This window comes from Solanum dulcamara, chromosome 4 (genome assembly GCF_947179165.1).
Source record: "Solanum dulcamara chromosome 4, daSolDulc1.2, whole genome shotgun sequence".
NCBI classification, from domain to species: Eukaryota; Viridiplantae; Streptophyta; class Magnoliopsida; order Solanales; family Solanaceae; genus Solanum; species Solanum dulcamara.
In genome coordinates this window covers 15,673,666-15,816,233 of record NC_077240.1, presented here as the reverse complement: position 1 = coordinate 15,816,233, position 142,568 = coordinate 15,673,666, and the positions used below count along the sequence as shown (strand labels likewise).

At 33.9% G+C, this 142,568-nt stretch overlaps 13 protein-coding genes and 4 pseudogenes across 25 annotated transcripts in view; 5 read left to right on the top strand and 12 right to left on the bottom strand.

The window, feature by feature from the left end:
• Positions 1-6,617, bottom strand: part of LOC129886593 (K(+) efflux antiporter 2, chloroplastic) — a 13,651-nt gene extending 7,034 nt beyond the window's left edge. The window contains exons 1-13 of one of the 2 annotated variants that reach the window (XM_055961351.1): positions 6,410-6,617; positions 4,509-6,166; positions 4,168-4,339; positions 3,977-4,067; positions 3,558-3,694; positions 3,409-3,468; positions 3,171-3,290; positions 2,720-2,788; positions 2,436-2,501; positions 2,144-2,233; positions 1,095-1,199; positions 861-989; positions 297-506 (exon numbers count right to left, since the gene is read on the bottom strand). In XM_055961351.1, coding sequence (XP_055817326.1) covers positions 297-506; positions 861-989; positions 1,095-1,199; positions 2,144-2,233; positions 2,436-2,501; positions 2,720-2,788; positions 3,171-3,290; positions 3,409-3,468; positions 3,558-3,694; positions 3,977-4,067; positions 4,168-4,339; positions 4,509-6,100 — 2,841 coding nt within the window. In that variant the 5' untranslated portion in view covers positions 6,101-6,166; positions 6,410-6,617. The remainder of the gene's footprint in view (positions 1-296; positions 507-860; positions 990-1,094; positions 1,200-2,143; positions 2,234-2,435; positions 2,502-2,719; positions 2,789-3,170; positions 3,291-3,408; positions 3,469-3,557; positions 3,695-3,976; positions 4,068-4,167; positions 4,340-4,508; positions 6,167-6,409) is intronic. The other variant, XM_055961352.1, reaches the window with a different exon arrangement.
• Positions 6,618-11,558: 4,941 nt separating this feature from the next.
• Positions 11,559-15,111, top strand: LOC129886592 (riboflavin biosynthesis protein PYRD, chloroplastic-like). 2 transcript variants are annotated; one of them, XM_055961349.1, is made up of 4 exons: positions 11,559-11,665; positions 12,684-13,258; positions 13,764-14,062; positions 14,180-15,111. In XM_055961349.1, exons 2-4 carry the CDS (start codon positions 12,833-12,835, stop codon positions 14,766-14,768), a joined length of 1,314 nt encoding a protein of 437 aa, XP_055817324.1. In that variant the 5' UTR covers positions 11,559-11,665; positions 12,684-12,832; the 3' UTR covers positions 14,769-15,111. The 2 variants fall into 2 exon arrangements, with proteins under 2 accessions (XP_055817324.1, XP_055817325.1); XM_055961350.1 differs by having other exon boundaries at positions 11,593-11,665; positions 12,493-13,258.
• A 5,121-nt stretch (positions 15,112-20,232) lies between these two features.
• On the bottom strand, positions 20,233-28,671 carry LOC129886591 (protein pleiotropic regulatory locus 1-like). The gene is made up of 17 exons (XM_055961348.1): positions 28,395-28,671; positions 28,204-28,228; positions 27,916-28,036; positions 27,135-27,207; positions 26,922-26,984; positions 25,318-25,402; positions 24,469-24,561; positions 23,429-23,492; positions 23,228-23,313; positions 23,043-23,144; positions 22,824-22,907; positions 21,397-21,457; positions 21,245-21,311; positions 21,074-21,151; positions 20,887-20,951; positions 20,657-20,734; positions 20,233-20,571 (listed from the first exon to the last, which is right to left on the bottom strand). Exons 1-17 carry the CDS (start codon positions 28,529-28,531, stop codon positions 20,399-20,401), a joined length of 1,455 nt encoding a protein of 484 aa, XP_055817323.1. The 5' UTR covers positions 28,532-28,671; the 3' UTR covers positions 20,233-20,398.
• Positions 28,672-32,170: 3,499 nt separating this feature from the next.
• LOC129886590 (uncharacterized) lies at positions 32,171-33,100 on the top strand. The gene is made up of 3 exons (XM_055961347.1): positions 32,171-32,373; positions 32,459-32,520; positions 32,775-33,100. Exons 1-3 carry the CDS (start codon positions 32,316-32,318, stop codon positions 32,898-32,900), a joined length of 246 nt encoding a protein of 81 aa, XP_055817322.1. The 5' UTR covers positions 32,171-32,315; the 3' UTR covers positions 32,901-33,100.
• Positions 33,101-36,504: 3,404 nt separating this feature from the next.
• LOC129886589 (AT-hook motif nuclear-localized protein 9) lies at positions 36,505-42,843 on the top strand. Of its 3 annotated transcripts, none has more exons than XM_055961341.1 (6): positions 36,505-36,730; positions 37,347-38,112; positions 39,952-40,019; positions 40,882-41,013; positions 41,772-41,933; positions 42,274-42,843. In XM_055961341.1, exons 2-6 carry the CDS (start codon positions 37,686-37,688, stop codon positions 42,502-42,504), a joined length of 1,020 nt encoding a protein of 339 aa, XP_055817316.1. In that variant the 5' UTR covers positions 36,505-36,730; positions 37,347-37,685; the 3' UTR covers positions 42,505-42,843. The 3 variants fall into 3 exon arrangements, with proteins under 3 accessions (XP_055817316.1, XP_055817318.1, XP_055817317.1); XM_055961343.1 differs by lacking the exon at positions 36,505-36,730 and adding an exon at positions 36,739-37,037; XM_055961342.1 differs by lacking the exon at positions 36,505-36,730 and adding an exon at positions 36,739-37,042.
• A 1,892-nt stretch (positions 42,844-44,735) lies between these two features.
• Positions 44,736-47,323, bottom strand: LOC129884040 (putative ripening-related protein 5; annotated as a pseudogene).
• Positions 47,324-48,778: 1,455 nt separating this feature from the next.
• LOC129886588 (putative ripening-related protein 1) lies at positions 48,779-49,566 on the bottom strand (annotated as a pseudogene).
• A 93-nt stretch (positions 49,567-49,659) lies between these two features.
• Positions 49,660-53,567, bottom strand: LOC129886586 (uncharacterized). Of its 4 annotated transcripts, none has more exons than XM_055961337.1 (6): positions 53,085-53,567; positions 51,605-52,420; positions 51,172-51,438; positions 50,955-51,074; positions 50,649-50,860; positions 49,660-50,249 (listed from the first exon to the last, which is right to left on the bottom strand). In XM_055961337.1, exons 1-5 carry the CDS (start codon positions 53,457-53,459, stop codon positions 50,687-50,689), a joined length of 1,752 nt encoding a protein of 583 aa, XP_055817312.1. In that variant the 5' UTR covers positions 53,460-53,567; the 3' UTR covers positions 49,660-50,249; positions 50,649-50,686. The 4 variants fall into 4 exon arrangements, with proteins under 4 accessions (XP_055817312.1, XP_055817313.1, XP_055817314.1 ...); XM_055961338.1 differs by having other exon boundaries at positions 49,660-50,131; XM_055961339.1 differs by having other exon boundaries at positions 49,660-50,121.
• Positions 53,568-68,909: 15,342 nt separating this feature from the next.
• On the bottom strand, positions 68,910-72,411 carry LOC129884747 (putative ripening-related protein 5; annotated as a pseudogene).
• A 342-nt stretch (positions 72,412-72,753) lies between these two features.
• LOC129886585 (FT-interacting protein 7-like) lies at positions 72,754-78,130 on the bottom strand. The gene is made up of 2 exons (XM_055961336.1): positions 77,960-78,130; positions 72,754-76,261 (listed from the first exon to the last, which is right to left on the bottom strand). Exon 2 carries the CDS (start codon positions 76,187-76,189, stop codon positions 73,160-73,162), a length of 3,030 nt encoding a protein of 1,009 aa, XP_055817311.1. The 5' UTR covers positions 76,190-76,261; positions 77,960-78,130; the 3' UTR covers positions 72,754-73,159.
• A 4,569-nt stretch (positions 78,131-82,699) lies between these two features.
• Positions 82,700-84,200, top strand: LOC129884746 (actin-depolymerizing factor 12-like). Its single transcript, XM_055959031.1, has 3 exons — positions 82,700-82,906; positions 83,475-83,734; positions 83,816-84,200. The coding sequence occupies exons 1-3, from the start codon at positions 82,904-82,906 to the stop codon at positions 83,964-83,966; spliced, it is 414 nt and encodes a 137-aa protein (XP_055815006.1). The 5' UTR covers positions 82,700-82,903; the 3' UTR covers positions 83,967-84,200.
• A 725-nt stretch (positions 84,201-84,925) lies between these two features.
• LOC129884039 (uncharacterized) lies at positions 84,926-87,112 on the bottom strand. The gene is made up of 6 exons (XM_055958416.1): positions 87,104-87,112; positions 86,408-86,910; positions 86,111-86,303; positions 85,854-85,918; positions 85,531-85,741; positions 84,926-85,438 (listed from the first exon to the last, which is right to left on the bottom strand). Exons 1-6 carry the CDS (start codon positions 87,110-87,112, stop codon positions 85,094-85,096), a joined length of 1,326 nt encoding a protein of 441 aa, XP_055814391.1. The 3' UTR covers positions 84,926-85,093.
• Positions 87,113-87,406: 294 nt separating this feature from the next.
• LOC129886584 (uncharacterized) lies at positions 87,407-91,320 on the bottom strand. Its single transcript, XM_055961335.1, has 6 exons — positions 90,903-91,320; positions 89,669-90,210; positions 89,077-89,269; positions 88,362-88,426; positions 88,043-88,253; positions 87,407-87,950 (listed from the first exon to the last, which is right to left on the bottom strand). The coding sequence occupies exons 1-6, from the start codon at positions 91,080-91,082 to the stop codon at positions 87,582-87,584; spliced, it is 1,560 nt and encodes a 519-aa protein (XP_055817310.1). The 5' UTR covers positions 91,083-91,320; the 3' UTR covers positions 87,407-87,581.
• A 15,270-nt stretch (positions 91,321-106,590) lies between these two features.
• Positions 106,591-109,893, top strand: LOC129886583 (remorin 1.4-like). Its single transcript, XM_055961334.1, has 5 exons — positions 106,591-106,835; positions 108,342-108,389; positions 108,612-108,699; positions 109,124-109,205; positions 109,525-109,893. Exons 1-5 carry the CDS (start codon positions 106,715-106,717, stop codon positions 109,720-109,722), a joined length of 537 nt encoding a protein of 178 aa, XP_055817309.1. The 5' UTR covers positions 106,591-106,714; the 3' UTR covers positions 109,723-109,893.
• Positions 109,894-110,170: 277 nt separating this feature from the next.
• On the bottom strand, positions 110,171-112,418 carry LOC129886582 (transcription factor MYB17-like). Its single transcript, XM_055961333.1, has 3 exons — positions 112,264-112,418; positions 111,185-111,314; positions 110,171-111,049 (listed from the first exon to the last, which is right to left on the bottom strand). Exons 1-3 carry the CDS (start codon positions 112,394-112,396, stop codon positions 110,371-110,373), a joined length of 942 nt encoding a protein of 313 aa, XP_055817308.1. The 5' UTR covers positions 112,397-112,418; the 3' UTR covers positions 110,171-110,370.
• A 10,679-nt stretch (positions 112,419-123,097) lies between these two features.
• On the bottom strand, positions 123,098-129,102 carry LOC129886581 (DEAD-box ATP-dependent RNA helicase 8-like; annotated as a pseudogene).
• Positions 129,103-130,555: 1,453 nt separating this feature from the next.
• Positions 130,556-136,297, bottom strand: LOC129886579 (acetyl-coenzyme A carboxylase carboxyl transferase subunit alpha, chloroplastic-like). Of its 6 annotated transcripts, none has more exons than XM_055961327.1 (12): positions 136,195-136,297; positions 134,882-135,259; positions 134,580-134,654; positions 134,202-134,309; positions 133,952-134,112; positions 133,523-133,637; positions 133,276-133,430; positions 132,916-132,967; positions 132,777-132,845; positions 132,535-132,645; positions 131,021-132,216; positions 130,556-130,932 (listed from the first exon to the last, which is right to left on the bottom strand). In XM_055961327.1, exons 2-11 carry the CDS (start codon positions 135,236-135,238, stop codon positions 131,209-131,211), a joined length of 2,211 nt encoding a protein of 736 aa, XP_055817302.1. In that variant the 5' UTR covers positions 135,239-135,259; positions 136,195-136,297; the 3' UTR covers positions 130,556-130,932; positions 131,021-131,208. The 6 variants fall into 6 exon arrangements, with proteins under 6 accessions (XP_055817302.1, XP_055817301.1, XP_055817306.1 ...); XM_055961326.1 differs by having other exon boundaries at positions 134,882-135,335; positions 136,195-136,291; XM_055961331.1 differs by having other exon boundaries at positions 132,568-132,645; positions 134,882-135,335; positions 136,195-136,291.
• Between the last annotated feature and the right edge of the window lie 6,271 nt (positions 136,298-142,568).

The following is a 142,568-nucleotide window of genomic DNA, read 5'->3' as shown; positions in this document are numbered from 1 at the left end:
CAAGCCTCATGAAATAAGAGCAAATGTAAATAGAAGTAAGATGGCAAACGTAAATAGAAACTGGAAGGACATTGATGGTAATTTGTCTCCACTTTCCCAATAACAGGATCCGACAAGCTCAACATTTGATTTCAGTACACAGGTCAATCGTAGAAAAGGTCCACAATTCCTTGACAAAGGAACAGAAGCTGTTTAAACAGCATTGCGAGAGAGGGAGAAAAAGAAAATGAAATAAAAGAGTTTTATTAACGGATATGAATTGCTTGTGAAAGGTTAAGGCTATCAGAGAAATAAACCTGATTGACAGCTTCACCAAAGGCTACAAAGGCAAACTCTCCACCCGGGGCAAGTAGGAGGCCAACTCTTATTGCCGATATAATTGAAATACCAAACAGTTTACCAACTAATGCAACCAAGATCGTCTTGCCACCTAATAGAAGTCCCAATGAGCCCATAATCACAGGAAAGTTTGAAAGAAGAAGCTTGGGATCAATGGACATTCCAACCTGCAAACCAGATAATACTTGTTCAGTTGTGAAGACGCAAGCAGCCATAGTTATACTAATATGTTCATGGACGATTCTCATTTCGGCCTTGATAAAAGTTGATTAATATAGATAAAATTTTGTCTGCTGCAGCAGCAGAAGTTGTATTACAGAACTCAGAAGTACAGTCGTTCAATGAGAACTCAGGAGAGACAGTTAAGCTCTACAAGCTAGCGAGAACACTAGAAATATAGAGCAAGAATTTTTAAATGTAAATAGAACCTTACCAAGACCTATCCTTAACTCCAAATGACTAGTTGTAGGATTACAAAACTGCATCTACATTGTACAGTAAACAAGATAATTATCACCTACCGTCATGAAAAAGAGACCCAACAGGAGTCCACGATATGGTGCAATATCTGATTCAACTTGCAATGAAAATTCAGTTTCTGCCAGAAGCAGACCAGCTAAAAATGCACCCAAAGCCATTGAAAGGCCAGCCTGTATTTATTTACATCAGATAACACATCGTAGCCTCAACAAGATAAAGGTTCTAACAAACTTGGGCAGTATACAGGGACCCATAAGAAATGTGATCGTAAGTACCCTGGCAGTCAGAAGACTAGTCCCAAGGATAACAAGGAGCGTATTTGCCGAAAATATTTCTGCATTTTGATTCTCTGCAATCTGCTTATAAATAGGCCGCAACAGCTGAAATTAGAACAGAGAACAAACATATTAGTGTCCTCGGATTTAACAGAAAAATATCTTACGAGACTTGCAAAAATGAAAAGTGTGATTAATACCCTAATTATCTTTGGGATTTTACACTAATAGCTGGACAGTTTGACTGTACTTTTTCTAGCCGGTATACATAAATTATACACTTTTCATATATGATCATACACATATTACACATGGATTACACATATCTTACACATCTGTCAGCTATTTGTAGTTTAATCAGTTGGGTTGGCGGCTATTTAGGTTAATTCTCCATTATCGCATCTTTTTTAACGGAAAATCAAAGATTAGAACAGAGAACGAACATATTAGTGTCCTCGGATTTAACAGAAAAATATCCTTACAAGACTTGCAAAAATGAAAACTGGAATTAACACCCTAATTATCTTCTTTTTTTTTGAAACTAAGGAAAAAAAAGATAATTAGGGTGTTAATTCCAGTTGGGATAATTACAGTAGATGGCCATTCGGTCATTTTAATTACCCCAAAAATGGTCATTCGGTGTATATTTCATGTATAGAATGTATCATAATATATATTCAGTGTATAGCTCATGTACAAGTAATCTATATTGTCCAATCAGTGTATACTTTCTATGACTTTTGACAAGCTATATTGTATAGTCACGGTATATTTCCTATGATTTTGGCTATTTTTTATGTAAATAAAACACTGGCTATATTTGTTGTAAACTAATTAGTTTATTATATATATTTGAAATTGTCCCATTCCAGTTTTCATTTTTGTAACAGTCAAAAATCAAAAAACTAACTTTAATAATCTATAGGCAATAGATAATGAAAGACCACATAGAAAATGTCAAAAGAGATGTAGTTTTGACTTAAAAACTATATACTACTAATCTGAAGCATTTATAATATTGGAAGATTCTACATGAACAAACAGCTTACCAGACGTCCTCCAGCAATAATGGCAGTGATGGCTACAATTGCCTTTACAGCAGCCAAACCAAGGGCCTCAGCTATTGCTCGGAAACCAACCTAAAAAAGAAGTTCTGTTATAACAGTGGCAATTTGGAAAACGACAATAGTGTGTACTCACATCTATCAAAAGGGAAAGAATGTTGTTTTTGCAAGTGATTCGAGGTCCAGAACCTCATATAGCTGGACTAGTAATTATAAAAACAACAAAATTTTAAATTATTTTTCAGAAGACAAGACTGTAATGTAAAAGAGTCTATACCCCTCCTTTTGATGAATTTGGTGAAATTAGTGGTATCAGTATGAGTAGAACAACCACCGCCAGATCCTGGAGGATAAAAGGAAAAAATTGTTTCATCGTATCACAAAGATAATTCTAAAAGTGTCACAGCACAAAATCATTTCAAGTGCATGACAGCAGCCTTTACGGTGATGGAAAGTAAATATATGTAAATCGTTTGTATGCCTAGATACACATAATATTGTAAGTTTCAACACCTCTCATGAGAAAGATGCGACAGCTTTGTACTGTCTATATGCAGATACCTGAAAGAGTAATACAGAAAATGTAGCTCGGCCATGTCGTGATGTGCTCTCACCACGCTCCTGCAATACCTGCAGATATGCAACATGATAAATTAGTTACTAAAGTTTCATTTTACATGAGTAAGTGTCACAGGCACATAGACAAACCAAATATAGATATACTACAATGCCTTGGATTGTAGAAAATATGTTGAATCAACAAGGAAATAATAAGAAAAACTCCAATGCTGATTTGATATCTCGGCATATGCCATTATCAAGAATTACTGCTTCTGGATTTTTGGGGAACATGTCATAATAATGTTGCCTTCCTAAGCATTAACTTTGATTAGAGTGTTGAACTGGTCACCAAATCAACGTATTTAATGAGTACACAAAACCACTTAAGTGCCAAATCTTGCCCATCATTCATCTAGCAAGGAAGACCTGCTACAGATATAGAAGGATTTACCTGGAGGACAACAGCAGTGGAAGATAAGGCAAGCCCATTCCCAATCACGATTGCAGCAGGTCCAGCCTGCCCGGCAACCAAATTAGCAACTAATCCGACCACCACAGCTGTCACTAAGACCTGCATTCATTTATTGAAATTACTAATTAATGTGAAAATCTAATTCGTTGAGACCATATCTCTAATAAGCAATATGGCGGTGGGTTAATAGTCCCAAGTGCTCAAACTCTACTATTACCTGAGCAGAGCCCAATCCAAAAACGTATTTCTTCATAGAACTTAGTCTCTCAACGGAAAGCTGTCAAAGAGAATACAAACAGAGGTTACTAAGGCAGTATTTGTAACACATTTCAGAAAGAAATAAACTAGTCATTTTCCTGGAGTCACCTCTAAGCCAATGTTAAATAGCAGGAAGACAACTCCAAATTCAGCTATAGCCTTGGTCCCATGTACATGACGTATGATAGAAAGACCATAAGGTCCAATCAAGATTCCAGCAGCCAAATACCCAAGAACAGGACTTCCTATACATTACAGCACAGAGAAGATGAACCATTAATTGGAAACACGAGAACGTCTACGGTCTATCACAGAGGAGCAAAGGGAACAATATCTGTGATATACATCAAGGTCAGAAAAAACTAAGCTTCCAATAAGCAAAGATCACGTTCAATCTTTAGAACATGTTCAAGGAAATACCTAGCAGGAAACCTTTACATCAAGAACAAGTTTGGTGAAACTATTTAACATAATAAGCCACAAGTTACTGTCCTCATGCAATAAAGAAGGTAGCAAAATTCAATTACCTCCTGGAATTTTCTGGAAGATTGGCACAAAGATAACACTTGCAAGCAATAGCCATAACATGTCAAAAAGAGAAGCTTCTTCCTCATTTATCTGAAATGACAAACAACACCATTAGCAAGTAGAAGTGAAGCCCCATCCTAACAAAATGTTGATGGCGGGCATTGAACTAGTCAAAGCTTAAGAGGCATGCCTCTTGATGAGGAAGCATCTCCATTAGTGTCTTAAGTTTCTTGGGTAATTTTCTTATTTGTCGAACCAGAGGTCTTGCATTTGTCGAGACCTCATCAATGCTTGTGGTAATTATGTCTGGCTGCTGAAACGACTGAGAAATTCGCTCTGATCGATTGGCGTAAAAGGCAATTCTGTGACAGATGTCAGAAGCATATCAAATACCATAACCACAACAAGCTATACCAATCTAATGATACAAAGATTGTATCCTAACGAGGCACTTATACATGTAGCTAACGAGAAATAGCTTCATCTCTTCTAAAAAGAAACAAAGAATGGATAGTGTTATAGTAATTGTACCCTGCTCCCATCAGTAATGAGCCAACCACCAGCTTGGGCAATTGATTCCTTGCAGACTCCATGAGACTCTGGAAAACTGAAGCAGGTGTGAACTCTTCACCATCTGAGGGAAAGGAGAAGAAAGATGCAGGCAAGAAACGGGATGATTTCTTCAATAATGCTTTGGGAGCACTAAGCGGTGAACTGTCCTTAGCTGATTCCTTGTTGACCTCCTGCCTCACAGTTTGAACACTTTTTGGTTTTTCTGCATCAGAATCAGAATCTTTTGAGGAGTCTAGAACTAACTTTCTATCTTCATTGTCACTCTCATCAGACACAGGCCCACTGGCCACCCAAGCATCCTCCAGTTTTACCTCCCTATCTTTATCAATAACACTCTCAACTGAATTTCTAGGCAATACCTCATCCTCACTAAGGGTCCCATCAACAGACACTTGGCCTAGACTAGATGATCCATTCTGTACGACTGAAGTTTCTGCAGTGTCAAGAGGTGATACAGCTAGGTTCTTCTCGGCTTTCTGCAAAGCAATCTCCGCATCATTCACCCGTTGAGTAGCCTCGAGCTCATAAGCAACAGCTTGTTCAGCTAAAAGCATTATGTTTGAAACATCTTCCTCAGCTTTTAAAGCATTGATTTGTGCTTTCTCAGCTAGATCGTTCAACCTGTCAACCTCTTTTTGCAGTTCTTCTTTTTTGTTCTGCAGCCGCCTCAATAGAGCCTCACAAGTTTCCAACCGGTCCCGACACTCCATATCTTCCTGAGCAGCTGAAAGTGTTGTCTCTTCCTCCATCAATGAAGTTGATTCTTCCACTTTACTTTCTTCAGAAGTTTCTGAAGACATACGTCCTTGTTTTGCAGTTTGTATTGAATCAAGAGCAACTAGAAGCCTTGCCTCGGCCAAAGAAAGGGCCATTGTTGCTTTTTGAACTGCTTCTTTAGCAATCATCTCTTCAATTACAATCTCTTGAATACTGTCGAGTTGTTTGTCCACATCATCCCATGCATTAGCAGCTTCATCCTTTAATGCTATAGCAGCTTCTGATATCTTCTGCGCTTTTTCCTCAAACATTGTGCTGTTCAGCTGTGCAACTTCCAGATCCTTGAGTGCCTTCTGCAACAACTCCCTTAGTTCATCCAAATTATCCCCTTCCTTTTCTTCTCCTTTGTCTTCATCCAACTCATTAGCGCTACTAATTTCGGCGATGCCATTAGTACTAGTACTCAAAGATCCATCTACAGCACTCTCACTGGACTCCACATTTCTACCATTACCATCAATAAAAGCAAGTGAATCATTTTCCTGACACCGAGGCAACTTTACTCCCCTAGAAGCCTTCGCACCCGCCAAATTCCCACTCGAATCAGATTTCCACAAAGCACAACTCAATCGTATCCTCGAATATGCTAAACTATTATTACTACATCCCACAATCCGTTTCAACCTTCTCCCAGGCCGATTCCTACATAAAACCCTAGCATTTCCGAGCAATTTATGCTTCAATCCTACATCACAGCTGCTTTTCCTACAGTAGTTCAAAGCTTCACCACAATGCGAAGCATTCGGCTGCCATAAACAGTAACCAAATCCCATCCTCCTCTCCTCTTAACTCACTAAACGTCAAAAAAAAAAAAACCGAATCTCATTACCTCAAATCACCTAACAAAAAAAACAAAGCAAGTTTCTATTCCAATCAACAAACAAAAGTAAAAAAACTTAATTCACACTACCACAAATAATCAGCTAAAAATCACCGTAACAAACAATTGCAAACAGAAATAACTGAAACGGATTTCACGATTAATCAACATTCCGCTTCAATACACATATTCAACATGCGAGTAAAACAAATTCCAAAGTTCATACACAGAAGAGAAGAGTTGGAGAGAAATTTGAATTTACCGATACACAAGTGTGAGACGAAAGAATATCTCCGGCGGAATTTGAGAGGAAAATTAGGTCAGAAAATGATTGGAGAGATGATAAATTGACTTTGTTATTGGCTCTTCCTATCGATTTTTTATAGCTTTGTCCGAAGAAGAAAGAGCCTTTCGTTTAGCGACTCTGTGCTTACTTTAAAAGTTGAAATGATGAGAAGCAATAGTATTTTTCTTCTTTTTTTTTCTCATTTTCAGTTGCAATTTTATTTTTTTTTAATAAAAAAATTTCAGGTTTTTGTTGTCTCCCTCCCATTTGGGGAACATGACAAAAATGGATGAAAGGGTTTATTGGTGGATATTCCCACTTTTCTGCATTTACATAATTATCCTCCTTTTTATTGATGGATGGAAAATTCATTCACAAATAGATATTTAGTTATGTGATAAGCAATGGGTAACGTACCTACCTGAAAGTGGTTTCTAACTTTTCAACATTATGTTATATATATATATATATATATATATATATGCTTCTATTCAAATTTGTACCATTTCCTTCTTTATATACAAGTAAAAGGACATATCGAGTTGGTTCAAATTTTTTAATTATTAAATTAAATTAATTATATTGAAATTTTTAAATTTCTAAATTAAATCAAATCAAGTTTTCAATTTTGATTTTTTTTCAGATTTGTTAATATATTTTTCACAGCATAAAATATATAATTTGTGCTTACTCAAATATAATTTTTAATTCTAGTAGAATATAACTACATAATGTGTTTTTTAAGAAAATAACCATGACATTGTATTAAAATATTCAATAATAAAGATAATATTATACATACTCCATATAGTCCCATAAGTGGAGTTTGAGAAGGATAATCCTTATCTTTATAGTGTAGAAATAATAAAATCACATAAACATATATATAGATAGATAGATATGTATGTATTTTGTTGGAATAATAATTCAAATTTGGAGTGGGAATTCTAAGTTGTTTAGGATTTGTTATTTGCTATTTATTTAACTCATGTCTAGTTAGGATTTGTTTGTCCTAGTTTATATAGGAATAGGATTTCTAGTCCTAGTTTAATTTGATTTCTTAGTATTATAAATAGGGATGTTGTTAGGTTATTTTCAACACACATAAATACACAGAAACAATCAAAAAATTCAGAATAGAAAGATCTTGTAGTAAGATTCAAGAGTTTTTGAGTTTATAAATAAAATATTTTTCTTTAAATTGGTATCAGAGCTTTAAAGATCTTCATAGAGAATCAAAGAGTTTTCGCTGCCGGCGGACGTCTATGACCCATATATGTCGTCCGTCTGGCTAATGATCATGATGACAAGCGTCAGACGAATGATATATGCATGAAAACATCATACTAGGAGGAAGGACTTTCAAAAACATTGCGGAGTTAAAAAAAGTGCAAGCAAACATGGAACAAGAAGAAAAAAAAATTCTCTAATTAAAAGTTGAGAAAGTTTTTTTTAAAAAGTTGGTGGGAAGGACATCAACTAGAGTTGTAGACAACGTGCTTCAACAACCAAAAAAAAAAAAGAGTTGGTGGGAAGGGCATCAACGAGAGTTTGAGACAAAGTGCTCTAACACTACACCGTGCCTACAAGCCGGGTAGACCGTGCCTACGGACCGGATAAACTGGACATACAGTCTAGGTAGACTGAGCCTTCGGACAGGATAGACCGAGCCTACGAGTTAGGTAGACTGATCCTATGGATCGGGTAAACCATACCTATAGGACGGACAGAAAAAAAATTGAAGATTGAAGAAAAGTTCTCCAAGACAACAACAACGATAAGAATGGAATTGAAGATTGAAGAAAAAGGCTTTCCAATACAACAACAATGATAAGAAGAAAAAGGCACGAGTATATGACTTTGAATTATGGGAGAATGTTAGAATAATAATTCAAAGTTGGGGTAGAAATCCTAAGTTATTTAGAATTTGTTATTTGTTATTTATTTAATTCATGTCTAGTTAAGATTTGTTTGTCCTAGTTTATATAGGAATAAGTTTTCTAGTACTAGTTTAATTTGATTTCTTACTTTTATAAATAAGGATGTTGCTAGATTATTTTCAACACACAGAAATACACAGAAACATACAAAAAATTCAGAATAGAAAGATTTTGTAGTAAGATTCAAGAGTTTTTGAGTTTATAAATAAAATATTTTTCTTTAAATATGTATTACTAATTAATAAGTTATACTAAAAATGAACATAATTTAAAAGTACTAATAGTCATGCTAGAGTAAGTACAATGACTAGTGTATTATTAATTACATGACTAAATATTAAAGAAAAAATAAAACTTAAGCTAGATATTTTATTTAAGAAAGTCAGGTTGTCGTGTTGCTCAAACTCAATCCAGCGATCAAGCCACTCATGATCACATTGAACACCTCGGCTCATGATGTCTATTTCCAATATTTAGATTCGTTTGGTGAACATCAAGGTGAATTTGAGCAACTCTTATTGCCCACATGGAATGATAAATATTTGGTGACATATATGTCATCACTCTCCCAAACTAATTTCACAAATAATTTAGTTATTTTGAAAAAAAAACATAGGGGAGATGAGTGCTCTTAGGCGGGTTGATTGAGACAAGCATATTTCACCTCCTCTTTTGAATAGCAAATTAAGTCCATAAGCTACGAAATTTATCCCTAAAAGTACGATTACAAAGAAGAATGAGTCAGGAGTTTTAGCATCAGAATTTAGCTCAACTAATGCTTATAATATTGATTTGGACAATGAAATTTTTTGATGAGGAAGATAATACATTAAACATATAATTTGATAGGTGGCTAGGAATGGAGATATCCCACCTAGTCATCCAAAAAGTGGAAGCAACAAAAGCAAAAAAGAAAAAAATACGGTACAACACAGTTGGAATGATAAATTAACTAGGCAGTTTATTTTAAGACACTTATCGATGCGACTGACAAAGAAACATCATATGACAATGTCGATAGCTTCAACAAGATTCATAAATTCAAAAGAAATGATGAATTATTAAGTATTGTTGGATAGATTTGAAGAAGAAAACAAGTGAAAAATACTTCATGTTGTTTTAGATAGACAATCTATCTATTTTAATTCGTACATTTTGTAAAAGAAAGTTCTCATATTGATAACTCAACTTTCTTTTTGGCTTTTATATTCAGAGGCAAAGTAAAAATTTAAATTTTATGAAATATGAATTGTAATCTTTTTAAATTAAGGAGTTATAAATTAATAATCTATAAATATTTAATGAAATCTTAAGATAAATATAAAATTATAATCAAAGCTACTAAATTTAAACCTGTAGGCTGTAGTTAATATTCTCCCTCCATCCTTGATTGTAATACTTCAGTATATAAGATTTTAGCAATGCAGTTTGTAATGCTCCAGTATGTAAGATTTTAGCTATTCTGGGAAAGATTCATCTGGACCTAAGAATCATCCATTTATTTGCCTATAATTTATTATCCAATATGAATGATAATTGGATTCATAAGTTGCGTAATTTGTAAACCCTTTATCCCCTTGGGACAAACTTTTTCTTGGTGATACTTCTAAAGTTGATTTAGTGTATCTTAGAGAATTACACAGTATCAACATGTCCTGCTTCAAATGTATTTGATGTGATGAAAATAATCTTATTATTGTGTATGTTGTGATGCACGTGTGTACTATATAACTCTTATTTTTCTTTAATGTTGTTAAATAATAGAGGTTCATTATCCTATTAAAATTGGTAAGGTAAGAACTAATTCCCCTTACTTGTATTTATTCCTATCAAAAATTTTATATTAGTAAATGGCCACATGACACTTTGTCTAGTGGTATAAATTCTCACACATACAAAAAAAAAAAATCTCACTATCTTAAACCAATACAACATATATTTCAAAAGAAAATATCGAGTGATTTGTATATCAAAACACTCAGATGATTTCATATCTAAAATTTGGGAATGTTTAGGACTATACTTCATTATAGTTAAGTTATATTCAACTTATTGAGTGTATCATAATGTATTGTTATGTATTGTTCGAGTGATTTATATATCAAAGCACTCAGATGATTTCATATCTAAAATTTGGGAATGTTTAGGACTATACTTCATGTATAGTCAGCATATACTTCATTATAGTTAAGTTATATTCAATTTTTTGAGTGTATCATAATGTATAGTAAGAGTGTAGCTCATAAATAGGTAAGCTACAACCGATGTATACTTTCTATGACTTTTGACAAACTACATTGTACATTCAGTGTATATTTCCTATAACTTTTGACTATTTTTATGTAAAAAAAATATTTGTATTTGTTGTAAATGAATTATTATATATTTGAAATTAACCCAAATTTGTCTCCAATTGAACAACCGAATTTTTAAGAGAAATTTTCAGATATGACAAATCTTTTAAGCATAATTACTCCATATGAGTATAGTTTTCCTAATTACTTATAATGACAAAATGTTGTAGCTAATTATACAAAAGTTGTTACGAATTATTTGTATATCGAAATATACAAAAATTGGTATACATATGTATTTATATATATGGAAAGCAAGATTGGGAGAGAGGAGGAGAGAAGCGAGTGAGATCGAGAGATAGAGGATAGAGACGAGCGAGAGGCCAATTGTATATGTATATCCGTCGAATTTTATATGTATACTTGTCAAAAAATTATATATATATAATTGGTATACATATGTATTTATATATATGAAAAACTAGATTGAGAGAGAGGAGGAGAGAGACAAGCGAGATCGAGAGAGGGAGGAGAGAGGCGAAATATATATGTATATCTGTCAAATTATATATGTATATTTGTCAGAAAAGTTGTATAACGGTAACTGATATACATACATATTATATATTTGGCAGCGAAATTTATCATAAAGAGTAAATATGTTTACTACAAGCCATAATTATTTTAAACTATACCCATACCACGTCATACAGTAGTAAGGTTCGCTATATCGCGTAATTTTTCCATTTTTAAGACCAAATTTGAGTCCAATCTCGTATAAAAAATTGAGCCCAAAGTTCTCATAATCCAGCCCACTTCCTTTAATTTTGATGATTTTCTAGAAGTATCTCACCCCACGCCCTTCACGCGCCCCACTCTCTCCTCTTCTTTCTCTTTCTTCTTCTTCCTCCATTCCCAAAACGCGAAGAAACCAGGTGAAGAACTCTAAATCGATTCCAAAACGACACCTTTTCGTAGTTCCTGCTGCTCGGATAAAGGTAACTCCCGTTCCCTCTAGATTTTTCTTTATTTTTGTTTTCATGAGTATTTTTTTTGTGTATGGTTCTATATTCGTTTAGATATATTCATAGTTCTTTGCAATCTTCCTGTTTGTTTGTGTTCATCGTGATTCATTATACTGTGCTACTGACCGAGTATATTTTATGTTTAGGTTAGTGTTGAGCAATAGTGTTTGGGTCCGCTGTAGAAATCAATAATTTATCTTATTTTCTTGATCTAAGATAGCTTCTATGAATCTGCATTTAGCTTTTACTTGTGATATGTTACTCCTATTTGTATGTTTTTATCTTTATTGGAACGATTATTTCCCAATCTGAATCTAGCAACTGCTCATATTTAATTAAGCATGTTGGCCTAAATTGCTTTGAAGCCTTCATCATGATCTGTTGTTGCTCTCCTCTAGCTTGATTCATGTGATTTTTCCTCGTCTTGTTGAAATACTCCTAATCATTTTGAATTCTTTATATACTGCTAGTATATTATAATTTGGGTGTGCATTTACTAAGATTATTCCCTTGTTCTCAACGGAGTGAAGAACTCATTTTTATGGTTATATAAATTGAAATTAGTTAAATGACAAGCAAGTCTTGGTGGTGTAGTCGGTTATCACGCTCAGACACTTCTTTTTACTTTTTTCTTCTTTATTAGTATTTTTGCCTATTCATGCCTCTTTTATCTTATTTATTTTTATTGCCTTGTTCATGCCTCTTTTATTTTTATTTTTTTTTAAAAGCAATCACTAACCTAGTTTAATCAAGAAAATATAAAGGGTAGCTCGGTGCACTAAGGCTCCCGCTATGCGCAGGGTCCAGGGAAGGGCCCGACCACAAGGATCTATTGTACGCAGCCTTACCTTGCATTTCTGCCAGAGGCTGTTTCCAAGCCTTAATCAAGAAAATATATATCAAAAAATTTCGGTTGATTTATGATATTTAAGGATTTCTCGTTCTTGCCTGAATCTGTGTGGCTTCTTAACTCCTCCATTCGCCGGAGCAGATTTTGCAGACAATTGCTGCCATTGGACTTACGGTCAGTTTTCTTTGTACGAGCCATTGAGTATCTAAGATTCAAAAGGGTTGTTTGTACCAATTTGAGTCCTATTAACTGAGAAGCATCACTGTCGAATTGGGGGATTTTCGGTGAAAATGTACTGCTCACCTTTAAAACAGACTCCTTATCCATCTGCTCATTTTCTTTCTCCACACACTTGTAAATATCAACCAAAAGAATTGATTTTTGCTTCAACAACATATGTTGGGTTTTGTAAAGCAAGCAAAAGGGTGTCCATTTCTCTAATTAATTTTCCAAACGGAGAAAAGGAATCAGTTTCTACTTCGAGACTAAATTATGGGTTCCGTCGTGCAACCAGAAGGGTGTCTTTTTCACTCACTAGCTTGGGAAATGGTGTAATGTCACAGGATGATGGGTTTTATATAAGAAGGTGTGTGGAGATTGCTAGGAAAGCAGTCGGGCATACCAGTCCTAATCCTATGGTTGGCTGTGTAATTATTAAGGATGGGAAGATTGTTGGTGAAGGTTTTCACCCAAAAGCTGGCCAGCCACATGCTGAGGTAAGTCGACCAGGAGGTTCATTTACTGCCTGTATCTCCATTTGGCTATTGTTTGATTTCATTCTTAAATTGATATTGCACGCTTTTGACATTCTACAACTGAGGGAACTAAACGATGTTTGGGTAGTAGTTTTTAAGTTAAATTTCTTGGTTTGGAAGCATAATTCAAATGGTTCAACTACTCATAGATTGCAAGTTAGCTCAATATTTCGGTCCTTCTCCATTTCATAGTAAATTTTCTAATAAGGAAAGAACAGAAAAGATTAGACTAGGGATTTGAGGAAACAAGTATATTTAACTTGAATATTGAGTATTAAATTAATAAATATATGTGACATGTCTTCGATTCCATGAAGTGGAAAGGGAACTTGACACTTTTGTCTGTGCTGAGTTTTCTACTAGTTGAACCTCCTTTATATTTTACTTTGGTTCAATGAGGAGCTGTAGATAGTGAGTCTGCAAAAAATGTTGTGCTAAATGCTTAAAACATGAAGTGTTAATGTAGGTTTTTGCACTCCGAGAAGCTGGTGATTTAGCAGAAAACGCAACAGCCTTTGTGAGCTTGGAGCCATGTAATCATTATGGAAGAACTCCTCCATGCACTGAGGCATTAATCAAGGCCAAAGTGAAAAAGGTGGTTGTCGGGATGGTGGATCCAAATCCTATTGTAGCTTCAACTGGTGTAAGTAGATTAAGAGATGCAGGAATTGAAGTGATCACAGGTGTTGAGGAAGAACTCTGCAGGAAGCTTAATGAAGTTTATATACATCAAATGTTGACCGGAAAGCCATTTGTCACACTCAGGTATAAATTTGATCTTCCCGCAATTGTTGCAAAGTGCAAAACCATGATTCAGGATCACATCATTCATTGTGAGTATATCAGTTTCTCGATCACCCAATAATTAATATGTAACAACAGGTATTCTCTCTCAGTTGATGGTGATCTCTCGGATCAGCTTGGTGCAGAAGTCACGGAGTCTGCTGGATACTACTCAAAATTGTTACAAGAATATGATGCAGTTGTTGTTTCTTCCTTCTTGCTGTCAACGAAGCACTCTGTTCTTTCATCTAAAGAAGCAGGAGCAAAGCAACCTCTTCAGATAGTATTAGCAAAAAGTTCAGGTTCACTACAACTCCCTGTTACAACGGCATCATCTAAAACTATAATCTTCAGTGATGAGGAGATTGTTGTGGAGCCTGAAGCAAGTCAAAGAGGGATAGAGACAGTAGTTCTGGATAGGATGAATTTAACAGCTATCCTTGAACATTGCAAGCATCAAGGACTATGCAGTGTGATGCTGGACTTGAGAGGAAACTCCGCAGAATTTGAGGAAATCCTGCAAGAAGGTTTAGAACAGAATTTGTTTCAGAAGGTAATTGTGGAAGTGCTGCCAGTTTTAGGTGCAAGTTGTAGAGAGGCTTTCAAATATATGCGGCAAAACCGAAGGCTGAAGAGTTTAACATCGAGGACCTTAAGCGAAAGTATTCTGCTGGAAGGATATTTCTAAGTATGGTGATCATACAAGGGTATCTTCCGCTTATCACTGAAAGCTGCAACAAATCTACAAGCATATCAAAGTTACATTCCTGCCTCTAAAAGAGGAAACTTGATTTCTGGACCAAATCTACTTTATTCATGTCACTTGGCACTATACTGAAAGGTCCATGGTAAGATCAAGCTTCTCTTGTCAATGTTGTAGAATTGACTCTGCTTTGTACTAGAGTCTTAGCCCATTCAAGTTTTAAGACAAACACGTAATGTTGCTTTCCATTGTTGCATTTCAATTGACAATAAAGATGTCTGTGCATTTTGATCTTCGCTTTCGTTTGATCATGTGGTGAACTTGTTAATTGCTAATCCAGTACTTTAACTAAGGTGTCACAAAAAGCCCCATGTTCAATGAGTTTATCAAGTTCCAAATCAGGCATTTGAAAGAAGCAACAAAAAGTACCCTCCTCTCTAATCCCTACTGAAAAACAATGCCTTCTTACATCTCCCGACAAAGACCAAAGGGCTTTGTTTTATGATTGCTTTCGACAATTCCTTCCTTGACTCAAATATTTGGGACAGGAGCAATGTGTGTTAAATATTTTAAAATATATATTTTTGTTATATTGACATAAGAAAAATTATCACTTTTACTACTTTTTATATAATTTCTAATGTATAAACAAGCACTATTTGAAAAAGAAAAATATGGCAACAGTACTTGATAACTAATAAACTATATATAGCAGCATACATGAGTAACGATGTTTTACAAAAAAACTTGTAACTTTATCAAATTAATAAGTAGCTAATTATACGTCAACATCCACTAGATTACACGAACTCAAATTCATCAAGATTGATAGGGTTTATTTCATGATGATCTCCTTCAACATTCTTTGATATTCCATTCTTCATAACGTTATCATCCCTTTCCAATAAAGCAAGGAACTCGTCTTCTCCCTCCATTATATTCTTCTCCTGGCCATCAATGTCGTCTTCTTCTTCCAATACCGAATTCATAAATTCATCAACTTCAACCTCACTCATCATCATATTCTCATGTTTTTCCAATTTTTCCTCCTCCTTCTTAATCTTACAAATTACAAAATTCATCTGCCTTGGCTCCTTGTCCCCGTAAAGATCAGCTAGCTCCATCAGTTCATCTTGCTCGGGAAGTGGCTCCTCTATCACAAACCCTAGGAGATACTTCATCAGTTCCCTACTCGTTACCCCATTGAACGATGATGAGCCATTATATATTTGAGTGATGAAGAATATATAGTAATCAAACAAACAATAGTGGATGGATGAATAAAAGAATGTCCCTAAAACCCTAGTGAGTTGATCTATAGATGCTAATCTGCTATAATGGCTTTTTAGAGCAACTATATAAATAGTTATGTAGCATTGTAGGATCAAGACATGTGTTTATTATAGTTTAAATTAGTTAAGTTAGGTAATAATTAATCAATTTTTAAATTTTTACAGTTTTTTATTATTATTATTTATAAATTCAATTTATACAATTAGTTGGTTATTTTTAAAAATTCAAATTCATACAGTTTTTAGTTATTTAAAAAAAAATCAAATTCATACAGTTTCTAGTTATTTAAAAAAAAATCAAATTCATACAGTTTCTAGTTATACAATATAATTTGTTCTTTTTTTCATGTATTCCTTTTTTGTTAATTTGGGTGGCTGCTGGATATACTAATTTTTTCTATGTTATGTATGAGCTGATACTTTTTTTGGTGTGTTAAACACATCAATGACAACCTATTTCACATGATATTTGGTGATTCTATGAGTGGTGATGTTTGTGAGACATTGTTGTAGGATGGAAAAATTTGTTGTGCTAAATACTTTCTATACTAGACATACTTTGGAGGTATTTAAAGTTCAGCTAACAATCAGCTACAAAAATGGAAACTTACCTAGATATGTTATATTAAGAAAATATTTATCATTTATATTAATAACATTTTTTTCACTGAACACTTATAATATATTTATAATACACTTTTAATACATATTACAGAAAATAATTTATGAACCACATATAATACAAGTTTTATTAATGGATGATGCATTTATCACACACTTTAATACACTTATAACATATTGTGTCAATTTCTTAGCATGCTATATATTAAAACATTTATCATATATTTATATTGCATTTATAATACATAGTAGATTTATCATAGTATTGCTATGTATTGCTATAGATGGTAATAAGTAAAAAGTATCACTAAAATCAATAATTATTTATTAAAAAATGAGTAATTTTTTGTTACACCCAGTAAAATTACCAAAATAGCCCTAAACGAAAGAACAATTGCACAACGCATCATCCTTAACTTTTTCGGCCAATCCGAGGCTGAAATATCGATAAGGGGGGAAATCATGTGGGAAAGTTGTCTCGATTGAATTTTAGGCCAATCGGATCAAAAGATAATTTTTCGGTACAAAAGCAGTCTAACCAGAAGAGTGTGCGACAGGTCCGCATCGCAGACGTGCCCCCACCTAGTTCATTTTCTCACTTTGTTCATAAAACGCATTTGACAAGTGCGTTTTATGTGTTGCATGACTTTTGTACATAAATCACATTTGATGAATGTGATTTATGTGTAATTTTTTTGTACGTTTATCAGCTTCAGTAAGGGGCATTCCGATTTTTTTCCCACCCATTCTCTACTTAACCCATGACTGATATATGCCGTTTTAGACCTTATAAAAGTTTTTAAACCGATTCCTTTGATTTTTTACGCATTTAAGAAAAAGAAACTAGGGCTAAGGAGAGAAAAAAAGGGCTAGGGTTCAAGGATTTCAAGCCAGAATCTTGCCAGTTTGATTGTCCAATCTTAATCCCAGGTATGTAAGGCTAAATTAAAGCATGAAAATTGTTCTTCCATATGTCCCATGATTGTGATAGGTTGATTTGTGAATGATTTGAGTCCCCATGATTGTGTTTCAAGAGAATTCCCTTAAATTTATCATATTTTACATAATACTACGTAATTGATGTTTTCTACGAACTTGTTTATTGAAAAAAATGATTTTTAAACTTATTACTTCGTAAACCCTAAGAGAATTTTGACTAATATTGAATATATATGCCTAAAGATTGAGTCTAGAGCCTCGAACTTGTGAATGTATAATTGTAATTGGAATGTGAGCGTGGTGATAGTCTTGATGAAATTTGATAGTCCTCTATATTTTCATAATTAAACCAACTGAATGGTCTCAACTAAATGTTGTCACAAATGATTGTCCCAACTACTCTTAAATGATTCGGAATGATTGGAAGATTGATTGGATAAAACTAATGAACTAATAAGAGTCCATAAAAGACTTGTTGATTGGAATTGATTGTCTTATGAGCATTGAGTCTTGGAAGGAGTATCAAGCACCGAATTGGGTAAGAGTAAGAAATAACCCAAACCCAATAACTACGTAGCCAGCGTAGGGGAGGACTTAACCGTTAAAGTCGGATGTTTCCCTTTATTTTAATGTCCTGAAAAGATAGGACTTGATTGATTGATTGGATCCTTGATTGGATGATTTGTCCTTTACCCTGGCAAAGTACTGGACGGTTGTGGCAACAGTAACGGGCTTGTTGTACGCTTACTAGCTCATAAGTGATTGTTGTCGGATAAGAGAAACTCGCATATAGGTCTTGATAGTACTATGATTTGATTTGATTGAATTGTATATGATTGGTCTATGTCTAAACCTTTCTCTTGCTTTAGACTTATGACATCCTAATTGAATTCCTAATCTTTCTGATTTGAAATACCTGAACTAGTATTATTCTACCTTGATGCATGTTTCATTCTGTCATATTACATACTCATACATTCCACGTATTGACGTCCATTTGGACCTGCATAGTTTAATGATGCAAATACAAGTTTAAGAGATCATCAACAGGCACACCGTTGAGGATCTGTTCCTACTCAGCTTATTGGTGAGTCCTCGCCTATATTCGGAGGATATCACTTATGTTATTCTTGCGTTGAGTTTAGTCTTTTCATTCTGATTTGAGATAGCCATGAACATGTCATTGCCACGAATTAGATGATGGTGATAGAGACTTCATAGACTAGATAGAGATGGGTTGATTGAGTATTTTTATTACTTGAATTGTTCTTGTCAGACTATTCTCATGACATAGATTGGAGTTAGATTTTTTGTTCCTTGAGTTAGAGTGTTGATTGGAATTGCCCATCTAATTGTCTTTTTATTTTAAGTCTTCCGTTGATTGTATGAACGAACGGATGAGTGATCAGGCCAAGTTGTTCGCTTGGGAGCCAGTAATGATTTCTGACTGTCGGCCACGTCTAAAGTACCCTCCTGGAGCGTGACATTTTTCCTACAAAAATTCCTACAAATGGAATTGTAGGCCTAAAAGCTGGTGACGATTCTCCTCTTTCATCAAATGGGAGATTAGACAAATTAAGCGTGTTGAAGGATCTACACATTAAATTGTACCCTTTGAATTGAAGTAGTTTCTCCGAAAGCGTGTTGGACAAGCTAAGTGGAACTTACTATATTGAGCTTCTAAACTATACAGTGACAATATTAGAATTGGTCTAGAGACGTCTCGAAAATAGTCTCTCTACCTCTTTGAGAGGTAGTAATAAAATCTGCGTACACTCTACCCTACTCAGACTCCATTCAGTAGGATTTTACTGGGTATGTTGTTGTCTAGAGACGTTTTCTATAAAAAAAAAAAAAAAACTTCATTTGAGTATTTGCTATTTAAAATTCACCTTATAAATAAATATATGGTCATAAATTATAATATATGACTTTATTTGCACTGAGATTTTAATGCTTGCCAGTTTGTATTACTCTCTTGTGATTTAGGTATTAATAGATCTTTTTAATCCGTTGTATTACTCTCTTGTGATTTCGGTATTAATAGATCTTTTTAATCCGTTGTATTGCTCTAGCATGGTTAAACAATTCAGTACAACATGAATGTTTACAAACCATCAAACATCCTTGTTAACTATATAGGCAGTTCCAACAAAACAAATTAGCAAGTTATATTCTATTATATACACTAATAATAACAATTTTCAGCTTTGTCATTCCTAGTTCTGGTAATAAAAGCATTTTAGATATGTGAAGATTTTTAAAAAGACAAACAGTACCTCTGATTCTGATGTGATACAATGGGATAATTTTTTCCATTAAGAAGGTCTCACTGCTTGGAGAAGATTGATGTGCACTAACTATGGCTAACCTAAGTACTTACAAATTAGACGTAAAAAAACATCTGTTATTTCCGTTGGAAATAACAAACATCGAAAGACAACTTTCTCATGAAAATATTTCTTATAAAATTGACTTCAGTCATGAAAAAAAAAGGTCAATAATTTCCTTGCTTTTACTTTTAAGTTATCTATTTTTACATAAATGGAAACTAGTCTCAACTCACTTTTAAGATCAACTACATGACAACACATAAGTAAATGATGGATACAAAGAGGCAAGTGAATCAACACCTACTACTCTGAACATGGTGCTTTTATCGGGTCAGTCTTGCTCCGAAAGACCCACTGAATAAGTTCAATTCGTATGTATTACAAAGGTTTTTTGCAAAAAAAAAAAAACTTTGTGAACTACGATTTTTAACTAGAAACGCCTAATGTCTTTTGGAGGCTTAAAGTGAAGAGGATGAGTTTCTGGGGTGGCAGTTTCATCTTCTTTCCACATCTTGATGGTCTTATCAGCTTCGCAACTGATCAGCCTTGAGCCTGTTGCGTCGTAGGTGAGGGCATAAATGCCAGCCTCACTGTCCAGGGACCCTGAAACATAGTAAGAGAATAAACCTTCTGCTCCTCTTGATAAAGTCAACAATAAATGTAAACATCAACTTATCAACACACATACCAGGTTGAACAATAGTTTGAGATTGCTGGAAATTGTGACCACTTTTCCAATCCCAAAACCACATGCTTCCATTGTCACCTACACAAGGAGATGAACTATGCATCAGCAGTACATCATCGACCTCCAGCTTAAGAAACAGGAGGAGGAAAGCGGCAAGGAGTGGAGAAGAGGCGGAACAAAAAATGAGGGGAATGGGTTAATGGGGTGGGGTGCCATTAACTATTTCTCACCTCCGGTGACCATTACACCTTCATCATTAACTGCCATCGCATTGACTATGGTTTTCTGTTGGGAACTGGGGAAAAAATGCCGACATGACTTTAGATATAAATTTACTAAGAAAAAAGGATACTGAATCTGATGAAAGATATATTAAGATGTAGATGTTAAGTTTTTATGGCCTGTCACGAAACTTACAGCATGTTGTGCATAAATTCTCCTTTCGGAAGGCTGAATTTTTTTATATTGTCTGCTGAGGCAGAAGCAAAACAATCCCTGTAGAAGAATGAAAATAATAATTAGTACTAGCATACTCGAAGGAGAAGGTAGGAAATCAAAAAAATAGCAGCATCTGTCATGCAAACATACTCTGAAGGATGCTGAGCCATAGCTCGAACAGATTTCTTGTGATGAGTTAGAGTTGCCATTGTCTTACCTGCCAGACAAGGACAATTAATAATCGTAGGAAGTTAGAAACTGAAATCATTATAAAAATAAACAGAGAATACAATCCAAGTTACCATATCTAAGGTCCCAGAACTTAATGGTACTGTCATGAGAACCAGTTATAACCTGTGGATCCTGAAACAAAACTCCCAATCATGAAATCTGATTGTTAAATGTAGGCAATACTGCAACAATGAAAGAGCCATTAACATATGATTATGGCATACAAATGAAACACCTTAAGTAATGTTTTTAGTAGACACTGGCTATTTGTTACCATATCCAGCTTATGATTAATACTCCCAACCAAACATGGGATACACTCATCCTAAAATTAATCTGGATTAGTAATCCCGTATCCCTTGTATTAAACAAGCCCTTAAGGGGAAATACATTTGGTAGTATCAAAGATGTGATGTCAGTTTTTAATGTATAAGTTTCACCCATTTGAGACTCTTCAAAAATATTACATCAGCTTGAGGTGTCTGGAGAAAACCCGTGAAGTGAAGAGGCCGAGAATAGAAATAAGTCCAAGTGTCTACTTGGGAATCAAGCCTAGTTTAATATATTTAAATTCTTGAAAGTTGTGAAAGCTATATGGAAATATAATGGTGTCAAACATTTTTGAATGTTCCAAAATAGGAAGACTCAAAATTTGAAACGGATTAGAGCAACAAATACAGTAGTAAATATTATGCGAAGTGTGAAGTGTAAAGTGTCCTGTATAGAAAGGAAAACTAGATTTCTATGATCAGAACAAAAATCTAAATTAAATTTTCTCCTAACACGCAGTAATATCGACGTAGATTACTATCATCTTAAATGAATAAAAGAGAAATTTTTAACAATCACAGGGTGATGAAAATTGAACCTAATTTCAGACAAAGAAGATGAAAAAAAAACTGATAGCTAGGGAAGTTACAATGAGTCTGTGTAAATCAAAAGAGTAGTTGTTCATTGGGTTCTGGAAATAGGTAGAGTAAATCATAAGGGGAAAATACAACTTCATGATATTTTATTTATGTTCATTTGCACTGCTCGCAGAGCATTATACCCCCAAAATCCAGAATCAAGCTCCTCTTTGAGTAAGATTGGTTCCTACAGTGGTAGAGCATTGAGTTCTATTTTCCAACGTTGTATGAAGTTCACTCTTGTGATTTGTGCTGCTTCCTTTAGTTATTGGTATTGTCTCAGTTTAGTCAGTCAAGTGATCCACTTGTGAGTGCGTTAGTAGTTATCTGGTAGTCCAACTTTTTTTACTTTTTGTCAGTTAGTCTGGTAGTCCAATCTAAGTTAAGACTCCAGAAATTCAGGACTTTGGATTTAACCAAACTAGGGTTTCAAATCAGGATCAAATTGCTCCTACATCTAGATTTTGAAGCTTCCAGTCGTGAATTAATCTCCACCCTATTGTACCTCTTAAGTCGCTGTGTTAATGCCTCATGCTTAAAATAGTAAAACAGAGATTTAACATTAGACCTAACTATAAAGGAATCCTTACCATCGGCCTGGTAAAAACAGAACATACAGTATTGTCATGTCCAGATAGAGCATGAATTTGCATTTTGCTACGAATATCCCAAACCTGAAATCATGATAAAATTTAAATAGAAGTCAGAACTAAACCAGTGTTGACATAGGAACTACAAAAGTAGAAAACTACTAAAAGCTTCGTACTAGGATCTGCTATCCCTCAAGAGTAAAGGCATCAACAATGTACCCGGCAGACAGAATCACGACCCCCGGTGAACAAGATGTCAATGGTTGGATGAAGAGCCAAGCAATAAACACCACTGAGGTGGCCATGATAGGAGCGGATCACCTGAAAATACATATAAGCCAAATGTACACAAAAAGAAACATTGACCCTGAGTTGTGAATGGCAATCAACACTGTCATAATTACCTTATTTTGTTCCAGGTCCCAGCATTTAACTAGCTTATCATCACCAGCTGAGAACATGTATGTGTGTTTATTGCTAACAGCAAGGCCTGCAAGGAGACTCCTATTGTCACTGGTCTATATCTTAGATAAGAAAAAAATTCTCAGACGTGTTATAATATTTGATCGTATTTCTGAACAAACTAAAAGGTTTAGACAACAAACCTCGGACTTGTTCAATGTGCCCTGTTAAAGTGAGCTTCAGTCTTCCACTTGCTAAATCCCATATCTTGTACCATGGCAGAAAAAGAAGAAGAAGATATACTTAGTGCATGATGGACAACCAATTACAAATGCCTAATGTATGCGTAGTCATCAATATTTGAAAATGAAAACTAGTAACAAATTCCCACCACTCTAACAAAGACACAGGCCAAGATCAGAGCTGTACTCACCAATTGCCATTATATACTAAATGATTGCCTTCGATAACATAGGATTGTAGTAATGTAACTTTGTCTCGAGTACCAACTCTAGAGCCTTATATCAAGTCACACACAGATATTCCAACTAACCTCCAGGATTTTCAAGACTCATGATCAGAAGTGGTAGTAATAGGTAGATAGTATATAATAATCACAACTAAATCATCTTCATTGCCGGCTGTGCATACCATAAATCTTTTTTATGCAAATTAACAAAATCCAGGATGCATTCAAATAAAAACTGCATAAATGTACTAATTTTCACCTGAACTTGGAGAGAACAACCAGTACAGTTATCACTCTCTCAAAAATAAATTCTGGTAACAGCAATAATATTTCAATTGTCCTTTTCCTTTTTTTTTGATTCGTGCTATTTCAGTTTTTTAGTCCAGGGTGATATGTACGTATGTCAGTATTTCTTTCAGCAAAATTAGCTTATCCAATATGATACTGGCTGTTGAAGAATGACACTGACCCCTTATATCTGACAGCTAGGAGCTGGTAGAACTGGTCTAAAGTGCACAAGCTGAAAGGGTGTCGGCTACAATCCAGGAGTCATTACACCTTAAATCCAATATTACAGCAGCTTTTAAATTAAAATTATGGTCCACATGAAATAAAAAAAGAGAGAATTGTTTCATCTCTGCAAAAACTGGATTCTTGACCACTTCCTCCCACACCACCTCACACACACACCCCCAAAAAAAAGACATTTCCAAAGCCACACTAACAGGTTTATACCCTTTTGGTTAATGGAATTTTCCGGATATAATGTTTTACCTTGATAGTGCGATCTGCCGATCCTGTACAAAACCAAGTATTACTAGGATCCACTGCGACGGATCGCACCCATCCCAAATGGCCACTGATAACCTATAAATTAAACAATGTCATGCATTAGAACTTAGATCTATAATATGCCACAACACATTGAAGACTGAACAGCATAAATAGGGCAGGTGTAAAGTATAAAATGATGAAAATGAATTATCGAGTCTTTTGAATGAAATAGCCCCATATATAGAGTTTATCCTTTATGGACTAGTACACAACAAGAGGTCACGTAATTCAAATAAAAAAATGCTTAAATTGTTACGAAGCCACCCGCTATCTTGCTCTTTTGACCAGACTGCAGAGTATAGGAACCTGGAAGACAAATCTCTTCTTAGAGATCAACTTTTCATAAGTTGACAATTTAATCTTGGTAAAGCGGCTCTACAGTTTTAAATATTCAAAATTTACAGCAAAGTAGAAATATTGAACTTCTTAGCGATGAATTTTTGTAATCTAGAAGCAGGTCATAAGTACAAAACCTGATGGAGGCAAAAATTAAGATATTGAGTGTAGCTTCATACCCTCTGCTAGATAATTGATATAGTTACAACCAAATTTAAGGACTACAACAATAACGACAATAGTAAGAAGGTGAAGTTGATTCACACACACTGGCCTTCTCAATGGGGGGAGGTTATATTTAGCTGGAGTCAGGTGCTAAAGAATAAATGAAACCACTACATGAAAACTTGGAACGATGAGAACCTTACTAGAAATCAAAACATAGAAACACAGCCCTGGGCTTTAATTGGTGTACAATAATGCACAGCCACTACAACAACATAATTATCTTACCCTGTAATTTTTCCAGGGAGCACGCCATATTGGGCGAGGCCATTTGCTTGGTATTCTTTCCATGATTGCAGCAGTTGACAGATTTCTGAAGGGAATAAAAATAAAGAATTCATTGTATGAGCACAAGATATGATTGGCTTAAAGAAGAAAATTCTTTTGCAGTTTTGTCTTGGCAGATTGATTAGAAAGCCAATTTTGTTAAGAAGAAAAAACACAAACAGAAGCAACCAAGGGTGTGGAATTGGTTGATTGATTAGAGAGCCAACTTTGTTAAGAAGAAAATACACAGACACACGCACCCAAGGGTGCGGTCTCATTTCCAATTCAGAGGGTGTAAACCATGAAAACCAGAGCTCAAATCCCAACAAAAAGCATTAGATGATTTACGCACAAGTTGGCCAAAACACCACTATTATTAAAAAACAAAAACAAACAAACAAAAAAACGTGCATCTATATCATTATGGCTCTGTTAAAATGGCAACATTCAAATACCAGCACAAGCATATAAATGTTGCACTCAAGATGAACTTCTGATATGCTAAATGCCAAGACTGGGTATCAAAAGGAACTTTTGGAAAGAAAAAAAAACTTATGTCAAGGTACTGCATTAGTCATCCAAAGAGAGTGATACATGTTTGTATATTCCGAATTACACATTAAGTTAGTGTCATTTAATTAAAACTCCTATTAGAAGGGAATACAACAAAAAAGGATAATCCAAAAATTTTGATTTTATTTTTTATTTGAAACAGGTAACAAATTTGTGGGTTAACATCCGTTATACACATTTGACACAGCCATCCATCTAGTTTTGTATAGTTCCTTTCCTCTAGTATTTTGACAAACACGTTATTCTGGTATGACCATATATTCATCCATAAACAAATTTTGAAATGATACTTTATATTGGAAAATTGGCCATCCTGAAATACTACAAGCACAACATCAGACACTTACAAGGGCACCACTTAAGTGTCTATAACATCTCATAACATGAAGCACTGATTATCCATGATGATATGCAGACATCACATGAAACTAACCCCTCAACTCAAGCTTATGGAAAAACTCTATCAAACTGCTTAACTTTGAAGCCTTTTTTTGGTGGGGTCAGCGCTTAAAACTTGAAGCCTTGTAAATACCCATGGCAGAAGTTTATTCGTTTCACATAATATTGCGGCTAAAATGCACCAATTTGAGTAAGTTACTAAATAGTGCTACTTTTTGGAAAGAGAAAAAGTCTAACAGAGCTAAATAACAAACAAACTCATATCATGTTTACTATATCCACTCTCGTCTTGATACTCTTAGTCTCTTACTTTAGAACAGGAAATAGCAAACAACTAATTGAGTGGTTTCTAAACACTTTCCCACAACTAGTTACAGAGCCCCAATAAGTTCCTGAGAGGGCTATATTACCATGTCCAATTTTATTACCAAAATTTCTAAACTACCCTAGTCCTATGTAGGGAGATAATGTGAAAGAAGGCCTAGTGCACAAAGTCACTACACCACAAAAAATAGCTATACCGTTTCAAAAAATTACCGATATCTCATTTAATATAGTGAAATATCATAGGAAAGAAAGGCATGCATAACAACCTTTCAGATGAACCGTGAGAAGAAACAACAGCATTGCTTTTTCCTGAGAACCTAACATCAGTCCTGCAAAAAAATTCCACAATATTGTAAGCATAAATTAAGTATGGAAAGGCCAATAAGTCCCTGCCAACATCATATCCTCCAAATAAAAAAACCACCAAGATTTATGTGGGTTGCATGCGAGTGTCTAAAGAAAGAACAGAAAGTACTTACGGCCCGTCCACTGGAATGGATGGACCAAGAGCCAGTTCATTTCCGGTTCTCTCGTCTCTTGTATATTCAGGACCTGCCAAGAAAAGCTAAATGTAATGAGAGAAAAAAAATAAACCGAAAATTCAGAAATATAATTCACTATAGCAGGTTCCAAATTCCAGCAATATTTGTCCATTAGAAAACTAAGATAATATTGTCAATTTGCAGATAATCACACCAACTCATTCAATCTCAGATCAAATAGTCTTTTCAACAAACCAAAGCTACACTCTGATGATGACACAAAATTCGAAGTTGTGATTTCTCATAATATGTCTATCTCTATCTTTAACACACTCCAAAATGCATACTTTAACAATTCTAGTAATCTTCTTTACTCAACTACAAATTCATAATGCTAACAGCAAGTAGCAAGGCACCATGTGCATGGGAATTTTCACAAGAAGATACTGCTGACGAAGTTCTGCACATATGTGCTACAATTATACATTTCTCTTTGTGCTCCTTTAATCAATACGATTTTTCCCTTCAATTCGGAGAAGCTGACAAGCAGTTTTAATACAGGAAGAATTTCAGTAATCCATTCACAATATAGAAGGGAAGAGAGGATTCCAGGTCACGGAAAATTCTTGATAAGTGGGTCACTATGAAAATATAATGAATGAATTGAGACTGAATGCATCACCCATCAAATAGTTAATATTCTGGGTTAGCTCTCCTATTCAATCTGTAACAAATAAAGTGTAAGGTAAGGTTCCACGCTGACAAGAAGATGGAATACCTGGAAGAGCAAGGGCATTGGAGGGTGCAGAAGCTTGTTGAGCTTGATTCTGCACAGACGCTTTGGCATTAGAAGACGGTTCAGCCGCTGCACCTTTTATCCCTCCGTACTCAACATTTAGCTGTTACATTTAAATCCCCAAAATACATAAGATAGAAGACACAAGAATAACACAATTCCCTACAACTTGTCAGCATGCTCACTAAAATCTAGTATTGAACTTCTTCCTTTCTTATCTACTAAGCAGGAAAATTATATTTTGTACAAAGAATCAGCATGACTACTGACCTTGTAGGTCGTTCGAATTTTCTTGCTGCACAGAGGGATTAAAAAAAAAGTAAAGAATCAGATAAAGCAATTATATTAAAGAAAACGAAAATTACGGCAACCCTAACTAATTAGGGATTCCAACAGCGGCGGGACTAGAGAGCCGGGACGGTTAATTGACATTGTTCTTTCAATTAGAGTTTAAGGGGTACCTTTCAGGATCAGGAAGAGGGAAGTGGCCATGGAGAGGAGAAAATAGGTCAAGAGCTCGTTTAAGGGACTTGAAGCTTAGCTTCTTCAGCGATTGTGGCTCCACTGGAACTTCTGATTCCATTGTTGGACCAGGCATTCCTTACAGAGGCCGTGTAAGAAGTTACTTCCTCTGCCAACGCCGGACGAGCACTGTACCGCCAGGAGGAGATGGCCGGAATATAGGGCTCGACTTTTATGAGGTTGATTTCACTCCAAAAATAGAAAACTAATACTACCACTTTGCGATTTGCATATAACAAAGGGAAAAAGGGCAAAAAAATATTTCTAAACTATTTAAAATAGATTAAATTTACCCCTGCAATATTTTTGGGTTAAAAATTGTTTCCGGGCTACGATGATTTAAAATTTAATCGTAATTGATAAATTAATTATAAAATTGATTTATTATTTTGTTGGTATTGGTTATTGAATTAACTATTAGTGAATCAATTAAAATATAGTTAACGATTTATCAGTGTGGGTTAAATTACTCAATTTTCTTTTTGGATAAATCGTTAATCCATTAAGAACTATCGTAATTAAACTTTTATCTTAAATATATTTTTTAATAAATGCTTATGTCTATGCACCTCAAAATTTAGACTTTTATATATTTTTCACTAAGATTAACAATTAAAGAATTATCCAACTTAAGTAGATTTTTTAAAAAAAAAATTGTTTGATTGAAAATCAATATATTGGTGAGTGAAAGTGAAAGATGGAGCATGAAATGATTGAGCCAATACAATGTCTGATAATCGTCCGTTAATTACTAATATGATACTGAATCAATCGATAGCTTATTGATTGACTAGCAGATTAATATATTTAAAAATTGATATCCGATAAATCAGATCGTTAAGCATAATTATCCGTTTAATAAGCAGTCATGCTTCTCACTAGGGGTGTACATGGACCGGGTTGGTTCGGATTTTTTACAAACCAAACCAAACCATTTGTATCGGGTTATTAAATCTATAAACCAAACCAAATCAATAAAAGTCGGATTTTTCGATACCAATTTTTCTCGTTTTTTTCGGGGTTTTCGGGTTTCTCGGGTTTTTTGGGTTTTTTCGTATTTCTCGGGTTTTTCATAGTATCTAATAAAAAGCACAGTGCAGTGCTTCTTAAAAAGAGTTCTAGTACAAAATATCAACATATAAGATGGAGGCAGAACACTGTTTGAAGTTTTAACTTTATAATATAACTTTATAAGATGAGCTTTTTTTGTATATTATTTAAATGTGCTTCTCAAGTTCAAATCTAAATGTAAGAAAGAAAATAAAAATTATGAAAAAATTTTAAAAAATATTTATAATTACATTTTAAAAAATATTTTTATGTATAACATAATTTAAAAATAGTATATCTATAATCGGGTCGGTTTGGGTTCGGTTTGGGTTCGGTTTGACTTTTTTTAGTTAAAACCAAACCAACCCTATAATGGTCGGGTTTTTTTTCCAAACACCAAACCAAGTCAAACCAAACCACTAGTTGGATTTTTTTCCGATTTGGTTCGATTTGTCAGTTTAGTGCGGTTTATCGGTTTGCCCTGTACAGCCCTACTTCTCACTAATATTTTTTGGCTTAAATTTGAGTTTGAATTATAACTAATTGATTCTTAAGAGAGTGTTAGCTTGTAAACTAAAAGTTAACGGCCATAAATTTGGGGCAATTAACTTTTGATTTTTACTTTTTTTTTGCATTTTTTAATCTAAATGTTTTTTAAAAAAACTTAAAAATCAAAAACTACTTAAAATAATTCAATTCAAATACCCTTTGAATCCTATTCTATTTTATACAAATTTTCAACTAAATTACTATTTCAAACTTATTTTTGTACGTGAAAGATGGAAAAAGACCAACTTAAAAAGCATCTCTAACAACACGGGTTATCATGCATACAAATTTTAAAAGTTAGAATTTATTGGAAAGAGTTTTAATAATGTACTTAAATTGTATTTTATAATAATATGTAATCTAAAATATGCCTTTATAATATAATATCATTACAACAATTTGTTAGTTTCCTAAATATTGACACTATTTTTTAAAAATTTTGTGTACGCTATCAATAATATATATTAATAGATGACTTAAATCTAAATTTTAATAAATAAAAGACTCCAACAAATATCAAGCATTGCCAAATAAAACCATCAAATATCAAGCATTGTCAAATAAAATCATAAAAAGGAAAGAATTATACATGAAATATTTTCAAAATTTAGCATAGAGGAAACTCGAAGTTTCAAATAATATTTGAAGAAAACATTATGTGAAAAATAATATGTGGAACTTTAAAGTTTACCTTGGAAGACATTGACTGCATTTGATAGATAGAAAGAAAAAATTAAGGAGTCTTTGGGAAGGATGCATTAAAAATAACAATGTATGAATTAGTTTTATGTGTTATTAATATTTTATTTTATTACACATTTTTAATCTAGGAAAAAAATATAAATTTTCTTCTGAAGTTATATCGAAAACTCAGTTACACATTTTAACTATCACAGCGATTTATTACACATTCAAACTATCTAAAAGTAAATTTATTACTCCTTCTAAAATGTATAACACTACTTTCACAGTATGTGATGTATTGATGTATTACACTCGCCGGATGAGCACTGTTGACTGTATCGCCAAGAGGAGATGGCCGGAATATAGGGCTCGACTTGTATGACGTTGAATTCACTCAAAAAATAGTAAACTAGTACTACCACTTTGCGGTTTGCATATATACAAAGGGAAAAAAAGGGGGAAATAATATTTTTGAACTATTTAAAATAGATTAAATTTACCCAGCAATATTTTTGGGTTAAATACTGTATTCGCACTAGAGTTGTTTAATTAAATCGCAATCGATAAATCATTGCAAAATTGGCTTATTGTTTTTATTAGTATTGATTTTCAGATTAACGATAGGTGAACCAATTAAAATATAGTTAAAAAATTATTGATGCAGGGTGGATTACTCAATTTTTTTATTGGATAAACTGTCAATCCATTAAGAATTATGATAGTTACACTTTTACCATAAATATATTTGTTAAATAAATGCTTATGTGCATGCATATCAAAATTTAGACTTTCATATATTTCTTAGTATGATTAACAATCAAAGAATTATTAGTTTAAGTAGAACTAAAAAAAATATTATTTTGTTTGATTTGAGATCAACATGTTAGTGAGTGGAAATGAAAAAAGAGAGCATGAAATGATCGAGCCAATATATTGTTCGATAATCGCCAGTTAATTACTAATCTGATACTGAATCAAGCGAAAACTTATTGATTGACTAGTGGATTATTATATTTAGAAATCGGTATCCGATAAGCCAAACTGTTAAGCATAATTATTCATCGGATCTGTTCAATAAGCAATCCTACTTCTCACTAATATTTTTTGGCTTAAATTTAAGTTTGATTTATAGCTAATTGAATCTTAAGAGAGTGTTTGGATTAACCTTTTTATAATACCTTATAAGCTGAAAGTTAAAAGTCAAAAGTTTGAGTTATCAATTTTTAATTTTTAATTTTTAATTTATTTTTCTACTTTTTAATCTTAAAAAAAAAACTTAAAAATCTAAAACTCCTTAAAACGATTCAATTCAAACAGCATTTGAGTCCTATTTTATTTTACACAAATTTTCAACTAAATTACTTATTATTCTGTACTATTTTTATATACCCTCCATCAAATAATCCATAAATAGGTCTACCAAATTTAGGGCAGACCCAATGGAAAGGCGCTGGATGGACGCTAATAAAAAGACCTGCGATTTCGTAGAAAAATACTGTAAACCAAACGGGCCCTAGGTTTTAAGGTATTGTTGGTAGAAGAAGCAAGAAGATCTCAGAGCGGCCACCGTCGCGAAAATGTCGAAGAAAAACGATTTGGGTCGCCGGAAAAAACAGCACGAGTTCAATCTTCGGAGTATATTTCTTTCCCTTGAATGTTATGTGTTACTACAATCTCGATGTGATACTAATTTTTGATTGATGGTGAAATTATATTATAGGGGAAAGAGAAGAGAAAGAAAAGCTAGCCAAGAAGCTACAAGCAAAAAAGAACAAGATGAAGGTATTATCCCTCTTTAATGGCTGATTATGCGATTATTTCTCTCGTATTCACTAATTTAATAAGAAAAGTTATGATCTTTACTGGGCAATCTTTGATTGTTTAATAAGTAGTTCTTCTACACACTCATGTTGCCACGAGCATTCGGACAATGATAAAAAAATTACTTTATCAAAATTCAACTGGAGTTTCTTAATGATGATTATAGAAGTTTATTTTATGAAAGAGGAGCTAATTTGGATTGTGTTGTGATTTAGGTGGATGGTAAGGACAAGAAGAAGAAAGGTGGAAGTGGATTTCAAGTGGGGAAGAAAAAAGTGAAAACAAAGATGACTCCATTGGTCAAAGCTAAAGCTGCACAAGCAATGGAGATTGAAAAATGAGATTATGCTGTAATTTATTCAGGCGTATGTATGTGGATTATCAATCAGAAACTCTGATTGATTCTAGATAACTGTATTCTTCTTTCTCGCAATTTGGTATCTGAAATTGAAGCTGATTACGTCTTTCTTCTGCATTTAGCGATAAAGACTTGATATTTGTTCATGTTCCATGTTATCTATATTCTTTCTTGTGCTCTTAACGCTTTTATTCGTTTGCTCTTCTTATGTCTTGCAATGTTTTCTCTTGACATTACCATATTTAACTGAGTTTGTACTGTTCAGCGTGCAGACAAGATGGAGATTTGGAGTTCAGGTCCTGAACAAGTGTGACAGTAGGTTCTGGTCTGTTTACAATGTCAATGATAAGGGATGATAGTTTTTCTAAAACAAAAAATATCAGTATTGCCATACATAGGACATTTGATATTTGAAAGTACTACTGCCCCTTCAAGTTAGAGTTTACAAGGATCTTGTCTTTTTCGAAAGAGAGTAAGCTGTATTCATTACTGAAAGCACCGCGAAGGTGCTGTATTACAAATTATCAGTTAGAAAGATCTTTCAGCAGTAGTCTAGGAAAAGAAACAAATTGTCACATCTTAATCAATTCATACTTGAGATTTTCAGGTCCGGAGAGCTTGTAGTAAGATCTTAGCAATGGGTGTTACAAACTTGTAAATGATATGGCTAGATTACTAAGCAGTGCAGTGATTATGAACTACATCAAGGAGAGATCAATAGCAGCAGTTGTACTTGCAGTTTATTGCCCACTAAAGAGGTAAAATGTGGTGTATTTGATTTTTAAAAAATGGTAGTTATATTGACACTTTGGGGTGATTACAGCTGGAAGTAGTTGGATTCTGCTAATTAACCACCCTCCACTCCTGCTGGGAGTAGCTACATGTATGGTTTAATTCAGATGTATTATCTAGAGCATTATGTTCTTTGCTTGTACTTGGTATTAAGAATGACCCTCTAAATTATGTTATTTTGTTTTAAAAAAAAAAGGTTGCCCCTCTAAACTCTGGATAGATAGATTATTTCCATGCCTTTGATACTTGAAGAAAAAGGTCAATAGTAACCTGGTGGGAGGAAAATATTTAAGACAGTATAAAACTGGGGTGCACATTGTGAGCTCGGTATGATGTTGCAGAGATCTTCATGGACCTTCGTCTGTCCTTAGGGGTGCCAGATTCAAGTGTAATAAAAGCTGGATTTGGCAGATCTTCGGCTGCTTTCTTGAATATTTTTCCTATCTCTAGGGATGTAAACGGGGCTAAAATTTTCACCCATTCTTGAATGTCTCTCCCATGTAAACGGGAGTGGCTGGTAACCTGCTAAACTTTTCACCCATTCTTGAATCCTTCTCTTATCTCTAGGGTAGTTGGCTTGAAATTCATTATGCAAGTCCTGATCAATTCATCTGTTTGGCTTATCTTGTGCGTGCTTGACTGCTTTACTTTATAGAAAGCATGCATTTTACTCAAGACTTTTCACTTACTAACGAAGAAAGCCATTAAGGCAGTAAGAATAAATCACAAAGAAAAGGCTGCCCTGCCCAATTTTTGGTAGCCCGAATTACCGTTCGAACCTATTGCCAGGGAAAAATAAAAGAAGCCCAAAATCGTGAGTCACAGCTAATACATCAAATGTAGTCGACAGTAATGTTTTTGTCCTTGGATCAACAAAGTTTGAAGCTTTTGTTTATCGAAAAGATTGTCATTTCGTTTAATAGTTGAATTTGTAGAAAGGGGTTAAAAGGCAAGTAGGTTTAGGCTGATCAAGTTCATTTTCGTCGTGGGGAAATTTCTTAGGGATTTTTCTGATGCCTTCTATTCTTTGCAAAGCCTTCTTTTATAGGCCCAATATCTGAACCGTCACCTTCATGTGAAACGACGGTTTGCTTGGTAATGAAAAAGCTATTACGTAATTCATGCCTACGTTCTAACTCCTCATTTGAAATTTATTGGAGTAGGTGGGTGTGCACCTCAAAATTGATTGTTAGGCTTCTGAGGGTCATTATGTCTTTTCCTGAGTGAGGCTTCTCTCGGATACCCGGTTGTGAGCTGATCCTGCTCGGGCAAATGTTAAAAGGCTTTCCTAGATCGCCTGCAAACGTTCCTTGGTATTTGGTCTAAATCCGATATATCCCATTGCGTGTTTGCAGTTGCAATGATTTTATTTGCCAACTGATCAATAGAAATTATAGTCCAATGCATTTACTCCCACTTTTCTTTTTTTAAAAAAGAAATTACATTTTTGGAATTAGAAAAGGAGAAATTAAGGAGGAAGAATGTAACTCGAAGAATTGAACTCAATCACTCATACAACATATTATGTGAAAGTTTTTTTTTACTAAGGGCAAGAATGAAGAAAGCAAAAGGATGAGGATGAAACAAAGAGTGGGGAGTTGTATTTATATGAATGTGACATTGACATCATATCCTTATTGTCGGCTTTACCAAAACGACCACTTGGTGCTGTAGAGTCCAACTTGTTTGAAGTGAAGCCTGTTCTCTCGTCATCTCAATTGTCCCTTTCACAATCCCTTTAAACCTTCCCATGCCATCATCCTACGCGCTTCACTTTTCACCATTTCACCCCTTACAAACAACAACATTAATGTTAGTAAATGTGTCTCAATTGAATACAAAATAATTTTTTTTTTTTCTGTTAAGTCAAAATCGGATAAATAAATTAAAATGAAGGGAGTAGAAAATATATTTATCATATGTTTAGACGCTCAATTAGAACATATCATAGTTCAAGTGTCTAAATAAAATTTACTAATAATAAATTTAAAATACATACATCCTTTATAGAAAATAAATTTTCATTACAATTCAATCATTATTTATTCATGCATTATAATCCACGTGTGACTATTTCTTAACCACTCTACCTTTCAAGACTGGAGGGATAAGATTGAACATTCTATCCTTCTCAAATTCTATTTATGCAATTATACTGAATTCTATTGTTGTTGTTGTTGACGACGACTATTTCTAAGTTCTGAACCAAAGGACTTCTAACATTTTGTTTGGATGGTTGTTACGTATTGTTTCATAATGAATCATATTGTATTGTATTGTCTTATGTTGTATTATATCGTACTGTATTGTTTAATAAATACAACGTTTTGATAGATTGTATCATTCTTCGTTATTACATAATGTTACATATTCATAATTTGAATGATAAACCTATAAAAAAAATTAGGGTACGAGGAAGAGATACTATGAGAAAGTAGGGTAAATGATAAAATAAATTATTAAATTAAAAGTAAAGACAAAATAAGAAGAAAATATTAAGGCAAGGACGCGATCATACCAAATCGATCGTTATACAAAATAAGTAACGATGAATTTAAACTATACGATACAATAAAATTTAAGTAACAGTTAAAACAAATATTATAATATAATATAATACAACGGATAACAATCGTCCAAAAAGTGACATGTTGAGAAACTTACAGGGTCAAATGTGAACATTATCTATCCACCTTTTTTTTTCAGTTAGAAAATGGGGATGCCAATGCTTCCAAGCTGCGCGTGGTAATGAACAAGTCTTGAAGTCCTTATTAAATTAATTTTTGAGTGCAATAAATATCGGCATTATCCATCCAGCGCGGTTTTTCAGGCTTGAGAGTGTGCTTTCTCTTCAATTCAATCTTCTGAATCTTTTTGCTCAAAACAAATTGGCATCACTCAATTTCTCTCTCACATACCACACAATGACACAACACATATCTATACGTTCTGAAACAGAAACAACTCTCTCTGCCTCACATTTCCATTTCCATTTCCATTTCAGATAAGGACTTGTCACAGGTTATAGTAACTTCACCATTTCCCTCTTTAAGCTTTTAACTTTCCTTTTTCCCAAAAGGGTCACCTCTTTTTTGCATTTTAATCAATTTGGTGTCAGTTTCTTGGCAAAAAATATCATAAAGCTGTGATCTTTGTTGAGTTTCCAAAATCAAGAATTGAGATTTTTATTAAGAGTTCATGAGTGGGGTTCTTGTTCTTGATGCAATGACATTGATTTCTCTGTTGTGTTTTGGTTCTTTCTGTTGAAATGTTTGTGGAAATTGGCCCATGAAGCAGAAATTTAGTGTTTAAGGGTTTGTTTTGAGTGGTAAGGTGAGAATGGACTAGGCCAAGAGACTAGTTCAGCCTTTGTTTCTTTTGAATTTATCTTCAATGTGAAGGCCTTTACCTTTTCAAATAGTTTTGGCAAGCTGTTAAAAGTTATGCTAATCTTAGCTCTTTTGCTTTGAACTTGCATTTCTCTTCCTATGAGCACCTCTTAGCCTCTTGTTTTGCTTTTCTGTTGAATTTTGAACTAAGGACTCTTTTCCTTATCCTATATCTATGTTGCTAAGTGAGTTGCTATTTCTTAACATACTTTGTGTCATTCACTGACATACTCTTAAAACCTTTTCAGATTTTGCATTTACTGGGAGGCTTTGTTCTTGAACGAGCTTTCCGTTGTTATTCTTGTGCTAGGTTGGAGGGTGAAATTCACAGCTAAGTACATTCTGGGATTTTAAGGAGATCTTGAATGTGCACAATAAAGTTCCCTTGAGAGTTTAAAGAAGTTTCAGTCTTTTTGTGCCATTTTCTTATCCAAATCTGCAACTTTTTACTGGTTTTGATGTTGCGAAGATCACTTTCGATGTTTAGGAATAAAGAGTTGTGACTTTGATTCCCTTTCCTTTGATATTTCAATCACTTTTTGAAGGGGAAATATTGTTTACGGAGTTCTGGAAAAATACGTAAATGTATGGATCGAAGGGAAGCTATGATGTTACCTGGATCCTCTCCTTACTATATGCAGAGAGGGATGAGTGGGAGTGGGAGCGGGAATACCCCTGGTTTACAGGGATCACCAAGCATTAATCCTTCATTACCTACTTCCAATATTGCCTTTCAATCTAGTAGTAGCGGCACTTTGATTCCACAAACACTAGTAATGGATCCTTCATCAACTATATCACCTAGAGGTAGTATTGGTGCATCATCAGCACTGCCACAAGGTGAGCCTGTGCGCAGAAAGAGGGGTAGGCCTCGGAAGTATGGAGCTCAAGGGGCGATCTCATTGGCTCTGACTCCACCTCCATCTACTCAGGCAATGTCATTAAACTCAACTCAGAAGAGAGGAAGAGGAAGGCCACCAGGGTCTGGACGAAAACAGCAACTTGCTTCTTTTGGTAATTTTTCCCTTTAATTTGCATTTCCGTATATCCTGGACAATTGGAGTAGTTTAATGGTGGGGACCTAATATGTTTCTTTTTACTCTTAGTAGTTGTTTGTTAAGTTCTTTATATAATAAAGAACTTAATCTGATTGAGCAAGTTTTACCAACTTACTTCTGTGCAGTCCTCTTAAGCCATAGCATGTTCCTTTCTTGCAGTTGGCTATCTCCCTCATCATGATGTTGTTTATCATTGTGTATCGTCCTCAATAGTGAACAGATTTTTCTTGCAAGAAAGCTACCTCATATTGACAGATAGATATTGTTCTGATAAGTACACTAAAGCATATTAAATTCACATAGGAAGTAAAATATGTTACTATTCCATGTAATTATTAATAAAAGAATTTCAAGCATTTTAATAATGTATACCACATGTTAAAGTTGTTTATAAAACCTCGGAACTATAAATTTGTGTATTCATAGTGCTACAATTTACGCCACCAGTGTTTTATGTGGGGATTAGGATGAGCTCACATATCAAATTTGATCAGTGATGCTAAGGAAATATTGGAGTTGAAACAGAACTATTTTAAAATTGCATTCTTCGTACACTTCTTAAGTGACAATCAAAACTTAAAAAGATAAAGAAGAAACAATCTTGTTTTATTTTTTTGGGTCACTTCTTCCCTCAAGTTTAACAAAACTTAGTGGACCCCCCCCCTCTGGTTTGAAAAATATTTCAGACTGACTTCCTCAAGAGTACAGGTTTTGTGTCAAATTTATTACTGAAATATTTTAACCATAATACTCTCCAAAGGACTAACTTGTTCCTGTCAAATTATTCATCTCCTGAAGTGTCCTTCCCCTCTGATTCTTTAGTCTAAAAGTCAGACAATAACTTTGCAGGCCCAAACATCCAATTGTTCCTGAATTTAGCTCCTTATAGATTTGATGTATAGAAGAAGAAAATGCTTTCTTTTTTCTGCCCAAAAATTGAATGGACATTGATAGTAAGAATTATTGTCTTCCTTACCAACTTAAAGAGTGTGCACTTCTTCCTTTTCTATTTTAAAAATTCATTATGCAGACATCCATTACCATTACTTGAACCATTTAAACTAACGATGAAATGAGAAAAAAAAATGTATTTTCTGCACATCTGACATCTTATTCATAAGGAGGTGACAAGATCAATTTAATGGGCGCTGAATGTGAAAATAGTCTCTTCTTGAGCTCATTCTTCTTTGTTGTTTTGGATTGATGGAGGGAGAATAGTCACTAAGTAAACATGGGATTACTGCAACTTTATTCTTTGATTATCTTATTGAGACAAATAAGTGGCTACTAATAACCCCAAAAAGAAAAAAGAGGACATCAAAATGCTAGAATGGTTGCTTATTTCGTAAAATTAAGCATACTATAGAAGTTTGAGATCATTTTTTTTCCTGATTCTCACATTATAAAAATGCAAATGGAGATACCCAGATTATATTGTTGCATTATTATGTTGATACCAGAAAAATTAAAGTTACAGCTTAGGCCTTAAATGCATTAAATTTGTCTCTCCAGGGTCTAGTTTCAGAATAGATCACCAAAACGAGTAATTGAGAAGTTGCACTATTTTCAGCATCTGAACTTGTTTTTTACATGTGATAGTTGAGGTTGAAGTTTCATAAAATTCTACTATTCCTTTACTAGGTGTCAGTGCTATTCATCAATGTGAGTATCCTTTTCTATCCATTGAGCATATTCCTTGAGCCGGGATGTTTCTTTGCCATGCTTTCAGTTGCTGACTTGCAGTAGTGGAGTCTTTTTATTTGATTGTCATATAATTCGTTTATTCTTTTGCTAGGTGGATGGTTGTCCAATACAGCTGGAATTGGTTTTACCCCGCATGTCATCATGATTGCTGTTGGAGAAGTATGTGATTCACATGTTTTAGAATGTGTTAAATTGTATAGCATCACGTAGATAGCATGACTGAAACTACCGTTGTTTCTTTAACCTCATTTCTATCATGCTGGCACATTACAGCTTTATGGGTCGCTATTTACATGGAAACTGTTAGAGCATGGGAATGAACTTTTCCTCCCTGTGTTTATTTCCCAAGGTTAGGCTCTCACGAAACTTGAGTAAGAAGTAACATAATGAACCCAATAGTAAAGAAAGAAAAAGAATAATCATGTAGTTTTGGTCCAAGATATCTTCAGGGACCTTATACTGATCATTACATGTGAGTATATGCAATAAAGATGGATCCTTTTTTGGTTGTGATATGCTTCTCTCTCAGATTGGGGTGAGTTTGCAAAATGTTGACACATCTTGTATGCTTAAATATTGCGTAGGAGCTTACTTATCATTAACTAGAAACAACTAAAATTAAACTTTGCTTTTGGTTATAAAAAAAAAAACAAAAACTAGAAACAACTGAAGATCCTTCTTTACAGGGTTGCAATCTTAATATATTAATAGTTGAAACTTGAACGTGAAAATTCAAATAATGATTGGATTAACAAATAAAAAGGTGATTCTATACTTGATCTAGAAGCAGTTTTGACCTTTTAAATTCTCTTGTCACCATTTCCTTCCAGGCAGCTAGGTGCTCTCCAATTGTTTGTATAAAGCAGGAGGCCTTTGAGCACAATAGAATATTGTTACAACTTCAATTTGGAAAAAACTGCATCTGGCTTACCTTTAATTAATACTCTTTCAGCCATTCTATTTTTATTTTAATTCTTCCACGAACAATATTAATGGAAGGGTTCATTTGCATTTCCTGCAGGACATCACTGCAAAAATAATGTCATTTTCGCAACAAGGGCCTAGATCAATATGTATTTTATCGGCAAATGGTGTCATCTCCACTGTAACTCTTCGTCAGCCATCAACTTCTGGTGGCACTGTTACATATGAGGTCTGAGGACTTAACATTAAATTCCAAAAATATAGTTTTTCAGGCTGATGGCAGTAAGTTGCTATTCCTAAATGGAGAGCATAAATGTCTACAGTTTAGACTGATGAAGTAGTTATCTTTTCTTGAGATGCAACCTGAAATCGAATTGTTTGCTAATGGTTAGAAAAATAAAGTTATCAGTGTTTTCAGTATTTGTTTGGTCTGATAACTTTACATAGATCTGTTAGTAACCGTGAAATAACTTTGAGACTTAGTTTCCAATATCCTTAATACCCAATCGGAAAATATTTTAACACAAATGTTAAGAAATTTTGAGGCCTAGACTTTTAAGGTTGTTTTCTTGATTCTTGTGTGTAAATGTTTTAATTCACTAGTCACTTTTTCTTGGTTTGACATTCATATTGCAATATGAGGAAACTAGACGTTTTTTATCCCTACCTATGATTGCAGCAGATTCTGGGATTGTACCTGTATCTTTTACAAACTCGTTGACCAATCTTTTCTCAGTTTTCTTCTACACTGTCGTATACCAAATGATGAATCAGTTATTTGGCCTAGTTTTCAGTGATTTGGGTGGTCCAGGGGAGGGGGGGGGGGACCACTTATTAAAGTGGATAAAGTTTTCTCTATATTAGGAGCTTGTAATCTAGTTAAGTACTGATATAAGTATGTTATTGCATTTTACCTAATTTACCCCCTCATTTTCCATCTTTTTCTGCAAAAATGAACTTCCAAGCATATGTTCTTACTCCATACAGGGACGGTTTGAGATATTATGTTTATCGGGCTCATTCTTGGTCAACGAAAGTGGTGGATCTCGGGGTAGGATTGGTAGCCTAAGTGTTTCTCTTGCTAGTCCAGATGGTCGCGTGATAGGTGGTGGAGTTGGAGGTGTTCTAATTGCGGCTAGTCCAATTCAGGTATCATTTTCAATCCTTCCATCTCATTGAAATCTCCATTTGATGTCTTCGAATGGAAACCATTCGGTATTTGCTTGTCTTTGTCATACGATACTATGATAAACTCATTTGCAAATTAGTATGAAACCTTATAAGGTTGCTTCCATTTTAATCTACATGCACCTTTGAATCTAAAAAAACTTTGGCTGGTTTTAGATTTATATAGTTGTGTGATCATCGTTAAATCATGATGAAATTGGTCTTCCTAAAAAACTCGCTTAATGACATGGAGACTAAGCCTTCTTACCTTGTGGACTCACTTACCTATTCAAAGCCTGAAACTGAAAGTTAATGATTTTAGGTAATAGTGGGAAGCTTCTTATGCTCAAGTTCAAAGGCAAAGAAAAGAGCTGCAGTAAGTGTACAGAGTGCAGGAACTTCAGATCTTCAGACCACTAACAATTCCGTAAATCCAGCTGATTCTCTTTCGAACCAGAATCTTACACCATCCTCTTCAATGGGAGTATGGCCTAGTTCAAGGCATATGGACCTACAAACTGGCCATATTGACATTGATTTAATGCGAGGATGACTATGTCAAATGTAGGTAGACGAGTGAGCACTGTATATATTGTGTTCTGATTTCTCCAGTCCTACCATCTTGACATAAGACATGTTCTTATAACCATCAGCAGCTATCTTAGATTGTAGTGACATAGTCATCCTCGCATATAGGAGTTCTTTTGCAGTTTAACATGAATCTGCTTTTCTACTCAATAGTAGTTCAATTCATGCTGGAGGCTTTAGTCTGCGCGTGTAACATATTGTGGTTTGTCTTCCAGTTGCAGACCATTCCATCAATTTAGCTAATTTTTCCTTGATCTTGTGGTGGATGACATATTTTTATATTTTCTTGGTTTCATTGGACTCATATATCTGCCTGATTTTGAAATCTGATCCTCTGCAATTATTCTATGCTTTGAGTACGCTTGATGTTTTTTTTTTTTCAAACATTCCATGGAAAAAACAACAAAATATGCAAATGGATATAAATCTCATCTTGCACGAAAGTTCAGAACTTTAATAATCAGATATTTGGATAATACATTTGCACCCTAAACTTGTCCCGAAAATTATTTACATATTGAATTAACTTTGTGGGCGTCTTTTTACCCTTTATTCTTGTTTGGAGTGAAACTATTATCCATCATACATGTAGTGTTGATAATCATGTTTGTCATCACATCACTCCATTTAAAAGATGGAATTCCTCTACATTCTTTTAACAGTCCAAAAGAATGAAATTCAAAAAAATCAACTTTTCTTTAGCAGACTCTCAACAAGAATTAGGACAATTGAACATGGGATCTGCGTCCATATGTAATCTAAATTCCAACGGAAGGTTAATATTCCCTTTATTCCAATTTGTGTGACATATATAGTGTCAATCGGCACAAAGTTTAATAACACTTTTGGAACTTACTGTACTTTTTTTCAGAACGCAAGTAAGAAAGAAACAGACGACCAAATTTTTGATCATTCTTAACAACATTGTCACAATTTTTATTTAAAATACATAAGGTCGGTTGATCGATCGATGGACACTGGACAACACTATATAAGTGACTTCATAGAGAAACATGCATGCAGACTTAAAATAACTCACACATCAAATATTGCAAAAGTGACACATTTATATGATGAAGTTAACAAATAGGCCTGCAGGGCAGGCTGGGACACCGTGCTTTCCTGTTATTGAACTTGAAAATCAAGAGATCAACTGGTTTGGCTTCCTCTTCCACTGCCACTGCCACGCCTGCCGCGGCCTCCATTGGGTAATTTCTGGAAGATTCACCATGATAGAAGCATACTATTGATAAGGGATAATTTTAGCCCAAAACTCGATTGAATTGGGATGGTTGACAACTTGACATCCCTCCACTCTTAACTAGAGGTCTCGGGGAATTGGTTGTTCTTGTGGTTCTGTTTTTGAAATGTTGGTTGTGTGGTGATAAGACTGGTTTATATAGTGTTTTGGTTAGTCAAAATGGCAATATTCTCTTCAAGGCATGAAAAGTTTCTTGTAATTAAGTATACATAAGTTAAGAAGTTTAGCAGTCAAATAGTTATTTGGACTATTTGATTGTAACTTATATTTACTTTCCTTGAAGGTCACAGCATCTGTTTTCTAATAGTGGATATCTTTATTAGTGTTTTCTGTCTCTTCAACTAATTTTCATCCACGGCATTTGTGTATTTCTGTTTAGTAATAGAACAACAGATTGTTGATTTGCTCTTAGCTTGACTGAGGTAGTACACGTCGGATTGGATGTAACCTGACTTGTTGTCTTGACTTCAAGATATCGAATTGTTTCCTAACGGATGAAGATAAGTTAACTAAAGTGAGAAGCAGAGGGCCCTGTAACCACCTGTAGAGCTAAATGAAGTTCTGCAGTTCTGAATTCTGCATTATTGAGTTTAAATCAGAAAATGCTTTTTTAATTCTTTTCCAGAAATTAAGTGGCATCACTGTAAAAGTTAAAAACCTCAGGTTTTAATCATTTGAGGCCAATTCACAACTCTGAATATGTACAACGAATAGCTAGTTCCAAGCTCGAATAAATAAGGAGTTCGAGTAAAAATAGTCTAGCTGATGCAGTCTTTACTAACTTGAGATTGGGGCCTAGTTGACTGATTGATCTTTGGTTAAACTGTAGTAGGTCTAGATTAGCCACTGAACCAAGTTTTTGTTTCGGATTTCATTAACCATGTCTCTTTCATATGCATGAAATTTCATATTACTATCACTTATAAGGTCTATTATGAACAGATTTTCATTAACTGTAATTTCACAGTAGTATATATGCAAATTTACTAGTATCTATGTCACATGCCCATACATTACACATAATCACATCATCATCATATTCGAATGATAACCATCAATATTATAATGATGCACTAAGCATCAGACCATGTGATGTCATAATCTCCCCAGTCACCTTCTGGAATACCCAAGGCTCTCCACACTGCTTTAGAGGCATCAACAATGTTATTGGGGCATGGAGGCTGATAATCGTGCTTGGCATCACATCCCATGGTAGAGTCACACTCATCTACTACTTTAGCCTTCACACTTCTGCCATTAGCACTTATGGTGGTATAGTTAAGGCACCTATCTCCTCCACTATACCACCCAGTTGAAAGAGCAACAACCAGAGTGTCATCAGAATGGTATTGGTTATCACATTCCGATGGTCCACCACCATCTCCACCTTTTTGGAAGCTATTCAGGGTTAAAACAGCCTTGGTGTTACCAGTCACCGGAGGTGATCATTTGTAAGTGGTGTACATCTTGCCTTGTTTGCAACAATCCGAGTCATTTTCAGGGTTACATTGTCCTGGAGGTGGCTTTATGCCTCTGATTTTGCCACTCGGCTGACAAACCTGTAATCTTGCATCTAAGCAGTAAGTAAGAGTAGCAAAAATCAGCAACACCACAAGTGATTTTCCCAAGCTAGAGTTCGTCATGGTTTTTGTTCCTGTTTTCTTTTATGGTTTTGTTTTCAAATGTTGGTTGTGTGGAGACTGGGATGATCTAACTGGTTTATATAGTGCTTTGGTCAGACAAAATGCCAAGATTCTGCTCAAAGCATGAAAAGTTTCTTATAATTAATTATAAACAGTTAAAAAAATTTGCAGTTAAATTGTCTATTGGAATGCTTCTTTATCCTTTTCAGTAGTATTTTGCTAGAGTAAATTTGAACACACTTGATTATAGCTTATTTACTTTTCTTGAAGGTTTCTATCAGCGGATAACTAATTTAGAATTTTCTGCTTACTGTTACAGAAAGGCATTCTACAACAACCTAATACGCAAGAACTTGACTTGATGGAGTATGTTATTGACTTGGATTCTTTAGTTGCTGAAAATAATTTTGTATTTTTGTTGTACAGTAGTAGCACCATTAGTATTCTTATAATCTAAAGCAACCAGATGGTGACTTAGTTTATTTAATGAGAGAAAGTTTCAATAAAAGAAGAAGAAGATGAAGCAGGACATGCAAACATAACCTTATCAAATGTTGGATTCTCATCAAAACAACTATCACTAGGATGGAAGATTTGGTTGCTTGAAACTCTATTAAGATGACAATACAAAACAAAACAAAACAAAAATTATATTTAGTAGACGACGATGTTTCTCTTGAGCATGGTCCTTAATGATGCTGGATCACAAATACATGATACAAATTTTTTATAATAATTTCATCAACATTTTTGATGATTTAACCAGGATCCTCTCAAAACTCATTACCTTCTCTCAAATAAGCATCGAGCTTTCTCTGTAGAGTCATTTAAGGCTGAATTTAACTGCAAAAAGAGGTTGTATATGATGTACTCTCCGAAGGTTGTTACCTGAGATATTATCTTGAGTATTTGTGAATTTATTGTACCTCAAACACATTTATGTTCGCTGCATGATTATGCTTTTGCTTCCCTATTATAGATGCAATATTGTGATAGTAAACATCATCCACTAAAGCTTCTAATCTGTGTAGGTGTGTATACCCGACCTCAATTAATTCAAGATCGAGGCCTAGTTTATTGATTGATAAATGTTGGTCAAATTGTAGTAGGTTTAGGTTAGCTATTGAATCAAGTCCTGTTTCAAATTTCACAAATCATGTTTCTTTCATTGGAATGAGTTTGATATTACTATATTCCAAAAGTAGATATGAACAGAATTTCATTATAGTGTAATTTCACAAGTAACAACCATGAGAATTTAGTACTTAGTATCTATGCCACATATTATACATGATATGGAACGGTACAATACTATGCATGATGCACTAAGCATCAGACCATGTAATGTCATAATCGCCCCAATCATCTTCTGGTATACCTAAGGCTCTCCACACTGCTTTAGAGGCATCTACAATGTTGTTCGGGCATGGAGGCTGATAATCATGCTCTCCATCACATCCCATGGTAGAGTCACACTCATCTACAACTTTAGCCTTCACGCTTCTGCCATTAGCACTTATGGTGATAAAGTTAAGGCACCTATCTCCTCCACTATACCACCCGGTTGAAAGAGCAACAACCGGAGTGTCATCAGAATGGTATTGGTTATCACATTCCGATGGGCCACCACCATCTCCACCTTTTTGGAAGCTATTCAGGGTTAAAACAGCCTTGGTGTTACCAGTCACTGGAGGTGAGCATTTGTAAGTGGTGTACATCTTGCCTTGTTTGCAACAATCCGAGTCATTTTCAGGGTTACATTGTCCTGGAGGTGGCTTTATGCCTCTGATTTTTCCACTTGGCTGGCAAGCCTGTAATCTTGCATCTAAGCAGTAAGTAAGAGTGGAAAAAACCAGCAAAACTAGAAGAGATGTTCCCATGATAGAGTTCTTCATGGTTCTTGTTCTTGTGATTTTTGAAATGTTGGTTTGTGTGGAGACTCAGATGATCAAACTGGTTTTTATATAGTGTTTTGGTCACACAAAATGCCCAATTTTATGTTCAAGGCATGAAAAGTTTCTTGTTATTAAGTATATATATATATATATATATATATATGTTATGAAGTTTAGCAGTCAAATGATTGTTTTACTTTCCTTGATGGTAAGAGCATATGTTTTCTATATATAGATGTGTAAATTAGATTTTTCTGTCTCAACTTTACCTCCACGGCTTAATCCTAATCACATTTTCCTATTAAAGACAGGCATTCTACTACTAGCCGAAATGACAAGAACTTGATGGTTTAGTTTATTGTCTTGGACTCTCTTGTTGCTGAAAACAAATTTGTATTTTTTTGGGTATAAAAATAGAACAACAGATTGTTTCATCAAGTTACTAAACATGAAAACCTGTATTCTAGCATCTGTATATCTTTTATGATCATCCATCCCTGTGTGACATCAATTAAATGTGACAGGGATCAACTAATATTCTCCATGCCATGCATACTGCTCCATTTGCTTGTTGGATAAGAATATTTAACAAGCCTCCATAACATCAAGTCTTTATAAGTGAAATCATTTTTGATACGCTGTAAGATTTTCCATCTGACCACTGCTCTCACAAATAGATTAATGAACTAGTTGGTTGCACAGGCGTATGACGATTGAATGGAGTGTTGAGGTTTTAAGGGTGCTAATATAATATGAACATATGAAGATTTAGTAGACTGTTCAATGAGCTTATTTTCATTGTTGATATCAAAATCAATGACTACAAATAACTCTAGCTACTAAACATACACAGAGAGAATACAAAAGCAAATTCTAAACTCTATGTATCAGACCAAGTTGAAATTGCGTAGATTGAATAGGTAAGGCCTGATTCACTTATTGATTTTGGATGCTCTGTCTTGCTACAGATTGTGTAACCTCAAGAACCTGCTTGTTACCTTCTCTAAAATCATCATCAAACCTGCTCTGTAGTTCATGAAGGTCGACTCAACTGGCAAAAAAATGTTATATCTAATGTACTATACGTGGCTCGTTGTCTTGATTATTTGTATAGGACCCTGCCTGAAATCAACTCCTGGAGTTAAATGATACTATTCTGCATTAAGGACTGATGAATTCCACCTTATTAAGTTTAAAATCAGCAAATGTTTTTTTCTTTCTTTTCCGGGAAGTGAGCATCACTATAAAAGTTAAAACAACTCTGTGTTTAACCATTTAAGGTCAAACTGTAGTAGGTTTCGGTAAGCTACAGAACCAATCCTGTTTCTTTCATTAGCATGAATTTCATATTACCATCATTTCAAAAGTCGACATGAACAGAACTACATTAATTATACTGTAATTTCACAACAACAAATTACATGAGAAATTAGATGACATAATCTGAGTATGAAGACAATCATCATATGCAAACGATACCATCAATACTATAATGATGCACTAAGCATCAGACCATGTAATTTCATAATCGCCCCAGTCATCTTCAGGTATACCCAAGGCTTTCAACACTGCTTTAGAGGCTTCAACAATATTATTGGGGCATGGAGGCTGATAATCGTGCTCCTCATCACATCCCATGGTAGAGTCACACTCATTTACTACTTTAGCCTTCACACTTCTGCCATTAGCACTTATGGTGATATAGTTAAGGCACCTATCTCCTCCACTGGACCATCCGGTTGAAAGAGCAACAACTGGAGTGTCATCAGAGTGGTATTGGTTATCACATTCGGAGGGTCCACCACCATCTCCACCTTCTTGGAAGCTAATTAAGGTTAAAACAGCCTTGGTATTACCGTTCACAGGAGGTGAACATGTGTAAGTGGTGTACATCTTGCCTTGTACATTGTCCTGGAGGTGATTTTATGCCTCTGATTTTGCCACTCGGCTGGCAAGCCTGTAGTGTTGCATCTAAGCAGTAAGTAAGAGTGGCGAAAACCAGCAAAACTAAAAGTGATGTTCCTACAGTAGACTTCTTCATGGTTTTTGTTCCTTTTTTCTTGTTAGGTGTTGTTTTGAAATGTTGGTTGTGTTGAGATCGGAATAGATCAAACTGGTTTATATAGTGTTTCTGGTTAGACAAAATGCCAATATTCTGCTCAATGCATGAAAGTTTACTTACATAAGCACTCAGCTATGGAGTTTAGCAGTCAAATGGATTACTTATATTCGTAATTTGGCTGTACTAGAGTGGACATACTATATTATAATTTCTTTACTTTCGAGGTCACGCCCTTTTTTCTATTGTGTCAATGGGCTCATTTTCATTGTTAATATGAAAATATAATGACTGCATAGAACTGAATTCAATCAAGTTTACATATACACAGCGAAAAATGCTTTTGTGATCGAAATGGATGGAACTATAAAATTACATAAGCAAGTTCTTAGACCAAGTTATAACAAACTTGCCGAAAGGAAACAGACAGCTTTTGAGGCAGCAACCACATTATTTGGTCTTGGATGTCAATCAACAACCAAGGTTTGCATTACCCCCCACGGTTGTCACTCTCATCGAGTACACGTCTATTACGCCATCCAGTTGAAATAGTTGCCACTGGTGGATTGAATAGGGAAGAAGATCTCTTCCTGTCGATTCCAAATACATCTTAAACTGTATAAGAAAAGTTGAAATTGGACAATGACTCAAACTCTACAACAGCTTGCATTTGGCTGCTCTGTCTTGCTTTGTCCTCTGCAACAGATTCTGCAACCTCGGGAACCTAGTTATACCTTCAGTCAAATCATCATCAAACTGCTCTGTAGTGTCGTGAAGGCAAACTTTACTAGAAAAAATGGCCATATTCAAGGTACTACCGGGATTGTTCTGCTACAAGAAATCATTTTTTTCCTACAGCCGAATATAAGTTATCACAACTAAAGTGAGTAGATTAACCTGAGAGCAACCACAATCATGTTCAGGAAATAATTTTGTGTTCTTTTATTTTTTATGACAAGGGAACCATAACCGCTACCATTTGGGTGCGCACAGGGTAAACCCCGCTCCTGTGCAATAGTTCACAAACCACACAGGAGAGGTAAACCGCTGGGCAAGCCCCGTAAGACGAGACCCAGAAACCCCTCCGCCCCCTGCTGTTGCAGGTAAGAGGTTTCGAACTTGAGACCTCAATTATGGAAGTCCCAAACCAAACAATCTGAGCCCACCCCGAATAGTAGCAACAAATTTTAAAGCAACTAGATGATTACTACTTTCTTTATTAAACAAATAAATTAGGCAGGAAAATCTTACCCTCATTAAATGTAGGACAGGGAAAAAAAAGATTTTCCTTATGCATTTGTAATTCCACTCAACGCTCCAATATTGACTTTCTCGCTATTCTCCTTGTCACCAAGGGAGTCCTTGCCACGATCTGGGCCATCAGTACCATGGTCATCATTAGCGTTAAAACCACCGGAATCGCCATCACCATGTCTGTCACGGTGGCCATCTCTTCCATCAATCTGTCGAAAAATGGAAAATAAGCTACAACAATATGCAGAAACAGCACAAATTATTAGTGCACTCCAGTAAAAACAAAAAGGGAATCAATTCTACGTGCAATACTTCTGAATTATCCTTTTCTGATTGTTTCTTCGACAACGACTCGATTGCTTTAAAGACGTCTGCAAATGACACCATCATTTGTTCCTTAAGCAACTCAGTTGCTTTAAAGACCTAACAAAACCCAAAAAAATAATAAAATGAACTGTTAGTGTTTAGATAAACTGAAATATTAAACTAGACATATACACATAAATGCAACTGCCCATACCTCTCGAATATTGCTCTTCAACTCCGACTGTTCATCAGAAAGTCGTTTGAGCTCGGCAATTCTCTCCAAATTGTTCACTTGGGGATCCGATTTGGTTTTGGGCTGAGTTTTGCTTTTTTTAGGAGGAGTGCTAAAGTCATCATCACTAGGATGAGCTTCAGGAAGATCTCTGGATGCCACCTCCTTATCATTTAGATTTCCAGATGATTCAGGTAAATCCAAGTGAAGTTGCTCAAACTCCGTGGGAGAAACATTCTTAAACTTCAACTACACAAAAACAAATCAAATGAGTAGATATGAAAGATGAGAAACAGCCCCATAATATTTAAGATTTTTACAATATACATTTATGTTACATGCTGCATACACTGCATGTATACATTATTATCTATATTGTATATTACAGATTATGTATATTCACTTAGCAATTCACCTTGTCCCTGCGGATCTTGAATAACCCACCAGATAACTCATTCAAGGTCGGTTGCTTCTCAATTTTCCAATTAAGAATACGAGGCACTTTGTTGTCAACCCGGTGAGCCAACTTACCATCAACGTCAGTGCAGCACTCGTAGAACCAACACTGCAAAGCCAAAGGTAACCCCCCAAGCCTATACATCTTTAGACCCACGCGCAACCTATTGTTCATGGACTCCATCAGGGCTCTAAATACAAGTATACCCCAAGGGAATGTCTCATAATCCCCGCTCTCAACAATACAAAAATCAGCCTTTGTGATGAATGTGTTAATATTAGCAGTTGAGAACAAGAATGTGTGTATGAAATACAACACAGCAATCTTGACCGCATCCTCGTCCGACCTCCATCTCTTTTGGAGGAAGCAGTCAATCAGTGATTGCTTGGGTACCTTTTCAAGTCCAGAAAAGTACATGTCCATCAACCTATTGGTACCACTAGATTCATAACCCTTATCAGCATCACCACAACATCGCAAACCAGTAATAATCCCCAATTCTGACAGACCGAAACGCAACTTGGTTCCGTTAACTTTAAACCACAGTTCATCCTCTCTTTCTGGGACCACCTCCCTGAGCAATAGGGAATGTATAAGCTGGTTCTGTACAACTACATGAGGCAAATCTAGAAAGTACCCGAATGGGGTTTCCCTGAAGATCTGGAGCTGTCTATCATCCAACTTGCTTTTCAACAATGTAACAGCATCACAATTTGTGTGCGAACTTACACGCGTGTGGAAATGTTTGTTTGGTGGGATGTAGAAATCCCAAGTCTGCATTCCCAAAAGATATTGATGTTAGCAATTATAACATTCATCAAGTACTGCCTATATACTTATTATTGTGCACATTGTATATACAATCAAACCTCTCTATACGAGAGACCCTTTATATGGGCATTTCACCAGGACATACTAGTTTCTTTAGAACTGATTTTTATGTTATATTTTACCTTTCTATAACAGGCTTTTTTACCTATAACAACAGCATCCATTATTATAATGTTACACTCTTTGTATAATTTACCTCTCTATAACGGTCTTTACTCAAACATCTATATATTTATTATTCAATAACAACTAAAAAGCAATTTAGTAACGATATTTTATAGGAAATATAATCTTTATAAGTTTTATAAGTTGTAATGAGGAATCTGGAATGTCAAAATCTCTTGTTAAGATGAAGTTGGGGACTTTTTATATTCTGCCATTTTCCCACACCCCCACCTTTTTAATATTGTATTAGCCTTGTTAATTTATAATTAATGAGATATGATTATCATTTGAGATTTAAAAGTTCAACCATTTTATTATCTTTTATAACACAAACAAAATGAAAAATATGATTTTTGGGGTCTTTTTGATCATGTAAGTACAGATTAAACACAACAATCCAAAACAATAAACCATTAACTAGTGTAAAAAATTGAAAAAGTACCTTCAAATTGGAGGAGCTTGGAGGCTCTTCTTCCTTTTGTCCATCATCCACCTTTCTTTTTTTTGATCTAATATTTTTTGCAGAAGAATTAACATCCTTCCGTTTTCCAGCTAATTCACCTTTCGCTCTAGGGGATTTCTTCGAATTAGATTCAGTACCCACACCTGCTCGACTGTGAGTCGTCTGAGAGCGAGTCCTCCTTTCAGTGGAGATTTTCCCCACAGATTTAGGGGTTGAATTCAACTTCGAATCGACAGAATCAGAACTAATTTCTAGTGATAAATCATCATCAGTAAATTCATAAACAGACAAAGGATCGGTTTTCGCTCCTTTACTGCTTGCAATTCCCTTTGGTGGAGTCGACTTCTCCACCATTTTCAACAAACCCCTAAAATCAAACAGAAGATTTCAAGCAGAGGAAGGTTTGCCGTTTGTGGGTAGGTTCCGGTAGAGAAGAGAGACAATACAAGATTTGTTTGTTAGCATTGTACGGAGCAGTAAGTATATATATATATATATAAATAAACCAAAATAGTTAGGGATGCATCGTCGGTTGCTGACGAATAACAAATAACTAATAGAATCATTTTTTATTTTATTTTATATTTGATTGAAATAAAATTGTGAATATTTTATTTTAAGATTAATTATCATGAAATTTATAGTGATATTTTTATTACACATGAAACAATAATTTTAGAATAATTAATCGCGAGATAACTTATTCTCCAATTAAATGAGTTCTTAAAATAAATTACAATTGTATTCACTTTTGCTTATTACTTTAATATATAAAAGAAAAATATCTTCTTTCGTATTTTGAGAAATATTTTATTTGGAGCGCCATCTCCAGAATGGAATTTATATTGCATGATCCGAAGCTTCTGCAGACATCAAACACTGGGCGGGAAACCAAAAAAAAATCCTTAATATTAATAACTTAATTATTGTTATGTAAATGGATGTCAAATTGTTAGTGGGGCCCACTTAAAGTGGGCTAGTTGCCCACTTATTATTCCATTCATTTTATGGCTATATAATAGCCTTCTCAATGTAAGAATTGAGAGACATACATACGAAAAAAAATTTCTTTCTCTTGATCAGTTTCTTCTTCTTTCTCAATTACTCTTACTCTCTTTTCTTTATTAATTGTCAAGTTAGTATATTTATAACACGTTATCAGCACGAGGCTCCGGCTATTTATTTTTGAAGGTAACAAAAAGCGGTAAGAATTTTATTTAATTTTCTTTTCATAAAATGGCAAATATTTCAAAAATTGAATTTGTTGCTTTGGATATCTCTGGAAAAGATTACTCCTCATGGGCACTAGATGCCGAAATTCATCTTGAATCGATGGGTCTGCCAGACACCATCAAAGATGATAACACGGCATCTAGTCAAGACCGTGCAAAAGCTATGATTTTTCTCCGCCACCATCTTGACGAGGGGCTAAAATTACAATATCTTATATTAAAAGATCCCTTGAAATTGTGGAAAAATTTAAAAGAAAGGTATGACCACCTGAAGTTGGTCATGCTTCCACAAGCACGTTATGACTGGTTAAATCTGAGACTGATGGACTTTAAAAATATAACTGAATATAATTCTGCTTTATTTAGAATTATAGCTCAGTTAACTTTATGCGGATATGAAATCACGGAACAAGATAAACATGAAAAAACATACTCCACATTTTCACCCGCAAATATGCTCCTGCAGCAGCAATATCGCGAAAAAGGCTTTAAAAAATATTCTGAATTACTTTCTCACCTTCTTATTGCTGAAAGACATAATGAACTATTAATGAAAAATCATGATAGTCGGCCAGTTGGTTCTTTGCCACTCCTTGAAGTGAATCAGACAAATTCTAACCAACGAAAAAGAGGCCATTGCCCCAGTCGTGGTCGTGGTCGTAGTCAAAGAAGAAATTTTAATCATGATGCTCACCGAGAAATAACCAGCAATATAAAAGGCAGGGTAAAAAGCCAGAAGCTTTACCGAAGAATAATTTAGAAACAATATGTCATAGATGTGGAGGTGTGGGGCACTGGTCGCGGATTTGCCGGTCATCAAAACGCTTGGTTCAGCTATATCAGGCATCGTTAAAGAGGACAGAAAATAATCCAGAGACAAATTTTATCTCTGAGGACAATATTGAGCCCATGCATCTAGATGTAGCTGATTTCTTTAATTTTCGAGAAGTAAATATGAATGTTGATAAGCCCGATAATATTTAAATAATTCTCTTTGTTGTTGTATGTATTAAATATTATGTTTGTATTTTTCTAGCTCAATGTAATGAAATAAAACTTTGTATAATAAATCAAGTATTAATTATAATATTTACTTTCTTTCTTTTTGAAGAAAAATATGGAAATGCCTCAAATTTTATTTGGATCAATGATCAATCAAGAAGATATTTGTGTAATTGATAGTGGAACAACTCATGCTATTTTTAAAGACGAGAAATATTTTTTCAACTTGATTAGAAGAAAAGCTAATGTTACTACAATATCTGACAATTCCAAAATGATTGAAGGCTCTGGAAGAGCTACTATAATTCTGCCTAAGGGGACAAAAATTATTATAGAAGATGCCCTATTCTCTTCTAAATCCCCAAGAAACTTGTTAAGTTTTAAAGATATCCGCAGAAATGGATATCATGTTGAGACACTAACTGAAATAAATACTGAATATCTTGGTATAACCAAGAGTGTCTCAGGCCAGAAATATATTTTGGAAAAATTACCAACTCTGTCATCTGGCCTATATTATGTAAAAATTAGTGTAATTAAAGCACATATGATCGTAAACCAGAAGTTTACTGATCCAAATATATTTGTGCTATGGCATGATCGAATAGGTCATCCTGGATCAATAATGATGAGACGAATTCTTGAAAATTCAACTGGACATCCGTTAAAGAACCAGAAGATTCTTACAAATGATGAATTTTCATGTGCTGCTTGTTATCAAGGCAAATTAATTGCCAGACCATCGACCCTGAAGGTTGGCATCGAATCTCCTGGCTTTTTAGAGCGTATACATGGAGATATATGTGGACCTATTCATCCACCTAGTGGATTGTTTAGATATTTTATGGTCCTAATAGATGCATCATCTAGATGGTCTCATGTGTGCTTATTATCATCTCGCAACCTGGCGTTTGCGAAGTTGTTAGCACAAATAATAAGATTGAGAGCACAATTCCCAGATTATCCAATTAAGGCCATTCGCCTTGATAATGCTGGAGAATTTACATCCCAAGCATTTAATGATTATTGCTTATCAATTGGGATAAAAATTGAACATCCTGTTGCTCATGTTCATACTCAAAATGGCCTTGCAGAGTCATTTATTAAGCGCCTACAATTAATAGCAAGACCTCTACTAATGAAAACAAAATTGCCAATTACTGTTTGGGGTCATGCTATCTTACATGCAGCAGCACTTGTACGTCTCAGACCGACTCATTATAATAAATACTCTCCGTCACAATTAGTATTTGGTCATGAACCAAATATAGCCCATTTAAAAATTTTTGGTTGTGCGGTATACGTGCCTGTAGCACCACCACAACGTACAAAAATGGGTCCTCAACGAAGGTTGGGCATATATGTCAGATTTGACTCACCCTCCATAATTAGATACCTTGAATCGTTGACTGGAGACTTATTTACTGCTCGATTTGTAGATTGTTGGTTTGATGAAACAATTTTCCCGCCATTAGGGGGAGAGAAAAAGGAACCCGAAAAAGAAAAAGAAATTGCGTGGAAAGTTTCATGACTATCTCATTTTGATCCACGCACCCGCACATGTGAGCAGGAGGTCCAGAAGATCATCCACTTACAGAAAATAGCAAATCAAATGCCAGATGCATTTACTGATTTGAAACGGATAACTAAGTCACATATCCCTGCAGTGAATGTGCCTATCCGGATTAATGTCCCAAAAGGACCATCTACAAGTATCATAGCTTCTGAATCCCAAACACGCCAGAAGCGTGGTAGACCGTTGGGTTCAAAGGATAAAAATCCTAGAAAAAGAAGCGTAAGAAATAATAAAGATGATACTACACACGAACTTCCTGAAGAAGGTAAATGTTTGAGTAATTCTGATATTCCTGAAGAAATCAGTGAACCCGAGACTCAAGTGAACGAAGAACTTTCAATAAGTTCTACCGGTGATGAGATAAATTTAGATCGATCAAAAATTACGGTGGATAATGTTTTTGCATATAATGTTGCAATTAACCTCATGCAAGATAGTGAAAGTTTTGAACCTAAATCCGTCGAAGATTGTCGACGTAGATGTGATTGGCCAGAATGGCAAAAGGCAATTCAATCAGAATTAGACTCACTTGCTAAACGTGAGGTTTTTGGACCTGTAGTCCAAACCCCTGAAGGTGTAAAACCAGTTGGTTACAAATGGGTTTTTGTGCGAAAACGAAATGAGAAAAATGAAATTGTAAGATACAAGGCACGTCTTGTTGCACAAGGATTCTCTCAAAGACTTGGGGTCAACTATGAAGAAACATATTCACCAGTTATGGATGGAATAACATTTTGATATCTCATCAGTTTAGCTGTACATAAAAATCTTGAAATACACCTAATGGATGTGGTTGCAGCTTACCTTTATGGTTCACTTGATAATGAAATTTACATGAAAATTCCAGATGGATTAAAATTGCCTGAAGCATGTAAAAAGTCTCGGGAAATGTACTCAATAAAACTGCAAAGATCATTATATGGTTTAAAACAATCAGGGCGTATGTGGTATAATCGCCTCAATGAGTACTTGATAAATGAAGGCTATATAAATGATGTTATTTGTCCATGTGTTTTTATTAAGAAAACAGAATCAGAATTTGTGATACTCGCCGTTTATGTTGATGACATAAATCTCATTGGAACCCCTGAAGAGGTCCAAAAGACGATTGAATATCTAAAGAAAGAATTTGAAATGAAAGATCTCGGAAAGACAAAACTTTGTCTAGGCCTGCAAATTGAACATTTAGCAAACGGAGTTTTTGTCTATCAATCTGCCTACACTAAAAAGATCTTAAAAAGATTCTACATGGACAAAGCACATCCATTAAGTACTCCAATGATTGTTCGATCACTTGAAGTGGAAAAAGATCAATTTCGACCTCCAGGAGAGGATGAAGAAATTCTTGGTCCTGAAGTACGATACCTCAGTGCTATTGGTGCACTTATGTATATTGCTAACGCAACTAGGCCTGATATAACATTTTCTGTTAATTTGCTAGCAAGGTATAGTTCTTCCCCAACGCGAAGGCATTGGAACGGTATCAAACATATTTTGCGATACCTGAAGAGTACGATTGATATGGGTTTGTTTTATACTAACAAAGGTTGCACAGACCTTATTGGTTATGCAGATGCAGGTTATTTATCGGACCCACATAAAGCCCGATCTCAAACAGGCTATCTATTTACACACGGAGGAACTGCTATATCATGGCGATCTACAAAGGAGTCCATTGTTGCTACTTCTTCAAATCATGCCGAAATAATAGAAATTCACGAAGCAAGTAGAGAATGTGTGTGGTTGAGATCGATGATACAGTTCATCAAAGAAAGATGTGGCCTGGAAAATGATGTCAAAGTACCCACAATTATATTCGAAGACAATGCCGCGTGCATAGCTCAATTGAAAGGTGGCTTCATAAAAGGAGACAGAACAAAACATATTTCACCAAAATTATTCTTCACACATGATCTTCAGAAGAATGGTGATATTGATGTACAACAAGTTTGTTCAAGTGATAATCTTGCTGATTTATTCACAAAGGCATTACCAACATCAACTTTTGAGAAATTAAGATATAAAGTTGGAATGCGCCGTCTCCAAAATATCAAATGAAGCTTTCATCAGGGGGAGTAAAATACGCGCTGCACTCTTTTTTCCTTAACCAAGGTTTTATCCCACTGGGTTTTCCTAGTAAGGTTTTTAATGAGGCAGCACTCAAGGCGTATTACCAAATATGTATATATATTTTTTTATACATGAACATCCAAGGGGGAGTGTTATGTAAATGGATGTCAAATTGTTAGTGGGGCCCACTTAAAGTGGGCTAGTTGCCCACTTATTATTCCATTCATTTTATGGCTATATAATAGCCTTCTCAATGTAAGAATTGAGAGACATACATACGAAAAAAAATTCTTTCTCTTGATCAGTTTCTTCTTCTTTCTCAATTACTCTTACTCTCTTTTCTTTATTAATTGTCAAGTTAGTATATTTATAACAATTATTAAATTATTTTACAAGATTTAAGTCTATATACTAATTAACATGAGTATTATAATAATATATATATTTTATTTATTATTTTTTATAGAAAGAGTGAAATTCATCGTAGACAAAGTAAAAATGAATGAAAGTTATATTTTTTGGGGGGAAAAGGCAAATATGCTCCTCAACTTTGTAATTTTAAGTTAATATACTCACCATCATCTTTGGCAATGTTGAATTCCGCATTATTAAGTTTAAATCAGCAAATGTTTTTACTTTCTTTTCCAGGAAGTGACTACTGAGCATCACTAAAATTAGGCCAAATCCATCGGTAACCCCTTAAAGTTGGCATCAATTTTCACTTAGATACCTAAACCAAGAGATATTCATTTTAGACACCTATTGTAAGGGTCTGATGTGTCATTTTGACACTTTTTAAATAATCCGAAGTTGGAGTATAGAGCGTGTATTACACTTTCCTTCATATAGATTAGTTGATCAATTAAATTCCGCCAACACTACCATCTTTACACGTCATAACTTTAAGATTAAATGCCCAAAACTTGATCTTCTGTCCTTTGTCTCTTCAGTTCAAAGGAAACCCTCTTCCTTCTTCACCGATCAAACATAGCTAAGTGTATGAAAGTTCAATCTTCCTCGACTTTCATTCAGTGCCTAAAACTTAATTTTCAACACACTGTGTCCATTGTCTCTTCAGTTCAAACGAAACCATCTTCCTTCTTCATCGATCAAAACCTAGGTAAGTGTGTGAAAGTTCAATGTGTCTTGATTTTCATTCAATTCTTAGTTAGTACTAACTGTTATGTTTGTTTATGTTGCCAATTTTCAGGTTTAAAGGTTGAAATCAAGTGTTGAAAATTGCAATTTTGTTGGTCGCTTTGACATTTCTATCATCTGCTTCTTGAAGTGACATTAATTTGTGTTTGCATGTTTCATCCTTGAAGAAGAAGGTGTATGTTCTGGTTGTGTCACTGTCTGCTAGCATTTTGTAACTGTTTTTTTTGGAAATTGCACTGATAAAGTATGGGGCTTTTGGGGTATTTTCTTTTTGAGATATGGACGACTATGTATTGACATGTTTTCATCATGGGGGTCATGTTATCGCATACCCTAACCCTACTTATAGAGGAGAAGTAGATGTATTTGTCGTTGCCATTGATAAAGATCATTTTAGCCTTGTCGAGTTTCTTTCATACACTGAAGACCTTGGGTACACAAATGTGAAGGGTTTTTACTGTCAAAATAAATTTAACAATGAATTTGTCCAAGTTACTTCTGATATTCAGTTGTTAGACTATGTGAAAGATTTAATAGATGGTGATGACTTTCATGTTTATGTGGTCCATGAAATTGATGAGTTAGAGGAATTGCCAACTCCAGCTGATCTTTTGCCATGGCCAGACTCTGTTGATGTTGGAAATATGGAGAATGAGGCTGTTTTAGATGTGAATGAGACTGAGAATGTTTCAGATGTGAATGAGTCAAATCTGCCTAGTAGTGACTCAAATATAAATGTCATTCCTGATGAAGATGGTTCAGATGTTGATAAAGAATTGAGATCCTTTAGATCTGAAAAGAGGAACAAAAGAAATCCTAATCCTAAGAGAAAAAAGAAAGTACCTGAAGAAATATCAGTAGGTGAAGCTGGTATTGATAGAGGCTTTGAAGATATTGGAAGAAATAAGAAGGATAGATATGTTGACAGATTAGGAGGAGATGAAGAGTATATTGATAGCTCAGACTGTGATAGTGATAATAGCATAGATGTGGTAGATGTAGAAGCTGTTAGGGGTGTTGATCAACCAGGAAGAAGGAAGAGTAAAAATGTCAGGTATGATGCTGAATGTGAAATCTCTATTTTTGAACTTGGAATGATTTTTGAAAATGCTAAACATTTTAGAAAGACTTTGGCAAATTATGCAGTAGAAAATAATTATCAGATTAAGTTAAGGCCTAATAAAATTTATAGAGTGAGGGCTAAATGTAAATTCAAAGAAAAATGCAAATGGTTGTGTTATGGTGCAACTAATAGAGATTCTGGTAACTTTTTGATCAAGAACTACCATCCTATACATAAGTGTTCTCCATCAAATAAGAACAAAATATGTATAAGTAAATTCCTAGCAAATAAATTCAGGGATGAAATAACTAAACAATCATCCATAAAGATTTGGGAAATACAAGAATTGTGCAGGGAGAACTTAGGATTGTATGTGGGTAGGACCATCTGTTACAAGGCAAAGCTAATGATTCTTAGAGAATCCATGGGTGACTGAAATATGAAATTTGCAAGATTATGTGATTATGCTGAGGTTATAAAACAAACCAATCCTGGTAGTTCTATTTTTTTAAGAATGGATGGAGAAACTACACCAGAAAAGAATTTGTTTGTATACTTCTATGTGTGCTTGGATGCATTGAAAAGGGGTGGGAGGAAGGATGTAGAAGAATAATAGGATTTGATGGATGTTTCTTAAAGGGTGCTTGCAAGGGTGAACTTCTAGTAGCAGTTGGCAAGAATGAAAACAATCAGATGTCTCCTATAGCCTGGGTAGTTGTAGATAAGGAAACTAAGCATAGTTGGAATTTCTTTATCAATTACTTGAAAGAGGATCTGCAGTTGGGTACTGGACAGGGCCTTACTGTGATGACAGATATGCAAAAGGTAATTACATATTACATTTGCTAAAGCTATTAGATTATCTATTAAGTATTGAATTGCATTTTATTTTCTTTGCAGGGTTTTCATGCAATAGTTGCTGAACTGCTACCAAATGCTGAAGTTAGAATGTCTGCTAGACACATTTGGTCTAATTAGAATCAAACCTGAAAAGGAGAGGAAAAGAGAAAATAATTCTGGAGATGTTCAAAGTCAAGTTTTGAAGTGAAGTTCAAGGATGAGCTTCATAAAATGAGCAAACTTGGTAAGGATATCTGTGCTGACCTATTGCATTATCCAAAGATGTCATGGGTTAGGGCATTCTTTCAAGAGCATTCCAAATGTGATGTAGTTAAAAATAACATGTGTGAGACCTTTAACTCATGAATCATATCATATAGACACAAATCTATAATAACCATGTTGGAGGAAATTAGGAAAAAGATAATGACAAGAATTGTGGACATGATTAAGTTTGCCAACACGTGGATATCTGATATTGCACTTATGGCTAGACTTATCTTAGAGGAGAATAAGGACAAGTCTAGGACATGCAAGGTGCTTTGGAATGTTGATGTTAGGTTTGAGATTGGAGAAGGGGAGTACATGCATACAGTTAACTTGGCTGATAGAGTTTGTAGTTGTAGAACTTGGCAACTGAGAGGCATTCCATGCCAACATGCTATGGCTGCTTTGGGCCACATAGAACAGGAGCCTGAACCTTTTATGGAGCATTGGTAGAAGAAGGATACCTTCTTAAAGGCTTATAGTCATTTCATCCAACCAATTTCAAATATGAAGATGTGGCCTGAAACTAACAATCCAAGGATTGAACCTCCTGAACCTAAACCAATGCATGACAGACCTGCAAGAAGTAGAAGAAAGGGCAAAGATGAACCAAGAAAGAAGTATGGAAAAATATCCAAACAAGGGGTGAAATAGACTTGTTCCATGTGTAAACAACAAAGTCATAACAAGAGATATTGCAAGGTAACATAATTTATACTTGCTTGGGTCTTTTTAATCACTTGTTGAATTTTTAATGAACATATATTTTGTGGTTAAATATTCAGGTTGCTGGTCAAAGTTCAGAAGCAGCTACCCATCATTCACAATTTACTGGTCAAAGCTCACAAGGAAGTTGCCAACCTGAATCAAAAAACTTCAGTCAACCTGAACTAAAAAAGACTCTACAAGCTGAACCAACACATTCAACCAACCTGTATCAACTACATCAAGCAAATATGCTTCTTCAACAACAGTTTGTGCTGATACAAGTAGAATTAAGAGGGTGAATGATACAAGCTCAAGCCAACCACCATCATATGTGGATACAAGTATTTTTTTACAAGAGGAATAACAAGTCAACTACCTTGGAGGAGAAAAGAGACTGTTGGACAAAAGAAAGGAGTTGCAACAACTGAAAAAGACTCTGCAAGAGGAGGGACAAAGAAACCATCATATGGTGGATCAAGTAATATTGGATTTGACATATTCACAAGTGCAAGTGGAACCCAAATACTCAATGTATGTTATTTTCTTCTTTGGTTACATACTAATCTTCAGTAGTGCAGCTTACTTACTAATTTTGGTTTCTCTTTTTCTGTAAAAATAGCTAGAGACTTGAAGTCAAAGGATTTTGCCAACAGGTTCAAATTTTAAGGATGCAAGTTCAACAGGCATAGACCTTAGTTTTAAGCCTAGAGGCTTGAGATGAAAAAATAGAGATGTTGTCACTACCAACCAGTTGCAGCAAATGGCAAACAAAAAGAAGAAGTAACATCAGCTTGAAGTTTTGAATACTAATTGCGGATTGCTTAACAGATTAACATAAAGTGTAACGTCTTTTGAGGATTGTAACCTTGTTAAACCAGTCCACTGATCGTGATATTTAGCATAATGCTAACTTTGAGTTCATTGTGGATTATATTTTTGTAGTTACATTGTGATATTGTTAAATGTTTTTGGTATTAAATTTATGAAATCTCTATTTTTATTGTTGGTATTAACCAGTCCACTATTTTTGAGTTACATTATGCAAGGATTTTGAACTTTTAACAAGTGAAATATGTATTCACTCCAACAAGATGTGAATTGTGAATTGTATACAACAATAATATCAAAATACATGAAGATTATTTCTTCACAGCAACAACAACATCAAACCCTTACATTAACTTTATATCAACTTTACAGCAACAACAACATCAAAATAATACTGCACCACCACCTATCCAAAACATAAACAACTTTACAGCAAAAACACAATATATTTTAATAATTAGGCTTCAATCTCCATATTTCAATCGCTACCAAACCAGTAGCGATCACACCAACAATAAATATATTTTTTACTCGATTTATTTTTTCATCAAAAGCCTTGACTTTCTTCAACAAACCCCAAATCACCTTATTTGCTTGAGGAGGGTGTCGATCTTCATACCAATAAAAAAATCACAGCCTCCAATTTTCTACAAAATCAATTAGAAAAAAATTAGAAGCCCACAATTAACAGAAAATACTTATTCCTCTTTTGTTGTACTTATTAGAAATAAATAAAGCTTTAAGATTCACATTGAATAAAAGTTGTAATATATGAGTAAAAATATTAACATAAAGAATTACTTTACCTTTGAAAGTTTACAAGTAAAAAATCTATGACCTGGATTTAGTTGGGTCCAAGAAGTCTTTAATAGTGCTTCATTACCACATTTATAATATCGACATTCATCCAAAGAGGCCATGAAAGAGTTGGAGAAGCTCGACATGGAAGTGTAGAAGAAGAGTGACATGAAAGAGAGAAAAACAAAGAAGAAGAGAAAACTGATTTTTGCCTTTTTCTTTTTCCAAATCAGAGAAATAATCTAAGAAATTAGGGCATAAAAGAGAGAAAAACAAGAAGAAGAGAGAACTAATTAGGGAAAAATAAAGAAGAAGAGGCATACATATATAGATAAGAGAGATATGACCGTTATAGGCTTTGTTTGGTGCCACATCAGATGAAAAAATAACTTCTACGCACCTCAGATAAGTGCAAAACACTCGAGGGGCCAGCTGTTTAAAAAGTGTCAAAATGACACATCAGACCCTTACATTAGGTTCATAGACTCTTCTTGTCTAGCAAACCCTTTAGGAATGTGCATATACACTTCTTCTAATAAGTCATTATTGAAAAATGCATTATGCACATCCATTTGATATATGTACTACTGATTAGAAGCAGCAGGAGCTACCAGTGAACTGACAGTAACCATCTTAGCAACAGGGGAAAAAGTTCCAGAATAATCTAAACCAGCCTGTTGACTATAACCCTTATCCACAAGTCTTGCCTTATACCTTTCAACTTCTCTTGATGCCTTGTATTTTACCTTGTATATCCACTTACAACCAATAGGTTTCTTTCCAGTTGGGAGATCTACAATAGAGTAGGTGTGATTGTCTTTTAGAGCAGCAATTTCTAACTGCATTGCCTTGATCCATGAAGGGTCTTGGGATGCTTGTTTAAATGAAGTGGGCTTAGGAATGGAGGAGTACACATACAAAGCATGTTGGTAGAAGGGAGACAGATTGGTGTGAGTCATATGGGATGACAATAGATAGGCACAAGACTGTGAAGTAGAGGAACTAGTGGTCACAAAATCATTCAGCCAAGTTGGTGGATGTTTAACTCTCATGGACTTTCTGAGTACAAGAGGTGCAGGATTAGGTGGTTGGACAGGAGAATTAAGAGAACTTATGTGAGAAGGAAGCTCAGAAGGAGGCTCCCATTGGACTGGATCATGCAGGATAGGATTAGGATGAGTGTGTGAGATAGTTGGAGGTTGAGAGATAGGATCCAAACTAGGAAGTTCTATAACAGGGAAAAGTAGAGTGCCACAAGACTTAGCATGAAGAAATGGAAATATGGATTCCTGAAAGACTATATTTCTGCTAATAAAGAAGGTTTTGGAGTGAAGAGTATATATAACATACCCTTTCTGATTTAAAGACTACCCCATGAATATGCCTGGGACTACTCTAGGTGCAAACTTATCTGAGAATTAGTTGTGGAGGCATAACTAAGACAACCAAACACTCTGAAGTGAAAAATAGAGGGAGGATGACCATATAAAAGTTCAAAGGGGATTTGAAGTGCAACATCTTAGAGGGTGTTCTATTTAGGATATAGACAACTGTGGTAACATACTCTCCCCAGAATCTGAGAGGAACCCCAGCTTAAAACCTAAAGGATCTAGCTATGCCTAAAATGGTCTTGTGTTTCCTTTCTACCACTCAATTCTGTTAGGAACTTTGATGGAAAATACCAAGTCTGTACAGAAGAGATTGAAATTCAGAACTAACGAACTCACAACCGTTGTTAGTTCTTAGAATTTTGACAGATTTAGAGAATAAGATATTTATTATTGTGAGAAAGTTCTTCATTACAACCAGGACTTCAGACTTGAATTAGAAACAACCATGTAAATCTAGTAAAGTCATCTACTACTGTCATAAAGAAACTTTTGCTATTGTGAGTTGTGACTCTATATAGACCCCAGATATCACAATGTAGTAGATCAAATACAGATGTGGTACTAGAACAACTAAGAGGAAAATGTAGTTTAGTGTGTTTTTCCAAAAAGCAAACAGTACATAGGGACTCTTCATGCTGTAAATGTTTAAGACTGCAATGCTTCTTGATCACCTCCAGAGGAGCATGACCCAATCTTCTATGCCACAAACTACTAGAATCATGAACTTGTTCAACTGTGTTTGCACACTGAGTTAAGTGGTTGTTGGAAGTTCTACTCAGGGAGTTGCCTTTTAGGATGTATAGACCTTGATCCTCTCTACCAATTCCCTTCACCATGCCAGTATAGAGATCCTAGAAGATGCAAAAGTTAGGAAAAAATCTTACTGAGCATTGCAACTTCTTAGTCAATTTTGAGACAGAGAATAGTTTGAATTTAAAGTCTGGCAGAAATAACATATTAAAGATAGTTTGATTATTTAGAACAGTAGAACTTCCCCTATGAGTTACAGGTACCACACAACCTGTAGGTAGATGAACTTTATTATTCTTAGAATAAGTGATTTCGGAACAATTATGCACTATATCAGAGTTAGAGGTCATATGGTTTGTTGCACCTGAATCCACTATCCAGTTGGTACTTACATCATTATTGGTTAGAGCATTCATAATACCTGCATTAGAAGCTGGAGAGGAGGCTTTTTCTTCATTTCCTTTATTCAGCATAAGGAGAATTTGTTGGTACTGCTCCTGAGTGAAGTAGGGAGGAAGTTGTGTTGCAGATCGAGATATAGTTGACTGATTAGAAGGATTATCAAGGATACTAGGTGTATCATATTCATGATCTTCATAGTGCATTGCTTGATTTGCATATTTACTTGGTCCTTTCTTCTTAGATTTAGGCTAGTTAGGAGGATACCCAATCAACTTTTAGCAATTCTCATTGGTGTGTCCATTGTAGCTACAAAATCACATACTAATGAACTTTTCTTCTGTGGTCTAACACCACTATTATAGTACTGTCTGCTAGAGTTTGAATTTGGAAAGTTGCTTCCACTACTTGTGCCTCCTTCACCATATGAATATTTAGATCCTATGACAATTCCTTTCCCATTATTTCCTCTGAAACTAGAACTAGGACCTCCTTTATGACTAAAAAATGCTGCTCTTTCTAATGATTCAGTAATCTGACCTGCTTGTGAAGAACTGGCCAATAACCTCTGACTTTCATGGTTTATGACCATAGAGTAGGCTTTGTTGAGTGGTGGAATAGGGGAGATCATTAGAATTTGACTCTTACACTAAGCATATGTTTCATTTAGGCCCATTAGAAACTGTAGAAGTCTTTGATATCTATAATGTTGAGAATAATTTCGTAACTCAAGACAAGTACACCCTGGACAAGGCATGATTGCATCAAATTCTCAGTCTAGAGAAATAATCAAAAACTGACATAGTTCTTTAAGTCAGAGTAACAATTTCTCTATGCAGATAGAATACTCTCGATCCATTCACAGTGTCAAACCTTTCCTTTAGGTCAAGCCAAACTTTGTGAGCATTTGAAGTGTATATTATACTACTCAATAGCTCCTTTCTAACAACATTCATGATCCATGATAAGACTACAACATTAACCTTCTCCCACTGCTCATGTAACAATGCATCAAACTTTTCCTTAGTATGCCAACCATTAACAAATCCTAGCTTACTTTTGCCTAATAATGCTAGTGCCATAGATCGACTCTAGAGTGCATAGTTTTCTGAACCAGTGAGCTGTAGAGAAATGAGAGAGATACCTGGAGTGTCATTTGGATGAAGGTATAGTGGATGATTATGACTGATCTCAACTCGACCAGTTGCAGCAGTGCTTTCAATTGCAGTAGAATTTGGAGCTGCAAATGCAACTTCTATCGTTATTGATGATGTTGCTTCGATTTGATTTTCTTCTAATCACTAAGCTTTTGTTGGATCACTGCTTGATCAACAAATCCAACCTCTTAGAAAGTGATAACTTCTGATCAGTGCTCTGATACCATGTTGATCTTCAGAACTGAAGATCTTCTAACTACATGAAGAGAATTTGAGAGAAGAAGAAGAAGAAGAAACTATAGCATTCTTAATTCTTATTCAATTCCTTTTAGTCTATCACATGTGGGATATTTATACAACTTAATCAGTAACAACTTTTAGCTTAGTCACACTTTTGTAATTGCATTTCCTAACTAACTTTTAACCACTTTCTAACAAACTTAGTTTAGCTAACTAACTGTGGTTATATCAACTTGTTTTCTTAACTCAATAGATTAGTTACTGAACCAAGTCCTGTTTTAGATTTCACTATTCATGTATCTTTCATTTGCATGAATTTCATACTACCATCATTTCAAAAGTCGACATGAACAGAATTTCAATTTCACAACAACAAACATAGAGAAATTAGTAGTATGTGTGCCCCATATTACACATAATCTGAGTATGAATACGACCATCATATGCAAAACAATGGCATCAATATTATGACGATCCACTAAGAATCAGACCATGTAACGTCATAATCGCCCTAGTCACCTTCAGGTATACCCAAGGTTTCCCACACTGCTTTAGAGGCATCAACAATGTTGTTGGGGCATGGAGACTGATAATCATGCTCGTCATCACACCCCATGGTAGAGTCACACTCATCTACAACTTTAGCCTTCACACTTCTTCCATTAGCACTTATGGTGATATAGTTAAGGCATCTATCACCTCCACTGTACCATCCGGTTGAAAGAGCAACAACTGGAGTGCCATCAGAGTGGTATTGGTTATCACATTCCGAGGGTCCACCACAATCTCCACCCTTTTGGAAGCTATTAAGGGTTAAAACAGCCTTGGTATTACCGGTCACTGGAGGTGAACATTTGTAAGTGGTGTACATCTTGCCTTGTTTGCAACAATCTGAGTCGTTTTCTGGGTTACATTGTCCTGGAGGTGGCTTTACGCCTCTGATTTTGCCACTCGGCTGGCAAGCCCGTAATCTTGCATCTAAGCAGTAAGTAAGAGTAGCAAAAGTCAGCAACACCAAAAGATATGCCCCGAATCTAGAATTCTTCATTGTATCTGTTTTTTTTGCTTCCAATTGTGGTTTTGTGGAGACTGAGATGATCTAACTGGTTTATTTAGTGTTCTGGTCACACAAGATGCCAATATTCTGCTCAAGGCATGAAAGTTTCTAATAATTAAGCATGCAGCTATTTTAGCAGTCAAATGGTCTGGGGGAGCACTCATATATCCTTTTAGTTATTTGGCTATAGTAGATTTGGACATATTTGATTGTAACTTGTTTATGTTACTTGATAGTAACGGCATTTGTCTTCTATAACTGGACATCTCAGTTGGATTCTTATGTATGAGATCTTGGTGTTCTATTGTCTTGGATTATATAGTTGCTGAAAAAATTTAGTATTCTTGTTGTACAACTGGAGCACTACTGCACAAAGTAGTGTTAAAAGAAAAGCTTGGAGTGTTAAAAAGCTGATTAAAAATGGCAAATTTGGCTAAAACAATGAACTTCAGGTCTGAAGATGATCAAAAGTCATGACGCGATACATTCTCATAACGAAGACTACTACTTGCATAAAATAACTCTACTCAGATCAAAGATTATGGTTTTTTGAAATTCTTTTGACAGGACAACACAGTCCTCACAAAGCTGAAAGGAATATTGTATCCAATACACCTAATCATGCTTCTATCAAGCTTAGTCCTTAATGACACTGGAGCCTCATACAATTCATTTACAACAATTTCATCTTCTTCTTTCAGTGTATCATCGTAATTACGAGTATCCTTACAGATACGACAGTTAATTTTAATGGTGAAAACAAAATAGTTTTGTGGTATGGCTGTCATAGCCTCTTCTTGCAACATAACAAGTAGGAGAAAGATATTCATAGTAAACACAAATGAAAAAAAAATGGTGTAAGAGGCTCTTGAAGTGTTGAACTTTAATGCTTTTACTAGGAATATGCTTGTCCTCTTTCGCATCCTTGTTACAGAATAACAACATAAGATATATTAATAGGTAACACCTTCTACACTTTATTGATTTGCAATTCATCACCATTTATGCGAATTCTAATTTAGACAAATGGCCAAGACACTACAGCAGCTTACGGTTACAGTTACTGTCTTGCTTCCCTTCTTCCAAATCATCATCAAGCTTGCTCAGTAGTGTGGTTAAGGCAGACTTAATTGGCAAAAGAGATTGTAACTGGGATACTTTCCGTTGGACAGGACCTGTGTTATTGCCTTGAGTACTTACATGGGCAGCAGTGCTACTAGACATCAAGTTGTTTCAAATCGACAAAGATTAATAAACACAACTAGTCATAAGCAGGACTCCAAAAGCAATTGCGGAGCTAAATTGAAAATTTGCATTTATGGAAGTGCCGAATTTCACATTATTAAGTCTATAACAGCAAGAGTCTTCAACTAGTCATAAGCAGGACTCCAAAAGCAATTGCGGAGCTAAATTGAAAATTTGCAGTTATGGAAGTGCCGAATTTCACATTATTAAGTATATAACAGCAAGAGTCTTTCATTTCATTGTAGGAAGTGATCATCATCATATAAGTTTAAAAAACAACTTAGTTTTCAACCATTTGATGCCAATTTGTAACTCCTCTTATGTGTAATGTACCAAGTACAGCTGGTTCCGAAGTAGGATTAAGTAGGAGCTAGCATAACAATATTCTAACTTTGATGCAGCCACTTCTAAAGTACTGTATTTTATATAGCCTTCACCAACTAATTTGGGAGATTTAGTTGATTGATTGATTGATCAAGGCTAAACTGTTGTAGATTTAGATTAGCTACGAAATCCTTTTTTTTTAGATGTTTCGCTAATCATATCTGTATCATAGGTATGAATTTCAGATTACTGCCACTTCAAAAGTAGATATGAACAGAATTTCATCATCTGTAATTTCACAACAACAAACATGGAAATCTAGTGGTATCTTTGCCATATATTACACATAATGTGAGAATGCACGCGATCATTGTATTCAAATGATAGCTTAATTACTAATAATGACTAAGCATCAGACCATGTAATGTCATAATCGCCCCAGTCACCTTCAGGTATACCCAAGGCTTTCCACACTGCTTTGGAGGCATCAACAATGTTATTTGGGCATGGAGGCTGATAATCGTGCTCATCATCACATCCCATGGTAGAGTCACACTCGTCTACAACTTTAGCCTTCACACTTCTGCCATTAGCACTTACTGTGATATAGTTAAGGCACCTATCTCCTCCACTATACCATCCGGTTGAAAGGGCAACAACTGGAGTATCATCAGAATGATATTGGTTATCACATTCCGATGGTCCACCACCATCTCCACCCTTTTGGAAGCTATTGAGAGTTAAAACAGCCTTCGTGTTGCCAGTCACAGGAGGCGAGCATTTGTAAGTGGTGTACATCTTACCTTGTTTGCAACAATCTGAGTCATTTTCCGGATTACATTGTCCCGGTGGCGGCTTTATGCCTCTGATTGTGCCACTCGGCCGGCAAGTCTGCAATCTTGCATCTAAGCAACAAGTGAGAGTGGCAAAAACCAACAACACCAGAACTGATGTTCCCACACTAGAATTCATCATGGTTTTTGTTCCTTGTCTCTTCTCTGGCTTTTATTTGCAAGTGTTGGTTGGGTGAAATTTGTGGTGGTGGTTTATATAGTGTTTTGATCAAGACAAAATGCCAATATTCTGATCAAGGCATGAAAATTTTCTTATAATTAAGTATACAGTTGAGTTTATCAGTCAAATGGTCTAGTGGAGAAGTTTATTATTGTTTCTTTTTAGTTATATTTATTTGGACGATAGTAACTTCAGAAGTATGTGATTATAATTGCTTAGCTTTCCTTGACAGCCACGGCCTTTGTCTATTATACAAAGATATCTAAATTGGAGTTTTCAGGCTACAGCGAAGGCATTCTACCACAACCTCAATGTGACAAGAACTTGATGGGCTAAATTATTGTCTTTGAGTTCTTCAGTTGCTGAAACTAATTCAGTATTTTTCTGCACAGTAATAGAAAAACATATCGTTTCATCTGGTCGCTAAACCTGTATTCTATTACCAGTCCAGTGCCAGTTACCAGTATTGAGCTTGATTTTATAAGCGTCGAGGCAATGTGGAATCAAAAGAATCTAACTGAGACTTGAGTGATAAGAATGTTGTATAATCAAACACAAATTTGACATCAGATTTTAACAAAATCCAAGTACGGAAACGACATTATATACATCGACTGGATTGTATGAACTTTGTAGAAAATAAACAGTACACAACCGATATACAAACACATGTAGTTCTCAGTATCTTTGCCTAATTCATTTTACATTCCATGAACCATGGCAAAGGTGCAAAATGTGCTAAGAATGCAAATAACTTGCTGCACAACATACAGAAACAAATCAAACTTTTGAACATTTCTTTGGTTTCCCGGTCATGTTATCAGGTCCCCGAGCTTTGTTCAACTCCTTGGCAATATGACAAAAATTTCCTTGAGGACAATGATTGAAAGATTTCAGAAAATATCACAGAAAACTTTCAACATAACACCAGCAACCTATAGCATACTATCAGTCTTAGCTGGAAGCCGGCGAAAGAAATTCAGGGGTGCTGATGGCAATTTGTGGCGGAACCTGGGATGCCTCATTGCGTAAACGCCAGACAGGCCAGCAATCACTTGAAAAGGTGTAGCATACAACACAATGGCAGCAAGCAGGCAGAATATAATGAATAATACAGTGGCACGCGGGTCTCGCCAACTAAGCAGTGCCTGGATTCGCTCACCTTGTGTCGCCACATCTCCTACTACTGTCTGAATTCGACCAGCTAGACTTCTAAGACGATCATACCTCATCCTAACAAGTTCTGAACTCCGTGATGTAGGGAAGGTGTCGAATTCCTCATCAAGCTCATCAGGATGTGTTGAATCAGCATGTGATATTCTTGTGTTCATATGAGGAGGGTACCTCGGTCGGTACTGATAGTTCCAAAGCCCTATTAGGCACATGTACAGAAACACCGTTGGGAGGATTAATTCTGGGAAACAGACAAGCATAAGGAAGAGAACATGTACTAATGATGTCGTGATAGGATTCTTCCACAAGCATACATCTCCAAACCATTTCCCAACAGAGAATAATCCACTAAAGACGGACATCAGCCTGAAAAAGTTCGCTTTGCTGCGCCTCATGCTCCAGAGGTGTGAATCTGCATCACTCATGTATTCAACCACTTCTTTTCTGAGAGGAGGTTCTGCACGGCTTAGCCGTGCAGCCACAATATTTACAGCTTGATGCCGCAGCTTATCTTGCAGCGTTACAGACAATGGCTCCACATAATGCATTTTTGGTAAAAGCGGTCTAGAGTATAGAAACATCATGTTGATCATTGATGCACATGAAAATCGTATGGCGAGATGCAATTCTCCCATCTTCTTCACACCCGAGGGGTGAAGGATGAGCAATGGATAAGAATGTGTGTATACTCGACCAGTTTCAAGTGTTGAGACCCGAATACGAACCTTCCCAACTTTCGTGTCTCTTTTGCCATTTGAACCTTTTTCTTCAAGCTGTCCATTGTCAAACACCCCAACTGTCAGAACAGTCGCTGGGTCATAGACTTCCCAAGTGTATTGCTCATTAAACTTCGGATTTAAGCTGTCAATAACCGTCCTGGTCCGCACCCACTTATGACCATACTTTGCCACACAATATGTATCTGTTGTACCCCTTCCATCTCTTGTTTTTGATGGGTGTAATCCATCAACATTCAGGATACCTAATTCCAAGATACCAATTGATGACTTCCACAGCTGCTTTGCCGTAGGTCGAAGATCACTACTATAATGAGTAGACTCATCAAGTACATGGTATCCTCCATCCAGTGATACACGAAGATGGATCCTACTGGAAAACTTTTCTTTCTTCTTTGGCTCTTCAATCTCAGCTGAACCCGGTTCTTGGAGGTTGTACCATCTTGATCGAACAAATCGATTATCTGCACGCCTTTCAACAGTGTTTAATGGTATAATGACCACTCCCAGGGCCTCATCTTTGTTGGAAGCAACACGATCCTCAACTGAAAGTATCAGATGTTCTTCAAATGGTTCAGCAGCAACGAACATCAGATCCTCATTCCACAGAGCATTCATAGTTTGAGATTTAATTGGCCTAGTCCTCAGCAACTGGTTACCAATCCGAGCCTTCACATAGACATCAGGAAAACGATTTTTCTCTGACACAACTAAGTCTTGTGCTTCAATAACATTGACACGAACATACCACAGCCTAGGAGAATGGTACACTTTTCCGCGGATTTGGGTAGACGGCACTGACATATCTATTGGACTAGCTACATCTGTATGGAAGGCATCAGGGAATGCTTCGTCAGCTTGTGTACCAATCCAAATTGCAAGCATCAGTTCTCCCTTCTTTTTCTCCCCTTTCTTGTTTTCCAGGCGATACCACTCTGGAGCCAATGGACTATCTGGAGCAACTCGGGTTGGAACTTCATGCAGATCAACTCGAACAATCCCAACAAAGTCATCTTTCAACATATCCTTATCCTTAACCACAACATCCAAAACAGAAGACTGCATTCTTTCTTTAGCAAAAGCAAATACTGTATTCCATTCTGGGCTTTGATTTTTCTCGAAGTGTTGTGTGACTCCTTTGTAGTTCCCAACTCTTACTTCAACATAAGGGTCAAGACTTCCTGTGATATCTTTAGAAGGCAAATCTTGTGCTTTCACGACTCTTACAAACAGGAATTGCATAGGCTCAACAAGGTCATATGTGCTGGATATTCTGCCACCTCGAACAACTCGCCCCCCCACTATACGCCCTCCTCCAAGGACAGGGCTTGTCTCTTTCAATGAATATTCAGCTGGCTGTGAAGATGAACCTGAATACATCCGCACTACTTTCGGCCCCTGAGAGGTAGATTTCATCTGATCAGCCCCAAATCTTATGGGTTGACTAGATTCTGCAAAGGAAGAATAAGGCTCTTGTTGCTGGTGCTTCGTGTTTGGCAGGTGGTGGAATGTGCGTCTAGTCCCTTTTTTACCATTAGCGACTGGTTCAGAGATGAAATTCGGGACTCGTTGTGTAGGTTCATCACTTAGGCTTGAAAAGGAACTGATATGTGATGAAGAATCCGTTGTAGGAAATGAGTTTGATATCCTAATAGATGGATCATCAGTTATAAAGACTTTCAGGCCAAGCTCTCCCCTAGCACGCGAGAAAACACCTGCCTTTTCCAAAGGGTAATGCAAAACAACAGCATCAGAGTATGGAACAAAGGATGATCCATTGATCTTGACCTTCCCAAGAGATGATTTAGATTGGCTTGATTTGTTATTGTTGAAAACAAGAGCTTCAAGTGTGAGGCTGGACAATTCATTAGGATCAGAAACATTGAAATAGAAAGTCTCATTCCAAGCAGGGTCCAGATCTTTTTCTTTGATTGTGGTGCGGAATTTTTGGCCATCAAAGTGAAGCTCTACAAAGGGACTAGATGAGCCTTGGCCATCTTTAGACAAAAGATTGTGGGCACCAACAACTTCAACCCCAAGCTTGAGGTTAATCATGGTGTATGATCAGGATAGTTCTGAGTAAATTCAATAGGGTAGATTCAGCAAATCCGGTCAAGCAGGTGAAAACTGCAAAACAACATCAATGTCATCATAAAGGAATATTCTCACAGAGGAACACTACAAATCCAACTTCAAAAATCTACTACATAAATACTGCAATTCAGTCACAAAATGAAGATGCAAATGGAGCATAGCCCAAATCAGTAATGTGTTTTCTTAGAAGAAAATACCTGACATTACTTTTAGGCACTCATATCAGAGAAAACATCCGGGAAAATCCACAACATTCCAAAAAAAAAGCTTCCTTTTCACCAAATAACATGAATAGACAAAGATAAACCTCTGTGGCCAACCAACAAAACATGAAACAGAGAGAGAAAGCACTCTTTATCGCGAATCTTGTTCAAGATTCCACCCACCAGGGAGGTATTAATGCAAGACAAACTACTGAAGAGACATTATGCTCAATTCAAAAGGAAAGTATTTATACAATACATAAGAAAGGATTCTATCCAGAGAAAGTGTTTGTAAAGTAACTAAGGCTGGCAAATGTCAAAAGTGAGAATTTTTGTTAACCACTAAATTCCGGATAAATAATACATATAAAAAACAGTAATAGTACAAGTGTTTGTAGAAACGAGGGACGGTTGGCATCTTGACAATGGGAAAAGCCTTCAAGCTTTACCTGTTACATGTGTAAAAACACAACGAGCCAAAAGGAGTCTAGAAGTTCACCTTTTGTAATTTTATCTTTTTCTAAACATTCAAAAGTAATATAGAGGAAAAGGAGTTAAGAGTCAAAGCAAGAAAATCAACCTTCTTTGAAGGAGAAAATTGGACAAAGGAATCTTTGAGGATATAGAATAACTTCAACGTATCAAAAGACATCTTTTTCTGAAGATGTCACAGAATATCCTTGAAGTTCTCTTATGAAGAGACAAGGACCAACTGAACATTGAGAAACAATAAGAATCTGAATCAACCTAGAGTGACTTTCTGCAGAATCTTTGACAACTTTTACTATTCTTTCACAAATCTTTTTTTTTTGGAAATGGATTTGTTTAATCTTTTATTAGTGTGACACTAAGGACCAAAAACTTATGATTTTCAGAAACAGTCTACTTGCAAATCATGACAGCCATCAAAGTTGACCTAAAACAAGAAAGAGATAGTATCTGCTAAGCAGATGCCTAGGGCGTTTGGCCATGAAATTTTTTCACTTTTTCCCAGAGTTGAACTCTAAAAAACACGTTTGGACAAAGAATTCCGAAATAACTTGAAGTTGAATTACAGAATTTTCAAGAATATGAAAACACAACAAAGAGTTGTTTTCACAAAACTACTGATTTTTCTGAAGGAAAAAAAACACACACAAGCATAAATTAAAAACAATAACTCAATTTACATTTTTTTAAAAAAAGTAGACAGCTAAGCTGACACCCTTTTGGATACCTAACACTAATTAAAAAGCACGAAAACAAACTCACAAAAAGTTGAACTCAAACCCCAAAAGCAACAACACCATAATCCATTTGATTTTTCATTTCAACAATTATCAACAATATAATCTTACCAAGAAGAAAAACATACAGTAGTATGACAAATATATTAGTAAGCACAAACTGGTCAAAACCCATAAAAATAAATTAAACACAGTGAAACAGAATAAGATAAATCAAACATTAGATAGTACAAGATCCTAGCAGAATATACTTAACAGGAAAACAAAAGGGAGAATTTGTTTTAAGAAGATAAAAAGTGCACCTTTTTTTCCTTCTCTACTGAATCTTCTTTTGAATAATCTATATGGGTTCTCAACTTCTTTATTTTCAGCTTAATAAAGACCCCCTTTATTTCTATGATGGAAAAAAAGAAGAGGAAGAGATGAAGAAAATGGTTGAAGATGGTACAAGGAAAGAGAGAAAAACAAGAGACAAAAATTATGTATTCAGAGTCATATAATAATATATGATTTATCTCGTCCTAACTCCTAACAAATCCGCGTATAAATGAGACAGTAGTATTCAATATCTAAATTTTATTTTAAAACTTTAAACTTTTTATGTCCGAATTCATTATTTTTTTTACGGATAATATATAATTACTCGCTCAATTATAATTAAAATATGTCCTTAAAATTGTTAGGACATATTTTAATTATATATGAGTCTTATTAACTTTTAAAATATAATAAACATACCCTAAAATCTATATGATGACTCACATAAAGGGAGGTGCTTTACACTCGCGTCAATGCCACGTCAGAGCATTATCAGCTCTTAAAAAAAATTTAAAAATTGTCAGATCTAAAAAAAATAATTAAAAATCATTATTTTATTTTTTTAAAAAAAAAATTAATTTAAATTGTGTCCACCATATATTGCCTAAACTAAATCTCTAATATGTAAAAAAAAATCGAATTTCATGTTAAGTGTTTGAGTAAAAAAGAAAAAGAAAAATTCTTCTGTTATTATACAAATTGATGAAATATCTTTAAAAAGATCACCGACAATTTAAGTATGTTGTGAAAAAAAATATTTATATTTCTAAAAATGATAAAATTGGGCTCTATTTCATAATGAAAAAAAAAATTAATTAAAAAGATATCAACTTAAGTTTTAATGTTACTTACTTATGTGTATTAATTAATAATGAAAATATCCAATTAAAAATGGACATGTGTCCAAATTAAATAGATTTTATACTTCTTTTCCGTCTCTCACTTACCTCGAAGAAAGTGAACACACTCTCTGTGTCACCTTAGCACTGAAGGGTGTGTTTATTACATTTTAAAATAATTCAAGAATAATAGGACTCATGTATAGTTAAGGTGTCTCCTAGCGATTTTGATTATAGTTGAAGAGGATACTTATGTATTATCCCTTTTTTTATTTCAATCTACTTGTCTTATTTTTTAAAAAATAATATATTTTGTTAAAATAAATTTTAAATTATCTAACATGTTTAAGATTATAAAATTAAAATATATTTTAATACATTTAATATACTAATTAATATTTTTAAAATTGTGTATCAATTCAAAATAAATAATTGAAACGGAGAATTGAATAGTATTAGGAAGAAAATCAAAATATTAGTGTAGCTGTCAGTCTGTCACTAGTTACATTATTATACATGTACACCAGCAAAATAAGAAAAAATATTAAATAATAGAAGTTTTGTATTACAAAAGGTCTTTAAGCAAAAGGACAAGTACGTAAAAGATGTCCATCACTTCTCTTATTGGTCCATATAATATCACTTTCTTCGGTCATTATTACTAACCTTTTTGCCTTTTCTTTTGTTTTTTTGGTTAATTATTCTAACCACCTATGTTTTATGACTCACTTGTGGATAACTCCCAATATTTTAAAAATCAAATATTTATATCTCTTATATTATTAACATTATATATATATATATATATATATTTCTAATGATGTTATTCCTACTTTTCTACAAGTATTGAAACTTTTATATAATTAAAATCTTAGAGAGATAAAATTTTACGGGATCATTTGATAGCTAGTCAGAATTATGCAAATATAAATAATGTATAAATTAGTTATAAGTGAATCTACACATTAGTTTATGCAAGAATTAGTTATTCATATATTAGTGTGTATTTAAAGTGCGAGAAAATTCTTACTAATAGTTGGTATATCTTATAAGTAATTTTTGTTCATTTTCTATTTACGAGTTTCCAAATATAAACGTTCAATTAATGTTTTTCTTATCAAATGCATGAATAAAAAATTTTAATTTCGTTTTAAAATTAAAAAAAATATTTTTATTTTATAATTTTAATTCTTTTCTTTTAATAAGTATATTTTAATTATGTATATAGCTACGGATAAGTGTTTGAATTTAAAATACAAAATATCTATTTATAACATATATTCATATAGATTTACATTAACGCGACCAATAGGGATCAATTACTTAGCTCACCTATATTGAATGTTTACCTTAAATAAGTACGTATTAATTTTTTGTATAACTCAATAATAAATTGAGATAAATATATAATAATCTTTTTCAACTATAGTTATTCACGATTACCTTCTTCATGTCCCTTTCAATATGGTTGAGATTTCACCACATGGGTTTTATTTTATTTTCTTCATTTCTTAAGATTTCATGTTTGATTATCAAAACATAATGTTTTTCCTATCCCATCTTATATATCATCATTACTATGCGTAATGATTACTTAATAATTAATGCACATCGATTTATTTAGATAGTTGTCATCTTCCATCAGCAATAAATACCAAGTAATTTTATTTATCAAAATTACGATAAATGAAAAGAAATCATGTAGTATTTTCCATAATTTCAAACAATTCTACGATTATTTTTAGCACAATATAATTTTATTCTCTATGAAAATTTTATTTTAGAAAAAAATAATATTATTAATGTTTAAATTTACATGAAAAATTAAGTGTTTATGTTTCAATACTTTTGTGTGATTTGCACAAAAAAAACTCAAAAGAATCATTTCGCGCCATCATATAATTTTTTAATATTCTTTAAATAAGTTCCGTTAGAGAAACATTTTTGTATAAGAAGTTGAAGTTCAATACTTACGTTATAACTAATCATCAAAAATTTAGTGCAAAATGTCAAGGAAAATTATCAGGAATTTTATATAAATTGATTATATCGTAACTTTGTAATAAATAGTTCCCAAATTATGACACATCACCATGAATTACTGAAATGTGCCGCAAGAATTCATTAAATTGATCTCCATTTACTAGTTATACTATGAGTTATTTTCTTTTTTTTTGTCGTTTTAAATTTACGAAATATGATAACACAGATGGCTGCTCAACCCTATTTATTTTTAGGTCACGTTTTTCATGTCATAAGTAATAGGTAATTAATTAATTAATTAATATGTGTCATTTGAAATAACGTTAGATACTTCCTCTGTTCTTATTTACTTGTCAAATATTTTTCTAGTTTGATTTTCCTTTTTACTTGTCAAGTTTGATAAATCAAGGAAGGACAAATTTTTTGCCGGGAACCGTAATTAATTCAAACTATAACTATATTAGCTAAATAACTAGTATATATTTGCCTGTTTGCATAATTTTCCATTTTTTAATTACAAACTTCAATGTATATAGTATTTTTTTAATTTTTAGAAAAGGGCGGTTAGATAAATTTTATTAAGAAACGCATGGCAAAGTATGAAAGTAAGCAGTTTCACTAACCCCATTTTTAATAATTCTGCGAATGGACTTATTTATTAATTTCTTAAATAAAAGCATTGACGTTGACTGACTAGCCTGCCAAGGAATTTCCTGGTAGAAAATGATGCTAGTTTCCTCCGTCGTATTTTATACTCTGTGTTGACTTAATACGATTTTTTTTTTTTTTGAAATTTGTAGTTTAAAATAAGTAATAATGTGTGTCTATAAAGTATTTCACTAAAGATAAAATTAGTATTTTAAAATTAAATTATTATTAAATATAAAAATATGTTATTATTTTTAATTGACTAAAAAAATGAATCATATAAAGTAAGACTGAGTTGACGTAGGGAGTACTTAATTTGAAGAAGGAAATACCTAGAGAGTAGTCCTTTAAGTTTGCTCAGAGTAGTAGTTTGGTTTTGATGGTTTTTGATAGTTTCACCAACTAATTGTGGTTTTTCACAAATAAGATTTATGAATAATAAATAAATAATCAAAGACGGATTAAAATTTATAAGTAAAAAATTTGAAATCTTTTTTTTTAAAACGATAAGTAATAAAGGAAAATCTATTTTTACGATAACAGACAGATAAAATATGAACAGTGGGAGTACTTCTTAATATCATAAAAGAATGATCGAATTTGAAGTGTAAATTTACATGTTTTCACAGAGGCATTAAAAGTTCCTTTTAAGTCACAATATTTTATACAGTAAAAAGTACTTCTCAAATAATATAAAAACGTCATACTATTAGTTAAGAAGCTGTTTGACTTGTTATGTTGTATTAGCATTGTTAGTTTTCATCCTACCTAACCCTATGAGTGGTCCATTTGACTAAAAATAACAATATTGAACGTCGAATATTTGCTCACTGAAAGGATGTGACATATTATTGCACTTGTAACCCCAGATTTATAGGGTTATTGCATTATTAATTAGCCTTTTGTGATAAACCATATTTCCAAAGATACCTAATTTGTCTAGATAAGAAAAATTAAATAAAAAAAAAAATCGATGATAGGGGCATATATATATAGCTATCTTTAGTGTTCCAGACTTAATTGAATTTCCTTCGCAGATTTAATTAAATATTTTTGACCGTAAAATTATGCAATACAAAAAAAGTAAAAGTAAAATATTTTGTACATACAACATATATAAACTATTGAATACCTTGACATAAGTTCATATGACATTTTTTAAAAATCCCCTTAACAAATTCCTGGGTGTACCACAACTTGTATATTAGTATTTGTTACTTCCAATCCAAGATTATAGGATGAATATAGGAAAGAACAAACACTTGTGTTATTGTCCAAGAAGAGCTCTCAGCCCTTTGAACATTTCTACATTTGCTTTTTTTCCCAAATCAAAACATCTATTCCCACACACACACATCTCTCTCTCTCTCTCTCTCTCTCTTTATCTTTGCTTTTTCCAAAGTTTGCTTCCTTTTTTTCATTTGTTTCTGAAGCTTCATTGTTCGCCACTTATCCAAAATGGTATGTTGCAATATACATTTTTAATTATTGTACAACTCTATGTATAATTCTTCTTCTTGTTGTTGTTTTAATAATCTGTTATGCTTGGGACAGATCGAGTCGCATATTTTGAACATAAATGATATGATCAGTATTCTCATTTTTTATTCAGAGATAAAACCAATACTAAAAGGGGCAGCCTCGTGCATTAGGTTCTCCTGTTTCCACAGCTCAAATCTGTAATCTCATACCCACGTGACATCAACTTTACCAGTTATGATGTCAAGGCTTCCCATCAGATAAAATCCAATTCTATGATCAAATATTGAACATGGTGATTCATGCTGTATCATTATGACCATTATCCACAATCCGATGAGACAAAATGAGAATCTTTCACACACACACAAAAAGGGTTGATAAGACTTACTATTATAATGCTTGAAAGGTAATACCGTAATAGTATAAATAAAAAATGCATTCCGTCACATGATCAAATTATTTATGAGTCCTGTTCATGCCCCTTGAAGGAATTCTGTGAAAATTGAAGTGATTAATTTGTGGAATCTGTTGTGGTTGGATGTATTAGGCGAATTCGGCATCAGGGATAGCAGTGAGTGATGAGTGCAAGCTGAAATTCATGGAGTTGAAAGCAAAAAGGAACCATAGATACATAGTGTTCAAGATTGATGGTCAGCAAGTTGTTGTTGAGAAGGTTGGTGGACAGTCAGAGACTCATGATGATTTTGCTAACAGCTTGCCTCCCAATGAATGCCGCTATGCTGTTTTTGACTATGATTTCACTACTAATGAAAATGTCCAGAAGAGCAAGATCTTCTTCGTTTCTTGGTACTCTACTTCTTCCATCCTACCTACTCCACTATACTAATCTTGTTTTATATCATTTGATGTGAATTATTGAGGATGTAGGTCACCAGAAACAGCAAGGGTAAGAAGTAAGATGCTGTATGCAAGCTCCAAAGACAGATTCAGGAGGGAATTCGATGGTGTCCAGGTTGAGTTGCAGGCTACTGATCCAAGTGAAATGAGCTTGGATACCTTCATTTGCAGAGCTCTCTGAATTCTGTCTACACTGTTAGGGCCTTTTATCAACTCACTAGTAAAAAAAAAATATGTTATAGGCTCTTTTTCTCAATGGGGTTTGAGGAATTTTTGTTCATTTACGCTTTCTTGTCTAAGACGTTCAGTTTATATGTCGTTTAAGATTTTTTCGTTTGTACACTATAGATATGATCATGTGTGACAATGTGATGGAATCCTAATTTCTAATTAAATTCACTTCAATTCTTCTTCATGTTTTTGTCTTTCCTTTTTCCTGTAGATTCTGCCAACTCTTAAATATTTAGTATTCTGTCAATGAAATCCAGAACAAAATTTCCTCTAGATTGGTTAAGGCATTTAGCTAATAACCCCACCCCACCCCACCCTTCACATTGATCCTATTTTGGATGTTCTGAAGTAGCTGAGATCAGAAGATCAAAAGTTATTTTACATTTTTTTTTCAACAAATTGATGTAAAATCCAGGATTTCAGTAATCTAGATTCTTCTTCTTTGATTATGTAAAGAATTTCTTAAACCGTGGAGGAGAATGTGTGAACCATTTCGAAAATTACACTCAACATTTTATCCGATCTCTATTGCAGAAGGAGATAGAGCATTTATATAGAGATCAAGAATCAAACATATGATCGTTACGTTATCTCAAAGTTTAAACTAGATTGTTAATTGAGGAGATAAACAAGGAATCTTGACACTGGAAGTTTTCTCAACTTCACTTAATGTTGATGCTTGGATTAGGAGGGAAAAATTATAATATACTTGTGAATGCTGGAACAGAAAGGGATGTTTCTCCAGCATTTGCAATATCTTATCGAATTAGGGGATACTTCATAGCAGGATTAGAATAGTTGCAGATACTTCATTATGGATAATTAATCGAATTCTTAGTTTAATCCTTCAAGTCCATGAAAATTGATTGCACAATATCTATGTAACAAATGAACATTTTTCCATATAGATTGTCGATAAAGAACAATAATTTTCTGACATACATATCTTGATTCTTGAGGATAACTGATTTACAGTGCTTCTTCAGAAGTATCTTCTTTTCTCACTTCTGAATTTACGGAAAATCTTCAAAATGGAAAGGAAGATAGCTTAAGAAAATACTGTGTATGTGGACAGTTTCAAATACTTTTAGTTTCTTCCCATAGTTCAACTTGCTTTGTGAGATTCTCTTTTCTCTCGATAAAATCTTGGAGATCTGCAGGACTCCAGGGAGGGGCCATGGTGCATGGATTTGAAGATGAAACATTATGAATCCTGGAATGTACACGAAACTTCTTTCTTATTCCTTTGGTCGAGCAAATCAATGTATCGGAGCATACTTCAACAGCTTCTCTAGGCACAGTAGGCTGATATTTCAAAAGCTTGGCATATTCAGACAAGAGATGAAACATGTAGTCGTAAATGTACTTCATTTGTAGCTCCTCATGTACAAACTTGCTACCTGCTTTTCCTATTTCTTGTGCCTGTTGAAAATCGGTGCACTTGAACGTTAGATTATACTTAACAAATTAATGTAACAGAAGATAGTATTGTCATCATATATATAGAATGTCACCTTTTTTGCATTCTTATTGCCCCAATCTACTGCAAACTTGATGGATTTGCATTTGTCATTCTCATTTATTGGCCAGTAATGGACTGTTGGCAGCAAACTCCTTGAGTAGAAATCATAGTAGTGGGGATTTATGAGCAGAGCCACAGAATCACAAGCTAAAATGTACTTTTGACTCACTGACCATGCCAGCCCTTCAACATATATCTTGTATCTGTTTCATCATGTCAATTCATTGGTCCAGCAGAAATGAGTAAAGAATAATCAGAAGCTCGAAGATACGAAAGATTCAGAAAAAAGAGGCCTTTCTGAGATTGCCTGCATACCTATGAGTGCACTGACTGGCCAAATCTGAGGTTTTATAGCCTTGTCTACGTTCGAGAGCCCATTGCTGAAAAAGGATCACTATCAACTTGTCAAAAATAGCATAGTATGATATAATGTTCGATTTTTCAGCATCGTGAACCTAAAGTTTGCAAGGTAAGAGATGTAGTCGTGTAACTAGGAGGCCACGGGTTCAGCCTGTCCTCTTTTTGAAATGTACCTAACTGTGAAAATACCAAGGCACAGAGTTAACACTTACCAAGCCATAAATTCGAGCATTCCAGTCCTGCTTCCCAGAGACGTTGCACTTCAGTAGGTCACGTCTTGCTTCGCCTAACAGTGCATTCCCTTTCCAGTAAGCATAAGGCTCCCTTTCCGTCCACTTAATCATCTCATTGCTCTGCTGCAAATCTTTTTCCAATTTTTCCCATGGCCTTATGGAGAGTTCTGGCCTGCACTAGTACCAAAACAAACCATTTCTAATACAACTCAACATATACTAATTTTCATCTTAACATTTGCTTTGAACTTAAAAAGATATTAGAATGTTGTTTACCAACCCCAAAAGGACCAATCAGGGAAAACAATATCGAAACTCGATTCATTTCCACAGTAGTGAAACAATGGTGGTGGAATTGAGTCCTTTGATTTTCCATAATCACCTCTTTGTGTTACTGGTTGATCACCACATTCAAAAACTAAATCTAAATCAGGTAGCATTCCAGGATAAAAACTAAGAAGTTGCAATATCCCCCATAATGTGACCATGTCCCTTTTTTGGAAAGTTGGTTTATACTTCTCAAAATACACTCTTCCATTTACTATGACTATTCTAAAATGAGCCACTTTTCTTGCTCTTTCTACCATTTTTCGCGTTATCCCTGTCTCCTTCCATGGCCTTAAATCTTCATGAATCCACCGAAAGTATTCAGGGCATGACTCAGATGATGAGCTAAATTCAGGCTTGATTGGTGAAGCTTGTGGACATTTTATCGAGCAAGAAACTTCAGGGAAAAGATCATCTTTATTGCTCTTCTGCAAGGAACCTGTGTCGACAGACTGAAAAAGAAAATATTTTTAGCGATACATGAAAAAAAGACTAATTTCATGATCACTGAATTTTATCCACTATAACAGTAACATCATAGAAGTACTGTCACATTATACGTGACTAAGTTATGCGTGAATTTATTCAGAAAATACGAGTTATGAAACGTCAAAAAAATAAAAAAATGTTAAGAGTGGTACTTACTATATCCATCCATTGAATTGTCAGTGCTAAAATGGATAGAAAAATTATACAGAATCCAATAATTGTTTTAATCGAAGAAGTGCTGCGCGGCCTTATAATCATTCCAAATTGTTTGTGATGCAAAAAAGATGAAATCTTTAGTAAAGAAAATAACAGTATTTTAGCTTTATATGCATTCTTCATATATTCAGGCAAGAATACTATATATCAATCCTTAAATGTGCATATTTAGTAAACAAAATAATAGTGGTGTAGAATTGTTTCTATATTTTAGCATTTTGTTGCCATGTGGGTGAATCTTGATTTCTTCAAATTAAAATATGAGGGTATAATTGTTTGCTCCATAAAAAAAGCAACATTTGGTGGGGAAAAAAAAAGATGTACATAACAATACATTAAGTTATTATTTTTTCTAAAATACAAGTACAACATACATTATCTAGTTTTGCATACATAAAATAAAATTAAAGGTCCCTAGCTATAATAATTGCTTGTTGTTTAGGTTGTTCCAATACTCATTCTCCCATGCCTCCACTTGTTGTGTGGCCTTTATCTTTTGTTCAACAAATGATTTAAGCTGTTGAGGTTCATAAGGTGGAGGAAGTGTACATGGATTTGTATAACTAGGAGATTTCTCTAAGCCTTCTTCCATGAACTTTCTCCATATACCTTGTGAAGTGCATGCCAATGATTCTGAACATATTTCAACTGCCTCTGCTGGAATTATTGGTTCAAATTTTAGCAACTTTGCATATTCATTCAACAAATGGAATATGTAATCAAATATATATTCCATCTTCATATCTTCATGAATGAAATGACTTCCTGCCTTTCCAATTTCCTCTGCCTGACAACATATTTTAAAAAGATGAACTTTAAATCTTATCGACTAAGGGCAGTCTGATGCACAAAGCGTTCATGTAATTAAGTTATATTTACCTTGTCGGTGTGATTGTTGCCCCATTGAACAACAAAGTTGAGGGAGTTACATTTATTATTTTCTCTAATAGGCCAATAATGTTGTTGAGGAATCATTCCTCTCATGAAGAAATCATGGTAACGGGGTCTTACGTACAACGTTGGTGAATCGCACGCCAAAATGTATTTTTCACTCACTGACCATGCCCATCCTTCCACATATATTTTATATCTGCAATCAAACCACAACAATAATTTTCTAACTTTTTAATAAGATATAAAAAAAAATCTTTCATTTGGCCTCTTTTTTTTTGGAGACTGACTATATATATGGACATACCTATGGGTGCATTGATTTGCAAGATCTGATTCCTTGAAACCCTTTTTGGATTGATCAACCCAATCCTGATGATTTCTCATTAAACAATAAACTATGTTAGTTACTTTGTAATCACCAAACAATTTATTACAAGGTGGGAAATTAAATCTTTATCAATAAGGTGAGAACTCAAGTGGTCAATCAGTTAAATTACTATTTAGATAAGACTTTTATCTAGTATTTCATTTTTCATATTAAAAAACAAAAAGAAAGAGGGAAACAAAAAGTTATCATTGGCAAATGGTTACTTAAGGTTGAATTTGGACATATCGAGATAGGCTGAATCAATAAATGAGTCATTGTCCAATTTCGTCCAAAATTTGTTGAGTGGATGAGTAGCATCAAGATGGACAAAATAATAAATTAAAATCAAATGTTCCCGACTCTTATCGAATTTTGTATTAGTTTTTTTTTTTACTTTATAATGTATTTGATTAGCAAAAAAAAAAATTAAAAAAAACATTCTTCTTTATTATAGCTACATATCAAGCATAGAAAAAAGATTTTTCATTTAAATATTTTGACATGGTTCTCATGGTGTATTTGAGGCTCATACTTGGTCCAAATCAATGCAACTTTTAGATAAAACATTTTAAAATGTGTTGAGTTGATAAATAACTCATTCAAACTTAAGCAAGTTAAAAGAATCATATGTTCATGGACTAATTTCACCAACCTGTATGTATAAGAGAGTATGGAAGTTCTGTTTGTCAGTAATATTACACTTCATGAGATCTTTTCTAATTGGAGAAACATGTGGATTTCCCTTCCAATAAGCAAAGGGTATCCTATCCTTCCATTTTGTTCTTTTGTTACCTTCTTTTATCTCCTTAATCACACTTCTCCATGGCCTTATATTTGTCTCAGCCCTACAAAAGAAATACATTTAATAACCAAAATTAATCATGTCCAAAGCCTCAAAAGTCAATTTTCCTTGACAAGAACACACGCAACCAATAAAAGTCGACATTTAACTTCTTGAACGTTTTATCTTTACAAATTTTACCAGCAATCGAAATTAAAATAAAATATTATGACACATGATCAAAGTCATAATTAAAGAATTGGAACTTTGGAAGACTTACACCAAATTAAATACTAAATTTTGTCTTGTTTCTCTAGCAAGACAAAAAACATGATTTCATGAAATCTGGGTATTGGGTTGTGTAAAAGTTCCCCTTTTCCATGGTATTATGTGTGTTAAAATCTTAAACGATAAATAAAAATGACGAATTACAAAATAGTTAAGGGTAAAGAAAGATAATTACCAGCCCCAAAACGACCAATCTGGGAAGACAATATCCAAACTATGCCAATCTGAACAATATCGAAATAACGGTGGTGGGCCGGAGTTAGGTTGCCGGTAATCCTTCGATCGGACGACCGGCCGGTCATCGGTATCAAACATGATCTCCAAATTAGGCAATTTTCCAGGGTACCACCTTAGGAGTTGTACAATTCCATACATAGTGTACAAATGTCTAGTCTGAATAAAATTCTTTGTATTATATTTCTCAACATAAATTTTACCATCCAATATAATTAATCTGAAATGTGCATGCCTTTTTCCTTTCTCCAACATTTCCCTAGTAATTCCTGTCTCCTTCCATGGCTTTAAATCTTCATGAATCCATCTAAAATACTCAGGACATGTTGAATTATTAGGGTTTAAGGGTTTATAGGAAGTAGGGTAATTTCTTGGACATTTATTGGACTGATTCCATGCAGCACAATCCAAAGGGAATTCAAGAATTTGAGGTTGGATTGTTGAGGCTGCTACTTTTTTATAGGAATGACTAGTGTATTTTGCCTGCATAAATTTCAAGAAATAATAATTAAATAAACTCATTAGAAAATTTAAATGAGATAATTACGGCTCTAAACACTTTGATCCGCCGATTTGTTTTATAAAATGAATAGGCATATATTGTATATTATGTATACTTCAATCATATTGATAAATTAGTTGATCGAACTATACATATCCGTAACTAATTACTTAAAGAAGCACAATAAACAGAAATAAAAAGAATTGTCATGCATTTAATTATTTCCATAATAAATTACATAAAACGTTTGCCTGGGAATAAAGTAGCATCAACACAAAACTGATGTGGTAGAGTTGGCAAAGATCTTTGTATTCCCTCCTAATTAAGTTTAATTAATCCATCAATTTTGTCAAAGCATTGAACTATACTTTGAATTTATAAATTCTGAATTTTAAAAAAGACATGTTACTAATTCTTAATAAATTATTTATACATATTAAATATATTTTTAAATACAAATATAGATTTGGTTCAACTCCTTTATGTATATCGGAGGCAATTAAAGGCCTAAAGTCCCCTCTCCATAATTTTTTATAGTATATATTTTTTAAAAAGAAAAAAAATAAGGGGCTGAGGTTCAATATCAAACTCATTATTATTGTTTAAGAAGAAGAAAAAAAGTAAAAATATTTATATGATGAAAAGGAGAATGGAGCATGTCATGTTGACTTACAAGATCAAACCATCCCGCGAAGAACAAGAGAGAAACTACGAGCAGAAAGAAGAAAAGCAGCAACGATGCCGTTAAGGTTGTTGTAGTTTTCTTCTTGAGATATTTCCATTTTGCTGAATTGTTTTTGAAAGCTGGCCTTAGCCAAAATTCATTCATCAACTTCTCATTCTTTTCTTTCATGATTTAATTTCTGCCACAACTTATATATATATATTTGATTTTGTGTTTTTAATTTGGGAGTTTTTTGTGAGGTTCAGGTTTTTACAAGAGAAGTGAGTATGTATGAATATATACAGTAACTTGCCAAATTAATGGCTTTTATAAGAAGGAATCATCAAGCTAAGAGAAAAAAATAATAATTAATCAGAGAATAAAGTATTAATCCTCACATGAGTTATGGGGTTAATTTTTGATGAGTTGAGAAATTGACTATATATGGAGAATTAAGCCTGGATTTTCTTAAAGTGTCGAAGGAATACAATAACTAACACAAACACATTATTTAAGACCGATAATTTTATGTTTCCCTTGCAGTTGTATGTAAGATTAGAGGGGAAGTTATAATTTTATTTTTTTATGGGTTCTGAATTTTATTAGAACGACTTTAAATGATAATAATTGATTTTGAGTTTAATATTTTACCTATTTAATGAATTCAATCGAACTCACTACTAGATCCTTCTTTCAATTTCAAAAGAAAATTCCACGCCAAACTTTATTGAAAATATGTGCTTTCTAACACCTAGCTAATAGAGTAATTAAGACAAATCTTGATTGTGAAGTATACGTTACGTGCAAGTCTGACTCAGTCCAATTTTTGGCTATGGACGTACTATTATTATAAAGGAAAAGCATATATAACTTCAGCCAAGTTTAATTAATTGACACTGGACTTTCCAAAATTAAAGCCTAAAATTGGAGACTAATTAAGGCTTAAGCTACTTCCGAAAATTCTTATTTTCTTTTTTTGGATGTTTGATTAGCTTCTGTACAAGATTATATATATTTTTGAGACAGTTATTAGTAGGTGTGTATCGGTAGGTTCGATTCGGTTTTAAGTATTATCGATCCAGTTTGTCGATTTTTAATTTTTAAATATACTAAATCGATAATCAAACCAATAAGATATTTGTTATCGATTTTCATTTATCGATTTTTGATCTTTAACGGTTCGATTTTTGATTGAAAATAATTTTAAAACAAATATACGATTCATGGAGCCGCCGTAGTAGCAACTTGCAAACCCTTGCCGCTGAACACTAAACCTAAAGCGGCAAATACTAAATAGTATGATATAGTGATTAACTGATTATATATTTATTTAATACTTTTTATTTGATATTTGGGTAAAAGGGAAGCCCGGTGCACTAAAGTTCCTGCTATGTGCGGGGTCCGGGGAAGGGCATGTTGTTTGATATTTGTGTATGAGTAAAAAAAAACTAAAAATTAAATTAGTAAATTATTATAGTCTTAATAGGTTATCAGTTTACCCAATAATTCAATATTAAAAAATCAATACCGAACTGATAACCCAGTATTTTTTTTTATAAAATCATTAAATAACCGTTAACCCAATAACTCAATTACAATAAGTCAATAACACTTTTTCGATTCGATTTTTGCACATCTCTAATATTACTAGCTTCCAAATTTTTCGACGTATGTAATCAAAAGCTTAAAAGGATGAAAGACTGTAACTTCGTATTTTTCTTTAATTTCGCTAGCATTTGAACACTAATATATGTCCAAGTAATTTTTACCCACTTGGTGGACGCTAATTGCTAAGGTACAATCCTTATTAGGCTTTACCTTCCCCTATTATATATGAAGTCTAAAGTACGATAACAGTAATTAATTAATGTTGACAAATTTAGATGTTCCAGTTCCCTTAATAGAACAACACATTTCCAAGTCCTAGAACCCATCAAGTACGATAAGATTATTATACAAACAATGTTCCATTTTTCTTTTGTGGGATTATTGCAAAAAATTATATGTGTTTGGTTTATGTTAACATTATGAGTACATGAAGCATGTTTTTACATGCTTTATTATCTCTAAACCTTAGTTAATAAATTTATACATATTTTGAACCTAAATTTATTTAACTATGATATAATTAGTATGATTTGATATAAATATTGAAAGCGCATAAATTTTTAACAGGTTGAGTGGGGTAAGGGTCAATACGCGGGGATCAGAGAAATTAATTAACGTTGCTACAAATTTCAAATTAGTCATATTGAAAAAACCTCGAACAGATCCCTTGTTTCAATTATAATTATTTGATGCCCACTAATTTCTTGCGTGATTAACGTTATATTTTGGCTCATGCTTGTTGTGAAGGTAAGTATTATAAGCATGATTTCAACCTAAAGAATTGAATGAAATTAAAATGCAGAATGTACATCCTTTAAGAACAAGTAAAATAATTGTGAACCAAAGGTAAGTTTCATGCTGTAGAATGTTGTGAAGACATGTGAATCACTCCTTGCCAGAAAATTAAACTCTATATATATAAGATTAAAATTATTTTTAATGTCTATATAATAGATATTGAATCTTTTAATTCTTTAAATGTTACTTTCTTATAATTCGAATAACTTTAGTAAAAAAATTAAATTTTAACTCCGCCACTTTAATTAGGCTATGTGATTGTGGCATTTTTATTACAACTATAGCCAAGTGGAGAATTGAGAACTTGGTCAATATACTGAGATGTTACTTAAAAAGACCATTTAGGATTTAGGAGGATTTTTGTGAAGTAATTTGAAAGCCGATTAGCCTGTTTATCTTTTAGTGAGAACTAAGCAATTCAATTAGTGTGGAACTAGACTATAAACATGTGATTAAGCCTCCAATTGATATTCATGAAGAATCTGACTTTGACAAAGTCACTCCGTGCAAAGTTTTGTCATCAAGCAAAATCATAATTTGGCACGGAGTAAACTATTTTTCCGTGTTTGGTTAGTCAAAATATTTTCTCTAGAAACGCAAACTCCTCAAAAATGAGGAAAGTGATTTTCCTAATGAAAGTAAGCAAAAAAAATTTCATTAGTAAAATTTTAAATTCATTGTCTCCTCCCCTCCCACCCAACATCCCCAATCCCCACCCTTTGACCATCTCATCCCACCACCCCAGATCACTGGTGAAGCTAAAAATTTCATAAAGAGTGTTCAAGATTTATATACGTATGAAAAATAATTTTTGCCTATATACTTCATATAATTTTTAATATATATATTATAATTTTTCGACGAATAGTACTCAACTATTCACTCAACACTACATGTGGCTATGCCACAGTCCCCAAACTCCACTACTTACCTGCCCACGTCATGGTACTTTATTAGATTACATGTAAATGCATTTGGAATAATTTATTTTTTTTCTTACTTACCAAATAATAGAAAATAAATAAAAAATCTGCTTTTTTTTCCGTTTTCTTTTCCAGAAAAACAGTTTCCATGAAAAATATTTTCCTTGGTACCAAACACCCGATGGAATCTTCCAGAACAAGCCAAGGCAAGAAGGTTGACAAGAGAACCAAAAAGGTGGTCCGATGATAACAATTATACAATTTTAAACTACACAAATATACGCAACATTAATTCTATGGGCTTATAATGTCAAACTCTGCTCCAAATACGGCCCATTTTTGTGTACACTTCAAAGGACAATATTGCGACTTGCAAAATTCACAGATCAACTTTTGGCCCAACAAGGCCTACTTGAGTTTTAATTTGGGCTTCTACCGAAATAGTGGTCGAATTTACGGTTTATTTTCCTAGTTGGTGTACATATTATATATCGATTATACATATTTTATACATATAACCTCAGATCATTGATGAGGAACATTACGAAATTGCACAAAGAGTTTAGCAAACTTTACAACGTTACAAAGAACTTCATGACTCGAGTAATCTGTTTCTTTAGCAAAGAAAAAGCATGTATGAGACAAATGTATGCATGTCGATTAGGATCGTATGCTATGATTATCGATTCTACCATTTTCATTCCGTCGAAAATCGATTTAATGGTATAGACACTTATGAGTTCCCCCTCTATGCCTTGCGGTAATGATTCCTCTGGCATTACAACCTTTATCAGAACAACACTATCCATAGATCAAATTATTTCGTGGATTGGATTTCATTTGGCTGTCTACGGTTTCATTGTGTGTGTTGGGGTAGAAGTTTTGTATAAATGTCTCGCCATGCTATTAAATATTTTTATTTAAGTTATTTTCTTTCTAAGAGGTGGAATAGAATAACCTGATTGAAGCGTAATGATCATACGTCTGTAGTTCATTGTATGTCCTATAATAGGTCTCATTCTTCTACTCTTTCCTAACATGAATGGCGCACAACAAAGTAGTGCCCAATACACGTCAACTCCCATCATGTGAAACGTTCGACCATAATTTATAGTTTAAAGGTTGGAACAACTATTTGGATTTATTCTTCTGGTAGGGTGTTAGGGTTCAATTGAAAATGGTATGAAGAACTTTTGGAATGTAGTATGCCAATAACTAATATAAAAGTTTGGAGAGAGTTGTTCTGCGAAGCTGAGCGTTCAGTGTTCTTTATGGAGGAAGCATATTAGAAAGAAAATTGAAAGGGCCTTCAGAAAAGAGCGAGAGAGTGATGGGCAACTTCCGTCATTGTTGCACCTAAAGAAGAACGTCCTTGGGAGTGGACGGTGAGCTACCAAAGGGCCTTTGAAGAGTTGAAGGCCACCTTTATGTGCCAAAATGGGGAACTTAAGGCGTACTATTCTAAAAGGAACGAGTAAGCATCGAATCTCCCCTTATTTTGAAAAAGTTGGTGAGAGTCCAAATCGATTATATATTTAAGAAGTTTTCGCCCATAATGCTAAGACTATGGCAAATCCATCTTTCATCATTGATCAAATAAAAATATCAAATAGTAGTGACAGGCTGTCTTCTATAATTCCAGTTTCCACATGAAAAATATAACTGGAACCTACATTAGGATTAATTGGGCTTTTAGGGAGTAGTCTTTTGATTTTCTATTTGGTCACGATGGTCATTGTAGAGAAGTTTGCCAAATTTATGCGTGTAACAATGATATTTACGTTAGGATAGTAGTAATATGAGGGGATGTTCCCACATCGGTGGAACAAGCCACTTTTTCGATCGTTTTTAAGTCTAGATCACCAAATTTATTTTATTTAGTAAAGTCTCATTTATTTACTATCAAAATTTTCGGTCGTGAATTGCTATTATTTCAGCATGATTTGAAGAAGTAGCAACTATGGACTGCTTTGTAGATCGTCATGATATAGCAATTCCTCCGTGTGTAAATAGATAGCCTGCTTGAGATCGGGCTTTATGTGGATCCGATAAATAACCTGCATCTGCATAACCAATAAGGTCTGCGCAACCTTTGTTAGTATAAAACAAATCCATATCAATCGAACCCTTCAGGTATCGCAAAATGTGTTTGATACCATTCCAATGCCTTCGCGTTGGGGAAGAACTATACCTTGCTAGCAAATTAACAGAAAATGTTATATCAGGCCTAGTTGCGTTAGCAAGATACATAAGTGCACCAATAGCACTGAGATATGGTACTTCAGGACCAAGAATTTCTTTATCTTCTCTTAAAGGTCGAAATTGATCTTTTTCCACTTCAAGTGATCGAACAATCATTGGAGTACTTAATGGATGTGCTTTGTCCATGTAAAATCTTCTTAAGATTTTCTCAGTGTAGGCAGATTGATGGACAAAAACTCCGTCTGCTAAATGTTCAATTTGCAAATCTAGACAAAGTTTTGTCTTTCCAAGGTCTTTCATTTCAAATTCTTTCTTTAGATATTCAATTGCCTATTGGACCTCTTCAGGGGTTCCAATGAGAGTTATATCATCAACATAAACGGCGAGTATAACAAATTTTGATTTCGTTTTCTTAATAAAAACACATGGACAAATGACATCATTTATATAACCTTCATTTATTAAGTACTCACTAAGGCGATTATACCACATACGCTCTGATTATTTTAGACCATATAATGATCTTTGCAGTTTTATTAAGTACATCTCCCGAGATTTATTACATGCTTCAGGCAATTTTAATCCTTCTGAGATTTTCATGTAAATTTCATTATCAAGTGAACCATAAAGGTAAGCTGTAACTACATCCATTAGGTGTATTTCAAGATTTTTATGTACAGCTAAACTGATGAGATATCGAAATGTTATTCCATCCATAATAGGTGAATATGTTTCTTCATAGTTGACTCCCGGTCTTTGAGAGAATCCTTGTGCAATAAGGCGTGCCTTGTATCTTACAATTTCATTTTTCTCATTTCGTTTTCGCACAAAAACCCATTTATAGCCAACAGGTTTTACACCTTCAGGGGTTTGGACTACTGGTCCAAAAACCTCACGTTTAGCAAGTAAGTCTAATTCAGATTGAATTGCCTTTTGCCATTCTGGCCAATCACGTCTACGTCGACATTATTCGACGAATTTAGGCTCAAAACTTTCACTATCTTGCATGAGGTTAAGTGCAACACTATATGCAAAAACATTATCAACCATGATTTTAGATCGATCTAAATTTATCTCATCATCGAAAGAACTTATTGAAAGTTCTTCATTCACTTGAGTTTCGGGTTCACTGATTTTTTCAGGAATATCAGGATTACTCAAATCTTGACCTTCTTCAGGAGGTTCTATTATAGTATCATCTTTATTATTTCTCACACTTCTCTTTCTAGGATTTTTATCCTTTGAACCCAACGGTCTACCACACTTCTGGCGTGTTTGGGATTCAAAAGCTATGATACTTGTAGATGGTCCTTTTGAGACATCAATCCGGATAGGTACATTCACTGCAGAGATATGTGATTTTGTTATCCGTTTTAAATCAGTAAATGCATCTGGCATTTGGTTTGCTATTTTCTGTAAGTGGATGATCTTCTCGACCTCCTGCTCACATGTGCGGGTGTGTGGATCAAAATATGATAGTGATGAAATTTTTCACGCAATTTATTTTTCTTTTTTGGATTCCTTTTTGGATTCCTTTTTTGAAGGGGAGCCTTGGAGTAACTGGTAAAGTTGCTGCCATGCGACCAGGAGGTCACAGGTTCAAGCCTTGGAAACAGCCTCTGGCAGAAATGCAAGGCAAGGCTGCGTACAATAGACCCTTGTGGTCAGGCCCTTCCCCGGACCCCGCGCATAGCGGGAGCTTTAGTACACCGTGCTGCCCTTTTTTGGATTCCTTTTTCTCTCCCCCTAATAACGGGAAAATTATTTCATCAAACCGACAATCTGCAAATCGAGCAGTGAATAAGTCTCCAGTCAACGGTTCAAGGTATCGAATTATGAAGGGTGAGTCAAACCCAACATATATGCCCAACCTTCGTTGAGAGCCTATTTTTGTACGTTGTGGTGGTGCTACAGGCACGTATACCGCACAACCAAAAATTCTTAAATGGGCTATATTTGGTTCATGACCAAATACTAATTGCGACGGAGAGTATTTATTATAATGTATCGGTCTGAGATGTACAAGTGCTGCTGCATGTAAGATAGCATGACCCCAAACAGTAATTGACAATTTTGTTTTCATTAGTAGAGGTCTTGCTATCAATTGTAGGCGCTTTATAAATGACTCTGCAAGGCCATTTTGAGTATGAACATAAGCAACAAGATGTTCAATTTTTATCCTAATTGATAAGCAATAATCATTAAATGCTTGGGATGTAAATTTTCCAGCATTATCAAGGCGAATGACCTTAATTGGATAATCTGGGAATTGCGCTCTCAATCTTATTATTTGTGCTAACAACTTCGCAAATGCCAGGTTGCGAGATGATAACAGGCACACATGAGACCATCTAGATGATGTATCTATTAGAACCATAAAATATCTAACCAATCCACTAGGTGGATGAATAGGTCCACATATATCTTCATGTATACGCTCTAAAAAGCCAGGAGATTCAATGTCAACCTTCTGGGTCGATGGTCTGGCAATTAATTTGCCTTGATAACAAGCAGCACATGAAAATTCATCATTTGTAAGAATCTTCTGGTTCTTTAACGGATGTCCAGTTGAATTTTCAAGAATTCGTCTAATCATTATTGATTCAGGATGACCTATTCGATCATGCCATAGCACAAATATATTTGGATCAGTAAACTTCTGGTTTACGATCATATTTGCTTCAATTGCACTAATTTTTGCATAATATAGGCCAGATGATAGAGTTGGTAATTTTTCTAAAATATATTGTTGGCCTGAGACACTCTTGGTTATACCAAGATATTCAATATTCATTTCATTTATTGTCTCAACATGATATCCATTTCTGCGGATATCTTTAAAACTTAACAAGTTTCTTGGGGATTTAGAAGAAAATAGTGTATCTTCTATAACAATTTTTGTCTCCTTAGGCAGAATTATAGTAGCTCTTTCGGAACCTTTTATCATTTTTGAATTACCAGAAATTGTAGTAACATTAGCTTTTCTTCTAAGTAAATTGGAGAAATATTTCTCGTCTTTAAATATAGCATCGGTTGTTCCACTATCAATTACACAAATATCCTCTTGATTTATCATTGATCCAAACAAGATTTGAGGCATTTCCATATTTTTTTCAATAAGAAATAAAATAAGTATTAACACATGGTATATTACACTAATTTTATTTATTTACATTGACTAGGAAAATACAAATATCATATTTAATACAGATAAAAAGAAAAATATTTACATATTATTAGTTCTGTCAATATTCATATTTTCGTCTGGAAAAGTAAAGAAATCAGTTACATCCAAATACATAGACTCAATATTATCTTCAGAGATAAAATTTGTCTTTGGATTATTTTCTGTCCTCTTTAACGATGCTTGATATAGCTGAACCAAGCATTTTGACGACCGGCAAATCCGCGACCAGTGCCCTACACCTCCACATCTATGACATATTGTTTCTAAATTATTCTTCAGTAAAGATTCTGGCTTTTTACCTTGCCATTTATATTGCTGGTTATTTCTCGGTGCCAGCCGAATATCATGATTAAAATTTCTAATTTGACTACGACCACGACCACGACTGGGGCCATGGCCTCTTTCTCGTTGGTTAGAATTTGCCTGATTCACTTCAGGGAGTGGCAAAGAACCAACTGGCCGACTATCATGATTTTTCATTAATAGTTCATTATGTCTTTCAGCAATAAGAAGGTGAGAAAGTAATTCAGAATATTGTTTAAATTCTTTTTCGCGATATTGCTGCTGCAGGAGCATATTCGCGAGTGGAAATATGGAGTATGTCTTTTCAAGTTTATCTTGCTCAGTGATCTCTTCTCCGCATAAATTTAACTGAGCTGTAATTCTAAATAAATCAGAATTATATTCAGTTATATTTTTGAGATCCATTAATCTCAGATTTAGCTAATCATGACGAGCTTGTGGAAGCATGACCAACTTCAGGTGGTCATATCTTTCTTTTAAATTTTTCCACAATTTAAGGAGGTCTTTTAATGTAAAATATTGTAATTTTAGCCCCTCGTCAAGATGGTGACGGAGAAATATCATGGCTTTAGCACGGTCTTGATTGGATGCCAAATTGTCATCTTTAATGGTGTCTGCCAGACCCATTGATTCTAAATGAATTTCAGCATCAAGTGCCCATAATGAGTAGCCTTTTCCAGAGATATCAAAAGCAGTAAATTCAATTTTGGAAATATTTGCCATTTTATAAAAATAAAATTAAATAAAACTCTTACCACTTTTGTTACCTTAAAAATTAGCCGGAGTCTCGTGCTGATAACGTGTTATAAATTAACTAACTCGACAATTAATAAAGAAAATGAGAGTAAGAGAATTTAGAGAGAGTAGAATTGATTTTCTTGTTTTCGTTTCTATATCCTCATATGCATAATAGCAATGGCTTTTTATATCCACTGCAGGAAGAGAATTAGCAAGTTGAGGGGACATATATGAGGGAAATAAGGGGAAAAGAAAAAGGGAAAGGGACAGAAAGAAAGGAAAAAGGAGGTTAGTGGAATATCCACTTCCTAATATAATTGATTTTTTCTTTGGATTTTTTGTCTTGATTGCTTAATCCTATTTAATACAAATTACTTAATTGCTTTTAGTTATTTATTATTTACTTTACTGTTTTAGCTATTGGTATTTATTTAAATTTTAATGTATTATTTAGATAGTTATTTATTTTAATGAATATAATAGATATTATCTCACTAAACATTTTGAAATTAAGAAACAAGAATTTGCTCACTAATTTTTTTTAAACTCTACATAACTAAATCCTCCATAACTAATACCTACATAACTAAACTATGCACAACTAAGAGTCTGTTTGGATGGACTTATTTTAAACAGCCTACAAGTTGAAAATTACTTATAAGTTAAAAAAATAAATTGGTGCAACCCAACTTTTTTATTTTTTTGACTTATAAGCTCTTTTTAACTTATAAGTTGCTTAAAATAAGTCCATTCAAATAAATTCAATTATTTATTGGGGCTTATTTTAAGCACAAAATAACTTTAAGTTGACCAACCAAACAATCAAAAAAGGTAAAAATAACTTATAAGCAACTTATAAGTCAATCCAAACGGGTTCTAAACTCTATATAATTAGTACATGCGTAACTCTAACCAGTAACCAAATGACCCATAAGATGTATGTTCTTCAAAATCATAATGTACATAATTTATTTATATGTGCATAATAAAAATATAATCCAAACAAAAATTAATTAAATAATAAAAAAAATATTTTAAAAAATCATTATTTGATTTTAAAAAATGAAACACTTATGCTTGCCAGTGATGATGAAAATAGTTTGTAGTGGTGATTGTGATATTACTAGTTGACGTTAGTTGCTAGTTATGATGGAGGTGATAGTTATGACGATGAAGTTGGTTGGTATTATGGTGACTGTCATAATGGTGGTGATTTATAGTGTTATTAGTGGGTGTAATGATGAAGTTAGTTGATGTTAGTAGTTAGTGGTGTTGATGGTGGTGATTTAAGGTAGTGTGGTGGTTAATAAGTGTTTGTGATAGTTGGCAGCGGTTCTATTTATGATGATGGAGGTTGTGGTAATAGAGATTGACCACAGTGATGGTAGAGTTCGATAGTAGTAGTGGAGGTGGCAATGATAGTGATGGTGATCGAAAAATGTATGGTGACAATTGGCGGCAATGCTAGTTGTGATGATGGAGTTTGTTTGTAGTAGGAATTGACTATAGTAGTGGTGGAGGTGGCATCAGCTACAGAGTTGGAGGTGGTAATGACAATTGATATAATTACAATGATGAAGGAGATAAGTGTGGTAGTAGCTGACATTAATAATTATCAACGGTGATGGTTGTGATGGCAGATGTGGCAAGTGGTAGACGACAGTAGTGGCAGTTGACAGTGGTGATGGTGGTGGTTATGATGGAAGAGGTGGTTAGTGATAGTGGCTGTTGATTGTGGATAAAGTGATCATTCACAGAAGAATATCTATTAATGATATTAAGACTCCGTCTGAACCATTAAGATTCAGACTTCTATTAAATGTAAACAAATAAGGCCTAAGTCTACTTATATATATTAATTATATATAGCTAAAGATTTATTTTATCGTAATATATTTTTAACAATTTATTTATTAAATTTTGAATTTAATATTTATATTTTAATTAAACAAAAAAATTTGTTTGTTCAGAAAGAAAAAATAAAAGTTTTGTCTGTTCAAAAAGGGAGTAACTAAAGGTTGTGTCTGCTCAGAACATGAGTGACTCTTCATAGAAAGTAGCGGATTCAATTGCATATATATTTCAGACTTTATTGTATTCTGATAGAGAATTATTTGTCATTTCTTAAAAAATATATATGTAATAACTTCTAAAAAATAGTGATTTTTCACGAGAATTTTTTTTAAATTTTCTGTTGTTTTTCTTCTAACAATTTATTAGAGTATAAATTAAGGCAGAGAACATTAAAATGTATCAAATTAATAAATAGTAATTATGTGTACATTTCTTCATAAACTTGTCAGTTTACAAATCTGTTAGGCGATTTTCTTTTTAACTCGCCCTTCATCATTGGCATAATTACATACACCCATTTGGGGACTTATCATCCTTGAGATTTGTTCTATCATCGTATATATTAAGACTCCGTTTGGATGAGCTTTAAGTTGATCAAATCAACTTATAAGCTTATTTTTAGCTTTTGGACGTGTTTGTCTAATGCTAATTTTAAGCCATAAAATTCTTAAAGTCAGTCAAAAATAAAAAAATAGGATTTCTAACTTTTTTTCTAAGTGCTTAAAGCCATTTTGTTTGACCATGGAAATTACTTTTATATCCCTTATATTTTAACTAAATTCCCAAACTACCCTTTTTATTCTTTTAATCCTAAAATTCAAACACTTATTTTCAACATAAGCACTTTTATCCAAACACTCAACTGCTTATTTATAAAAATAACTTTCAGCACTTCAAAGTTCTAAAAATACTTCATACATAAAAGTTATATTTTTTAAGCCCATCCAAACGGGCCGTAAATAAGCATCACGCGCTAATATTACAATAGTTACTACTATCTAAGTCTGTCGCTTTGGTTCAACCTCACGAATTTGTCCCTCAGACTACTCCTTCGTCAAACCTAAAAACACACATATAATGTCAATTTTTGTTATGTCATATAAAATTCTTTGATATTTTAGATTCACATAGAAATTTTTTCTACACATCAAAATATAAAAAATCAAAGAAATTCAACACACCATATCTTTCACGTTAAAAAAGAATATGGAAGAAAGAGAATATGAAAGAACATAAAATCATTAAAAAAAAATTAAAAATTAAGCTAGTGACTTTCATGAATACTACAAAACAATAACAAATTCAATGATAGTCTTACCAGAATATAATGTATGCAGATTTTATCAGTATCTCGTGGAGATAAAAAAATTATTTTTGAAAGATCCTCGCCTAAGTGACTTTCATGAATACCACCAAAAATGGTTAAACTTGAGCTATTGTTTCATAAATTTTGAGAGTACAAAAATGTAAATTTTGATCTATTTTGAGTGTTCGTTATTCGCTCTGAGATGAAAAATTACTTAGTAAAAGGAGCTTAGTCGACTAGTTAGTACAGATTTGAATTAATAAGTACGGAATAAACAAAAAATGTGTATAAAATCTCCATCTTTGACTTTCTTTCTCTTTCACTATTCACGGATCCTACTTCATCCACAAAGAAGTGAAAGAAAATTGCATTGAATTAATTTTATTTCTCAAAGCTTCAAATTTCTAAAAATAATCACTATTGTAATTTTACTTTTCCCAAATAAGTCGAATCAATATTTAGCAGTTAATTTTAAAATCACCTTGTTATTTACTAAAGAATTACTATTTTCTTTTTTTAAAATTTAATTTATGTGATATCGTTTAATTTGACACTACATACTTAATAATCTGTTTTATGGCTTTTGATATTTTTCTTTTTGATTTCCAATCCGCAAGGCTCATATTAGGGGTGGTGTTCGTAAGAATTTTCTCCATATACAGTATTTAAATTTAAGATTTTTGATTAGGTATGAAGCATTCTTATCACCGCATCATAACTCACGTTGGTATTACATTTTGATTGTTGATGGCATTTATTCGAGTGGGTCCACAACTCCATATAGAGTTTTTTTCTTCTAAAGAGAGTAAAGCAAATAGGGGAAAAAAGAAGAGTAAAGAAAATCATGGATGCTTCATGATTTGACAACGGCGACCACACTTTGTTAAATTATTTGATGAACAAAAATCAATCAAATGCAAAACTACAGCCACATGAATAGACAAATTCAACGTCAGACGATCAGCACATACAAATAAACAAAATAAGCTGAAAATTTATAGGATCAAATATGAGTTGGAAATATTATGGAAAATATCATGACCGACTCAAATAAATTAGTGGGCTAAAGTTAAATTTAAATGGAAGCTTTAAATTCTAATATATATTTTAATGAAGTTTATTATAGTTAATTATTTAATCTTTCTTGAAACATAGTATTCAAGATTTGTTAAATTTCTATTACTTATTTCCTCTTATATGAAAAGGTTATATTTTCTATAAATTATATTCAATATTAAAAAAAATATTTATAACCTATTATTTTTATAAAAAGATGAGGCCCCTCAAATTTAGGGGTTTAAGGCAATTATCTTTTTTTTCAAAATTGTAGAGCCGCCCCCGAAAAATACTTGATCACAAAATTTATAGAAAACTTTTTGTAGCTTAAGACATATCAAAAATATTGTCTTTAAAAATATTTAACCCGATATAAATATTTATCTTAAAATTCAAAAAGCTCTTGTAAGAAACTTGTGGAAAGTTAGTAATCAACCATAAACAAACAAAACAAAATGAATGAAAATTAAAATATCTAAATCTTTAGAAGTATATCTACCTTATGTAATGTGAAACTTTGTCGTCAATAGGAGGTTCCATCCTCAAGTGGACAAATTATTTTTGGTGGTCTTGAATAATGATACTGATTTTCATAGAATAAAAAATATTCACCTATTGATAAAGAAGTTACCTATCAACCTTATAACTCAATATGAATGATTTTGAATATTTGGTCATGTTTTACTTCAAGTTATTTGAATATTTTTAAAAATAGTTTTACAAAAATGAAACGTCACTAATAATTTGATTTTCAAAATGCAAAATGTGACAGCTAATTTAACTTGGAGTTACTAACTACTTAGGTGAGTCTACTTACGTTGTGGGTTCAATCTATCTATCTATATATATGTAGACAGTTTGGTCAAAATTGATATGATCACAATTACTATATAGGGTACTTAATAATGAGTGTTGTTCTAATAAAGTAAAAGTACCCGGACCAACTTAATTTTTTTGCTATTCCCTGTTTCAAGCAATTTATTGCCATAGTAATTAGTTTAATAATTAAGAATTGTATACATTTATTTTTAAAATTTAACTAAACTGCGCTTATATGAACTAACTTCTAAGCATAGCTTACTTCAATATCAGATAACAAAATTATGGATTAGGATTTGCTACAGTCACTGCTAAAAATAATTAAACGATGGTCAGTTTACAACCACATCCAATACGATGGAATAAATAGAATTTCTTACGTGGTCGTTTGGTAGCTGGATAAAAAAAAAGTTATTCATTTATCATTTTTTATATAATTTATACGACGTGTGATAAATAGATAGAAAATAAACTATTCATGTATAAAACTAATATAATGTTTGGTTGACAAATTTAGAAATGCGTATAATTAATGTATGTATAATTTTATTTGAATAGAAATTAGAATAATTAATACATATATAACTAATATATACATAAAATAATACATAAATTTAATCATAATTAATTTCTACCGTATTAATAACTGCATAAGCTACTAATCTTAAAGATTGCTAGTACAAAGTGTTTAGTTTAAAATTAATATTTATTTTATAAATTTCGTTCGATCAAATTAAAATAACACGGAGTAGGTACTAATATTAACATAAAGTGTCTGCCGACAGTACCACATGCCGACACGTCCACAACACGTTTGTACCAAATTATCCAATTTTCTTAGCGACGTCTTTCTACATAAATTGGAATAAGTACTGCATACACTTTAAACGTGAGATTTCCTGATTGTTTTGTATACTATCCAAAAAAGTTATATATAGAGAATCTCCAGATAGTGTACAACTAGTCGTTTCTATTTTCCTTTTCTTGATTCCTTCTTCTTTACTTATATAAATAAAAAATTATAAGAATGGCAGAAGGTAGTGCAGTAGCAGCTCAACCTGAAGCAGAACTACCAGTTGTTTCTTCTAATTCTCCTGCCATGGCCAAAGCTGATGACTCTAAAGCTCTTGCTACTCTTCCTCCACCAAGTAATTTATCATCCAATTCCTCTTTTGTTTCGATAAAAATCATTCTTCACAAATATTACTATTTATCAGAGTTTGTCATTATTCGAAATTGTTACTGTTAAAGATTTTATAAATTACTCTAGGCCTTTTTTTAGCCACTATATCCCTATTGATGTCTTCTGCTATCTTATCTATTTCGTTTTTTGATCATTGGTCTAAACCACTATATTATCGTGGGAATCGAACTCTCATCAACAAAGGGTGAGAGTTCGGGTAGCCAATCAATTCAACTACTAATTGGACATTTGGCCACGTTTCATTGTGCAATTTGAAAAAACATTTCTGCAATTTGAAAAAACAAATAGTTTTTCTTTTTAAAGTAAAAAATTAGATATTTGTGCTTGGCCATGAATACAAATTGGATTTATTTTTTTACTTTTAATGAGTAATTTGGAGTGAAAACACGTGTTTGTTGCTTTTAAATTTTTTGAAAATTCCGAAATTCTAACTTGAAGTTGAATTCCGGAATTTTATGGCCAAACATGAAAGATTCCCCTAAATCTTTGGTTTAAACCATTATATTATCCTACTTTATTTTTATTATGCTTGGAGAAGTTTGATAATAAGCACAAGTTTGAAGTTTCTGTTGTTGTTGGATATCTGAAGACCACAAAGCATCCAAAGATAAAACTTTTTTACTGCCTGATTATGTTTTACGTCAATTTTGTAAGCAGACAACCTTCAATTCCATCGGTGTTTACACCAAACTAAATCACTTAATTATGGTTGATTAGGTAATATATTGAGGTAAAAATATACCTTAATTAACCATGACTAAATAATAGAATTGTAGCCTGTAGGTAAATAAAAGACTTAAGTATGTTATGATTTTATTAATTGATCTATTTTCAGTTGAGGCATCTAATTCTATTATTGTTCCTATCTTGCTGGACTCAACTAATTTTGATGCCTTTATACTGTTAGCAACTTTTGAATTATTGGAAAGACTTGGTACACTGTTTTTTTTTTAAGATCATTAATTAATAGGTCCGACATCTCTCCTTACTTTTTGACAAATATAAATCAATATGATTAGATGCCCAGCTTAATTAGTGGATGGCCACTCTGGTTTACCGTCATCAAGAGAATTAGTTCTCTGGGAATCATTGGTAGATAATGATTGTAGTGAAGGCAGGTACTTACTGTAGTCACTCGGTACCGCACTGATAGGAGGTAGCAGATACCACGTGGAATAATCGATGTGCGCATGAACGGACTCGGACACTACCTTCGTTTAAATAAAAAGTTGAATGTTAGTATGACTGAGTATTGTAAGGTTGACAATTTGAGGCATTTCAAACAGATCATTGGTCTTAAATTGGCTGATCACGTATTTGAATTTCTATGATTTTTGTAACTAATTTTTAATTGGAAGATTGAAACAGAAAGTACAAATTTGATCTGCTTGTATCTCGAGGGAAATATTCCGTGTCTGATGATATATTCTCATTTACTGATTTTCGCCAGAGCCTGATTCTTCAACAAAGAAAAGTTCAAAGGGATCCCTTGACAGAGGTATGCACCAATATTAGTTCTTGAAACTTTTCTAAGTATATAGGAATCTGCTTATGTTGCATATTGAAGTATTGTCGTGAAGAGTGAATTCCATAGCTGGCTTAGGCAACTTCAGTTGGAATTTTTCCTGTTATGTGACAAAATTCAGCAAAAGAATTGAGTTTATTAGAGTTGGTCACATCTCAGTAGTTAACAATTTCTCCATTCATTTTTTTCCGCTAGATGTTGCTCTCGCACACCTTGAAACAGATAAAAGGAATTCTTATATCAAGGCATGGGAAGAAAGTGAAAAAAGCAAGGTGGAAAACAAGTAAGATTTCTAACTTCCTGTGTTATTCAAGGAAAATGTACAGACCAGATTACTTCATTCCCTATATGGAGAACTAATTGCTCTTAAATCTTAGTCATGTTTCTTTTCTTGATAAATTTCTAATTTTCTGGAAAATGTAGATAAAATATCGTCACTTTTGAAGTTGCACGACATTCTCTTGTGGATGCTTTATGCATCCTCTATGATTATATTGTTATCTTAAACATGTTAACTTCCTTGTGTTCTTGTCCGCCTTTTCTGGATCAAAATGTTAACATTTGTATAGATATTCATTTACTAGTGGAAAGAACCTAAGAAATGTTCTAAATTTTCTGCCCGAAATTGATATACCATTCATCTATACTCAAAGCTTTTTGCCAATTCAATAAGTAAGTCATCTTAACCTTGCCTTATGATTGAATAGGGCCCAAAAGAAGCTCTCTTCAATTGGAACATGGGAGAACACCAAGAAAGCAGATATTGAAGCTAAACTGAAGAAACTTGAGGTAACCAGACTCGAAATCTAGTATACATGCTTCTTCTATAATTTTGTACATGGATGCATTGGGGAGAATGTCTCATTTTGAACTGTTCTGCGATATTGTTTCATGAGATACTCCGCATTCTGGCTGCAAGCTAGGTTGTCATCCAAATACTTATTTCCTTTAGTGGTAGCTAAAGGGGTAACTTCTGTTTTTTGTCGTCCAATGCTGACCAAAATATGGGTAATGCATAGGATGTGACGATCCATGTGGTTAGTTTGTTTAGATATCATTGTCAAGAGAAATATTTAATGATGTTGATAACCTTGTGCAAATTTTGCAGGAACAACTAGAGCAAAAGAAAGCAGAATATGCAGAGAAGATTAAAAATAGAGTAGCCGCAGTTCACAAGGAGGCGGACGAAAAGAGAGCTATGGTTGAAGCCAGACGAGGAGAAGAACTTATTAAAGCAGAGGAAATGGCTGCCAAGTATCGTGCTACGGGACAAACCCCTAAGAAGATTGGATGCCTTGGATATTAAAGCTATGAAATGTTTCATTCCCCTTTGTGAATTTTCATGCTTGTTGCTCTTTATTGGGTGTTTCAAACATGATAAGTTTTTTCCTAGTTTGTGTAAGAAAAGCACTCATGAATGTTTTCAAATGTGTCATGATAATGATAATGATAATTCCCCTTCAGAAGTTTCTACTAATACTTCATACTGCATCTCAGACTATGTATAATGTGTCTGCAAGCTACAATGAGTTGAAATGTTGTCAAGAATCACCTGGTGTTTCTTATTTTCTGGCACTAATGAACATCAGAAATCTCTACTACTACTTCTCCCGTTTGCTTGCTATTCAGGTTGGCCCAAAAAAAATGTAATATGTAAGTATGACTTTTATAGAAACAAAACAGACCTGAATTTCTGAACATTTCAGCTAAAAATACCATGCATGATAGCACGACTGCTAGTACACTATTGCTATTACAAAATATATAGAGGTAAATACATTGTTTTTCCCCTGATGGAGCTGATATAGCCCTCTTGCTATGACATTAATATGTAGTATAGTTAGAATATGTGTTCTTTCCACAGCTGGAGATACTAAAACAACCAGCAGAAACATTTTTCAAAATCGACATTTCAGAGTCACTGATATCAGAGAAAGAACGCTGCATATTCAGCCTAAGGGCAGATCAATGAGCTTTCACTCAAAAAGGGATACAAGCTATAGGAATCACTTTGTCCTAGAAAGCTCATGTCATTGTTACTAGGGAAATCCAAAAGAAGTTGCAATGCTGATTCAGATGAATCCTCCATGGCGTTGGAGCTAGAGGTGTCTGATCCTTGCAAGAAATCTTCAGTATATGGTTGGCCAATTTTCCACTTTTTATATTCATTTTGATTGCTCCCCATTACTGGTGAACCAGCAACACTGAGTTCAACCTCAGTCGTAATGCCTGAAGCTGATCCATACTTTGTACACGAAGATGCTTGAGAGGCTGGACTTTGACACGCATGTTTTTCTCCTTTCTTGAATTTCTTAAATGCCTCTCCTATCTCTGAATTCCATATGCGCAAAAAATAGTCAGTCTCAGACCTCCCGACTGATGATGGAACCAAGAATTGGGACTCTCTAGAAAGACGAGCCTCAGCTTCAAGCCTAGCACTTTCCCATTGTGCCAAATGACGCGCTGAAGGTGATATAGCTGGTCTTCTCAACAGTCCATTGGGATCAGAGTACTGTTCATGAGTCTGAGGATCAATGCCCATAGAAAGCAGGCGCTTTTTCAGGTGAGTATTCCACAGATTCTTTATCTCATTGTCTGTCCTCCCAGGTAATTGTGAAGCAATTGCAGCCCATCTAGATGAAAACTTACTAATGGTTATTCATAGTTATTGAAATATAAATGATGCTGATAGTGTTTTTTACATTATGTAAACGAGTACTAAGAAATACTGGATGTTAAGCATTCAACTACAAAAGGCAAAAAGTAACCTGTTTCCAAGAATGCCATGTAACTGTAAGACAAGCTTCTGTTCTTCGGGGCTAAAAGGACCTCGTATGATGTCTGGCCTTAGATAATTCGTCCATCTAAGACGACAACTTTTCCCACAACGAAGAAGACCTGTCGGTGAAAAATTACAAAATGAATCTTCATAAACAAGTCATGGTAGTACAATTCTTTGCCTTCTTTCAATGCCTATGAGTCCAATTTAGAGAATTATAACTTTCCTACCAAAAGAAGAAAACACAATACCATCTGCCCAAAGCGGGTTACAATAACTAAAGAACCATGCTATTAGCCAGAAAACTGTAACTAGGCTGGAAACAGTGAACCAGTACGTATCGAGGCTAGTTCACTCAGATAACATTTGTCACCAGCATAGACCATTGGCTCATTTTCACATAAGAGGATATGTGTCCAATATTGTTGGTGTCTTTCAGTAAATCATCGATTAGCTCAACATTCTTAGTGCAGACATGGAGAAGAGAAACAAAAGAAAAACAGAAATTCTTAACTTTATAGGCACAATACATGAACTTGACACCTCCTAATGATAACTATGACAAAAGAACAGCAAAGGTTGAAGTACAAGTGAATTGGAAGGGGGTAATAATTTATGTCATTTTGTAAAACAGAAAAAATAAGCTGAGAGTAAAAGTATCACATGAAAATTGGAAGAACATTAATGCTCATGAAAAGGGTAAATTGGTACAATAACTAGCTTTCACACCAAAAGAAGGAAAACATCCTTCTACTTGTCTACAACACAGAAAGTACCCCCTCTCTCCAATTCCCTTCTTTTTTTACTTCACATAAAAATAAAAATTATAACATTGTAGAGTTCACCAAGCCAATGAAACCATAAAATTCAGTCAAGAGATACAACTAGATGACTGCAAGACAAGTATTATTGTCATTAAACTGGATGAGAAATAACACACAGGTGAAATTGAAACTCATAAAAATAGTGCATTTTTAGAGAGTTGGAGCAACAAATGCTAAATGAACACGGAACCTTTGTCTTCAAAATGAGCTGAAAATTAGAAAGATAAAGAGTGGTGAAATTGACCTGCAAGTTTTGGGAGTGAGCGCCAGCTACCATGACCATTCTTGTTGATAAATTGAATGAGCTTCTCATCTTCTTCAGGAGTCCAAGGTCCTCTGGTTAGACCATTCTTATCACAACATGGTGTTCTCCCCATTCCCCTCTTTCATACATACACACTAAACTTTACTTGTCAATGATCAACAAAAAGTCAAGTCTTTTTAACTTTTAAGTAAAAAAAAAGATGAGTGTTCCTAGGAGAGTGAATAGTTAATAAACAGAAGAAAATTGACCTATCAAATGTAATAGCAGAGTAGATAGAGTGTAAGAAGTATCAGCAACTCCATAGCCGGCTACACATTAAATGCCATGATATGATATGATGTGCTATACACAAATACTACTGTTACTTAAATGTAACCATTGAAAAAAAAAAAAGGAAAAACTTTTTGAATGATTGACGTAATAGAAAAACAAAGTTGTATTAAATGCATGCCTCTCTTCCTACACTTTTCAAATTCGTGAGGTTTTCACTATTCAATTTCATAAATTCTTGAGATTTTCACTATTCAATTTCATCATATAATATACTTTCTCTATTTATACATCCTTCTCACTAAAAATAGATGGTTCTTAATATTTATCGTTCACAAAATCAATACACAAATGATATTATTCTTCCTATTTTATCCTTGTGAGTTATTAGTTTTGAAAATATACATTTGACTTACATATAAAAATTAAGTAAATAATTCATATTTATTGGTCAAATTAATTAATCAAAATAAATTAATTCATGTTCCTTGATTGAAAACTTGACTTCAAAAAAATATTAAATAAGTATAGAATAGAATGCACGTGAAATCTAATATGCTGAGAACGGAGAAAGTAGTAACATACTCCTCTGACCAACAATAGTTGTTCATTTTTGACTTGGTACAAAAAATTAAGAAGTTGTAAGTGATAGGTATAATTTTATTAAATACAAGTCGTCTAAACAACGAAAAATAAATAATATTTAATTGCAAGGGTAAAATAAACACATCATGATAAATTATTCATTAATTTTATAAACTAAACAAGTATTTTTGGACATCCAAAATAGTTTAGTAGACATTAAAAATGGACAGAGGGAATAATACGTACTACTTTCTTCGTCTCATTTTACTTGGCTCATTCATAAAAAAAATAGATGTTTCAAATTTATTTTTACTTGTTCGCTATTTTAAAAATAGACTTTCACTTCTATTAGTTACTTTTAATATATTAAGAAAAGACAAATTTCTTTTTCATATTTTACTCTTAACATTAATTACTTATTTTCTTAATTATTTTTTATGATCTAATACTAAACATCAACTAATATGTATATTCTGATAAAATACTCATTTTAATCATTATTTCTTAAAAAACGTGCAAAATTCAAAATAGATAAGTAAAAGTGAACAAGAAAAGTACTTGTCAATTTAGCAAATTAAGAGAGTTTTATTATTCTTTTTCATACTATTTTTAATATTAAATAACTATATAAGATAGTACTTCTAGTAGTCAAATTTAAAATTCAAACCGTCCTAATAAAATTAGTTTAATAACACGTACTCTTAATTAAAATTTTCATACGATTGTATTATAGGTCAACAGGGTTAGATAATATAAAAGGATGAAAATATTAGGCAGAGTAAGTTTCCTGGTCAAAGGCAGTGAGGAAAGAAAATCAGAGTGCAACCAGATCTTCTCTCCAATGTGAGCAGTAGCCAGCAGTCTTGGTGTTAAGTTATAAAAGTTAACTTGTGACTTAGAGGACGTTCGAATCCTGTCCAGTGGCGAAGTCAGAATTTTAATTTAGGAAGTTCAAAATTTAAAGAACTAGACACATAAATTTATCGAATGGAGTTCAACATCTACATATATTCATCAAAAATTATTTTTATCATATATTAATAATATAATTTTTCGCTGAAGAAAATTCGGATGAATCCCCAAGCAATAGATGGCTCCGTCCTAGTCCTGCCTCATGCGAACTAAGTCTTGATACATAAATATTTCTGAATTTCAAAGCTTGTGGTTGATTCTAAAAGTTGATTTCAGACGAATTCCTCGACCATAAAAAAAATAAAATAATGCATTGTGCATTGAATTCAGCTGAAATCAGCATAGGAAAACTGAGAAATCAAGGTCAAGCAATTGAGCCACACTAGTGCTTACTGTCTGGTAACAATTATATCTCTCTTTTTTCTTTTTTTTTGATAGTGTAACAATTTTATTTGAAAAAGGATATTGTCGCAATAGAAGTATACGCATACAAGAAGTAAATAAAAAAAAATAGAAAACCTCAAGAAATAACGATGAGAGGTTACTCGTCAAATATGTAGGCGTACACAAATTTAAGGATATGAGGAGGAAATCAAATAATCAGATAGTTGATCTGTAATTAAATTAAAAATAGTTCCGACAAATATGGAGTAACATTTAATTTTCATGTAGATAGAGAAATGAATTGACAACATAGTATATGTTAGTAAACTGACATTGAAACATTAACAATAAAGTTTGAAAATTAAATGAAGGAATAAAAAATCGAGTCCACTGAATGCACAGTATGTCCTTAAAGAAATTATTCCCCTCAATGTACCTAAGGTTTTGAAATCTTTTCTTCCAGGGTAGAACGATTTACTCACCAGAATAGCGGTACAGCAAATTATGGTGACTGCAAACCACTTAAAGGCAGTATATCACACGAGTTTTTAGAAAGTGCAGAAAAGAAGAAGAAAAAGGTGTTTATCAGAAATTTTCGTTACGAACAATTCTGAGGATCAACAGAAATATATAGCCTGGTTGCAACTTTTCAGAAAAGGTGCATGTTGGAAAAAGATCGCAACTTTAAGGTTTTTAACTTTTCAGAAAAAGTTGCAACCTTTTTTCAAAAACTCCGTTGGAAATAAAACGCTAGGAAATGTTTTAAATTAATTCGGGAAAGAAAGTAACGGGTCAGGTCACAGGTTAGGATTTTTTAATTAATTAATTAATTAATTAAATAAATAATAATAATTAATTAAAAAAATTAAAGAAAATTTGGTCCAAAAAGATTATCAATTAAATCCGAAGCCGAAGCCGAGCGACGACGACAACGCGAGGGGAGATCTTCTTCTTGACCCTTTAGCAACATGAAGGAGTGCTTCTACTTTTAAGTAGGACACTTTTTCTTTTCACCATCTATGTGGGACAAATGCTTATTTCATAAAGCAAAAGGGAATAACTCATTTTTTCCTCCATTTTTTTTTCCTTCATTTCTCATTCAACCTATCAATTAAATCGCACAGTATATAATAAGGAGAGTACATGTGTATGATCAAAATGTATGAGCATATAATTAAAATTAAAATTAAAATTAAAATGAAAGTGAAGAAGAGGAGTTAATGAAACGTAGCAATTCATCATAAATACAGGTAGACAAAATAATATATGGTAGGAAAAGCATGTATTAAAGATAAATTATATGACTATGGGGAACACACACACACACACGCAATAAAGGGAGCATCTTTTTCTCGTGATAGGTCACAATGAGGCCCTTTTCTGGGCCTACCCAGACCCCTACCCTGCTAAGTGCCATAGTTTCATTTTTTATAAATGACTGTATATAACTATGCTTATTATATAAATTTTCGTTTATCGAAAATAAATTTCATAGGTAAATCTTTTTAGTTGTGATAACAGAAGTGATGGGTGATTGTGGCTGGTTGTTGGTAATAATATTTTTATGTGAATCATTTTTATCATTATTCTACACTGTCAGATTAGCATCGCCGCTAACAATCATCAATATTATTGTTAACCACCATCATAAAAACTTTCAATTACTAACATCAACTAATTTTACTATCACTATTTATCAAATCAGGGCGCCACCATCACACCAAGCACCACTCCATTATTAGCCACTAGCACCAACACCACTAAAATCACCTCAACTATCACTAACAAACATAATTTCTTTTAATCAAATAATGATTTTATTTTATCAAATTTATATTTTTGTAATATTAATTGTTTTTAATTTAAATCATATATATAATATGTTTAAAAATGAAGTAAATTAGGTAGATTTAAATTTGAAAAACAAATAATCATTTAAATGTGTATTTGAATCTTAATTTAAGCAAATGGACCTTAATTAATACACGAAAACTAGAGAAGTTGCAAACAAGATTCGCTAGTTGATGTAAGCTACAAGTTAAACTTACCCAAATGAATTTGAACCTTAATTAGAGGGTTAAGGTCTTGAATTCTAGTTTTTAGTATGATTTTATTTATAGGAAAGATTTTGCTGCAAATAATATCCTATATGATATGAATTTGAATTAATTAGATTTCATTACAAATATCGAACATGAGATGAGAAGGAAAAAAAAAAAATTGAACCTGCGACGTTGGATATCGGCAAGAAGGTCTTATCATAGTCAGCGAAATGAATGCGGTCAATTTTTTGTTTGATTTTTCATTTACTCCACGCCGTCCTATTTCTACCTTTCCACATCCACATTTGATTCCACACAATAAATAATAAAGGCCTCCGCCACCCCCACCCCCACCCCTCCCCCCCGCAAAAAAAAGAATTATTTACCCAATATAAAATATAGTATACATTTTCAGTACAAATATAACATACAGTATATTATTTTTTTATAGGAAAAATACATAAAGTTATTACTGAAGTTGTCCCATTATTTTAAAAAAATATCTTAATTTTACCGGTGTCGTATAACCCCCTAAAGAATTTAAAAGTAAAACTATTACCTCATTTTTTCAGTCAATCCCACTTTTTAAAAAAAAATAATTTTCACATATCAATGACTAATTGCCACATGTTAAAATGTCATAAGCTAATTTTAAAAAACAGAAAAAAACTAATTTTTTCCCAAATGTTATAAAATTTAAACAAATGAACAATTTGAGAAAGAGTAAATAAGGGAACAGGAGGAAGAACAGAATAGAAGAAAAAATAGGTGTGTTTATTTCTTCTCCGTGTATGACTATTTATAGCCTGAATGAATAGATGAGATAAGGATGAAGGAGTAAATTTTCTTATAGTGGGTCCCATAATGTGGACAACCACTACTCTTAACACTCCCCCTTGGATGTCCATGCGTAAAAAAAATCTACTGAAAAAAAATATACAAAGTTATTCTGAACATCTATATCTGGTAATACGCTTTGATTGCTGCCTCATTAAAAACCTTATAAGAAAAACCCAGTGGGACAAAACCTTGGTTAAGAAAAAAAGAGTGCAGTTCGTATTTTACTCCCCCTGATGAAAACTTCATTTGATATTTTGGAGACGACGCATTCCAACCTTATATCTTAGTTTCTCAAAAGTTGATGTTGGTAATGCCTTTGTGAATAAAACTGCAAGATTATCACTTGAACGAACTTGTTGTACATCAATATCACCATTCTTTTGCAGATCATGTGTGAAGAATAATTTTGGTGAAATATGTTTCGTTCTGTCTCCTTTTATGAAGCCACCTTTCAATTGAGCTATGCACGCGGCATTGTCTTCAAATATAATTGTGGGTACTTTAACATCATTTTACAGACCGCATCTTTCTTTGATGAACTGTATCATCGATCTCAACCACACACATTCTCTACTTGCTTCATGAATTGCTATTATTTCAGCATGATTTGAAGAAGTAGCAACAATGGACTGTTTTGTAGATCGTCATGATATAGCAGTTCCTCCGTGTGTAAATAGATAGTCTGTCTGAGATCGAGCTTTATGTGGGTCTGATAAATAACCTGCATCTGCATAACCAATAAGGTCTGCGCAATCTTTGTTAGTATAAAACAAACCCATATCACTAGTACCCTTCAGGTATCGCAAAATATGTTTGATACCGTTCCAATGCCTTCGCGTTGAGGATGAACTATACCTTGCTAGCAAATTAACAGAAAATGTTATATCAGGTCTAGTTGCGTTAGCAAGATACATAAGTGCGCCAATAGCACTGAGATATGGTACTTCGGGATCAAGAATTTCTTCATCCTCTTCTGGAGGTCAAAATTGATCTTTTTCCACTTCAAGTGATCGAATAACCATTGGAGTACTTAATGGATGTGCTTTGTCCATGTAAAATCTTTTTAAGATTTTTTCCGTGTAGGCAAATTGATGAACAAAAACTCCGTCAGCTAAATGTTCAATTTGCAGACCTAGACAAAGTTTTGTCTTTCCAAGGTCTTTCATTTCAAATTTTTTCTTTAGATATTCAATTGCCTTTTGTACCTCTTCAGGAGTTCCAATGAGATTTATGTCATCAACATAAACGGTGAGTATAACAAACTCTGATTTCGTTTTCTTAATAAAAACACATGGACAAATAACATCATTAATATAACCTTCATTTATTAAGTACTCACTTAGGCGATTATACCACATGCGCCCTGATTGTTTCAGACCATATAATGATCTTTGCAATTTTATTGAGTATACTTCCCGAGACTTTTTACATCCTTCAGGCAATTTTAATCCTTCTGGAATTTTCATGTAAATTTCATTATCAAGTGAACCATAAAGGTAAACTGTAACTACATCCATTAGATGTATATTAAGATTTTTATGTACAGCTAAACTGATAAGATATCGAAATGTTATTCCATCCATAACAGGTGAATATGTTTCTTCATAGTTGACTCTCGGTCTTTGAGAGAATCCTTATGCAACAAGGCGCGCCTTATATCTTACAATTTCATTTCTCTCATTTCGTTTTCTAACAAAAACCCATTTATAGCCAACTGATTTTACACCTTCAGGGGTTTGGACTACAGGTCCACAAACCTCACGTTTAGCAAGTGAGTCTAATTCTGATTGAATTGTCTTTTGCCATTCTGGCCAATCACATCTACGTCGACATTCTTCGACGGATTTAGGCTCAAGATTTTCACTATCTTGCATGAGGTTAAGTGCAACATTATATGCAAAAACATTATCAATCGTGATTTTAGATCGATCTAAATTTGTCTCATCACCGAAAGAATTTATTGAAAGTTCTTCATTCACTTGAGTCTCGGGTTCACTGATTTCTTCAGGAATATCAGGATTACTCAAATCTTGACCTTCTTTAGGAGGTTTTATTGTAGTATCATCTTTATTATTTCTCACGCTTCTCTTTCTAGGATTTTAATCCTTTGAACCCAACGGTCTACCACGCTTTTGGCGTGTTTGGGATTCAGAAGCTATGATACTTGTAGATGGTCCTTTTGGGACATCAATCTGGATAGGTACATTCACTGCAGGGATATGTGACTTAGTTATCCGTTTCAAATCAGTAAATGCATTTGGCATTTGATTTGCTATTTTTTGCAAGTGGATGATCTTCTGGACCTCTTGTTCACATGTGCGGGTAGATGGATCAAAATGTGATAGTGATGAAACTTTCCACGCAATTTCTTTTTCTTTTTCGGGTTCCTTTTTCTCTCCCCCTAATGACGGGAAAATTATTTCATCAAACCGACAATCTGCAAATCGAGCAGTGAATAAGTCTCCAGTCAACGATTCAAGGTATCGAATTATGAAGGGTGAGTCAAACCCAACATATGTGCCTAACCTTCGTTGAGGGCCCATTTTTGTATGTTGTGGTGGTGCTACAGGCACGTATACCGCACAACCAAAAATTCTTAAATGGGCTATATTTGGTTCATGACCAAATACTAATTGCGACGGAGAGTATTTATTATAATGTGTCGGTCTGAGACGTACAAGTGCTGCTGCATGTAAGATAGCATGACCCCAAATAATAATTGACAATTTTGTTTTCATTAGTAGAGGTCTTGCTATCAATTGTAGGCGCTTTATAAATGACTCTGCAAGGCCATTTTGAGTATGAACATGAGCAACATGATGTTCAATTTTTATCCCAATTGATAAGCAATAATCATTAAATGCTTGGGATGTAAATTCTCCAGCATTATAAAGGCGAATGGCCTTAATTGGATAATCTGGGAATTGCGCTCTCAATCTTATTATTTGTGCTAACAACTTCGCAAATGCCAGGTTGCGAGATAATAATAGGCACACATGAGACCATCTAGATGATCCATCTATTATGACCATAAAATATCTAAACAATCTACTAGGTGGATGAATAGGTCCAAATATATCTCCATGTATACGCTCTAAAAAACTAGGAGATTCGATGCCAACCTTCAGGGTCGATGGTCTGGCAATTAATTTGTCTTGATAACAAGCAGCACATGAAAATTCATCATTTGTAAGAATCTTCTGGTTCTTTAACGGATGTCCAGTTGATTTTTCAAGAATTCGTCTCATCATTATTGATCCAGGATGACCTATTCGATCATGCCATAGCACAAATATATTTGGATCAGTAAACTTCTGGTTTACGATCATATGTGCTTCAATTGCACTAATTTTTGCACAATATAGGCCAGATGACAGAGTTGGTAATTTTTCCAAAATATATTTCTGGCCTGAGACACTCTTGGTTATATCAAGATATTCAATATTCATTTCATTTAGTGTCTCAACATGATATCCATTTCTGCGGATATCTTTAAAACTTAATAAGTTTCTTGGAGATTTAGAAGAAAATAATACATCTTCTATAACAATTTTTGTCCCCTTAGGCAGAATTATATTAGCTCTTCCAGAGCCTTCTATGATTTTTGAATTACCAGATATTATATTAACATTAGCTTTTCTTCTAAGCAAATTGAAAAAATATTTCTCGTCTTTAAATATAGCATGAGTTGTTCCACTATCAATTACACAAATATCCTCGTGATTTATCATTGATCCAAACAAGATTTGAGGCATTTCCATATTTTCTTCAATAAGAAATAAAATACATATTAACACATGGTATATTACACAAATTTTATTTATTTACATTGACTAAGAAAATACAAACATCATATTTAATATAGATAAAAAGAAATATATTTACATGTTATTAGTCTTATCAATATTCATATTTTCGTCTGGAAAATTAAAGAAATCAGCTACATCCAAATGCATGGACTCAATATTATCTTCAGAGATAAAATTCGTCTCTAGATTATTTTCTGCCCTTTTTAGAGATGCCTGATATAGTTGAACAAGGCGCTTTGATGACCGGCAAATCCGCGACCAGTGCCCCACACCTCCACATCTATGACATATTATTTCTGAATTATTCTTTGGTAAAGCTTCTGGCTTTTTACCCTATCTTTTATATTGCTGGTTATTTCTCGGTGTCAGTCGAGCATCATGATTAAAATTTCTTCTTTGACCACGACTACGATTGGGGCCATGACCTCTTTCTCGTTGGTTATAATTTGTCTGATTCACTTCAGGGAGGGGCAAAGAACCAACGGGGGCCGACTATCATGATTTTTCATTAATAGTTCATTGTGGCGTTCAGCAATCAGAAGGTGAGAAAGTAATTCAGAATATTTTTTAAATTCTTTTTCGCGATATTGCTGCCGCAGGAGCATATTCGCGGGTGGAAATGTGGAGTATGTTTTTTCGAGTTTATGCTGCTCAATGATCTCTTCTCCGCATAAATTTAACTGAGCTATAATTCTAAATAAGTCAGAATTATATTCAGTTAAATTTTTGAAGTCCATTAGTCTCAGATTTAACCAGTCATGACGTGCTTGTGGAAGCATGACCAACTTCAAGTGGTCATCTTTCTTTTAAATTTTTCCACAATTTAAGGGGGTCTTTTAATGTAAGATATTGTAATTTTAGCCCCTCGTCAAGATGACGACGGGGAAATATCATGGCTTTAGCACGGTCTTGATTGGATATCATATTGTCATCTTTAATGGTGTCCGCCAGACCCATTGACTCTAAATGAATTTCGGCATCAAGTGTCTATGATGAGTAGCCTTTTCCAGAGATATCAAAAGTAGTAAATTCAATTTTTGAAATATTGGATATTTTATGAAAATAAATTTAAATAAAACTCTTACCACTTTTGTTACCTTGAAAAATTAGCCGGAGCCTCGTGCTGATAACGTGTTATAAAATTTAAACAAATGAACAATTTGAGAAAGAGTAAATAAGGGAACAGGAGGAAGAACAGAATAAAAGGAAAAATAGGTGTGTTTATTTCTTCTCCGTGTATGGCTATTTATAGCCTGAATGAATAGATGAGATAAGGATGAAGGAGTAAATTTTCTTATAGTGGGTCCCATAATGTGGACAGCCACTACTCCTAACACCAAAGATTATTTAGAAAAAAGGACTAGTTTTTTTATAAATAAAAGAAAAAACATTACTGGAACAAAATGTGGAGCCTCAATCTTAATAATCAATGATAATAACATATCCATTTAGAAAAGAGATCTTACGTTTAATATTATTCATTGTTCTTGGGTTTGCATTTCCATGAACATTGAACAGTTGCTAGTGACAATAAATTACAAAATGACCAAATCATGATGAAGAAGAAGACCACAATTACTAGTAGTACTATTATCATTGTTGTTGTGTTGATGATTATCTTCATTGCTGCTTGTTGTGCCATTGATATTAAATTCGTTGTGGTTATCTCTATTATTATTATTGAAAATTTGGTACTACTTTTTTTCAAAAGTGTTCTTGTTATTATGCATCCAAACTCTAAGCACCCCTTTTCCAACTCCAATTTCATGACAAAATTCATCAACAGCAACTTCATCACATTTCTCCAATTTCCAACCTAATTTCTCAGAAAACGAATGCATTTTTTCTTTCTGTTCTTGAGTAAATTATTGGGCTATGGCCATGTTCCACCCAAAGGCTCATGGCCTAATCTTATTTGTAAAAGGATTGGAATAATTCTCCTATTTTGGTTTCCAATTCTATTTGGAAAAATATTGGAATTATAATCCTATTTATAGAGTGGTACTTTTTCCTAGAAACACATCCTCCTAGTAACTTTTTATAATTATGGAGAACAAGATGCATGAAAAGTAGCATTATGCTACGCTACCAGATCTAACATGACACGTTCTGTAGTATGAGATGTCACTACGTTAACACGTTCATGTAGTAGCATCTCATCCTGCACAAAAAAAGTACCCATCATACAAGGGTATTTTCATGTAGTAGCATCATAAGATGCTCTTTTATATGTATAGTTTTGAAGGCTAAGGACTCAAACAGGTTATTGTGGTAAAAACAACATACAAACACCCGGTTCCTATGATCTTGAAGCATCTTAGCATGAATGTAGAAGCATGAATAGCCTAGCTCAGTAATCTTCTTGGCAAGAAGTTCCACACGATTTACAGAGTAGCAAAAAATAATTGATTGGTTAATTTGAAGCTGCACCGAAAAAACAAATAGAAATAGGTTAGCATGTGCACGTTGGGCTAATTTTAACACCTACATTCCATAGTAAACTAGGACTACCTTTGAGGAGTGTTTAGACAGTGAATCTTCTGTCTTTCTTCAACGAAAGCATAAAATTGTGTTACACCCTTGAGCGTAAGTTCATCCATGAGGTTGATAACATATGGCTTGCGCAAATATCTCTCTTTAAAGTCCTTGACAGTGACAGGGAATGTTGCAGAAAACATCAAAATCTGGCGCGATTTGCAGCTACGAAATGGATCAGCTGCTCAATGGAAGGTTGGAATTCTGGTGAAAGAAGCTTATCAGCCTGAAGGACAAAAGTGAACACAGTTGGAATTTACAATTATGTATGTTGTTTTGCCAGGAAGGAATAAAAAGAGGGTGAGAAGGGCCAGCAGAAAACAATTTATCCAATTCCAATGAACTCATGTAAGGTAGCCATGGTAAATTTTGTTCTCAACATGCCAGAAACATAAATCAAGACTTTGTAGATTGTAAGTCAGAATCATAAGTAAACTAGCCCAAAGAGGTGATAGTTTCTCAACATCAAAAATAAAACTGAGAGCATCAGAGTTCTTGAATTGATTAAAACTTCACCTCTATTGCACATAAAGTGTACTCTATAGATAATAAGCTTATCAAAGAATTTAAGCATTTTGTCATTGCTTTAGTATTCAAAACATGTCTTTAGGAGACAGTCGGGCATTAATACTCTGATTTATTTACTCAAGAAAGGATTACCTCATCCATGATAAACATGGAGCAATCTTTCAAAATGCACACACCCTTTTATGCAAGGTCAAGAATTCTTCCAGGAGTTCCAACAAGTAAATGAACTGGCTGATACAGTCTCATTATGTCGTCCTGTAAGCTAGTCCCCCCAGTGGTAACCATGACTTGAATTTTTAGGTGCTTCCCGAGTTCTTTACAAACTTGAGATGTTTGGAGGGCCAATTCTCGAGTTGGGACAAGAATAACAGCTGCATATGTAGGAACCAAACAACAGTCAGAAATGAAACTAAAACAGAGTAAACTATAATTGCACAACTAGGGTAATTACTACACATTTTTCTCTTAATTTGCAGGGATGCTAACTCTATGTTAGGACCAATTATAAGCTCAATTACAGCACACTGTATAAAAAATAGCTTGCATTTAACCAAAACAAAAGCAAGATATTCACAGCACGTTACTTCATGTGTAGCAAAGAAATGTACCAACATAGACTATATGTGACGGGAAAAGGCCAGCAACACATGTTTCTAAGCTAAAACTTGCTATGGCAGGTCAGCATTGAGACAATATGATCTAGTAATTACACTTGTTAAATCTGAGTGACATGCTTGCGTTATTAATGAGGCCATCCAATGTGCAGCTGACAATCTGAAAATGGATCTACAATAACTTAACTCTAAATGAGTCAGCAAAATGACGGAAGGCCTGAACTTGGATCACCAGTAAATAAGCCAGCCCAAGCTTGCGCTCACAACTGTTGAGCGTCAAAGCAAAATTGAACTCAACTAGATTAAACTCAGGTCAATTTCATAATGTATATGAATGTGTTTACAAGAGGTTTTTTCCTGCTTCCTGGGAACACGTAATTTACAAGCATGGACTTGGATTTAAGTTCAAAATATTGTGATATGGAAAAGAAAAATTCTTTCGATATGGGAATTCAAATTCAGAATATTTATTTGCAAGAACCAAAAGTTTCAGAAGTTATTACTATATTACTTGATACTTTTTACAAGTAAAACTAATCTTCCACAATTGTAAATTGCCAATGCAATTAACACCATAGAACTGATTCAAAGAGATTTTTGGTTCAGGACTTTAGGTGATAAGAAAATATGCAGACATGAAAACCATTACATTGCAATTCCCATTAAAAAGGAAAAATGGGATTCCACTTGAGGCATGCTTATGCCCTAAACCACAGTTCAAGCCAGGTTGTGGCTTTGCCTCGCTTAAGTAGCACTTATTGTAGGCACTAAGATGCAAAGGTTTGCATCTCAGTTCCGTTGTCCCCATCTTCAAGAGAGAAATAATAGACAATACATATAGTTCGTAAACTAATATAAATTGTTAGAAAGTGTTATGAATGTATTTTTAGTACTTAGGATGAGAATTAAAAAATTTAGCATAAGAAACTAGCTCCAACTAATATAGTACATCTTTTCATCTAAATCAGAAATTTAAGGCGGTTTCTACCCTTGATAGATATGAATTTTTCGTTTAACAATATTTGTTTCAATTCTTTTGTCCAACTAGTTATTGTTTGTGTTTGTAGTTATTTTTTGTTGCATTACATATATATTTCATTTTCGCCTAGTGTGTTGCTTACTCTTCTTTTTGGTTATCAAAAAACATATTTATTTTTCTTCATGCGCACTTTTCTTTGCTAAAGCCTACATTTTATTTCTGCTTTGCACTTAAAACCCCTACAGACTTTGGCTTTTTTCTGAGCTTTTGATTACTCTTACTTGAGGGGCCTAAATGATTTCAGGCCTAACTCAACTCCTTTAGTAAAGGATCCGTACACCAGATTATGCCAAAGCTTTACTTGCTACTCAATCCATGCTTCAACTTGAACTGGTATGCAAAGCTTAGTTCACTTGCAGCTCTACAAGCACTAGAGAGGTGCGTATAACTACTATAAAATGCATAGATAAGAACCTTGAATCACATTCTTGTCTTGATCAATTTTCTCTAAAGCAGGAATGCAGAAGGAAGCAGTCTTCCCAGTTCCATTTTTGGCTCTAGCCAAAATGTCACTTCCAGTTAGAGCAATTGGAATGCTCTCCTCCTGGATTGGAGATGGTCTCTCAAATCCCTTTTCATAAATTCCCATAAGCAGTTAGCGCTTAAGAAAGTAGTCTTCAAACTCATTTCCCTTAGTTGCTGTCACGTCCTGCAAGAAAATGTAGCAGCGAAAAAATCAATTTTGTAAGTAGCCGTGAAGACAATCAGTAATGCAGAACAACCAGAAATAACCTCATAAACAACAAACATAATTACAGAACTTCTCCTAGATCCAGAAAAGAAAAGAAAAACAGTCAGGGAGTAAACAAACCACATCCAGGAAGACGGACTGATAACTCAACACTCAGTGAACAAAATATCATACCTAAGATATTGTGCTCAGCCTAGAATACAATCAAATGAATAACCTCATACTCTCTAGCATTTGTATGAATAATTCATAAGGATCTTGTGCTCAGCCTAGAATACAATCATGACTTGTAAGTACCAGAGATTCCTAGAAGTGAAGGCTGTTAAATCATGTAGATGATTAGTAATGTAGACTTACAATGCTACTGCTACATATCATATGAATATCTTCACTTTCTAGCACTTGTGGGAGTAATAGACATCTTTCAGCAGCTCTACATAAGCAATTTGTTTTTGTATTTCCAGTTAATTGTCAAATGATCTCGTTCTCCTAATGGATTAAATTAGTCCCAAGAGCCCTTTAGAGGTCCTCAAGTGCACAACTAAAGAGTTAGATCAATAATATCATGGGTTAGGAAGGCCAAAAAGGGAAAAATGACAGACATAAGCTGAACTGCCTAACTTAGGGAAAATCTCAGCAAGAGAAACATCAGCCCCTTTGTCCCAAAAGATAGCCTACTTTCTTCGTTGGTCCATCACAATGGTGATCACTTGCAAACTTTTTTTTTTTACATGCAAGCATTCTATGACAAAATTTCATGGCTCAAGTCTCAAGCTAATAGTTTATGAGATGCTAGAAGGCCACCTCATTTCTTATGGCATGTAACTAATGATTCAAGTCTCCAGCAGCAATTGAGTAATGAAACTGCCTATGAAAGATGTGAAACCATTGTGTTGAATGAGAATGAGACAGGTAGATAAAAATTACATTGGGAAGAAACAGAAAAAACATGGTCGACAAACATGCTGTCATAAAGAGAATACAATGTATTGAACTACGTGGACAGAGAGCAATTTCCAATTTACCTCTGTTCTGTATCGAGTATCAGGTAGTGGTATCTTCAACCTAGCCTTCCATTCTTGTGAACTGAACAAAGGGGAAAAGAGAAGAAAAGGACTTGATTTATCATTAATCCCACTACGGCTTAGGAAATGTTAGACAGAATAAATGAAATAATTCAAACTCATGATACAAGAAACTCAAAAGCATCCTAATTCTATCAATCAAATGAAAGTTTTGAGAGAAAAATAATCCTCCCTTGAACTGATCTTGGACCGAACCACAATTTATGTTGGTACATGGAGAGTCATGTATGTACACATGATATTGAGGTCACAAGCTTTGATCCAAAGCAGATCAGCTTTGACTCGAACGAACTGTCTCGCAAGCCCCCCATCAGTAACCTAGGAGAAACCGATCACGGCCTCTTGAAATTTTCCTACTAATTTATAATCTTCTTTTATCAATCCATCAACAAATTCCTGATATTACAGCCCTACATGATGACTCACACTAGTCTAGGTAAGAAGGTGATTTATAAAAACAAGTTAGCTCGCTTTAAGACCATGACCAGCACCCACCAAAACAACAATTCAACCAATATCTCTAACTTGACAAATTTCCTCAATTACCACTTATGTACAAACAAGAGCTCTCTAATTCAGTGGAAAGTACCAATCATGCTATAAAGTAATCAACAAAATGGCTGATGTCTGGATTTGAAGCAGAACTCTAGTTCAGCTATAACTTTAAAATCTTCCAACAAATTCCACATTCTATGCGTGATACAACAACCAAAACTAGCCTTAATCCTAAACTAGTTAGGGGAGGCTATGTGAATCCTCTATCCATTCACTCTAATCGGGCTCATTTCATTACAATACTCTAATTTGAATTTTAAGACAGATTAGGGTTCTCCGATACTATAAATTCTCTAAATCTCACACTTATTCCTAGATTCTATGCATAATAAGTGAGAATGAAGGGGGCAAAGAAACCCTACCTCTGGTCAACGGCTTCGGACTGTACAGTCTTTTCAACTTCGTCAACGGTGGAATCGGCAGATGGCAACTGGCTTCTTCTAAGCCACTGCTGTGTTTGCTGGTTCTGAAATTGTTGCTGCTGCTGCTGATAGGGCGTAGGACCTCTCTGCATATACTGCTGAGGATTTCTATGTTGAAAGTTTGGGTTAGTATTTGGGTGCATACTCCCGCCGTCGACGCCGCCGCCACCACGGCCGCCCATCCCTGGCGGTTGAAATCTTGGTCTCTGATTCATCACCAACTAAGTATCTCCAAGAAACTAAAGAATTATCCAATTGTTATGTACAAAAATGCCGCAAACTTTGTATCTCGGCGAGAATGTACGATCTCCGGCAACCGACAGAGATACTGCTGAGAGAGAGAATTACAACGAAAATTCCGCCTAAAAATCGATATAGAAGAAAATGGGAAAAAATTATCAAGAGGAGGAAGGCGTCTAGGGCGCGGAGAGAAATTTGTTAATATTACAGAGCAGTCAATGTATTTATAGCTTTTTATGAAATGGGGCATTTGGCAAAAGCGAACACACACCATTTACTAAAATAGGACTATCAACTGCTCTACGTCCACTTTTATTGTTATGCATATTAAAAATATTTATTTTAATTTAAATAATTTTTAAAAAAATTATTTTTTAAAATTTTATTCTTAATATTAATTATTTTAAAATTGAGATACACATATATAGATAAAAATTAAATACTCCCTCCATTTCATGTTAAGTGAACTTGTGAGGCAAAGTTCAAACATTTATCTTGAATTTTGAACAACTCAATTATTTTGAACAATGAAAAATTCCTCAAAAATTCACTTAATATGAAATGGGGAGAGTAATTAATAAAAAATATATTAGTCAAACAACACTTGTAATTAATTTTTTCTTAATGGTTGTGCCGAACCTTATTATGACAACTAAAAAAGGATGAAAGTATCAATTTGAATTTAGTGGAGGGTTTATTATTCGTAAATCCCTCCGTCCCATATTAATTGTCCATAATAAAGACATTTTTTTGTTCTTCGGGATGACTCAATTGGTTTGGAGGTTGTTCATCCACATGGATGACCTAGGATCGATCCCTGTCAATGTCTTCTGAGTCGAGCTTGTAGGACAAGGCTTGCATAGTTCGGTTTACATCCATGTGTGGTTTGCAGGTAATTGGCTAAGTGGGAAGTTTACCAGTGTTGTAGCAGCTGTGCGTTATCCTGGATTTTTTCAAAAAAAAAAGGACATCTTTACTAATTTACCTGTGTTATGTATGGATGTATCTATCCAAGTGGAGTCCACCCATTTGGATAGTTGAGCAAGTTAGGCAACAAATTGACACTTCTTCATGGTGGGCAAGTTAGGCAACAAATTGACACTTATTCATGACTATAAAATGTGCATATTCTATGCAAATGAAGATGTGAAAAAAGATGCAGAAATACGAACATATACTTTCTCCTATTTTTCTTAATCTATTTTGTTCTAATTTTCTCCTTCTGAATTATTAATCTAGTCTATTTTACAACAACCTGATAATTTTTTTAAAACTTTACAAATATATTTACACTTTCAAGAAAAACTAATTAATTGTAAGGATAAAATGAGAAAAAAATCAATTAATTCTATCTCATTTTTTATAGTAACAAATAATCTGGAACAACTATTTATAATTGTGCACAATTAATATGAGACGGAGAGAATAATGTTGTTATAAAAAATATTTATTTTACTGTAGAGTTCATTATTCATTGGCGACTTTGAATAAAATACTATAGGAGCTACTCCTCGTCTCAAAATATATATTGTTTTAAAATAAGTGTTTTTAACAGTTCAATTAAAAAATTGTACTAATTGTTTTCAATACTCATATATTAAAGAATTACGACTTTTTTCTAAAAATTGTTCACTCAAAAAACATCTAATAAATGAGAATGACTTAGTAAATCAATACCTATTTTTTTTTAATGAACATGAAGTAAGACTTATTTTTGGACGGTGTGAGTATATTTTGCAATGGTTTATATTCCAAGAATACTACAGTAGTACTTGTTATTGATGTAGGTATACATAAAGAATTGAAGAAGGTAGGCATTGGTGTTGCAGCTTTACATAACTTGAGAGTTGAGACCACTTGTGAAGATGTTTGGAAGTTCATGACATATCTTGATGATGTAACATTGTACATATCTTGTGGAAATGATTGAACTTGCATCATCCATGGAGAAAAAATCTTAATATTATATTAGCGCTGAGAACATGTACTAGATTGCATCTCGACTATTCCATCGTATACCTGTTGTCTCCCACCAGCAGCACATGTAGTGGATAACTTACATCATCCATATGTTTTAGTTGTGAAGGAAAAAAACATCTGTGTGTCATCAGATTGCTCTTAGTCAATATTTTCAATCTCAAAGAAGAATATAAAAGGAAAATATATAAGAAGAAAATGGACATACATATTATGCTGCTAACCAACTTTACATCTGTAATCCATATACATGTTACAATTTACAAGCACAAAATCATCCAAGGCGCAAATCACCATTACCTACAATATCTCAGGAGTGCCAGAAAAAATTCTTCCAAACCAAAATCAAGTACTACTGTCCAAGCTAGCACAAGGTACTTAACTCATGAGCTAGTTTCACCATCTTCCATTTTCTGCAACAACTTTACTTTCCACATCAACTTTGGTGAGTGATGCTAGTTTCTCTCTCAAACTTTCAACCTTTTTCTTCACAGGGGTGACCCTGAGGGCAGCAGCAATACCCTCCCTTATCTCAGTTTCCAGCTCTTTTACCTTTTCTGAGTTGGAGTCCTTCAAAATCTCCGCCTTCAGCTCTTCAATCTTCTCGCTAAGACCTGATCTAGACACTGCTCTTTGAATCTCATCCTTAATCTCCTCGTTTACTTTAGCCACCTCCTCTTCCAATTCCGGAGGAGCAGCAACATTTGTCCTTTTGCTCATGCCGACTATTTCCAGGTTGGCTGACCTTAGAACATCCTCCAGCTCTTTCTTAGCTTTTTCTACTTCCTCTGCAAGATTTGTATCCAAAGAATCCCCATTTCTTAGCTTTTCTGAAGCTGTCTTTAAACGGTCTATCTTGTCTTTGACAGTTGTTGGAATTTTCTGATTAACTTCAGCTTTTATTTTTTCACTTTTATTCTTCAGCTCAATGAGCCTGCCAGCCATATTCACGGTGTGAAGCTTTTGCTTTAAACCAAGATACGCCCCAGGTTGTGACAACTTCTGCTTAAATTCTTGCATAATCTTATCGGCTTTCTCCTGCAAAGACTTGTTAAGTGGTTGATCCGGAATAGGAGCTCCTTGCAACTCTAATTTAAGAGATTCAATCTTGTTCTCCAAGCCCATAGCTATGAATGCTTTAGTCATCTCAGAGTCTAGATCTTCTTGTAGCTTCTCAAGGACTTGGATAGTAACAGGATCAGATGGTCCCTTAGCTTCTAGAATCTTCTTCCTAAGATTTGCAAGCTCTGATTCCAAATCAGCAGGCGGTGAGTTAGCCTCAGATGGCTTCATGTTGTGCTTCCTTTCAGGTTCAACCTGAATGCCCTCTTGGAAACCTCCAATAGAGCGAAATTTCAGCATCCGTTGGTGAAGCAATTGTTCAGAATTCATCCTTCCAAGTTCCTGTATCGAGAAGCAATAGTGAAAACATGTCAAATACAGAATATACAGAAATGTTGGAATTTGGTATATCAATCAACTAAGCTCAATCCTAACCTAGTGTAATGGCCTAAAATGTTAAAGTTTGTCATCAGATAGAGTTAGCAAACAAACATTGAATCAATACATTGTAAACATATCCCATCTCGTCCCAACAAAGTGGAATTCTAACACCCAACTCCAGTCCATCTGGGATACAATGTGGAAAGGCCTTTGGTAATTCGCTGATATTTCCATATAAGTCAATACATTTACTCTTTTTTTTCTAAGCAAAGAATTAGCCTTTGGTTTGTTTCCATAGACAGAAGGTATTACCACCATGGCATTGAGAATAGCATGTTTAATCTGCTGAGATGCCCAGAAAGGATCAGCATGGGCACCACCGAGTGGTTCCTGCAAGAGATGAAAACAAAGCCAGCATTTATAGTAACGGCCCTTCACCATGGATTCTAAATCTTTTCCTCTCTAAAACCAAATTAAGTATAAAGGTGAAAAGTATATAAATAGATGGTAAGAGTTTTTACAGGAATAATTCCATCCGCTATCCGGAGCCTGTAATGTTCCTGAGCTGTGATCCTCAATTTCTCAGCTGCCTATTCAATCAGAATTTTAGTAATAATAAACCATTTTTTTCACAAACTTGAACAACTATTTCTCATATACCTTTGGAGCTGCTTGTGAAGATTTCCATAATATTGCAGCACAAGCTTCAGGACTGGTCAAAGAAGCATAGACTTTGTAAAGATACAGACAAGACCAAGATATGCAAGGAAACAATGCAAGAAGTGTAAAAGAAACAACTACAAAATCTATGCCTCAACACATGTACAACGTGTCCACGTTTTTAAGCTAACACAACATGTTTTTGGTTGATATAGTAAGCTGAGAGTTTGTATCTTGCTTATATTTCTGCAGGCACAAAAAAAAATTCTGAACTTGAACTTTTCTTATTCTTCAAATTGCCACATGTCGGATAAGTAGCAAAATAAATTTATGGAAGAAGTAAAAATGAATCAAACTTACCTAGCAACATAAAATGCTGAGTTTTCCAACATTAACAACTTGTTTGCACATCCAATGGCAAGAGCGCCGCCTGAACCACCTTCACCAGTTACAACCGTTATGATTGGAACTTTCAGCCCAAACATTGCCCTTAAATTATAGGCTATTGCCTCACCCTACAAGAAAATATTGGAGGTGATTATAGATTCTACATGACCAAACATAATCTAACAGCACAATATTTGAAAGTCAAGGTAAAGACTCACACCTGACCTAGCTCTTCAGATCTTAAATCAGCAAAAGCACCTGGAGTGTCTACAAATGTAACAATAGGGAAGCCATGATGATCAGCATATTTCATCATTCTCAAAGCCTTTCTGTAGCTGCAAGGTAAAGACTTAGTAGTTATCAATACATCTTTTTACTGAACCAACTTTGAGGTATCAAATTAAACAACTTTCCCCTTTAACCAACTGAACGCTGCATAGACTCTCCAAAACCCTGATAACCTGAGCAATAAAATTAAATTGGAAATATGTCGAAAGGCTAACGAGCAACAACTTCAGCCTAACTTGTTGCTAGATTAATGAACAAAGTACTTCAATTTAACCTGTTATTTCCCACAGAACAGATTACTTGGAATGCCTAATGATAGTAATTAGTAATAATGCTATGAAGGAGAATTCTTGAAGCATACCCATGAGGGGTTGGCATTGCAAAGTTCCGCATGATGTTTTCTTTTGTATTTCTACCTTTCTGATGACCAATGAAGAGGTAACTTCTACCTTCAATGCTCCCAATGCCAGTCACCATGGCTGGATCATCATAGCCAGCACGATCTCCATGGAGCTCTACCCACTTCATGCATAACATAGGAGTAAGATTCCTCAAGTTGTAAGAAAAGCTGCTAATAACAATAATGAAAAGAAAAAAATCACAAGGTATACCTTCTCTGTCATATTTAGTAAATGATCTAGAACAGTTGGTCTATTAGGGTGTCGAGCAATTTGGAGCCGTTGGATGGGTGTCAAATGAGTGTACAAATCCTTCAGGGCCTGAAAGTATGGCATTTGTATCAAACAGAAAAGTGTTGGTCAAATAATCATATTTGCACAGGTATCACCATGATAAGCTAATGTCCTTTGCATAATGAACAATACTACATGCTACTTTGTAACAAAACAAGTAGACAGATTCTCATAAGTTAGTAATACTAGGAAAACAAAGTTCAATAACGTGTTTCCCTATTTAAGATCAGATTAGTTCAAAACTAACGTAAATTTTGATATACATATACAACCTATAGTAAGATCAGGTCAATGTACCTGCTGATACTTGGCTTCCAAAGCATAAATCTGATCAGTGAAATCTAATCCAGTGTCTTCGGCCATTCTACGTACCTGAACAAGAAATGAGTTAAATAAATCATTAGTTCTCTGATTCTGGTAACTACTAGCAGTAACACGAGATTCTACTTTTCTATTGCCTTAATCATGAAGTAACCACATTGCACCAAATACTTAGTTTATTTCAGCAATACATTGTCATGGCATATAAGATAGGTGTGGATCAATTTCATTATGAAATGTAATTGTTCCTAACCAAGCATCATTTGTAAGCAACTCACCTCAATAAGCTGCTTCTCTAAATTAACCAATGGCTTCTCAAAGGCAAGTGTGACTGGTTTCGGTTTCTCATCAAGAGGCTTAAAGTAGGAAAGATACTTTAAGGGTGTCTTAGTGTCTGGTTCAATATCACCAGGCCACGGGTAATCATGCTTCTTCCACTTTTTTATTGCAGCACCAATGCGGAACTTCTTCCTCGTCCTCACTTTGGGATTTCCCAAATCCTTCAAATTCAGGCCATACAACCTTTTGGTAAGAAACTCACTCCCAAGAGACAAGTGTGGCACAAATTCAGAACTCAGGTCCTCTGCATTTCTTCCTTTTCCACAATTCACAACTGCTAGAGATAAGGCGGCCATCTACTCTTTGAATGTGCCAAACTGCAAAATCGACTTAAATGCCTTACAAATCAAATATCTACAATAGCCACACAGAGAAACAAAATTAACAATGAACCTGCAAAAAGGAAAAATTAACATCAATTACTCATTCCAATATGCTTGATAGTAGGAGTCAGGGGCGGAGCTAGCTTGAAGAAGGCGGTTCAATTGAATCCCCACTGTGCAAACAGGTCAAAAGCTAGTTTTTTCGATGATATATAAGCTGCTGAGACTTGAGAGGGATGGAAAAAATTGCAGAAAAGCGAATTCCCTTGACATAATGGAAAGTTCTAGTAAGGTCACAAAGGGAGGTCAAAGTTTGCTTTAGGTCATAGGTTCAAATCCTAGGATATTTTTCAATCCTCTTGTATAAATGTCTGGCTCCGCCAATAATAAGAGTTGTACTTAGGAAGGCATTTACTGAGGTAATAATAAATAATCAAAACGAGTTTTATCAACAACAACATAGCTCCATAAGTGGGTCTGGGAGGGCAGAGTGTACGCACTTGCCTTGTGAGCTAGAGAGCTGTTTCAAAAAGTGTTTTATCATTAAGAAGTAATCATTTGAGTTCCATCAATCACCCAATTTCCAACCATTTCAAGAACAAGACTTAAAACTTGACTGAGACAAAGATTTCATCTTTATACTTAGACATCACAAATAAATAACAAACCTGAAGAGCTCACATACATAAGCAACAAAAGTCAATACAGAGCTCAATTCTTGGTTAATAGTAAGAATTCTAAGCATATCAAAGGCCAATTTTACAACTGGATAGACGCATTCAAAAATGCATTACAGGACTCAAAAAAAAGATTTAGGCATGTAGGACAACAGTGTAATCCTAGTAATATCCTCAACTAATTATCTTACGTTTGACACTCATAAAAGGGGAAAAAGAGATTAACGTAACATCATAGCAGAAAGCACTTACCATGAATTATGGAAAAGAAAAAATTCTGGGGTTCTCCTTTCTTTATCAGTTAGTATGCCTTTGTTGTTCAATAACATGAATCAACGACTGAGATTGAGTATATACACAAACAAAAAATAATGGATACAAATAAAAGTCTTTTTTTTCTTCCTGTAGATGATATTGGATAGTATAGTAGGAATATTTGGAAAAGCCATGGAGGTCCCCGCCAAAACATGTCAAAGTCCAAAGCCTTGGACAAGTAAGTTTTGCTTGAGTCGGTGGTGGATATGGGCATTTTAGTTTTGTTTGTAAGCTGGGTGTAGTAATGTGACGTGGATATTGTACGTGCGTTTGGGTTGAGTTGTTGTTATATTTGTTGGAATTGGGCCAAATGGGAAAGGAAATTGAGGTCCATCAGATGTGTTGTAGGAGTATTATTATTGGAAAAATTACTTAATTGAATGCTTTTTAAAAATTAATTACTGATTTTATTGATATTTTTTATTTATTACAATTTATAGCAATACATAGCAATATTATGATAAATCTACACTTGTATTAAAAGTGAATTATGCATACAATGTAAATGTATTATAAGTGTTTTAAAATATATATTATGTTTGTGTAGTAAGAAACTGACATAATGTATTATAAGTCTATTAAAGTATGTGATAAATGTATTATCCATCTATAAAACTTGTATTATATATATTTTATAAATAGTTCTCTGCAATATGTATTAAAACTGTATTATAAATGTATTATAAGTGTTCAGTGAAAAAAAAATTATTGCTATAAATCGTAAATATTTTCTTAATATTATATATTTATTTAAGTTTTCCATTATTATATATGGTGTTGTAACGTTGTTGTGCAGGTGTAGTATGTTGCTTGGATTTGGATGGAATTGGTATTGTTTGCTATAGGTATTATATAGACATGGGTTGCTGGGAATGTTGTATATGGGGTTGGATTGGAAGGATCGATTGGTTATTTTTGCAAATTGCAAATTGGGGTGGGAAAAGGCTAGAATTGAAATTGAAAAGATGGCCAATGATTTTTAATTATAACCAACCAATTTAATTAGGGTATTCGGCTAAAATTTAAATAAAATGAAATAACGCTAATTAATTAACAAGCTTCTTAATTTTAACAAAGTAAAATAATTAATTTAATTTCTAAACTAATTAGCTTAATCTATTAATTAAGCCAAACTATTTAACGAAATATTTAATTAAAAACGAAATCTTCTTTTTTTAAAGATTATTTTCGAATAATTACAAAAATAATAATTAAGGGTATAACTATATAGAAATATATATATAAATATATATATATATATATATATATATATATATATATATATATATATATATTATTTTAAAATTATAAAAATGATAAAATTAATTAAGAATAGCATGAAGAATATTTTATTTTTTTATAAAAGCTAAGTATTTCAAATTGTTCGAAATTGAAGAAGCCCGATAGCTAATTTACGTTGTGAAGGATCAAAATTGGGTGTCAACAACTGGTAGAATCGCACGGTTAGCAATAAGCGGATCATAGATGAGTAAATTCAACATAATAGGCATATACATATACAGAATAAGTCAACTAATCTTAAGTTCAACCATATTCAACAATATTACAACTCAATATCTTCCACATGCTATAATTTCACACCAGAGTCCTCTCAAGGGACCTTCAAACAATCAACTTTGCGTCGGAATGTGACACCCCATTCCAAATATTTATCGGAACATGACATCCGATCCAAATATGTGTCGGAACGTGACACCCGATCTAGTTTATGTGTCAAAATGTGACACCCGGTCCAAACATACCACAATCAGAAACACATTCAGTATTTACAGCATTGTATCACCAAGAACAGGTTCATAACAAAATAGGCCAACAAGTGATCTTTTCACACATAATCTAGCATGTTTTTCTACGCATATACACATATACATATTATGAAGCAATTTAACAAGCATATGAAACACATACGGGAAATTAAATCATCACCTACCTCAAATTCAAGCTTCAACAACTTTACAATGCAAGAGTCTTCCCTTTCGAGGTTCGTTCTTCTCGTTCTTGGTCTAGAAAATAGTAATTACATATAAAGGATCAACACAATGGCATAACTATCATTAAATATAACACAATTCACATCCTAGGCCAAACCCATGATCCTAACTCCCTCTATGACTATTTTCCACCATTAGTTTCAGTTCAAATCCTTCTCGAATGATTACCAACCATAGTTTCTAAGTTCTAGGAATCAAATGATGAATTTAGGGATTATAATCCTTACCTTAAGCGTGGAAATCCGTGGAAAATTGATAAAAATCACCCTAGTTTGCCTCCTGAAGTCTTAGGAACTATTTTTATAGAAAAAGACCGTTCTGGGGTTTTCCCCGACTTAAGTCACATTTCCCCGCTCTGACGGGACCATCCTGCTCTACCGAGGCCGCTCTGGCGGGAGAAATAGAGAGCTCGGAGTTTGAGCTCCAAGCCCCCATTTCACAACATAGCCTCTTTCCAAGACGTATTAAAAATATACCCTTCACGCTAAATTCAATTCTGGGAGTTTTACTCGTCCTAATGCGATTCCGCGAAGCCGAAGATCCTCCGTATCGTCTTGGCTATCGGCTTATCCAATCAAATTAGAGATTTTATCTCCTATCATTCACATGATCAACTTAGACTTCACCTGACTCAGAATTCGTCCAAGTCTGGTCTACGACAAGTTTTTCAAATTTACTACCCGAAGTTTTCTGGCCTAAAATCCTTTCTCATTGGCATATTTCTAACGATGGGGATAGACCGTTACACTAATTTTAACCACGAATAAAAAATTTAGTTACTCCAAAATACTTTACAAATTAGGAGGATGTTTAAAAATAAATAAATAACAGATCACTCAATACCTAAATATCAATTATAATACTTTAAAATAGATATATTTTATGCATGACACTGTATTAAATTACAATATGTCTAATGTCTATAAATAAAGTATAACATAAGTAGGATATATATATATATAATTTAAAAATCCAATATTTTAAATATGAAAAAAAATAAGATATTTATAACTATACCTTGAATAACATATGAAATTTTGTATATTATAATTTCTCTACACAAATAATAATAATTTATAATAATTGATAGAGTTACTTCACCAATTCTAACCACGAATACATGAGCCATGCTGGATTAATCGTATTCTGGGCTGGAGCAATGAACCTATTTGAAGTGGCCCGTTTTCATTCTTCCAATAATTTATACGGCTTGATGAGAAGCGCTTTTCATGCAAAATCAGTCTTCTCTGGTGCCAGCTATGGAAAGGTCCGCTTCAGGATCATTTGAATAATGTGAAGATACAGACGAAGCAGCTAAAGCTACACCGGGAGCTAGTGCTTGCTATCTAAGAATTGCTCCATGGATCTCATCGAAAATGTTTGATGCTTCTTGGGGCTAATTCCCGGGAGAATGAAATTCAAAAAGTTGCGGAACTTCAATTATATTAATTAAGAAGATGTGTAAAAATAAAAAAAAATGAATAAAAATATATGTATATGTATATATTCTATATGTTTATATATATTTAGGCTCAATTCTTAATTAAATAATCAATGAATTTATATATATATATATATATATATATATATATATATATTATAATTCTTGATTTGATAAGGTGTCTAATTGTACCGCTTAATTATAGTTCTCTTGGGAATTTTATTTTTATATATATTATATATAATTCTTGATTTGATAAGGTGTCTAATTGTACCGCTTAATTAGAGTTCTCTTGGGAATTTTATTTTTATTTTGGTAAGTTAATACATAGAATACGTATAAATAATTTATTATTAATTATATTGATCCTTTATTGGTACATGAGAAAATTATAAATTTCAATAATTAGTCTCTTTTATTTATAATATTAAGTTGACTTTATTTGTTTGTACTATCTCGCATTTAAGTAGATAAAAATCAGTATATACATATATAATTCATAATTAAACAAATAATTTAATTATATTGTATTTATTACTTTAGCTATTAAAATAGAGCATTGCAATCATTTTTTTCTCCATACCTCAATATTGATATGTTCATCATTCACAAAAGCTCAAATTTTTGTAACAAAATTAACAATTCAGGACTAAAGTGTGACTACAACATTAATGTGTGGCTCTCTTGGATTGCTATCAATATTGTCGGCACTTATAACTATATAATTTTTTTTATGATTTCTAGGGTCGTTGTCTATAGTGTAAAAGTGTTTTGAGTTTGACAGTTGTTATTATAATATTTTTAAATTATATTAAAAAATTATTTAAATATGTGTTTAAATTTATTAAACGTAATAATTAATAAAATTACATATAGAGAAATATAGGCAGTGATTCACAAGTTATCAAATCGGTGTAACATAGGGACAAAAGACTATAATGTTAATGTGTGACTCTTTTGGATTATTGTTAACTAGGGTCAACACTTATCCACTATATGAATTTTATGATTTGTACAATGTGTTGATGGGTATCATGTATAAAGTGTTTTGAGTTTTGACTGTTCTTATTGAAATATTTTCAAATTATATTTAAATATGTAGTATAAATAATTAATAAAATTATTTAATTAGAGATCATAGTAATAGTAAATATAAGTAGTGATTCGCAACTTATTAAATCGGCGTAATATAAGGGCACATAACTAGAACATTGATGCGTGACTCTCTTGAATTGTTGTTAATTAGGATCGACGGTTATGAACTATATGTGTTTTTTGTTATTATATTTCTATAACGTATCGATATCTGCCATATTTAAAGTGTTTTGAATTTTAACTATCGTTATTGAAATATTATCAAAATATATTTAAAAATTATTTAAATATATAATTTCAATTTGCTTAAATATAATAATTAATAAAATACTTAATTAAATAATATATTAATAACAAATACAAGTAATGATTTATAAGTTATCAAATCGGGGAAGACTGCAATATTGTGTAACTTTCTTGAATTGCTATTAACTAAAATTGGTTATTATAGACTACATGATTTTTATGATTTCTATAATGTGCTTATGTTTATCATGTCCAAAGTGTTTTGAATTTTGTTTGTCATTATTGAATATTTTAAATTATATATATATATATATATATATATATATATATATATTTTAAAGTAATAATTTAAATTTGTTTAGATACAATAATTGATAAAAGTACTTAGCCAAAGGTCATGTTCGTAACATATTTTTTAAAACAAAGTGGTTTATGATAAAATTTCAGTTGTTTCAATAAAATTAATTGGAAAAGACATTAAAATACCTTGCATACCTATCTGGTACTACTACTTAAAACATTTGTTATAATACAATAAATGTTTCCCTTTCCCATGCATTGGAAATATATCCAATGTATGGGAAAATAATTGATAAACAAATTAATAAAAAAAAGTTCAAATTTGAGAGGAAGGACAAAAATGTCAAAAAAAATAATTTATAGTGTGAATAGATCTTTTTAACATTTTGGCTAAATTTGTGTTAAATTCTTTTGGCCAAAAGAATTTTCCCTAATTCAATTAGAATATATAAACCACAATTATTTGCGTGAGGGAATCGAGTATGATTTATGAGTTTACTAGATGTAGTAGACACATGGCTATGAGAAAGTGGGGTTTTGTGTGTCCCTAACAAACATTTTGCACGAATAGCGAAAGCTTTAGTGTACCGGGTTGCCCTTTAATCACACTATTAAAAATTATTCGTTTCATAATTAATTTTATACTTTTTCTTTTTTAAAAAAAGGTTGAGAACAGGAGAAGGTAAGAGGATTACAAAATGTGAATCAAGTTTTCTCCAATAAAATGTAAATTTAGATAGACAATCAACAAAATTTTTAAGATTTTACATAATTAATTTATTTATATGGCTGAAAATTGAAAATTTTAATGTCTGAAGTCATCTTATGTAAGGTTTGAAGTTAACATATTCATTAAAATTTTTGTCGGTAACCATCTCAATGAATTTTGTATGTTAAAAGATCCATGAAATCACTGAAATTCAAAAGAACACAATATTTTGGCCATGTATTTTTTAAAATCTAAAACTATACAGATAATAATGCCATGATATTTCTACGATAAAATTTGAAACTCCATCATAATATTCTCCCCGTCCCAGTTTATGTAACATCTTTCGAATTTTAAGATCTAAATAATTTTTTCTTTGATCGCAATTTTTTCATACGTCGTTTAAATATTTTGAATTATAAATTGTTGCGACTTATACTCCCCCGTTCCTATTTATATGTCGTCCTTACTAAAAATAGTTGATCCTTAATATTTGTCATTTCACAAA

What these genes read in the sequence shown, in the direction of transcription:
- LOC129886592 (XM_055961349.1), top strand. Translation starts at nt 12,833, where the DNA reads ATGTACTGCTCACCTTTAAAACAGACTCCTTATCCATCTGCTCATTTT. An exon ending in CTGGCCAGCCACATGCTGAG is followed by an intron (nt 13,259 to 13,763) that starts GTAAGTCGACCA and finishes GTGTTAATGTAG; the next exon opens with GTTTTTGCACTCCGAGAAGC. An exon ending in AAGCCATTTGTCACACTCAG is followed by an intron (nt 14,063 to 14,179) that starts GTATAAATTTGA and finishes ATGTAACAACAG; the next exon opens with GTATTCTCTCTCAGTTGATG.
- LOC129886591 (XM_055961348.1), bottom strand. Translation starts at nt 28,531, where the DNA reads ATGCCTGGTCCAACAATGGAATCAGAAGTTCCAGTGGAGCCACAATCG. An exon ending in CGGCAGATCGCACTATCAAG is followed by an intron (nt 23,493 to 24,468) that starts GTAAAACATTAT and finishes CCATGGTACAAG; the next exon opens with ATATGGGATTTAGCAAGTGG. An exon ending in GGGACCTGGAACAAAATAAG is followed by an intron (nt 23,145 to 23,227) that starts GTAATTATGACA and finishes ATGTATTTTCAG; the next exon opens with GTGATCCGCTCCTATCATGG.
- LOC129886590 (XM_055961347.1), top strand. Translation starts at nt 32,316, where the DNA reads ATGTCGAAGAAAAACGATTTGGGTCGCCGGAAAAAACAGCACGAGTTC. An exon ending in GCACGAGTTCAATCTTCGGA is followed by an intron (nt 32,374 to 32,458) that starts GTATATTTCTTT and finishes ATTATATTATAG; the next exon opens with GGGAAAGAGAAGAGAAAGAA. An exon ending in CAAAAAAGAACAAGATGAAG is followed by an intron (nt 32,521 to 32,774) that starts GTATTATCCCTC and finishes GTTGTGATTTAG; the next exon opens with GTGGATGGTAAGGACAAGAA.
- LOC129886589 (XM_055961341.1), top strand. Translation starts at nt 37,686, where the DNA reads ATGGATCGAAGGGAAGCTATGATGTTACCTGGATCCTCTCCTTACTAT. An exon ending in ACAGCAACTTGCTTCTTTTG is followed by an intron (nt 38,113 to 39,951) that starts GTAATTTTTCCC and finishes TTCTTTTGCTAG; the next exon opens with GTGGATGGTTGTCCAATACA. An exon ending in TCATGATTGCTGTTGGAGAA is followed by an intron (nt 40,020 to 40,881) that starts GTATGTGATTCA and finishes CATTTCCTGCAG; the next exon opens with GACATCACTGCAAAAATAAT.
- LOC129886586 (XM_055961337.1), bottom strand. Translation starts at nt 53,459, where the DNA reads ATGGTGGAGAAGTCGACTCCACCAAAGGGAATTGCAAGCAGTAAAGGA. An exon ending in CAAGCTCCTCCAATTTGAAG is followed by an intron (nt 52,421 to 53,084) that starts GTACTTTTTCAA and finishes TTGGGAATGCAG; the next exon opens with ACTTGGGATTTCTACATCCC. An exon ending in TCAAGATCCGCAGGGACAAG is followed by an intron (nt 51,439 to 51,604) that starts GTGAATTGCTAA and finishes GTTTTTGTGTAG; the next exon opens with TTGAAGTTTAAGAATGTTTC.
- LOC129886585 (XM_055961336.1), bottom strand. Translation starts at nt 76,189, where the DNA reads ATGATTAACCTCAAGCTTGGGGTTGAAGTTGTTGGTGCCCACAATCTT.
- LOC129884746 (XM_055959031.1), top strand. An exon ending in AAGATCTTCTTCGTTTCTTG is followed by an intron (nt 83,735 to 83,815) that starts GTACTCTACTTC and finishes TTGAGGATGTAG; the next exon opens with GTCACCAGAAACAGCAAGGG.
- LOC129884039 (XM_055958416.1), bottom strand. An exon ending in GCCAGTCAGTGCACTCATAG is followed by an intron (nt 85,742 to 85,853) that starts GTATGCAGGCAA and finishes ATGATGAAACAG; the next exon opens with ATACAAGATATATGTTGAAG. An exon ending in GCAATAAGAATGCAAAAAAG is followed by an intron (nt 85,439 to 85,530) that starts GTGACATTCTAT and finishes GATTTTCAACAG; the next exon opens with GCACAAGAAATAGGAAAAGC.
- LOC129886584 (XM_055961335.1), bottom strand. Translation starts at nt 91,082, where the DNA reads ATGAAAGAAAAGAATGAGAAGTTGATGAATGAATTTTGGCTAAGGCCA. An exon ending in TCGCGGGATGGTTTGATCTT is followed by an intron (nt 90,211 to 90,902) that starts GTAAGTCAACAT and finishes AAATTTATGCAG; the next exon opens with GCAAAATACACTAGTCATTC. An exon ending in GCAAATCAATGCACCCATAG is followed by an intron (nt 88,254 to 88,361) that starts GTATGTCCATAT and finishes GTTTGATTGCAG; the next exon opens with ATATAAAATATATGTGGAAG.
- LOC129886583 (XM_055961334.1), top strand. Translation starts at nt 106,715, where the DNA reads ATGGCAGAAGGTAGTGCAGTAGCAGCTCAACCTGAAGCAGAACTACCA. An exon ending in TGCTACTCTTCCTCCACCAA is followed by an intron (nt 106,836 to 108,341) that starts GTAATTTATCAT and finishes GATTTTCGCCAG; the next exon opens with AGCCTGATTCTTCAACAAAG. An exon ending in CTAAACTGAAGAAACTTGAG is followed by an intron (nt 109,206 to 109,524) that starts GTAACCAGACTC and finishes CAAATTTTGCAG; the next exon opens with GAACAACTAGAGCAAAAGAA.
- LOC129886582 (XM_055961333.1), bottom strand. Translation starts at nt 112,396, where the DNA reads ATGGGGAGAACACCATGTTGTGATAAGAATGGTCTAACCAGAGGACCT. An exon ending in CTCACTCCCAAAACTTGCAG is followed by an intron (nt 111,315 to 112,263) that starts GTCAATTTCACC and finishes TTTCACCGACAG; the next exon opens with GTCTTCTTCGTTGTGGGAAA. An exon ending in CATGGCATTCTTGGAAACAG is followed by an intron (nt 111,050 to 111,184) that starts GTTACTTTTTGC and finishes GTTTTCATCTAG; the next exon opens with ATGGGCTGCAATTGCTTCAC.
- LOC129886579 (XM_055961327.1), bottom strand. Translation starts at nt 135,238, where the DNA reads ATGGCCGCCTTATCTCTAGCAGTTGTGAATTGTGGAAAAGGAAGAAAT. An exon ending in TAGAGAAGCAGCTTATTGAG is followed by an intron (nt 134,655 to 134,881) that starts GTGAGTTGCTTA and finishes TTTCTTGTTCAG; the next exon opens with GTACGTAGAATGGCCGAAGA. An exon ending in TACTAAATATGACAGAGAAG is followed by an intron (nt 134,113 to 134,201) that starts GTATACCTTGTG and finishes TTATGCATGAAG; the next exon opens with TGGGTAGAGCTCCATGGAGA.